The sequence below is a fragment of the Phycomyces blakesleeanus genome, assembly GCF_001638985.1.
Source record: "Phycomyces blakesleeanus NRRL 1555(-) unplaced genomic scaffold PHYBLscaffold_44, whole genome shotgun sequence".
In the NCBI taxonomy this organism is placed as follows: domain Eukaryota; kingdom Fungi; phylum Mucoromycota; class Mucoromycetes; order Mucorales; family Phycomycetaceae; genus Phycomyces; species Phycomyces blakesleeanus.
In genome coordinates, this window is record NW_017265173.1 from 142,408 (window position 1) to 262,120 (window position 119,713).

General features: G+C 34.9%; 40 protein-coding genes and 4 non-coding genes across 44 annotated transcripts; 23 read left to right on the forward strand and 21 right to left on the reverse strand.

Moving 5' to 3' along the window:
- Nucleotides 1-1,186: 1,186 nt before the first annotated feature.
- PHYBLDRAFT_72301 (hypothetical protein) lies at nucleotides 1,187-1,642 on the reverse strand (the record flags this gene model as incomplete). The annotated part of the gene is made up of 1 exon (XM_018442631.1): nucleotides 1,187-1,642. The coding sequence occupies one exon, from the start codon at nucleotides 1,640-1,642 to the stop codon at nucleotides 1,187-1,189; it is 456 nt and encodes a 151-aa protein (XP_018283535.1).
- A 495-nt stretch (nucleotides 1,643-2,137) lies between these two features.
- On the forward strand, nucleotides 2,138-5,268 carry PHYBLDRAFT_176088 (hypothetical protein; the record flags this gene model as incomplete). Its single annotated transcript, XM_018437651.1, has 6 exons — nucleotides 2,138-2,264; nucleotides 2,411-2,443; nucleotides 2,508-2,675; nucleotides 2,762-3,088; nucleotides 3,896-4,713; nucleotides 4,846-5,268. The coding sequence occupies 6 exons, from the start codon at nucleotides 2,138-2,140 to the stop codon at nucleotides 5,266-5,268; spliced, it is 1,896 nt and encodes a 631-aa protein (XP_018283536.1).
- A 141-nt stretch (nucleotides 5,269-5,409) lies between these two features.
- PHYBLDRAFT_72299 (hypothetical protein) lies at nucleotides 5,410-6,355 on the reverse strand (the record flags this gene model as incomplete). The annotated part of the gene is made up of 4 exons (XM_018442630.1): nucleotides 5,410-5,571; nucleotides 5,598-5,831; nucleotides 5,922-6,227; nucleotides 6,284-6,355. 4 exons carry the CDS (start codon nucleotides 6,353-6,355, stop codon nucleotides 5,410-5,412), a joined length of 774 nt encoding a protein of 257 aa, XP_018283537.1.
- A 1,322-nt stretch (nucleotides 6,356-7,677) lies between these two features.
- On the reverse strand, nucleotides 7,678-8,800 carry PHYBLDRAFT_176090 (hypothetical protein; the record flags this gene model as incomplete). The annotated part of the gene is made up of 7 exons (XM_018437652.1): nucleotides 7,678-7,789; nucleotides 8,005-8,066; nucleotides 8,133-8,200; nucleotides 8,271-8,319; nucleotides 8,387-8,448; nucleotides 8,524-8,575; nucleotides 8,798-8,800. The coding sequence occupies 7 exons, from the start codon at nucleotides 8,798-8,800 to the stop codon at nucleotides 7,678-7,680; spliced, it is 408 nt and encodes a 135-aa protein (XP_018283538.1).
- Nucleotides 8,801-8,917: 117 nt separating this feature from the next.
- On the forward strand, nucleotides 8,918-10,307 carry PHYBLDRAFT_72297 (hypothetical protein; the record flags this gene model as incomplete). The annotated part of the gene is made up of 4 exons (XM_018442629.1): nucleotides 8,918-9,433; nucleotides 9,489-9,794; nucleotides 9,877-10,044; nucleotides 10,143-10,307. The coding sequence occupies 4 exons, from the start codon at nucleotides 8,918-8,920 to the stop codon at nucleotides 10,305-10,307; spliced, it is 1,155 nt and encodes a 384-aa protein (XP_018283539.1).
- A 131-nt stretch (nucleotides 10,308-10,438) lies between these two features.
- Nucleotides 10,439-13,554, reverse strand: PHYBLDRAFT_176092 (hypothetical protein; the record flags this gene model as incomplete). Its single annotated transcript, XM_018437653.1, has 5 exons — nucleotides 10,439-11,860; nucleotides 12,572-12,966; nucleotides 13,023-13,247; nucleotides 13,309-13,350; nucleotides 13,410-13,554. 5 exons carry the CDS (start codon nucleotides 13,552-13,554, stop codon nucleotides 10,439-10,441), a joined length of 2,229 nt encoding a protein of 742 aa, XP_018283540.1.
- Nucleotides 13,555-15,477: 1,923 nt separating this feature from the next.
- Nucleotides 15,478-18,110, reverse strand: PHYBLDRAFT_153399 (hypothetical protein; the record flags this gene model as incomplete). Its single annotated transcript, XM_018433137.1, has 5 exons — nucleotides 15,478-15,788; nucleotides 15,840-15,896; nucleotides 15,968-16,042; nucleotides 16,127-16,560; nucleotides 17,851-18,110. 5 exons carry the CDS (start codon nucleotides 18,108-18,110, stop codon nucleotides 15,478-15,480), a joined length of 1,137 nt encoding a protein of 378 aa, XP_018283541.1.
- On the forward strand, nucleotides 17,477-17,558 carry PHYBLDRAFT_t296. Its single transcript has one exon. It is a non-coding gene; the product is annotated as a tRNA-Tyr (tRNA).
- Nucleotides 18,111-19,974: 1,864 nt separating the features above from the next.
- PHYBLDRAFT_72293 (hypothetical protein) lies at nucleotides 19,975-21,205 on the forward strand (the record flags this gene model as incomplete). The annotated part of the gene is made up of 6 exons (XM_018442628.1): nucleotides 19,975-20,039; nucleotides 20,114-20,171; nucleotides 20,265-20,390; nucleotides 20,449-20,715; nucleotides 20,785-20,991; nucleotides 21,047-21,205. The coding sequence occupies 6 exons, from the start codon at nucleotides 19,975-19,977 to the stop codon at nucleotides 21,203-21,205; spliced, it is 882 nt and encodes a 293-aa protein (XP_018283542.1).
- A 2,089-nt stretch (nucleotides 21,206-23,294) lies between these two features.
- Nucleotides 23,295-25,641, forward strand: PHYBLDRAFT_153402 (hypothetical protein; the record flags this gene model as incomplete). The annotated part of the gene is made up of 5 exons (XM_018433138.1): nucleotides 23,295-24,371; nucleotides 24,438-24,516; nucleotides 24,579-24,638; nucleotides 24,716-24,760; nucleotides 24,827-25,641. The coding sequence occupies 5 exons, from the start codon at nucleotides 23,295-23,297 to the stop codon at nucleotides 25,639-25,641; spliced, it is 2,076 nt and encodes a 691-aa protein (XP_018283543.1).
- A 165-nt stretch (nucleotides 25,642-25,806) lies between these two features.
- On the reverse strand, nucleotides 25,807-27,571 carry PHYBLDRAFT_72291 (hypothetical protein; the record flags this gene model as incomplete). Its single annotated transcript, XM_018442627.1, has 4 exons — nucleotides 25,807-25,976; nucleotides 26,357-26,366; nucleotides 26,612-26,661; nucleotides 26,896-27,571. The coding sequence occupies 4 exons, from the start codon at nucleotides 27,569-27,571 to the stop codon at nucleotides 25,807-25,809; spliced, it is 906 nt and encodes a 301-aa protein (XP_018283544.1).
- A 946-nt stretch (nucleotides 27,572-28,517) lies between these two features.
- Nucleotides 28,518-29,187, reverse strand: PHYBLDRAFT_176098 (hypothetical protein; the record flags this gene model as incomplete). The annotated part of the gene is made up of 3 exons (XM_018437654.1): nucleotides 28,518-28,693; nucleotides 28,833-28,973; nucleotides 29,037-29,187. The coding sequence occupies 3 exons, from the start codon at nucleotides 29,185-29,187 to the stop codon at nucleotides 28,518-28,520; spliced, it is 468 nt and encodes a 155-aa protein (XP_018283545.1).
- Nucleotides 29,188-35,901: 6,714 nt separating this feature from the next.
- PHYBLDRAFT_153405 (hypothetical protein) lies at nucleotides 35,902-36,441 on the forward strand (the record flags this gene model as incomplete). Its single annotated transcript, XM_018433139.1, has 2 exons — nucleotides 35,902-35,982; nucleotides 36,016-36,441. 2 exons carry the CDS (start codon nucleotides 35,902-35,904, stop codon nucleotides 36,439-36,441), a joined length of 507 nt encoding a protein of 168 aa, XP_018283546.1.
- A 260-nt stretch (nucleotides 36,442-36,701) lies between these two features.
- Nucleotides 36,702-37,867, reverse strand: PHYBLDRAFT_176101 (hypothetical protein; the record flags this gene model as incomplete). The annotated part of the gene is made up of 5 exons (XM_018437655.1): nucleotides 36,702-36,727; nucleotides 36,880-36,991; nucleotides 37,080-37,385; nucleotides 37,442-37,531; nucleotides 37,685-37,867. 5 exons carry the CDS (start codon nucleotides 37,865-37,867, stop codon nucleotides 36,702-36,704), a joined length of 717 nt encoding a protein of 238 aa, XP_018283547.1.
- Nucleotides 37,868-38,406: 539 nt separating this feature from the next.
- Nucleotides 38,407-38,862, forward strand: PHYBLDRAFT_153408 (hypothetical protein; the record flags this gene model as incomplete). The annotated part of the gene is made up of 5 exons (XM_018433140.1): nucleotides 38,407-38,424; nucleotides 38,485-38,522; nucleotides 38,593-38,653; nucleotides 38,717-38,761; nucleotides 38,836-38,862. 5 exons carry the CDS (start codon nucleotides 38,407-38,409, stop codon nucleotides 38,860-38,862), a joined length of 189 nt encoding a protein of 62 aa, XP_018283548.1.
- A 2,001-nt stretch (nucleotides 38,863-40,863) lies between these two features.
- PHYBLDRAFT_176102 (C2H2-type zinc finger transcription factor) lies at nucleotides 40,864-43,872 on the forward strand (the record flags this gene model as incomplete). Its single annotated transcript, XM_018437656.1, has 2 exons — nucleotides 40,864-41,752; nucleotides 41,813-43,872. 2 exons carry the CDS (start codon nucleotides 40,864-40,866, stop codon nucleotides 43,870-43,872), a joined length of 2,949 nt encoding a protein of 982 aa, XP_018283549.1.
- Nucleotides 43,873-44,313: 441 nt separating this feature from the next.
- Nucleotides 44,314-45,075, reverse strand: PHYBLDRAFT_153410 (hypothetical protein; the record flags this gene model as incomplete). The annotated part of the gene is made up of 3 exons (XM_018433141.1): nucleotides 44,314-44,463; nucleotides 44,516-44,740; nucleotides 44,818-45,075. 3 exons carry the CDS (start codon nucleotides 45,073-45,075, stop codon nucleotides 44,314-44,316), a joined length of 633 nt encoding a protein of 210 aa, XP_018283550.1.
- Nucleotides 45,076-48,113: 3,038 nt separating this feature from the next.
- PHYBLDRAFT_153411 (hypothetical protein) lies at nucleotides 48,114-48,569 on the reverse strand (the record flags this gene model as incomplete). Its single annotated transcript, XM_018433142.1, has 5 exons — nucleotides 48,114-48,140; nucleotides 48,215-48,259; nucleotides 48,323-48,383; nucleotides 48,454-48,491; nucleotides 48,552-48,569. The coding sequence occupies 5 exons, from the start codon at nucleotides 48,567-48,569 to the stop codon at nucleotides 48,114-48,116; spliced, it is 189 nt and encodes a 62-aa protein (XP_018283551.1).
- Nucleotides 48,570-49,108: 539 nt separating this feature from the next.
- Nucleotides 49,109-50,274, forward strand: PHYBLDRAFT_176104 (hypothetical protein; the record flags this gene model as incomplete). The annotated part of the gene is made up of 5 exons (XM_018437657.1): nucleotides 49,109-49,291; nucleotides 49,445-49,534; nucleotides 49,591-49,896; nucleotides 49,985-50,096; nucleotides 50,249-50,274. 5 exons carry the CDS (start codon nucleotides 49,109-49,111, stop codon nucleotides 50,272-50,274), a joined length of 717 nt encoding a protein of 238 aa, XP_018283552.1.
- A 260-nt stretch (nucleotides 50,275-50,534) lies between these two features.
- On the reverse strand, nucleotides 50,535-53,755 carry PHYBLDRAFT_176105 (hypothetical protein; the record flags this gene model as incomplete). Its single annotated transcript, XM_018437658.1, has 6 exons — nucleotides 50,535-51,152; nucleotides 51,318-51,874; nucleotides 52,743-53,045; nucleotides 53,126-53,293; nucleotides 53,352-53,465; nucleotides 53,704-53,755. 6 exons carry the CDS (start codon nucleotides 53,753-53,755, stop codon nucleotides 50,535-50,537), a joined length of 1,812 nt encoding a protein of 603 aa, XP_018283553.1.
- Nucleotides 53,756-54,636: 881 nt separating this feature from the next.
- Nucleotides 54,637-54,719, forward strand: PHYBLDRAFT_t297. The gene has a single exon. It is a non-coding gene; the product is annotated as a tRNA-Leu (tRNA).
- A 724-nt stretch (nucleotides 54,720-55,443) lies between these two features.
- PHYBLDRAFT_t299 lies at nucleotides 55,444-55,514 on the reverse strand. The gene has a single exon. It is a non-coding gene; the product is annotated as a tRNA-Gly (tRNA).
- A 3,767-nt stretch (nucleotides 55,515-59,281) lies between these two features.
- On the forward strand, nucleotides 59,282-59,352 carry PHYBLDRAFT_t298. The gene has a single exon. It is a non-coding gene; the product is annotated as a tRNA-Gly (tRNA).
- A 553-nt stretch (nucleotides 59,353-59,905) lies between these two features.
- On the reverse strand, nucleotides 59,906-62,231 carry PHYBLDRAFT_153416 (hypothetical protein; the record flags this gene model as incomplete). The annotated part of the gene is made up of 9 exons (XM_018433143.1): nucleotides 59,906-59,967; nucleotides 60,161-60,600; nucleotides 60,676-60,830; nucleotides 61,041-61,097; nucleotides 61,153-61,258; nucleotides 61,319-61,512; nucleotides 61,579-61,631; nucleotides 61,800-61,812; nucleotides 61,866-62,231. 9 exons carry the CDS (start codon nucleotides 62,229-62,231, stop codon nucleotides 59,906-59,908), a joined length of 1,446 nt encoding a protein of 481 aa, XP_018283554.1.
- Nucleotides 62,232-63,206: 975 nt separating this feature from the next.
- Nucleotides 63,207-64,322, reverse strand: PHYBLDRAFT_72281 (hypothetical protein; the record flags this gene model as incomplete). Its single annotated transcript, XM_018442626.1, has 7 exons — nucleotides 63,207-63,227; nucleotides 63,275-63,355; nucleotides 63,566-63,633; nucleotides 63,710-63,758; nucleotides 63,825-63,883; nucleotides 63,956-64,012; nucleotides 64,283-64,322. 7 exons carry the CDS (start codon nucleotides 64,320-64,322, stop codon nucleotides 63,207-63,209), a joined length of 375 nt encoding a protein of 124 aa, XP_018283555.1.
- A 251-nt stretch (nucleotides 64,323-64,573) lies between these two features.
- On the forward strand, nucleotides 64,574-65,700 carry PHYBLDRAFT_72280 (hypothetical protein; the record flags this gene model as incomplete). Its single annotated transcript, XM_018442625.1, has 4 exons — nucleotides 64,574-64,846; nucleotides 64,914-65,153; nucleotides 65,276-65,461; nucleotides 65,536-65,700. The coding sequence occupies 4 exons, from the start codon at nucleotides 64,574-64,576 to the stop codon at nucleotides 65,698-65,700; spliced, it is 864 nt and encodes a 287-aa protein (XP_018283556.1).
- A 3,974-nt stretch (nucleotides 65,701-69,674) lies between these two features.
- Nucleotides 69,675-70,484, forward strand: PHYBLDRAFT_176109 (hypothetical protein; the record flags this gene model as incomplete). The annotated part of the gene is made up of 3 exons (XM_018437659.1): nucleotides 69,675-70,059; nucleotides 70,149-70,299; nucleotides 70,352-70,484. 3 exons carry the CDS (start codon nucleotides 69,675-69,677, stop codon nucleotides 70,482-70,484), a joined length of 669 nt encoding a protein of 222 aa, XP_018283557.1.
- Nucleotides 70,485-70,602: 118 nt separating this feature from the next.
- On the forward strand, nucleotides 70,603-71,187 carry PHYBLDRAFT_153421 (hypothetical protein; the record flags this gene model as incomplete). Its single annotated transcript, XM_018433144.1, has 1 exon — nucleotides 70,603-71,187. One exon carries the CDS (start codon nucleotides 70,603-70,605, stop codon nucleotides 71,185-71,187), a length of 585 nt encoding a protein of 194 aa, XP_018283558.1.
- Nucleotides 71,188-73,982: 2,795 nt separating this feature from the next.
- PHYBLDRAFT_176110 (hypothetical protein) lies at nucleotides 73,983-74,603 on the forward strand (the record flags this gene model as incomplete). The annotated part of the gene is made up of 2 exons (XM_018437660.1): nucleotides 73,983-74,408; nucleotides 74,544-74,603. The coding sequence occupies 2 exons, from the start codon at nucleotides 73,983-73,985 to the stop codon at nucleotides 74,601-74,603; spliced, it is 486 nt and encodes a 161-aa protein (XP_018283559.1).
- Nucleotides 74,604-75,884: 1,281 nt separating this feature from the next.
- PHYBLDRAFT_72277 (hypothetical protein) lies at nucleotides 75,885-77,595 on the forward strand (the record flags this gene model as incomplete). The annotated part of the gene is made up of 6 exons (XM_018442624.1): nucleotides 75,885-76,062; nucleotides 76,238-76,722; nucleotides 76,778-76,939; nucleotides 76,964-77,083; nucleotides 77,148-77,325; nucleotides 77,450-77,595. 6 exons carry the CDS (start codon nucleotides 75,885-75,887, stop codon nucleotides 77,593-77,595), a joined length of 1,269 nt encoding a protein of 422 aa, XP_018283560.1.
- A 214-nt stretch (nucleotides 77,596-77,809) lies between these two features.
- PHYBLDRAFT_176113 (hypothetical protein) lies at nucleotides 77,810-80,841 on the reverse strand (the record flags this gene model as incomplete). Its single annotated transcript, XM_018437661.1, has 6 exons — nucleotides 77,810-78,584; nucleotides 78,608-79,146; nucleotides 79,861-80,252; nucleotides 80,310-80,534; nucleotides 80,596-80,637; nucleotides 80,697-80,841. 6 exons carry the CDS (start codon nucleotides 80,839-80,841, stop codon nucleotides 77,810-77,812), a joined length of 2,118 nt encoding a protein of 705 aa, XP_018283561.1.
- A 198-nt stretch (nucleotides 80,842-81,039) lies between these two features.
- Nucleotides 81,040-81,952, forward strand: PHYBLDRAFT_153425 (hypothetical protein; the record flags this gene model as incomplete). Its single annotated transcript, XM_018433145.1, has 5 exons — nucleotides 81,040-81,066; nucleotides 81,124-81,196; nucleotides 81,248-81,429; nucleotides 81,518-81,709; nucleotides 81,782-81,952. The coding sequence occupies 5 exons, from the start codon at nucleotides 81,040-81,042 to the stop codon at nucleotides 81,950-81,952; spliced, it is 645 nt and encodes a 214-aa protein (XP_018283562.1).
- Nucleotides 81,953-82,971: 1,019 nt separating this feature from the next.
- Nucleotides 82,972-84,075, reverse strand: PHYBLDRAFT_153427 (hypothetical protein; the record flags this gene model as incomplete). The annotated part of the gene is made up of 3 exons (XM_018433146.1): nucleotides 82,972-83,260; nucleotides 83,297-83,465; nucleotides 83,529-84,075. 3 exons carry the CDS (start codon nucleotides 84,073-84,075, stop codon nucleotides 82,972-82,974), a joined length of 1,005 nt encoding a protein of 334 aa, XP_018283563.1.
- Nucleotides 84,076-84,151: 76 nt separating this feature from the next.
- On the reverse strand, nucleotides 84,152-85,341 carry PHYBLDRAFT_153428 (hypothetical protein; the record flags this gene model as incomplete). Its single annotated transcript, XM_018433147.1, has 5 exons — nucleotides 84,152-84,576; nucleotides 84,718-84,782; nucleotides 84,816-84,885; nucleotides 84,944-85,057; nucleotides 85,305-85,341. The coding sequence occupies 5 exons, from the start codon at nucleotides 85,339-85,341 to the stop codon at nucleotides 84,152-84,154; spliced, it is 711 nt and encodes a 236-aa protein (XP_018283564.1).
- A 2,087-nt stretch (nucleotides 85,342-87,428) lies between these two features.
- Nucleotides 87,429-88,041, forward strand: PHYBLDRAFT_64596 (hypothetical protein; the record flags this gene model as incomplete). Its single annotated transcript, XM_018441319.1, has 2 exons — nucleotides 87,429-87,763; nucleotides 87,921-88,041. 2 exons carry the CDS (start codon nucleotides 87,429-87,431, stop codon nucleotides 88,039-88,041), a joined length of 456 nt encoding a protein of 151 aa, XP_018283565.1.
- Nucleotides 88,042-89,212: 1,171 nt separating this feature from the next.
- PHYBLDRAFT_176117 (hypothetical protein) lies at nucleotides 89,213-90,386 on the forward strand (the record flags this gene model as incomplete). The annotated part of the gene is made up of 4 exons (XM_018437662.1): nucleotides 89,213-89,496; nucleotides 89,538-89,887; nucleotides 90,082-90,217; nucleotides 90,365-90,386. The coding sequence occupies 4 exons, from the start codon at nucleotides 89,213-89,215 to the stop codon at nucleotides 90,384-90,386; spliced, it is 792 nt and encodes a 263-aa protein (XP_018283566.1).
- A 1,977-nt stretch (nucleotides 90,387-92,363) lies between these two features.
- PHYBLDRAFT_153431 (hypothetical protein) lies at nucleotides 92,364-92,650 on the forward strand (the record flags this gene model as incomplete). Its single annotated transcript, XM_018433148.1, has 2 exons — nucleotides 92,364-92,427; nucleotides 92,514-92,650. The coding sequence occupies 2 exons, from the start codon at nucleotides 92,364-92,366 to the stop codon at nucleotides 92,648-92,650; spliced, it is 201 nt and encodes a 66-aa protein (XP_018283567.1).
- A 385-nt stretch (nucleotides 92,651-93,035) lies between these two features.
- On the reverse strand, nucleotides 93,036-94,113 carry PHYBLDRAFT_176118 (hypothetical protein; the record flags this gene model as incomplete). Its single annotated transcript, XM_018437663.1, has 5 exons — nucleotides 93,036-93,055; nucleotides 93,131-93,419; nucleotides 93,543-93,715; nucleotides 94,009-94,010; nucleotides 94,058-94,113. The coding sequence occupies 5 exons, from the start codon at nucleotides 94,111-94,113 to the stop codon at nucleotides 93,036-93,038; spliced, it is 540 nt and encodes a 179-aa protein (XP_018283568.1).
- Nucleotides 94,114-94,356: 243 nt separating this feature from the next.
- On the forward strand, nucleotides 94,357-97,289 carry PHYBLDRAFT_176119 (hypothetical protein; the record flags this gene model as incomplete). Its single annotated transcript, XM_018437664.1, has 7 exons — nucleotides 94,357-94,413; nucleotides 94,475-94,877; nucleotides 95,478-95,973; nucleotides 96,035-96,384; nucleotides 96,493-96,892; nucleotides 97,070-97,100; nucleotides 97,242-97,289. 7 exons carry the CDS (start codon nucleotides 94,357-94,359, stop codon nucleotides 97,287-97,289), a joined length of 1,785 nt encoding a protein of 594 aa, XP_018283569.1.
- Nucleotides 97,290-101,921: 4,632 nt separating this feature from the next.
- PHYBLDRAFT_103719 (hypothetical protein) lies at nucleotides 101,922-102,077 on the reverse strand (the record flags this gene model as incomplete). Its single annotated transcript, XM_018427782.1, has 1 exon — nucleotides 101,922-102,077. A coding segment is annotated over one exon (156 nt), but the record flags the coding sequence as incomplete, so codon positions are not given.
- Nucleotides 102,078-104,288: 2,211 nt separating this feature from the next.
- PHYBLDRAFT_64601 (hypothetical protein) lies at nucleotides 104,289-106,121 on the forward strand (the record flags this gene model as incomplete). The annotated part of the gene is made up of 3 exons (XM_018441320.1): nucleotides 104,289-104,442; nucleotides 104,527-105,402; nucleotides 105,479-106,121. Coding segments are annotated over 3 exons (1,673 nt in total), but the record flags the coding sequence as incomplete, so codon positions are not given.
- A 4,371-nt stretch (nucleotides 106,122-110,492) lies between these two features.
- Nucleotides 110,493-112,974, reverse strand: PHYBLDRAFT_176122 (hypothetical protein; the record flags this gene model as incomplete). The annotated part of the gene is made up of 3 exons (XM_018437665.1): nucleotides 110,493-110,737; nucleotides 110,827-110,943; nucleotides 111,090-112,974. The coding sequence occupies 3 exons, from the start codon at nucleotides 112,972-112,974 to the stop codon at nucleotides 110,493-110,495; spliced, it is 2,247 nt and encodes a 748-aa protein (XP_018283572.1).
- Nucleotides 112,975-113,464: 490 nt separating this feature from the next.
- On the reverse strand, nucleotides 113,465-115,976 carry PHYBLDRAFT_176123 (hypothetical protein; the record flags this gene model as incomplete). The annotated part of the gene is made up of 4 exons (XM_018437666.1): nucleotides 113,465-113,713; nucleotides 113,859-114,228; nucleotides 114,299-114,469; nucleotides 114,592-115,976. 4 exons carry the CDS (start codon nucleotides 115,974-115,976, stop codon nucleotides 113,465-113,467), a joined length of 2,175 nt encoding a protein of 724 aa, XP_018283573.1.
- A 1,641-nt stretch (nucleotides 115,977-117,617) lies between these two features.
- PHYBLDRAFT_64604 (hypothetical protein) lies at nucleotides 117,618-118,906 on the forward strand (the record flags this gene model as incomplete). Its single annotated transcript, XM_018441321.1, has 3 exons — nucleotides 117,618-118,016; nucleotides 118,311-118,380; nucleotides 118,779-118,906. 3 exons carry the CDS (start codon nucleotides 117,618-117,620, stop codon nucleotides 118,904-118,906), a joined length of 597 nt encoding a protein of 198 aa, XP_018283574.1.
- Between the last annotated feature and the right edge of the window lie 807 nt (nucleotides 118,907-119,713).

Here is a 119,713-nt window from a genome sequence, read left to right on the forward strand (position 1 = left end):
TGGATGGTTTGCAAAACGAGAAGGAGGGTAAATGATAGCACATTTAGATGGACTCCAACGAAAACCAAGATCAAATGAGTGTTGGGCAGCCAAATGGATCATAGCCTGAACGTCATGAGCAGAACCAAATATTGCCACATCATCAGCAAAAAGAAGTGTATTTATTGATGTTGATGAGACTGCATGCTGGTAGCCATCCACAACTGAAGGAGCAAGAAGAGACTGATATGCATCTAATGAGGAGGGAGACGATGATGGCACATGGGTAGAAGTGAGAGGAGATGCAACTGAGCAAAGAAGAGCTGGCAGGGAGTTGATGTAAATAGAGTATAGATGCGGACTGAGAACTGAACCTTGAAGCACGCCTGTTTTTGGTGAAAATGAATGTGAGGAGAAATTGCCAAGAAGAATGGAGATAGACATATCATCAAACATGTTGACCAAAAGTCCAAGAAGAGCAGTTGATATGGATCGTCTGACAAGGGCATTTCAAATGACACGTCTATCCACAGTGTCATAGGCAGCTTTAATATCCAAGAAAGCAACAATTGGATAGTGGTGATGACAATGAAATAGCTTTTCATCAGGTCGTGTAAACATAGAGCTTGATCCAGAGCACCACGACGAGGATAAAATCCATCTTGAGCTACATCCAGTGGAGAAGAGAATTTATGCAACTCAGGAGCAAGACACATCTCAAATAATTTACGAATTACAGAAGTGAGAGAAATTGGACAGTAGTTTGCAGCATCTAAAGGGTTACCCTTTTTGAAAATGGGAAACACTTGTGCTTGACGCCAGAGAGAAGGAGTGTATGACCATTGCCAGCAGATAGTAAAGAGACAGGCAAGAAGAGGTGAGATGTGAGACCGAATAGGCTTTAGCATTTCTGCACGGATGTGGTCAGGACCCAGCGCCTTGTGGTTAGGCATAAATTGCATGAAGGTCTCCACCACTGGTGAGGTGAATGGGGAGTCAACAGAGGCAAAAGGCATGAGAGAGGTGTTGAGTGGTGGTGGTGAAGGTCGAATGTCAGGAAGTATGTGTTCACTATAGACTGATGCAAGATGGTCACACATAACTGTTGCCACAACTGCTGGGCCATCATTATGCTGAAATGAGTGCTGTGGTTTCCTGCGCCGTTTCAACTACTTTATCTTGGACGTGGCCTTGTTGAAATCCGAGTTCATTGAGTGACAAAAAGCATGCCAAGACAAATGCTTTGCAGTTTGAACTTGCTGACGAAACTCCTTATGTGCATGTTGGTGCCAGCTCCACCAATTGATCTTGTCAATGTCACAAGCTCAATGCCATTGCTTGTAACAACTATCTCTATGGTCGGCTGCAGCTTGCAATGCAGGGGTCCAAAACGATTTCCAATGTGAGGGGCGAGGGGGGCGAGAACCAATGGAGCTACTAAGAGAGTCATAAATGAGTGTATCGAAAGAGTTAGTAAGAGCATCAATGGGTGGACATATAGTTGGTGGATTCTGAACAAGGTCTTGCAGTGTGGTGAGAAGGGAGGTGGATTTGGTGACAAAGGTGGTGACATATAATGATCTGACATCATCTTCATAAAGACGTGACAGATTCCAAGTTTGGTGCATAGGTGGAGGTGCTGGTGGTGAGTGTTGCAGGTCATAAGTAAAGGAAAGTGAGACAAGTCAGTGATCAGAGCCTAAAGATAGTTTGGTTGCAATGTGTAAAGAAGGGTTGGCGAAGTTGGTGTTGGCAATGAAAAGGTCAATGATGCTGCTGATTTCAACTTCGTTACGAAAGGAAATGTATGTGGGTGTGCATAGTGAGAGAACTCCATTGAGGACAGTTAAAGATCGTTCTTCAAGCCATTGCTCTAAAGCTACACCACAAGGGTTAGATGCATAGTCACCAGTTACTACTGGAAAAATAAAAAAAATACTATAGCTTTAAGTAACGAGAAAGGTAGTGGAAATGTCAGGGTTTTTTTTCAGCTCAGCCGTTTTTTTATTTAAGTTGGGGGTGTATTTTTGACGTATTCTATTGGTTTAGATAGACAATAAAAAATTCATATTTTTTTGGCTTGCTATAAAATCACATCAAATAAAGTATTTGTAGTACTTGTTTCCTTTTTTATTTTATAATTCAAGCTATACACAATATGTTTCCCTTTACCCAAATCCACACCTTAGACTGTCACTGCATTAAATGTCACAACAGTCATCAGAAATCTTCTTATGCTGCAAAGTGTACTGAGACTCGTCGTAATAAGAGAGCTAGAGTTGAAGGTACCAGAATATTTGAGAATAGTATAATATATTCAGTGTTGGTTTTTTGTTTGCTGCGTAATAATCGTTTTAATTTTTTATTTTTTATTTTTTATTTTTTATTTTTTATTTATGTTGTTTATTTTTAAACTTTTAATGAAACACAGCTGCAATGAGAAACATGAATGTAGATACTGAGGGTAAGAATTTTTTTATTTGAAAGCAGAAAAAAAACTAATAAACTATTATATTCCATATTTGTAGTAATCCTGACCTCTTGTTCCGATTCTGTGGAAGCAATGGACGGTCAGGCCAACTCACCTTTTTTGGATGCCGCCTCAATGTTTGATAATGACAGAGACGACAATGATTTTGATGACAATGTTGAAGATGAAGTCAATGAGATCAAGATTGAGGACTTCAACAGTGAAGGTCAGTGTGAGATACATAAAGAAAACTAAAAGAAAAAGAGAGTAAAAGAAAAATCAAGTGTTAATTTTTTTTTTAATTTTTTACAGACCCTTTTACTGCTTCTGATATGCTCGAAAATGAAGTCCATCAATTCATAGCCATCTTTATGGTACTGTTTGCTTCACGTCATGTTGTTGATAAGGGTGCTGCTGTCTTGATTGAGTTTATCAACAACCTGCTGAGAATCTACAACCAAGATTTTCAATTACCAACCAGTCTTGCCGGTTTACAAAAAATGACAGGATTTTCTGCTATTACAAAAGGCATCAAGAAATTTGTGGTGTGCCAAGACTGTCATACAGTATATCAGGATATTGTATCTGCTCCTCCTCGATGTGTTTCCTCAAAACTTGGTGCCAGGTCTGCATGCAACTGTAAGTTGACGAAATCCATATCTTCCGGTGCCTTGGTTGCAAAGCATGAATATGTCTACCAATCCATTAAAAATACATTGAGCGTTTTCTTCCGTCGCCCTAGTTTCGAAGCCAAGATTCATCAATGAAATAAGGAGTTGAAGATGGTAGATACTCTGTGCGATGTCTATGATGGTGCGATGTGGAAGGAGTTGAAGGACAAGGATGGTGTATCATTTGTGTTGGACCCACGCTCACTAATGTTAACACTTAACATCGACTGGTTCCAGCCCTTTGATGGTGTCACTCACTCCTCTGGTGCTATCTATCTGGCCATCAACAACTTGCCCCGTGATGAAAGATTCAAGCCAGAGAATATTATTCTTGTAGGTCTCATGCCTGGTCCAAAGGAGCCAAAAACGGACGAGATCAATAGTTACTTGGAGCCCTTGGTAGATGATTTGAAGCAGCTGTACGTTGGCATGCGGATTCCTACACACGAATTCCCAAATGGTGTCAGTGTTCGTGCTGCACTACTGATGGTTGCATGTGATATCCCAGCCGCCAGAAAGACAAGTGGATTCACAGCGCATAACAGCACATGTGCTTGTTACAGGTGCAGCTGGCAGTTTACTCGGTTAGGGAGCAGCAACCAGGTTGATTTCCGTGGATTCAATTATTCTCGTTGGAATATCCACAGTGGTGCAGAGAGCAGGTTGCATGCTGAGGAGTGGAAGGATGCAAGTACACTCTCAGAAAGGCATCAGCTGGAAATCGAAAATGATGTTTGATAGTCGCAGTTGCAATGCCTTGGATACTTTGATCTAGTACATGGAACGATCATTGATCCCATGCATAATCTTTTCTTGGGGACGTCTAAGAGATTAATGGATTGGTGGATTGATGAGAAGACAATTGGACCTGAAGAGTTTGCTTCGATGGAGAAAATTGCAGAGACAATGGTACTGCCCAGAGATTACACCACACTGACAACCAAAATTGGAAAGGGCTTCAGCTACATGAAAGCGGACAAGTGGAAATCATGGGTTCTGGTTTATTCTCCTGTCTTGTTGCATGGTATTCTCCCCCCATTACAATTCAAGAACTGGATGTATTTCGTTGATGCATGCCAATACTACGTAAAGCCCAGCATTACTTTTGATGAGATCACCACTGCCCACAGCCTGTTAGAAAAGTTTTGCAATGCATGTAATGTAGACTATACCGCCACTATTCTCACCTGCAATATGCACCTACACCTCCATCTTCACGAATGCATTCGTGATTTTGGACCAGTGTATGGTTATTGGCTCTTTGGGTTTGAGCAATACAATAGTATTTTAAAGAATTTCAAGACAAATGGCAAAGACGGTTTTGAGGCAACCTACATGAAAAATTTTGTTCAGAATACGTATAAGGGTGATTATGTCAATGCTGTTCTTAAAAGTTCTAGCCAGATCCCCTTCATTCACACTCTGTCTAAACTTGTTACAACCTCCATACCTGCCGCCACAGTCACCACTCTCTCCAGTCGCCCATTCAGATTGCAAGCATTCGTTCAAGGCTACACTGATCCTTATAATCCACCCAAGGGTAACGAGCCTCTTCCTCCTTCTACATTTCCTCTAAAATACAAAAAGCCATCAGTAATGGATGATTCCGACTATCTCCATTTACTTGAATATTACCAAGTCGCTTAAAACCTCCCAGACCTTGCCAGCTATCAGGACACGTCCTATAATCGCCCAGCACTTGACAATCAAATCATCAAATTGAAGTCAATTGACATTCTTGGTCAACACTATCGAGGAACAAACAACAGCACAATCAGTCGCAGATCACTTATTCAGGCAAAGTTTGTTGGTAGCAATGGAAACATTATACTTGGATTTGCTGGACAAATTCAGTATCTTTTTACACACTCCTTCCAACTTCCACCCACGCACAATCTCCATCTGACTCGCATGGTTCATGATCATCAACATGTATTTGCATTTATCAAGTGGTTTCGTACTTCCTCTGATAGGTCGCGTGAGGATGACAGTGTTGAATTTTGTTTGCCCACGTTCTCTCCTGATAGCTACCATAGCATTATACCTGTACATCGCATCTTATTAGAGGTTGCTACAGCTACTATTGTGACAAGTAGAAATGTTAGCAAAATGCTGGTAATTCCATTGCCAAAGAAGCTATATGCTTAAATAATAAATAAAGTGAACTTTTACATTTCTTTTTCTTTAACAAAAAAAAAACAGAGCGCGTATTTCTGATATATATATTGATAGTATTTTGTATGTGAAAAGTAATATATAGATAAAAAGAGAGAGGCAATTTTTGTTTATTTAATACCCGTCTCTAAGGGCCCACTGAGGAAATTTGGGGGTTATGTCATCTGGGACTGCTGTATTGGACACACTGGGGAAAACCCTCTCCTTCATTTGAGAAGCACTTGACCCCATTGCTTCAATAACATACTCATCAACGAGTTTAATGAGAGTATTGAACTAAAATGATTTTGTTAATACTTTACTTTATATTTTTTATAATAAGACATAATTATTAATATAAAATAATATATCTCGTCACTTCTCCATCCTGGCCGAACAATCTTGATGATGCTCTTCGTGCGATTCTCAAAGTCTTCATCTGCAGATTCTCCATCGGACATTGCTGCCATTTGTATTGTGAAGTCACAATCTCTCTTCATTTGTAGATCAATTGCTTCTTTGTTGTCTGTGTATGCAAGTAAACGGCGAGTATGATTCTAATAGTAGTTTTTTTGTATTAGTATTTTTAAAATTCTCAAGACTAAACTATATTATTTTAAAATTATTTATTTAGAGATTACACTTACATCTCTGGCACGTCCTGCCCTTCTTGAACGAGTGTTTGTTGCTTTTATTTCCTCTTCGGTTCTTCTTGCTTTTGAAACCCAGCTGGTGAAGTTTTTGTGCAGTCTTGCTCTCAAGTCTGCCTCTCTAAATCTCTCATGGGTAAACTTGCGCTTCAAGTTTTCAAGAAGTCGCACCACCAACTCCTTGTTTGGCGACTTGTAAAAGAAAACATTTGTATTCCATCTGGGCTTACTCTCATTTGCCAGGATATCAGCTTGATTTCTTGTTTTCAGCTTGGGATCCCACATGAGATTACGAATATGGGCCTGATAGAATATATGAGAAAATACATCAATAAAATTTTGCACACGTTGATACTCACATAAACATCATTAGAGGCCTTCTTGCTAAACTCAGACGGGGCGTTGAAGGCAGGCTGAGAAACATTAGTCATTGTATTGGTAGGGGAAATGAGGGGGGCCCTGCTTAAACTGTCAATAGCAGTGATTGTCTCAGTGCTGCTGGTGGCAAGAACACCAATTCTGCTATTCATGTTTAGCAATGTATCTTCAACAGTGCCGATTTGTTCTTGTACAATCGACATGTCAGCTGCCATGTTGGTTCCCATGGCTGTCATATTAGTTTTCAAAGTAGAAAGAATTTCCATCAATTGTTCGTTTGTAATCTCAACAGGACGAAGAGCAAGTTGACGTCTTTGAATAGCCATTGTCTACAGAATATAATAAAAGATAAAAATATAACTGTTAATTTTAGATTACATTGTTATTGATGCTATTATATAATTGAATTGAATTGAATTAAAAACAAATTATATCAAATTTACATACTTAAATTATTTGAAATAAAATGGGTTGATGTGTGTGTGTTTGAGTATGAGTGCAATAAGTAGCAAGAAAGCAGGAGAAAGAGTAAACAAATTATATAAAACGTATAGTTTATATAGATATTCAGCATACCTTTGGTATATAAGTCTCTATTAATACTTCTTGTAATCACTGAGATGCAAATTGGCTTTCATACTGCTTTAGAACCCAATTGATCAAACCAGTCTAGTCTTTTGTTTCAAACACACTTTTCTTTTTTCTTTTTTTTTCTTTTTTTGTTGTTGTTCCTGTTTCTCTTTTTTTTTGCTCTTTATATTTTCTATTGGTCTTTTCTTTGTTTCTCTATCTCTGCAACTTCTATTATATTTGCGAACTATTTCACTGGAAAAGAGGTGCGGTTTTCTTATGTGTAAAACTGTAATTAATTATGTGAAAAGACCAGGTTTTACGATGCGATCAGATAGTTTTTACAAGTGTATGAAGCTGGCTTACTCATAGGTGGTAAGACCAACTTTCGAACATAGGAAAAGGTCAGAACAGCAGGATAGTAGGATGTGTTTGCATTTTCTGTATATGGGTTTTTACCACATGCACTAAAACAGCAACTCAGAATTACGTTTTGTTGTAATATATCCTACTGCTTTCCGATTAAAAGAACGATAAATGAAAGATCGATTATACGGATATGCCAGTTTTTACATTGTTTAATTTATGGATATGCCAGTTTTTACAGGGTTTTGTTGTATTTGAATTTATTTTATCCAATCTTAGAGACTTCTTCTTATACTGTTTGCTTCCATACACTTCTCCGATCTTTAATTTATTTATAATAATTATTGGTTTATTTTGTTTTTATTAGAAAGAAAAGAATATTCTTAGGTTTATAGTACAGTGGTTATATTTAATATTCAGGAACGTTCTGGCTAGTGTTCTATTCTTCATACAATTTGAAATGGCCAATGTTCTGATAAAACAAGTATTCTCCAAGCAATATCTCCCAGAGAAAAGCCCAGTTGTGTGTTGCTTGCTTGTAAATGGTTGTTCTATGAAATTAGAAAAGTGTTAGCTGTTTGAACAAGAAATCGTGGATATTAAGAATATATATATGTAATTATGCTTGAAATATAATAGCTTACCAGAGACAAAAAGAAAAGGCGTCATGAATGCGAACCATAGTACTCAATACACTTTATTTGGCTATAAAAATGCTGAAAAAAAATTATTTTTTGTGAACTGTGTGGTAGAATATTTCATTTACCTACCCGAAGCAAAAGGATTTATTTGCAGACCAAGAGAGTACATAGGAGACGCTAATATTGTCTTCAGTAAATGATATACATTAATATACAAAAAAAATAATATTGTTATATGTACAAAAAAAATTACTATGTCAATGACACTTATATGAAATGAAAGTTCTTGATTTGCGATGTGCTCATGAGAGGGAGGTTCATCTATAATAGAAATTATGTTAAGCCATGTGCTTATTAAAAAGAGATAGATTGAAATAAAATAAAATATTACCGTGTTCATAACCGTGTTTAATAGTAGAGAGTAATTTCGGCGATATGGCCTATACAAAAGAAAGGAAAAAGTCAGGATAATTTTATAGGATGACGGCATAAAGTATATTTACTAACCTTAGCTAATCCAGATGGACATTGTGAAGGGGATGCATCAGAAGGTAACAAAACGCGAGTGTCTGTAGTAATAGAAAACAATTATTATCATTTTAGTTATATATATATATATAATATTAAAGAATAAGATATCTTACCAAGAAAATCTGTGAATATAATAAATGTTGGAAAGAGAGAAAAGAGAGAAAACTTGTAAATGAAAAAAAAAACAAAAAGAACAAAAGACCAAAGGGCCAAAAGGCCAAAAGACAGAAATCATATATTGGATTGAGTTGAAAAAAGCATGTTCAAAGCCGATTTGCACCCCGTTAATTCCAGGAAGTATTAATAGAGATACGCGTATTAAAGAAATCCTGAGTATTTACAGCAACAAGTGTAATATAATAAATGGGTTCTTGCTTTTACTTTTACCATCTTTCCATTAACTACACTTTATTCTTTCGCTTAACACCTAACTTCTTTTGTATGTTAATAACACTCTATATATACAATGAATAGATATATAAAACAAATATAATTAACAATCAACTCATGTATAACATTTTATTAGATAGCTTTCAGACCATGGTTAACAATCGTCAGTCAATTGCCCCAGCTCCATCCCCGGAATATACTGAGCTTTTAAGAAGGCTCACCGCTATGGAGGAAAGTCTCAAGACCATGGATTCAAACATTGGCATTGTCATCAAGGGGAACAAAGATTCATTGGAAATACTTGATAGCGTTGCCAATGCCTCTGGAGAGCTTCTTGCAGTTATTGCTCCTACCACTATACCTGCTTCTGCTTCTGTCCCTTTCGCAGCTTCTTCCATTAGTTCTACTCTGGATTGGTATACAACACCTTCTGAGGCTTTTTTTGGTATCTCTTCTGCTGCTCCTTCTGTTGCTCCTTCTGTTGCTCCTTCTGTTGCTCCTTCTGTTGCTCCTTCTGTTGCTCCTTCTGTTGCTCCTTCTGTTGCTCCTTCTGTTGCTCCTTCTGTTGGTCCAGTGGTTCTTACTGGTGCAAACGCTGGTGAACTTAGTAAACAGGATCGCACTAGAGTTTTAGTAAGTGTTGAGATGTACAGTAGCTCATCAACATAATATCTCACACTAAGTATAGGCTCTTATCCAAGGAGAGTTGAAGAAACACAACTTCAAATCAAATAAGCTGGAACTAGTTGCAGCTAATGACAGCAAGTGCAGTTGGGATGTTAATGTTGATTACAGACTTCCACCCAACAGACAGCTGATGCATAACCTTCATGCATACCTGGCTCCAAAGGTTGTTGGGACTAGTGTTCGACAGGCCGATATTAGTGATTGTATCTACACAAACTTTTGTGGAACGAGACGCCGAGTCAAGGAATCCTATGAAGCGCGCAAAAAGACAAATTCTTGGTCAAGAAAAGCAGGTCGAGAGACTGATGTATGTTAGAAGTATATTTTGATTGCAAATTAAATGTATTCATATTAATACATTTATAAACTAACATTTTGACCATCGCGAGCTGACCTACCATACATTCAAGGCTGAAATTGATATGAAGGTGGGTAAGAGCTGCGACGGACTCTTACAGAAAGAAGCAATGTCTGAGGGCAAATCTGAAGACGATATGTCTGGAGTCTCGAGCAACCATGCAATTCGTACAGTGCGTCCAAGTTGGAGAAGTGATGAGGTAATTTCTTTTGTTTACATTATTGTATATAGCTTTTTTTTGTTTTTTTATGGATTTAAATAAAACAGAACTTTGATTAATCACTTATTTGTATTTAGTACAATCACTTTCTTGCAGTTGTTGATGATTTTATGCGTAATCGCATGGACTTCAATTCGCGTCAGATGTTGAAGAGGTCCTTCGGTAGAGATGCTGTTTTAGCAGTCCCGCCTAGATTGACATCCCTTCTCCCTCACTGGGCTTTTAGAGATGAGTTTCAATAAATTTTGTTTTCTTATCCTCTACATCCTCCACATCCTCCATCTGACAATGATAAACGTACCAACAAATACAAACACTATGATTATTCTTTTCTGTGTGCCTTTAAAAAAGGGAGTTATAATTTTATTATTTTTTAAATGTATTGTTTTTTTGGCAAAGGAATGACCAGCATCTTTTTTACTTTTCTGCGTGTTGTGTGCTCAGCAGTTGCTACTTCTAACATAATTCTATGCACTGGCAATACACATTGGAAATCGTCAGGAGAAAATGTTGGAAAGCAGGTTTCAACGTGTTCGTACTCTTGCGATTTATCATTTTCGGATGTGTACCATTTGATAAATGCAAAAGTATGTTGAGAATTGTGAAGAAGTTGTGTTGGGCGGCGATGGGTGCGGAGCAAGGGAGTAAGGGATGAAGAGGTGGGTGGAGGAGTGAAAGAATGGGTGAAAATGTACTGTATTTGACCCGTGTATGCGATGATATGCTCACCAGTACTTCCAATGAACTTTGCTTGTACAAGAGAGCCACGACTTCCAGATTCACCTTTACCCTTGTAGACCTGCCCAAGGATGTTGATGTATTTCAACAGGGTGATTGTATTGTCGACAAAGTATGGTGATTCCGACGCTTGTTGAAAGTGAACTAATTGTTCATTGTTGTACGCAACTTTGTAGTATTGTAAGAGATGAACATAGTGAATGTCACTCATTGTGGTAGCGGATTTTAATGATAGAGGGAATGTGGAAGGAGGGAGAGGTTCGTTGCCTTTTACAAGTACATTTGGATCTTCAGAAGCCTCAACAAATGACTGTATGCGGAAGGTATGTTGACGGATGGATGGAATGGTGGCGGGTGTAAAGGAAGAAGTGAGTTTGGTAAGGAGAGGAAATGCAGATGTCTGGCAGGTACTCTGAAGGAAACTGTTGACAAGATCGTCTTTGTGCACATCTTCAATAAATTTCTTCATAAATGTTTCTTCAAACCCGATCTTCCTGTTTGTCTTCAAATTTTTTAACAACCCATTAAACCGCTCGAACCCGAATAGCCAATAACCGTACACTGGTCCAAAATCACGAATTGTATCTCGAAGATGGAGGTGTAGGTGCATATTACAGGTGAGGATTTCGGTGTTGTATAGCTCGTCACATCTGATGCAAAAAGTTTGAAGAAACTGATGGGCAGTGTTGACTTCATCGAACGTGATCATTGGCTTGATCAACAGGTGGCATGCATCAACAAAGTTAATCCAGTTTTCGAATCTGTCTTTTGCAAGAACATCTTTCAACAGAACTGGCGAGTATACGAGCACCCATGACTTCCACTCGTCTGCCTTCATATACGAAAACTGCTTTCCTATTTTCGAGTTCAAAGAGGTGTATCCACCAGGCACAATCATCGTTTCTGCAGTCTTCTGCATTGCCGCAAAATGGCCATCTTGAATGTCTTCGTCTTTGATCCAACGATCCATCAATCTTTTAGGCGTCCCCAGGAATAAATTATGCATGGGATCGATGATCGTTCCACGTACTAGATCAAGGTATCCAAGGCGATGCAACTGCGACCATCGAACACCATTTTTGACCTCCAGCCGATGCCTTTCTGAGGGGGTACTAGCACTTTCCCACTCCTCAGCATGCAACCTGTTCTCTACACCGTCACGAAGCACCCACCGAGAGAAGTCAAACCCACGAAAGTCAACATTGACACCGTTTTCCAAGCGAGGGAAATGTCTGTTGCACTTGTAACATGCGCATGTACTGTTGTGCGAGGTGAAACCACTTGTCTTTCTTGCTGCCGGGATGTCACAGGCCACCATCATCAATGCGGCATGGACGCGGACACCACTAGGACACTCGAAAGTTGGGATTGCCAGTCCCTCATACAATCTTATCAGATCATCTACCATAGGCCGGAGATAATGGTTTATCTCTTTGGATTTGGGTTCCTTCGGGCCAGGCATCAATCCTACGAGAAGTGTGTTCTCTGGCTTGTATCTTTCATTGCAGGGCAGATTGTTTACTACCAGGTATATGGCACCAGTCGAGTGCGTGACGTTATCGAAAGGTTGAAACCAGTCGATGTTGAGAGTCAACATTAATGAACGCGAATCCTTTGTGAATTGCACGCCATCTTTGTCTTTGAGCTCCTTCCACATGGTACCGTTGTATATGTTACACATCGTATCCACCATCTTCAGCTCGTGATTCCAATGTCTAATTTTATCCTCGAATCCTGGACGAAGAAAAAACATTCGTAAAGTATTAACAATGGACTGGTACAAGTATGAACGCTTGGCCACCAAAGCACCCGATGCTGATGTTTTCATCAATTGGCAGTTGCAAGACAAGCGTGCACCAAGCTTTACGAAATCGCAATGAGACGGGACAGATGCACTTTCTTCGTACACCTTGTGACAATCCTGACACACAACAAATTTCTTTATGCCTTTGGTCATGGCTGAGAAACCTGTCATGTGCTGAAGACCAGGAAGGCTCAAGGGCAGTTGGAAATCCTGCTCGTAAATTGTCAAAAGCTTGTTGATGAACTCAATCAAGACAACGGCGCCCTTGTCAACCACATAGCGGGAAGCGAACATCACCACAAAAGTAGCAATGAACCTGTGCACTGGGTTCTGGGGCATATCGGGGGTGGCAAAAGGGTCTATTATAAAAAAAATTAATGCTTTTTTTTTAAAAAAATTTTTAACACTAACTGACCTTCACTATTCAATTCATTGTTGTCGAGCTCAATAACATCGTCTTCGCTTTCGTCTTCACTGATTTCATTGCTGTTGCTTCCACTGTCATCATTGTTGCCATTGCTGATCGCATCATTAGTAATGGAAACGTCTTCAGTGTCAGACATTGAAGCTCCTTCCCAAACAGGTGAGTTTGTCTGAGTGTACGATTCTTCCAGGGCTCCGGGTTGATGGGTTAAGATAGCTACATTTAGAATATAACACTTGGTTAATATCTAATGGTATCTGAATTAAATAAACCTTACGTTCATCATCGACCTCCATCATATTTCTTTGGGTAGACATGTCTATTACAACACGTTATTTCATGGATTACAATACAATTAAATAAATTCAAATATTGTACCCCTTTCACATCTTATGGTATTTAGACTTGCCCTTTTGTTATGACGTTGAGCAGTTCTTCTGGCAACAAAACTATAGCCGAGATCGTTCTGACTACATCCAGCACAATGGCACTTTTCGTTGTAGAGTTCAGAAATTGTGGACATAATGTTTATTTATTTTTACTTTGAAGTGTTAAGAGAAAAAGGAAACAAGTACAACATTTACTAAATTTACTATGTCTTTATAATGAAATGTTATGTCTTTATAATAATAATAATAAATAATATTTTCGCCTGTTGTATCCAAGCCAATAGAAAACCAGAAAACAGTGTTTTCATCTTGAACACACAAAAAAAGCTGAGATGAAAAAATACCCCAGATTTTCTATTGTTATAATTTAACTTTGTACATGGTAATTCCCGTATGTTTTTCTAGTGTTTGTGTAAGACATGTTCTTTTTAAAAAGTCTTCTTTATAGAAAATAAAAGAATTTATTTATTCTGTTGCCATAGACACACTCTTCGTTGCTGTCTCTACCCATTTTTTTATTTTTTTATTAGTCTTTTTTTTTAATCTGCTTTTTTAAAGTACTTTTTTTTATATAACTAAAAAGAATTAGTTGTTTCAGTTGCCATAGACACTCGCCCTCTCTTTTCTTTTTACTTCTTTCTTTCTCTTTTACTCTTATACTTGCAAATGTTCCTGGTAAGGCGCTTTTTTTCTTTATTTTTCTTTATTAGTAATTTCTTCAAATATAGCTGAGTAATAACAAGTATTTCTGCTACCATAGTCACGCGTATAGTTTCCTTCTGATGCGTTCTCTTCACAATGGCCATCCGGATTAGCCAAGATTAGTAAATATACTTCATACCATCATCTCATAAAAGTATCCTGATTTTTTCCTTTCTTTTTTATAGGATATATCACCAAAAATATTTTCTACAGCTAAACATGACCACCAACACAATAATATTTTTATCTATTTATTTATTATATTTCTCTTTAATATTAATTAAACTGAATCCAATTTTTACTATAGATGAACAACCCTCTCCAAAACATGCTATGGATCAAAAGCTTCTATCTCATGCTGCTGTCATTGACATGGTAAGACTTTTTTTGTTCTTTTACTATCCTTATATGTATCATTATATTACTTATACTGTTTATTAATAAAAAAACTACCAGATACTATATCGACTTTTGATAAGTATTATCTATATCTACAAATAAATCCGTTTGCTTTGGGTATGTAAATTAATAATTATATGACCCAATTCACAAAAATTAATTTTTTCCAATCATTTTCATAGTCAAAGGAATCAAAATTCCATAGCTTTACTTGTAATATTTTATTGTTTGGTCTTTGTACTGAATAATTACAATGTAAGTATTAATGGTTTATAATAATTGAAATATCCAACACATACGCACACCCATCACTAACGATTTATCTATTCTCAAAGAGTACTGCTCGTACCCCAAAAAAAACGTATTGAGGAGCTCATTTTTTTTTAGGTATTTCTTTTTTGTAAAAAATTTTCATCCCAAATATAACAAACCAACCAAGCAAGAAGTAGCTAGAGATATAGAATAGTATTATTAGATCTGAAACCTAGAAACATTCTATTCTTTCCAATAAAAATAAAAGCATAAACCATTACCAGCCTAATAAGAACGGGAAACCAAATAAATAAAGAACATATTACTGGTCCATAATTTTAAAGACGCCTTTTTTTGCTGCTGATGACCAAACTTCTTAACAATAAACTAGCTTAAAGGTCACCTTTACGCTACTTTTAATCTTCATAATATGTCGGTGCCTGACCTTTATGGTTCCATATAAAGAATATCAAAATAGATACGCAGTTTTAAAAAACTTTCTTTTTATATATCAAGTCAGATAAGTATATCTAAAGTGCTAACAAACCTTACCTGCGGCACCCCCCACCCACAATTCCGCTAGTTGACTCTAGTCATTCCACTATCTGTGAAGGTCACCTTCAGCACAAGTGGAAAAAAAATCAACTAATTTAAATATGGAAATTACACTACACTATACCCCATATTTAAACTACCTTATTTTTTTAATTTTTCCAGTGTACTGAATCAAGTCGTGCATTAAAATCTCCACATATAATAGTATCATCAGTTAAAGGAATGGCTGAAAGGATATCAAGAGCTTCATGAGTGAGCATAGAGAGTGGTAAGTAAAGGCATATAAGTCGAAGGGTACCAATCTTGACAGCAAGAGCATAGTTGTTGGGCATAGGTATTTGTGTGACAGCATAAGGACAGGAAGGAAAGACTAACAATGACACCCCCATTGATCTGCGGTAGTTGCCAGCAACAGGAGATCCATAGAGATGAAACTGAGACCAGGAGGTTGGAAGACGGGCTGGGGATAAGAGTCATGTTTCAGTTATAAAAAGCATATGAAGAGATTGACAGTGGTTGAGCACGTCTTTAATTGCACGAGGTTGAAGTCCATTAGCATTCCATAATCCTATTGAAAGGTCACTTATTCAATCATAGCAGTGAGAGCATCAAGGGCACGTTTTTTGTTTGGAGCATTACCAAAGTGCTCAGCTACTGGTCGGGCAGGAATTTCCTCAAGTCCAATCCATCTTGACTGGACAAAGAAGTGAGCAACTGGCAGAATTAAGTAAGAATGCAAAAACTTGAGAGCTTGGAGACAGCAGGCATTTTGGAGAATCAAAGCCTAGGTTTCAAGACCAGAGACAAACAAGTTGGCAAACTTGAGATCAGCAACATTTTTAGGATCAAGTGAATCAAAGTTGTTGACAAGAGAGACCTTAGCACTAGCTAATTGGGACTTAAATTTCTCAAGATACTGCACATGAACAAGAATTCCAATAACTCCATGAGCAGGAAAGTTAATATCTAACAGGCAATCAGTGTCAACACCAAGAGTGCGGGGAGAGCGGCGCACTTCACTGTGTGTAATACGACGTGAGAGAAGAATATAAATATATTCAAAACCATCAGGACCAGTTTTGTCAGAGAACAGTCTTTGAGAGGCAGCAACCCGGCGGGCAGAAGGAACTTGAAGTGTCTTGGCTGGCAGAATCAAGCTTGTTTTGGTGGCCCAAGTGAAGGTAGCAGTTTCAAGATCTGCAGTTGACTGGGGTGCAGGAAGAGAAGCAGAGCTGGGAACAGGACCAGTCACATTGTTTTACAACAATTGAGATCAGAGATCGGCATTCTCCTGCCAGATATTAGCTAATTGAGCGTGCAATTAGATATTTTTGGCAGCAAGAGATTCCAAATGTGCTGTACGTTTGTTAAGTGCATTGAACTGTGACTGCATACTGGTTAAAAACGTCACAAGTTTGGCTGGCAGACTTTGCATGCAATTAGCAGACAACAATTGTGACATGTTTGGCAATGATCTTGAGATGGCAGCAATCGGCAGAGAAAAAGTGAAAATCGGTAATAAAATGGCAGAAACAATAGGAAAATTTTTTTTGCCAATGGATGCAGTAGTGGGAAGAGTATATGCGTCATGTTTGACAATGGATACAATAGTTGAAGCAATATTTTAGATGGATTGATGATAGAATTGTCCGGCTTTAGCTCAGGTTAAAGATTATTTTTATTATATAACTTAATGCTGGCAATCTATAGATCATATAGCTGTTATTAGAATTTATATAAGAAATCTTATTACAAGAGAGGAAGGAAAAGAGAAGGAAATCATTTCTAGTTATTATTAATTTTTTGACAAAGACTCATAAAGAAGAGAACATGCTTCATTAAGCACATGACAGGCATTGTAAATTGCAACAGAAATAGGCACCAGAACCAGACCAGACCAGACCAGAACAGCATCAAAACTCAATTGGACAGGAAACAGAATAACCAATGGCTTGCGGAGACAGGAAGGACAATAGAACGATGGCTGCACTCAGGCATTAGTGGCTATGATGTGACATCATGACAGCAAGGGCAAAGGAGGGAACCAGATATACAGACTCAAATAAATGTATAGCTTCTGGGAATTGAACCCGCGATATTTTTATTAATAGTAACACATTTTATTTATTATACTAAGTAAGCAAGTACCCGGCTTTAGCTCAGTTGGTAGAGCGGAGGACTGTAATGAATTGTAATCCTTAGGTCACTAGTTCGAATCTGGTAAGCCGGATTGGGCACTTTTTTTGTTTCTTATCTTGTGTCGTTCCCAATCTGGGTTGGTCTTCCTTTTACTATAACAAAGTCAAAAGGTCAAACCCACTGGGATTCAAGGAGTATATGTAAAATCAATGAGAGGATAAAAGATACTTTTTATTGGTATGAATTGAATTGTCTTATATAGTTTTCTGAACTAATACTGCGCATTATCCACAGTAGCTATTATATTATATTTAAATAAAAGAAGAGGCATTATACTGTGGTTAATGCTCAGGAAGATGTTACTGCGTATAATGAGGTACTACGGTTGACCATCTTCAGATTTTACAGATTCATCAAAATAATGTCCAACATCACCCCCTTCCAAAACTGTTGATAGTCCTCGATCAACCATAGAAGTAGTCACAAGAGAAAATGGCAAGGTAGAAGAAGAATCTATGGCAAGATCTCGATGCATTTGGGCATGGGCAGGGGTTGGGTGGTACCAGGTACGGTTAAAATCATCAGATTTAACAATTTTAAGGCGGTCAGCATGAACCCATGAAGTATAAGGGACACCTTCCATAGTTGTGAGCTTGTATATATTTTTTTCAAAGTTCTTGTCTACAACGATGTATGGTCCCATCACTGCAAAAGACAACCGATTTAAGTAGCTTAATTTTTGTTTAAATCCTCCAAAAATTGGTGGTTTATGTTCAATTATAGTTTGATATTTGTTACAAAAATTGGTTTATTTAGTTAACTAAATGATGAGATTATAGATACTAAAATCAATAGATAAATTAAGAGTTATAATTCCCCCTTTTCTTGAAATGTTATAATTGTCTGTAATTCTAGTTATATATTCACCCATAACTTCAAACCGTACCTAAACCCTACTTGTTATGGAATTGACTTTGAACTCTCTACCTCTTAAAAAATTTTATTTGCTTTAATTATATGATATTATTGGATAGATCTCACTAAAATCGATCTAGAATCAGTCTGAAATCTGACAGGAACCAGCATTCAAATGAATGATTGTAAAAAAAAACTTAAATAGATCTTGTTGACATCATCAAGAGATGACGCATTTGAAATAGAATCTCATGAAAAAAATGGTTTTTATTGATTTTTGAATGGTTGGAAAATATATTTAGCTATTTAATATGGACCACTAATACTTCTTTAAAAGTGTGTATCCGAATAGTATGACTTGTATATATGTTATACTTTCATTTATTGGACGGCTTGAATACATTGGATGACCTGACTTATACTATACTTCCCTACCTTATTGGTTTCATGTATTTGGCACGTTTTTTGGTTTTACACTTCTTTAACTGAAAATGAAATCCTTGGTATTTTCTTGGAGAATACGTTTGTTTGGAACTATATTAGCTTAGAGCAAAAAAAGATACAGAAGTATTAATACAGGTTTCTTTATGAAATAAAATGAAATAACATACTTACTAGATCATTTATGGGGGTTCATAACAAATCTTGCGATAGAATAAAAATCCGTTTGATTGATATTTTCTTTTAAATAAAAAGCAAGAAATAAAATAAACAACTTTATTAATATGTACGCTTTGATTGTAAAGACACTTGAATTACTTACATATTATAGACACGCATTTGCAAAAGGGGGCAAACCAGTATGACTTGAAAAAAGGCGTGACATATTTATCTGAGAAGAAGAATTGATAAGTTACATTATTTAAGTTGAGTTATATATATATTATCTTTTCATAAACTGAAAATACCAGAAAGTATATAGTGTCAAGAGCAAAACATCTTTTATTACAAAATAGGTAGAAGCCCTATCATTTTAAAAATAAAAGATATTTAGTCAGCAAGGTGTTTCATTTTGGTTAGGAGATTGTTTATTACCTGTACTGTTTTGAATGCTTGTTGAGTGTATTGTTTATCTAATATATATTAAGATGATTCTAAAAGCCAAAAGTATTAATAAAAGTTGAGATCTTAAGAGTAAGCTTACCAAGACATAAAAAAGAGATAAAACGAGAAGAGCAGGTTAAAGAAAGAGAAAATAAAAAAGAGGGGCGCGGTTATTCTATTAAATACAAATTTGGGGTTTTTTTTTAAAAATAAATAAATCAAAAAATAATTTTTGTCTGTAACTTAGAATTTAAAGAAAACGCAGTTGCACTATGCCAGCAGCTAATACATATGAAAAACAGAGTATAGTATAAAATCATATTATTCAAATACTAATACATAATATAAGAATAAAACATGGATTGAAAATTAAATTAAAGAAACACATAAAATACTCACAACAAGAGTGGAAACATTCAAAGCTGTTCTTGTTATGTAATAGATCATGGTGTTCTCTGAGAAAGAATAAAGCTTAAAGCCCAAATTAAATATAATATAAATAGACTCTTTGGATTTAAAAAAAACACAAGCTATTCTTATTATTCACAATGTCAAGAAATCTCAATAACAATTCAGTTAACAATGCTTTTGGTGAAGAACCTTCTGTGGGAAGGTAGATTAAAACCAGGCAGTCCTCAATTTTCTTATATTAATTTTATTTTCATTTTTTATAAAAATCAAAAAAAGCCCACCAAGAAATACCAATGATATAAGGATGATAATGTTGCAACACTCACAGGGAACAGTGAGCAATCAAAGACTACTAGCACCAAAGAGAGCTTGATTGAATCTTGGTGATTCGTCGGGTAGAACTCATAACATCCATAATGTGTACAAGAAACTTGATACCATGAATGATGTCTTAAACACTGTTTTGAAGAACACATCTTCTGAGAAAGCCGAAGCCACTGCTAGTAATGCAGTTGAGCAAGACATGTCGCCTGGACGTCAACCAACATTGGATGTAAGTAATCATAATATGTTTTTATGTAGATAGAATTTAATATACATTTATATTATAGCAATTGTTGCGCGATTATTTGAGTGAAGAGAAATTGTATGACCAATACAATACCAATGAAAATAAAAACAGTGAGGGAAACAGACTCGTTCTGAAGTCTGTTACCAATTACCTTTGTCATCAAGAAGAGGGGAAAAAGGTGGACTTGCCAACTCTTCGAACTAAGATTGTGTGGCACATTGGCAACAGAAAGTTGCAAGAAAAAAAAACAGGAGAAAAGAAGCAGGAAGAGAATCGACGGGCCTGTCTTCGTCAGCAACGTGTAAAGGTAAAAAACACATGCACACAATATACTAGATGTGATATTAAATTAGAAATATTATATATTTATATATAGTTGTGTGAAAGAAAACAATCTGCCTTGAAAGCCAATCGGGCACACTTTGTGAACAGCTTTGGAGAGAATGTTGACAGTATTCTTCATGCTGATTACATGTCAGACCTTGAGAGTGATGACAAAAGAGAAGAAGAGGAACAGGATTCGTCCTCAGAAAAGAGTTTTTTTTTGGAGATTCCGCCCAAGCTGGAGAAGCGAAGAGGTATAGTACAAAAAACTATTTTTTTGGATGGTGTGTAATAATACTTACATTGACATATAGGGAGATAGGTTCGTTGATGAACTTGATGCAGATTATGAGGCAGCTCATGATAAGAAAAATAATACCCGTCCATTCGAGCATAAATTTAAAGGAATAAGAGATAAGCAGCTTAGCAAGACCAAGGCAAACAAGCTGCCATCATGGTCAAATAAACAATAAGACAATAAATCAAACATTTTCTAATGAATTGATAAAAGAGTGCAAAATGGTATTTTATTAATATTATTTAAGCTTCTATTTTTTGGGGTAAAGGGATTAATAAACGTTTAAATTCACTAGTTATAGTAAACCTATATTTAGCAATTGCGATTGGTGAATATAAACGATGTACTAGAATAATACATTCATAATTAAGTACAGAAGAAGGTTCATTCCAGAGCTCAATGCCTTCATTTAACATTGGCTGGTAACTCCCCAAAGAATAACTAGAGTACCACTCAACAAACGCAAAAGTATGGGTGATAACAGTTTTGTTGATGGTTATCAAATGTTGAAATAAATACAGTATACGGCCAGGAAATGCTGCTTTATCTTCACTGTTATTCTCAAGATAATAGGCACGGAAATAAGATCCAGAAGAGTATTCCTGTCCAAGAAGAGATATCTATTTCATTTTCTCAATTCAGTTATTGACAAAAATCTGATTAGACTTGCAGTTTGAATAATGGCCAAAAAGATCGTGACTGCCATATGCGTGTCTGTAAAACTCCAGTAAACATTCATAATGTCCCTTGCATATTGTAATCCTTTGGTCAAGTTTAATTGGAAACACTGAAGGGGGCAACAGCTCACAACTCAAAGCAGAATGACAAGGGTTTAACAAATATTCAACAAAGTCAGACAGAGAAAAGGTACTGGCAGTAGAAGATGGATGCAATGCTGCTAATTGATCTTGACTATTTGAAACAGCGATCTTAGGGGATGGGGGGTAATGGCACCGCACAATTTAAGGTGACTGCGAGTCTGAGGCCTGGCTATAAAGTGTCTTGAAGAACCCCCCGTCCCCATTCTTTATAAGCACACCCTTGTCCCCATCATTTATAAGTACATCTTGCTCTATCGTTATAAGCACACCCCTGTCCCCATCTTTAGATCATTCCAATTTCCCGGGAAAAATAAAAACACCCCCTTTCTTAAAGTCATTAACATTTAGTTGTAAGAATAAAAAATAATATTTCCAAATAACAAGATATGATGCCTTTTTTACGTTATGTACATTGCATACATTGCATACATTGTGTACATTGCGTACATGAATCAATAAAAATACTTATATAACTACAGTGCTCTTTTATTAAATATGAACACCAACTTCAATACCCCTATTGAGAAGATGTACTCGCTTAAAACAACTCTCTCATTCCCCGAGAATGGTTATCCTGACAAGCAGAGTGTTCTTCAAGCCGTAAACGATTACGCCCTTTCTAATAACTTCACCATTAAGATTAAGGACGGAAAATTTCCTATTCTTCACATTGCTTGTTCAAAGGCTGGTGTTTATCATGACAAGCGCAATATAAGTGATGAGAAAAGAAATAAGACGCCCAACTCTTCTCTTACTGGATGCCCCTATCTCTTAAGATTTTCTTATAAGAAGAAGAGTGAAATATATCTTCCTTTGCCCACCTACGGGGAAAACGAACATTGCCACAACCACCCTGTCACCCCTGAGAATTTGGCTTCTTATCACCAAGGAAGAATGTCTCTTTTGACTGGTGAAGATGCCACTATTGCAAAGACAATGTTGGAGAATCACGCCAAGTCCCATGATGTTCAGAAGGCAACAAGTGACAAGGTGACAGGAATGAGAAAGCTGAGGATCAGCAATATCAACAATCTCAAGTACAGTGCTACTCGTAGTGATGAGGAGTCTGCCCATGGCGCTACTGAGCTCATCAGAACAATGGAAGCAAAGGGATTTTCCGTTCTCTACGAGTTTAATGAGAGAAATAGACTCACTTATATATTTTTTACAAACGATATAATGATCAAGAGAGCTCAACGTTTCCCCGATGTCTTTATTGTGGATGCTACATACAAGAAAAACTGCGCGAAGATGCCATTGGTTTGCATAGAGGGTGTCAGTAACCTAGGTAGAGAAAGGTTGAAGAGCTTTTCTGTGGCCTTTGCATGGGTAGCCGATGAGACAGAGAAGAGCTATGTTTGATTTGTGAAGTCTCTGAAAGCAATTGTTTTGGAGGGGGTTGATAAAGCCCCTATATTTGTTACAGACAAATGTAAAGCATTGATGAATGCGCTTGATTCCGAGTTCCCCTTGGCCAAGAAGCTTCTGTATGGTTGGCATATGATCAGCAACATTGCCAAAATGGCAAAAAAAATAATGAAGCCAGGAAAAGAAAAAGAGTTGTGCACACATTTAGTCAACAAAATGATCTTTGGAGATAAACGCAATGTCTTTGATAAAAATCTTGAGCTTTTCAAATTGCTGTCATCTCAGAAAGATTTCCAAAGTAAAGAGCAGCTAGAAGACAATGATGATGATTCTACAAAGGTTGTAGAAAAAAGAACTCTAGAAAAGTACTTTGAAGATGAGTGGATGCCGTGCAAGGAAAAGTGGGCTGGCTACCTCACTAGTCAATTAAAACATTTTGACTGTGTGACAACACAACGTGTTGAGAGTGGCCATAATGCTCTGAAAAGAAAAATCTCGGCTCTTCAGTCATTGAACTCTTCATTTGAGCAAATTTGCTCCTATCTTCTCCAGTTCGAGGGTGACTATCAGGACCTTGAGTTGAATGAGGCAACTATCACAGATGCCAGAATATACCATGAACCTCGCCTCTGTAGATTGATTCACCACGTCTCCAGAATTGGTTTGATCACCATCCGTGCTGAGCTTCTAGAAGAGGTTGTACCTGGTGAGCTTTGCAATTGCAGAGTAAAAGTGGTGTTTGGTCTTCCTTGTCTCCATGATCTGCCAAGAGATTGTATGTTGCTATTATCAGACATTCCTGAAAGATGGATTCTGTCTTCTTCTTTGGGTGAACGTTTGAAGCAACTGGAATGTGACGTTTCTCTACAGAAAATCGATGTTGAAAAGTCTGCCCCGTGGGTGAAATGTATAACAAAGCTTGAACAATTGTTTCGTCAGTGTGAAGGGAATCAACAGGTCCAGAATCTTATGGCAATGGTTGATGAACTTGTTGACAATGCTGGTGAAATAATTGACCATCCAAATGTTGTATTTCCTTTGGCAAGTGAGGTCAAAGCTCCTGGAAGACCTAAGCACGTCAAAAGGAAAACTGCTCTCCCAAAGGACTTTGTCCGTCACAAGCACAGACATCTCCTTGTGCAAAAGAACAAAGTAAGCATGCAACATACATAAACATGATTTCACAATCTAATACATATTTATTCTTTATTTCTTTAGAATGATATCAGAAGTATTTTGAAAGAAGGACTTAAAGAAGTGATGAAGGAGTTCTTAGAGGAAGAGCCTCTCAAAAAAAGTAATTTATAATTGTTTTTTTTGTGAAATTACAATGTAATATCTAATGTTTACTATTTCTAGTCATAAAAGAAATAAAAAAAGAAACCCAATTCGCTGAAAAACAAGAGCCTCTTGAAGAAGGTAATTTTTGATAACTTATAAATGAATCACAAAATATTTTGTATGGTTTGCTCACACATTGCATGTTTTCTCTATAGCTAAAACAACCAATTTTGCTAAAAAGCAAGAGCCTCTCGAAGAAGGTAACTGATAAGATATTTTACTAAAATTAAATGCTAAATGTTATATTGTTTTTTGTTTCTTCTTAGCTGAAAAATATTCCTCTGGAATTAAAAGACCTAAACATCTCCAAGACGACTACTGGTACGATTTGCCTAGTCCAAAGAAACAAAATAAAAATGTGCATGACTTTGCTCTGCCTGCTCAAATCGACCAAGCTGCCATTTCGTTGACGTTTAACCTCAAGTCCGATGGTTGGTGCGGTTTCCGTGTATTTGCACACCTGAAAGAGGGTGGAGAGGATCAGTTTCCTTTGGTGAAGAAGAAGATGTTGGCCACGATGGCAACCCATGGTAAACTTTATGAGCACAACTTTGGCATGGATGTTGCCAAAGTGACAGAGGTCATTGCCTTTGGCTCCAAGATTGACCCTGCTCTTGGGGAAAATATCTCATCTTGCCCTTCCTCTATGTGGTTCTCTGCACCAGACTGTGCTCAGATAATAGCTGACACCTATAACGAGCCTGTTTGTGTGTACTCGGACGATCAGAGCGTCTTGCCTGTAACTTTCCTTCCCCTCCATGATTGGAAGCCTCTCAAAAGAAAGCCATTGCTGATGGTCTTGCACCATGTACATGGGTGCCACTGGACAACAATTAAAGTGAAGCCTCATGTACATCGGTCCTGGTCTGAGGTAAATGTGCTGTATTTTGATGCTATCCGTAGAGGGAGTATCATTGACTGCTTTTCCACAAGTTGGAATCATTGGGGTCAGTTCCCAAAGAACAAGTCTTATCTTTTACTCTCCACTACTACAACTACTACAATTACTACTACTGCCACTAACTCTCCTACAAATTCTCCCGTAAATTCTTCTGATATTATTGACCTCACACATATATAACTTATCTATCTTTCTATCTTTTAATATACTTTACTCCTATTTTTTTCTTTAATTTTTTAACAAACACAATTGCACCCAGTCTGTCTTTAATTTTAATGTTACATATAAAACCCAGATACAAATATTATTGGCATCCAACTAATTAGAAGACTATATAATTGGCTTTTATTTTTTGGAGTACAAAGTCTGTGCATTTATAAGCAATCTGATTAAGATCTTCATCCAATCACAGACGTGAATTTTACTATAAAAGATGTAAAACAGAAACGATGCATAGCTTTTGATAGATTTCTGTCTTAATTCGAATGCTAAAGCTTGGATATTTTGCCGTATTGCTGAAAAAATACATACATCTCTATATCCAAAATTTGAAGTTAATTTATTATGTTTTGGTTGAATAAACAAGCAAAATATACACTTTTTTCACGTTTTTAACCATTCAAGATAGATTGTTTTTGCTAATAAATATCTTTTCCACATAATAATATGGTCTAAAACTTTTACTGAAACGTTTTTTTACTATTTTCTATTGATATAAAGCACTTGCAAGTGATTTTTACTAATATTTTCAAATTGTTGTTTTTTTGTTCAATCTTTCACAAATGAAATGTACAGAACTTTTGTAATTCACTCATTAAACGTGATTCAAAAAATATTACAAAACAGACAAATACTCACTTTATGTAGAAAAAATCAATGAAACCAACCATCTTACTCTCATATTTCTATCTATTTTTTTGAACGAGTTATGAATTTTTTAAAAATAAATAAAAATGAAAATGAAAAGTTACGGACAAATGTTCTTCCACTTTTGCATGATTTTTCTTAGTGAATAAAGACAAGTGATTATACTGGATGGGACAGGGGGTGACTGGTTTTTGGGGGACAGGGTGTTACACACAGAAACGATGGATGTCTGCCAGACAAGTTAAAAGTAGTCACGCCTCTAATTATCTGCTGGACTACTCACTATAAGCTTGTGTAACACCCTGTCCCCATCATCCAAAAACCCCCTGTCCCCTAAGATTTATGTATTGGAAATGCGATGCAGAAAGTCAATTGCAAACTGGGAAAGATGGTTGACGAAAGATTGTATGAAGCTGCCAATGTATGTTCTCTCCAAAAATCTCTTCATCATCATTGATTTGAAGTCGCCTTTTTGATTTGTTTTGATATTCTTCAACAAACCACTCTATCTCTCAAAACTGAATAGCCAGAAAGCATAAATTGGCCCAAAGTCATGAACACACTCACCAAGATGAAGATGTAGATGCATATTTGGTGTCACGGCCGATTTTCCATACAGTGTCTGAAATCTTGTACAAAACAATTGGAGTTTACTGTGGGCTTCGTCTATTTCTTTGTTATTGATCAAAGGTTTTGTGAGTAAGCGGTATGTGTCAACAAACAAAATCCAGTTTTCAAGATTCTTGGCTGGGAGCACATGCTTCAGAACAAATGGAGAGTATATGACGCACCATGACTTCCACTCATCAGCTTTCATGAACGAAAAACCATCAGCAATCTTCTTTGTTATACGCGCATATCCACAAGGTATAACAATACCATTGGCAAGCTCTTGCATAGTTAACTGATTCTTTTCATTGATGTAGTTACACTTGCGCCATATCTGAATCATTCGCTTTGCAGTTCCAAGATAGAGGTTATGCATCAGGTCTATAACTGTAAAGTGGACTGGGTCAAAGTAAGATAACCGATGAAGCTCTGACCACCGAGTGCCATTTTCTTTTTCTAGGCATGTTCGCTCAGTATTGTTCAATGCATTTGCCCAGCTGACAGCGTGTTCCAGATTCATTGTCTTCGTGCGTCTCACCCAATTGCTATACTTGAATCCAGAGTAGTCAAGCTTGCTGGTCTTCTTTATAGTCATGAATTGGCGTTGACATTTGTGACAGGCGCATGTGCTCATGTGGCCAGTAAATCCAGAGGTTTTGCGAGTGGCAGGGATATCACAGGCAACACACATCAATGCAGCACGAACAACAATCTTTCTATTTTGTGAGTCTGTCATTTCTACACCAATGTACATCTCCAACAATTTGTCAACGAGCGGCTTCAAGTAATAATTCATGCTGTCAGTGCTTGCTTCCTTCAGCCCAGGCATCATACCAACAAGAATGACATTTTCAGACTTAAGGCGTTCACTCCGTGGGAGATTGTTGATAGAGAGATATATCGCACCACTGGAATGTGTTCGTCCATCAAATGGCTGAAACCAATCAATATTCAGAGTCAACATTAAAGATCAGCTATCATCAACAAACCGTCTGCCATTAATGTCTTTAATATCACTCCAAACTGCACTATAAAAAATGTCAAGTTTGGTGTTTTCAATTATTTGACGATTTCTCCACAAATTGATCTTGGACACGAAATCTGGCTTGGAGAATTTTTGTTGCAAGGTGTACTTCAGAGAGTTGAATAGATATGCCATTGCTGGAAGAGAACGATTTCCGGTTGACACTTTAAAGAGATTGTTGTTGCAAATGGCGGATTGAGAGAATTTCTTAAATGTACAGACTCTTTGACTTGTTTCTGGAGGATAAATCGAATGACATTGTGAGCATGCAATGTATACTGTCATTCCATCTGTTGCCATGTTAAATCCTGTTTTATGCTTCAAGCTATTGATCGTCAGTGAAAGGGTGCCAGACATATCACAGAGAGACAGTAGAGTATTACAAAATTCAATGAGAATCGATCCACCACTTTCCACCAAAAAGATCAAGCAAAATATGACAATGAATACTACAACAAAGTGGATATACAAGGGCATGTTATCAAAAGACGAAGGACGAACTATGAAGACAAAGGTTAAGTTAGTTTAAATTAATATATTGATTAATTATACCGTATTAATTCATATCTGATTCTACTATCGAGGTCCCACTGGTCTCATCAAAGTTTTCTTCTTGCTCAAAATCAAAACTGGTATCGCCTTCTTCAATCTCATTGCCATCAACTACAAATGCTCCTGTAATTGTATCTTTGGCAGTAAAGATGGACTCTTCTTGGGACAAAAGTAAGTCAACTGGAAAGGAATAATTGTTGTAAAGATGTAGAAATAAAAATATAATTACAATTATAATCATATAAAAAATAAAAAATAAAAAAAATATATATCAGTTTCAATTATTATTTTGTTCATTTATTTTATTTTATTTTCTTACCTTCTTGATCAAATTCAATGTTTTGTTCTTCATTTTCATCTTCATATTCGCCTTCACCTTTGTTTCCGTAATCATAATCATTGTCATTGTCACTGTCAATACTATCTACTTCCATGTTGTCAAAATGTTTTTCAGGAACATCTATTTTATGAATTAATTTATATTAATTTTACATGTACAGCTCGAGTTATTCTTGTTATTTACCCATTGCATTGTCTTTGGCAACAGACACTATATGTTTCTCATAGTGTTGTTGTGCATTTTGACTTTTCTGTTTCTTTCCACAGCTATCCAACTTTGTACAGTCTGGACATTTGCAGATAACATAACTGTCTTTCTTCTGATTATTGGACATGTCGATTGTTTTAAATTATAAAAAAAATTATATAGATTTTAAGAGATCTTGATCAAGGTCTTTATATACCAAAAAAAAATATAAATAGATAAAATACTGCTCCATGCCATGACTATAGTATGCCAAGTAATTCTTTGATATATCTACTGCACATATCATCATAATTATACTCATATATTGTTAAGTCATTAACCAAGTCAAATACTGCGTACATTACTAAAAGTGTACACAATTTTTTTTAAAAGTCTTTTTTTAGAATTATAATATTTGATATGACGATGATTTGACCATGACAAAAAATAATCCAAAAATGGAACATTCGCCTTTCACAACATGTGAAATAAAAAAGTCTGATATTTTAGTTCCATATATCAAAGGGAAAAATCACGCAAAAATATTGCCACAGTAAAAATGAAATCACAACCTTTTGTCTCGTTCCCTTTGAAATATATTGATTAAATATTTGTTCTTATATTCACATTTATAATACATAAAAAATATTTAAATGATTTATTTTGAAATAGAAAAGGTGAAACCTTAAGAATATATATAATTTTTATTTAATATTATATTAACTTTTGTATAAGTGTTTTTTCAGTGTAATTTAGAATTATATCAAAGAAGTGTATAATATAAAAAAAAACCCAATTTTGTAATTTTATGGCCAAAAAAATGATGGTAGTGTGATTTTACAGCTAAAAAAGAGCGATCTGAAATCACAACAGAAAAAAATAGAAATTATTTGAAAAAATTAAAAATCGAAAATTGTAGTAAAATTTTTGCAGGTTTTCAGGAACTAAAATCAGTGGTCTTTTGCAGTGATATATGCCAGATCGGCAATCAACAACTTATATATATGCCAGATCGGTGGTCAACAGCTTATATATATACCAGATCAGCAATCAACAACTTATATATATGCCAGATCGGCAATCAACAACTTATATATATGCCAGATCGGTGGTCAACAGCTTATATTTATCCTAGATCAACTATCAATAGCTTATATATATATGAGATCAGCTATAATTAGTTTATATATAGTGTCAATTAGTTGTTATCAGCTTACATAATCTTGCATAATATTGCATAATTATATATAGGCACATATAAGAGAATTTAAACATATATAAAAATATAAAAAATAAAGTTTGTGTAACATACATCATTATGCATATTCGCGTAATGTAAACAATACAATTGCATTGCTGAAAAAAATTGGTAACTTTTGGCTATACTTGTTATATAACGTGCATAATCATGCATAATCTTGCATAAATGATCTACGTAAACAATACCATTGAATTCGTGGGAAAAAATGACAAAAAATAGCTTTTTTCGCAAAAACATTTTTTTTTTGGTTAGTCTGAATGCACCTAGCGTGAGAAGTCTTGGCATTTTTAGTGTGGGAAGATAGGTTATATAAATAGCAACTATGTAAAAGCTTGGCATGGAAAAACATTTAACTTTAAACTATCAAAAAGCCATTCCGACAATAATTAAATATATCTCTTCTAATGAAAGTTCAAATTCTTACTAAGTAATAATTTTTTAATTTTTTTTGCTATATAAAGAAAATTTAGTAGTATAATATAAAAGTATCAAAATATGTAAACAGCAAGTACAGAATTAATAAAAATTAATTTTCATATTTTTTTACTAATTTTCTTATAAAAATCAAAATATTATTATATAAATCAATAAAAAAATATATGAACAAGTCAACTTATTAATATTTATTATAATTTTAATGTATTTATATACTATATATATATATATAAAGATTATAAAAGAGTTGTGAATATATATAAAATTAAAGATTAAATATGATTAGAGTATGTAACTTATATTTGATGAGATGATTGGATATGACTTGGATATTGACAAGTGTGAATATATATAATGTGATAGATCCAATAGTATTGACTAATATCAGAGATAGATAAGATGTTATAGGCTAATATTAGTAATAAATCAAATGTTATTGGCTAATATTGATTATATATTAGATTTTATTAACTTATATAAGTAGTAAATTGGATGTGATAAATATATATATATAATACAGATTGACTGTTATTGATTTACATATATATCAGATCAGATATTATTTATTTATATATATACTAGATTGGTAGTGTTCAGTTTATATATATATGAGATTGACTGTTATCTACTTATATATATATCAGATTGGCTGTGATCCACTTATATATATATCCAACTGGATATCATATGTTTATATATAGTGCAAATCACCTGTCATTAGCTTATATATATATGCAATTGGCGGACAACAGCTTATATATATACTAGATTGGTGGTCAACAGCTTATATATATACCAGATTGACTATCATCAGCTTATATATATATTAGATTGGCTGTGATTTACTTATATATGTATGAGATAGACTGTCAATAGCTTATATACATATAAGATTGGCTGTTAATAACTTATATATATATACCAGATTAGCAGTCAACAGCTTATATATATGCCAGATTGGCAGTCAACAGCTTATATATATACTAGATTGGCTAATATCAGCTTATATATGTATGAGATAGACTGTCAATAGCTTATATACATATAAGATTGGCTGTTAATAACTTATATATATATATACCAGATTAGCAGTCAACGACTTATATATATACCAGATTGACTATCATCAGCTTATATATATACTAGATTGGCTAATATCAGCTTATATACGTATGAGATAAACTGTTAATAGTTTATATATATATAGCTGATTGGCGGTCAACAATTTATATATTTACCAGATCAGCTATCATCAGCTTATATATATATCAGATTGAGTATCATATGTTTATATATAGTGTAGATCACCTGTTATCAGCTTATATATATACCCAATTGGTGGTCAACAGCTTATATATATACCCAATTGGTGGTCAACAGCTTATATATATATCAGATCAACTATCATCAGCTTATATATATACCTGATTGGTGGTTAATAACTTATATATATACCAGATTGACTGTTATCCACTTATACATATATAAAATTGATTGTTATCTACTTGTATATATATGAGATTAACTGTAATTAGATTATATATATATCAGATTGATGATTATTGGCTTATATATATACCAGATTGATGATTATTGGCTTATATATATACCAGATTGATGATTATTGGCTTATATATATACCAGATTAATAATTATTAGCTTATATATATATATCAGATTGGCTGTCATCCACTTATATATATAACAGATCAGCTGTCATCCATTTATATATATAGCAGATCAGCTGTCATCCACTTATATATATATCAGACCGGCTATCATCTACTTATATATATAGCAGATCAGCTGTCATCCACATATATATATAGCAGATCAGCTATAATCAGCTTATATATATATATCAGATTGGCTGTCATCCACTTATATATATATCAGACTGGCTGTCATCCACTTATATATATAGCAGATCAGCTGTCATCCACATATATATATAGCAGATCAGCTATAATCAGCTTATATATATATATCAGATTGGCTGTGATCCACTTATATATATATCAGATTGGATATCATATTTTTATATATAGTGTATATCCTCTGTCATCAGCTTATATATATACTCAATTGGCGGTCAACAGCTTATATATATACTAGATCGACTATCATCAGCTTATATATATATCAGATTGACTGTGATCCACTTATATATATCAGATTGGCTGTGATCTACTTACACTGCAAAAACAGATCAATTTCGCATATGTAAAGTATATCTAAGTTCTGATAGACAGAATAGATAAAATTGTAGTTCAGCTCACTTTTGTGAGTAAAGTATTTGAATAGTATTTTAAGCTACTCTATTGGCTACTGACAGCTGTGTAGCATTAGAATGCAATATCAAACTCAAATAAAATAAAAGTGTGTTTTCTTTGGTCTCTTTTTTTACTATTAAATACTATTGTAAACCTTTCTTTTCATTTTAAAATGGCTCCTATTCACAAATCAACTGTTAGAAAAGAGTGTCGATGTTCTATCTGTAAAAGCAAGACACTAGGATTCAATTGTATATCTGTTAAAACATTTAAATGTCATCAAAAAAAAGATAATCATGATATTACACATGTTCAAATGCGTACAGTTAATACATTTGCTTTACTTTACTATATTTTATTTTTTTTATTTTATACCATTTCCTTTTTTATTATTTTATATAATAATAATAATAATAATAATAATAATAATAATAATAATAATAATAATACTACTAATAATAATAAATGTGTAGCCCAAGAAGACATATGCAATATAATTAGTAGTACTGTTTCTGAGCCTGTAAATCAAGAGGAAGATAGTTTTGAATTTGAACAGGAAGATGTTGAAATGAATTCTGAGCTTAGAAGTAAGAAAACTTATTTTATTACATTGATTTATTTGGGACTGACATTCCGCTTTTGTGAACCTAAATAACACAAATAATATTTTAGATATATGGACAAGAAACCAACCTTTCTCTGAAACGGATTGCATGTTTGTCCCTGAAAATAATGTTCAGTATACAAGTGACACTTATAAAGAAAACGAAGAATATGAAGATAAATCCGATGTTGAGATAGACAATGACAAAGGTAGGTATACAGCTTTAGATAATATCATATCCTAAAAAATAGAGAGTTAATCAATGTTCTTTAAAAAAAATTAAATTAAAGATTCTTTATTGGAATCAATCTTGGAATTGAATTTGATTCACCAATTCGTTGTTATTTTGGTTACTCTTTTTGTCTTGCTATACGTCGTAGATGAAGGAGCTGTAATCCTGATTGCCATAATCAACAAGATCCTGCAGTTTTTGTTTGACCCATTCCATCTTCCCGTGAGTGTTGCTGGCCTCAAACATTTGGCCGGATTTGAAGTGTTGACAAGTGGTGTCAAGAAGTATGTTGCATGTAGTGAATGCTATGTCATGTCATATATGATAATGAAGCCGCCCCTTTGTGTTGTACATCACCCAATTTTGGTAAAACCCCCTTGTGTGGCAACAGCTTGTTTAAGTCTGGTATCAGATCAAAAGCACCCAAAAAGACATATGTATTTCACTCCATCAAAAAAGCCCTAAAGATGTTTTTTCAACATCCGGATTTTGAAAACAAAATCAACTCATGGAACAGCGGCCTAAAAATAGATAGCACTTTGTTTGACGTGTACGATGGTGCGATGTGGAATGAGATAGTAGACGTAAATGGTATACATTTTGTTGATACTGAGCAATCACTCATGCTCATGCTGAACATTGACTGGTTTCAGCCATTCGATAGTGTTATCTACTTCTGTGATGCCATATATCTTGCAATCAATAATCTTTCACCCAGGGAGCGGTTCAAAAAGGAGAGTGTGATTCTTGTTGGGTTAATGCCAGGGCCTAAAGAAGCGAGCACTTCTGACATAAATAACTATCTGAAACTGCTTGTCAATGAGTTGATGGAACTGTACAAAGGTATTAAAATTAAGACTCACCAATGTTCAAATGGCACTTCTATCTGAGCAGCCCTTCTCATAGTTGTATGTGATATATCTGGCACAAGGAAAGTATGTGGGTTCACATCTCATACAAGTACAAATGCATGCCACATGTGTATGTGTCCATTTTTGAGGTTGGCTGAAACTAGTTCCATTGATTATTCTGGATTCACTTTCTCAAAGTGGCTCTTTCGCACTAAGAATGACAATTATAAGAATGCAGAGATCTGGAGAAATGCAATCAAACCAACTGATAGACAGCGTCTTGAAGTTGCACATGACATTCACTGGTCCGAACTTTATAATCTTTGGTACTTTGACATTATTCACTGCGTGATCATCAATCCCATACACAATCTTTTCTTAGGTACTTCCAAAAGAATGCTGGAGAGATTGGTTACAGATTGACTAATCAACAATAAAAAACCCGTTGTTATGCAAAAGGCTACTGACAAGGTAGTGCTGTCACCCAATTACATGTCACTTGGGACAAAAATTGCCAAGAGATTTCCCTATATGAAGGCTGATGAGTGGAAGTTTTGTTGCCTTGTATACTCTTCTGTGATTCTGAGGGATGTATTGCTATTGCCAGAGTTTAAAAACTAAATAGAGTTTATTAACGCATGCAGATACTTCACCAAGCCTAGTGTTTCTGAAAAAGATATTGAGAAAGGCCAAAAATACTTAAAAGAATTCTGTAAAGGGTGTGAGACATTGCACGATCTGGACCTTCTCTCTCCCAACATGCATCTGCATCTGCATCTGCACTTACGCCAAACAATGATTGCCTTTGGGCCCGTCTATGGCTATTGGCTTTTTAGCTTTGAAAGATATAATAGTGTTCTGAAAAATATCAAGACCAATCGAAGAAACGGGCTCGAAACAACATTTATGAGACAGTTCATTGAAGAGTCATGGAAGGGAGATTTTGTTTGTCAATTTCTGAAACCTATGCATACACTTGCGTGTTTTGAAATTTTTGATAAGTTCACCAATTACAACAACAACAATAACACCAACACTAACACCAACACCAACACCAACACCAATACCAACACCAAGACTAACCTCTCTCACTCTTTCTCAATTTCCAAATAACTTGAAGCTTCACAGAACCTTTCAATCACAATTTGTGGAAACGAGCCCCTGCCACTATCCGCCTTGCCATTGAAAACAAGACCATTATCATTTATGCCAAAACATGAATATGATTGTCTTGTAGGATACTATCAAGCTGCGTACAAGAATCCACAGATCTCAGGTTGCAAAGATGTAATTGATGACTCACCTTTCGTCAATGACTAGATCGAAATGGTAAAGTCCATTGATCTTCCTGGGCAAAGCTACAAAGGGTGCATTGGCACAAATGGCCACAGATCATACATACAAGCATATTTCACTGAACGAACTGGGTCGGAACATGCGTATGTTGGAGAGATTCAGTACCTTTTTGTTCACAATTTTAGGTCAGCTGTTTCTTCTCTAACATACAGAAATTCCCATAGTAGTCAGCATGTATTTGCATTTGTCGAATGGTTCAAATCCACTTCAGACAAAACAAGAGAATTAGAAAGAGTTGAGTTGTTACAGGATGAATTCTACAAGCAAGATTTTCAAAGCATCCTGCCAGTACATCCGATTCTCCTAACAGTTGCAATAGTAGATTACAAAACTACAAAAAATGTCAACAAAAAACTCGCGATTCCTTTACCAAAAAAAATTTACTATTAATTCTCATACACACACTTACTTATATATTTATCCTCTATTATTATTTCCTTTAATCAATTCAATTTCAATTATTACTATTTGGCCCTACAACAGAACATAGTAAAAAAGAAAATGTTTATTCATTGTTGATTGCCCAACGAGGCAATGACTGGGACAGAGTGGCAGGAACAGAGCAAGGCAACAATGTTGCTGGATATCTGTTCATTCTTGGCTTTGTTCCCATGCCCGCATTTAACACGTGATGGGTACGATCAATGTCATCAACCATTGTCAACAATCTGTTGAACTGTATTTATTTTTATTAGTTCTTTATTTTTCTTGTTATAAAACTTATTTATTTATTCTAAATATTATTTACCTCTTCACTTCTCCAAGTGGGGCGAGCCACATGCAAACACTGTCATGGAAGATTGTCCACAATCTCAATATCCGACTCACCATCAGACATGGCATCCTTCTGAAAGAGTTTGAGATAGGCCTTCTCAACAGGGTTTCCAGTCTTATATCCCATTGCAGCATCAATGGCTACCCAGTTGTCCATGTATGTCAACTTGCGTCAGATAGACATTTGGTTATACAGATTGTAGCTTGAGAAAATAGTAATATACCAATTAATTTTTTATATAGTATATACAAACCTGAAGAGTACGACTGTTTGCTCTCCCCTTGCTGTTTTTCTTGGCCTTCTGCTCAGGAGACTCGTGAAAAGTACAATGACTGTGCTTGTACCTGTTCTTTATTTTATCACTTATCACCCGTGGGTGAGTACCAGCTAGACGAGTCTGGGCGCTAATGTAGCTCTTCAAGTAGTTGATAACAGCTACGTTATCGCGGTGGTTAATCTTCTTGTTCAAGTTCCACTTCTTCTTACTCTCGTTCTCAGCAACAAGAGCAGGGTCGTCAGACTCGAACTTCCAGTCCCACAACTTTTCCGCGAAGATTTCCTAAATACAGGTTGTTTAATAAGTTGTTGATACTAACATATATTAGTATTAATTACCGAGATAATGACAGAAACCTCGGCATCACTGAGGGAGGTCTGGGGGACATAGGATGGCATCAGAGATGGTTCTAGACTAGCCATACGAGTCTAATTGTTGGCATAGGCAGTTGCAAAGTCTGCAAATGCCGTATGTGTCTTTCTAGACGTGTCAACAACAACGCCCATCCTGTTTTTAAAGGCTGCCATGTTGCTATTGACAGCAGCAATGTCATCCTTGACACCATTGATATTGTTGTTTACTTTGTTAAGCATTTCAACAATTTCCACGTATCGCTGATCTTGGATAGTTGCGGATGAGAAACTGGGGGCAATTTCTCGAGGTCCAACACGGCCAGCCAAAACACGGTTTGCAGAGGTAGATATACTTGCAGATGCTTTTCCTTTTCCTTTACGGTCTGTTTTTCTGCTGCTATTGGAAGGCATTTTTTCTTTATTGTATTTTTATTAAAGTTTTATACATTAATAAATTATTAAAATAAAATAAATGTATAGGTTGAAATATATTTATTTTTGTTTAATCAAAGATATACATACAAAATAAGTTAATATAAAGTAGATTTATGAAATAGCTGAGAAAAGGAAGGGATTATATATTATTTTCTATAAAATCCTTTATAACCTTGAACAACTTCTTTAATATTCAACATAGAGCTTAGTGTTACAATATAATTTTGGACTATTCATTTTATTACTATTGTATTTTACTAGAGTCAATTCTCATCTAAACTGCCTTCTGTTTGAAAGCCCACTTTTTTTTCTTCTTTTTCTTTATTTTTTTCTTATTTCTTTTTTTCCTGTTTCTTTTCCGCTTTATTTACTTTTATTCTGGTTGATGTATTTGAGTTCACACCCTGGTAAGCAATTTGTTTTTATTATTCTACTGTTATATTTATTCTTAATGTTTTTTCTTTTATTATTATTGTGGTTGCTGATAGTATTACAAGTCTTTGCCATGTTGATTAATGGACAAGAACAAAAAGGTAAAACACGGTTATTGTGTATGTGCTTCTTTATTAATTATTTTCTTTTTCTCTCCTCAGCTCATCATAAAGACATACCAACAGCAGAAATTTATCCGGTAAGTCTGAATAATGTATTTATTTATTTTATTCTTATATCTAATTTTGTTTATTTTCTATCTCTGTTAGTACTGCCAGCATTTCTATGTACCTGATTGAATGGCTTGTCTTTGAAAACTGGTTTTCTTTGGTAAGTAATAAAGCCAAACTTTATTCCATGATCTTTACTAATGCGTTTTATTAAACCTTTCAGAACAACAGTCAATGTGCAATATGCCTGGTTCTGACGAAAGTACTGGTAAGTAACCATATTATTTAAATTAAAGAAAAATAAATATTTATATAATCTAATATAATTGAATAATTTTTTAGCCTTCTCTTACTAGTGAAATACCGTAAACACGCGTTTCTTTTTAGGATTCTATCGTATTGGAAGTATTTATATATTATAATATATGAAAGGGTTTGTTATTATATTAATTATGTAGTAGCTTATATATTAGATTAGACTATATATTGTCAAGCCATACATATTATAAGCAAGAAGCTTTTTTTTTTTAAATAAAAACAATTTTTCCAAAACAATCCCTATAAAAATATTTGAAATGAAGTGCAAGAAGTATTGCAGTAGCATGGCATGTGTGAATCCTATAGTTTAGCCGTGCATAATTGTCCAATAAAAGTGTTTAGATTCGGAAGACAGTATACATAAATCCTGTTTCTTCTGTTAAATGATCCAATAGAATATCATTATTTCAGTAGACAGTTTTCTATCAAAAACAGATTTTTTATTGGAATCTCTGTTTCAAATCAAGTTTAATTTAATGTAACATCCAAAAAAAAAGATGCCATAATTTGATTATTCTCTCTGCGATTAAATAGTTTAAAAGAACCTTACATCTCTATATGGATCATTATAAGTTCAGAAGTTATATGGACAACTCACAGGTAACATAACATATTGCGAACGGAATCTATAAATGCCAAATTCCAGAATTTAATTATTCTGTCACTCAGAATTTCCCATACTATTGCATATGTGTAGAAATCTAATTCCCCAGTGTCCAGGGCACCAATCTCGACTGGGCTGCAGTCAATTATCACGCACTTGACATGCAGGCTACAATTAGATTTAACCCAACTGAGCCATTGTGACAAGGTTATGATTTATTCTGCATTAGTCACAAAGAAACAGACTGGGACACTCTTGTTTGTAACATTGCTTCTCACAACAATCATATACAAATATGAGTGATTGTTAGAATCCACCAAGGATTTGTAAGTCTTGTGAGTGGAGTCAATGCACCACTTGTCTGCCAACTCAAGAATCTGCTTAATGGTTAGTAATATTATATTATAACTTTTTGTTGAATAAAATAATATACACCACAGCAGATTTTTTTGTGTAATCTTGTTCCTTAAAAGGATTCTTGTATACGGGGCGAATTTTGCCCATAACAGGAAATTCATTTTTTTGGGGGACTGAAAAGTGGGGGGATGGGGGGACTACTCTCGGCCAATAGATTTCGATTAAAAAATGTACTGCACAATTTCAAAAATGGTTCAAATTTTTAATTTGTTTCAAATAATTTTGGGTTGTAAAAAATTTATTTTTTATTTTCGAAAAAAATTAGGCTAAAAAAAAGCTAGACTGGACCATAAAATCCACAGGCAGTAGCACACCAGTATATCCATACCACTAGAAACACTAGTAGTATAACTGTTTGTACTTATGCCTGTAAATTACGCGATCAGTTTGCTGCAAACTACTATGTCTAGCTAATCCAAGAGACCCGGTGCCAGAAATTCCAATAAACCCAAAGAGCATAAAGATTTGAATTTTGAGAAAAGCTAAAGCAGAAGAACTAATAATTAGTAATTAAACTTAGTTATATATATTTAACAGAATTTTACCTTTGACTCTATTAAGGCATTTGCAATAAAAGGCAGCCAAATCTCTGCAAGTGAGGAGTAAATAGTTAGTCTTCTGTTGCTTTGTAAGAGGAACATGTAGTTATTACCTCTTTATTGATTTACCGAGATGATGAAAAACTAATTTATAAACTAGAATTGTATGATTAATAAACACAATGACATAAAAAACTTTGATAGCATAAATACCTTTGAGCTTATAGTCTTTAAGCAAAATTCTGCTTCTATAAATACTATAAGCATACTGGAATATCTTACAAATGGAAGCTCATACAAATAATAAATATTTTGTGGAAAAGTAAAATGAAAAAGAAGACAAAAACACGCGATATTTTCTTAAAAGAAAAGAAGTAAAAAAAATTCTAATTGGTCCGCTGACATTAAATATCGATCTTTCCACATTTTATAAATTCAATTATTTTCGCAAAGTCATTTTCCCCCCTTTGTTTTTACAATCAATTTACTATTATGCAAAAGAATACAAGACAAGAAACATATAAAATCGTTAAGACTCGCCCCCCTAAAAGGCAAGACGAACTTAACTTTAGCATCAATTCAGGTGTTTTTACCTGCTCCGAATGCGAAAAAGAGTTCGAAAAGCCTTGGTTACTGAAAAGGCATTCGAAGGTTCACCATATAAGTAATCAAATGGCAACCAATACTGTACTCGACGAACCCGAGCAGGCCGAATTGATAGTGGAGAACACTATTCCGGATGCTAATGCATTTGATTACTCGAGTGACGAAGATGACTCCTCCAGTATCGGGGATGAAGAAGACAACATTGTAGACGAGGAAAACGATATTGTCGATAATTTCTTTGATATTGAAATGAACAGTAATCCAGTTTTCAACGCATTCTCTGACATGTTTTCTTCTGCTGCTGCTGCTGATGAGGTATCAATGACCGATGATGACTCTGAGATCCCGGAAGAAGTCTTTGAGACAATTGGCGCTGTAAATGACCCTACAAGCTGTTATCCTTTTCGCGATCTTCAAACCATGATCCTTTTCGCTTTTATCGATGGGGATAATGACATGATCTCCCAGCAAATGTTGAAGAAGATACTGCTTGCGATGAACTTGATCATTAAGATCCAGCAAGAAACTCCCATAGGAAGAACATTTAAGTTACCTCGTTTGGATGCTCTTTTAAATTATCAGGCAAGAAAGAAGTCCAAGATGCCTGTCTTTCCTTCACAAAGAATATCAGTACCTGGATCAAACGGGAACGCATTCGCCCATATTAACCTTCCGTCCGACCACTTGAGATTTCTTATGGCAAACCCAAAGAAATCCAAGTTGATCTCGTCCATGCCCGATCGTACCCCAAACCAATCGATCTGTTTGGAACAAGGTGAAAAGTGAAGAACCCACCATCTCTTTCAGCAGCCTATGCACACTGTAAATGGTATAGATGTCTGGTTTGGAAACATTGTTTACTTGAAGACAAACGATTGCAGCATCCGCTTTTTGGTTGAATCGTTCCACACGGCAAATAAAAACATTTTTGCGAGAGGGTATCTGGTCAGAGCGATTTCGATTGTATGCTATGGCGTTGAGGTTGCTGTTACCAATCTTAGAGTAGAGCAGATCTCTCACGTTGACACCACTCCTGTTGAAAGAGATCACTACTACAGTATCTCAAGTAGCCTTACCAGATTGAGTCCTGCTCATGACTTTCTTCTTTTTGGAGTTCATCCAATGAAGAAGCCTATGCCTCTTTCTGTTTTGCCCGGTAATGTAGATCGCGATGCAGTGTTTTACAAAGTTAGGATTGTTTCAATCATCCTTTTTACAGACGACACTTCTGGCAATCGTTCAAAGCAGTACAATCCGTTTGAAAGCTGGTTAATGAGATGCGCTGCCTTGCCTTTTAAGGATCGAAATTCGATAGCAAACATCCAGTTTCTTTCTACAATCCCTAAGAAAGATGGTGCAAATGGTATGTCTCTTCTGCCAGCAATCGTTGATGACTTTAAGAAACTCGAGAAAGGTGTAAAAATGTTCTCCGCTGAAGACAATGAGTATGTTCTGGTTGTTGCTCCCATCCTTTGGATTGAGGCTGACACGCCATGTCATTCAGAACTTTGCGGATTGCTTGGGCCGGCCACCACATTTCCTTGCAGAAGATGCTACATCGAACTTAGACGTGCAAAAGACTTTGTGAAGGACTTGTCCTACTTCTGTGAGTGCCATGAGAGACGAACTCGAGAGCACTATGTTCTTGCAAACTCGTCACCTGGCAGAGACACTGAGATCCCAAATACTCCGAAAATTGGAATAAACACGCCTGCAAACAAGATAAGCTTTAGAGATCGTTCGACTGGCCGCTTATTAGAATTGCAGTCGTTTGATCCAGAAAAGGATACACCAGTGGAAATCCTCCACACGATACTTCTTGGTGTTGCAAAGTATATGGTAATTGACTTGGTTAAGGTCGTGCTTAAGAATGACACAGCCACAATAGCAAGACTTTCAGAATTCTTGACAGATTACACGCGATCAACTGGTCTATCAAGAAAGTTCACCCGAAACTTGAGACATAGTGGTTCATTCCTCGGTAGAGATTTCAAGGTTCTGCTTCAAATACTTCCTGTAATTCTGATTACAGAATTCTCTGGAAATCATGAGCTAGACCTTGTAATACCATGCTTTGTTGAACTTGGCCGATTGTGTTCTCTGGTATTCGTTCGTCAGGTGACATCAGACTTTGATAACTATATTATCAGAGTAGATAATGCAGTGAAGCGCTTGATCAGAGCATTATTTGACTACAATAAAGGAACCAAGAACGAGCTCCACAAGGCATATTGCACCAAGCCGAAAGTTCATTACTTGACACATCTCAAGGAAGATATAATTCGTTTTGGCCCAGCCCTCAATTATGAAACAGAAAAGGGCGAACAGTTCAATAAGCACATTCGCGAACATCTGTTTCATACAAATCGCCAAAACACTTCCAGGGATGTTTGCCTAAAGTTTGCAAAGCAGGTAGCATTGCAACATGTAATTGACGGCGGGTCGTGGATTAATAGCTCTGGCAACCGAGAGAAGTCTGGAACTGGAATAGAGAGGTTCATTAAGGACAACAATGAATCTTTGTTCTATTACACCTTCTTTGGCAGCTCGAGAGAGCTAAAGGACAACAACGACACTGGAGATATTGAAGATGACGCCGTCCAAAACAACAGTTTTGGCGCGTTTGTTTTTAAAGATGATCCAATCTCTCGCCCTCGTATAGGACTTGTCTCAGGCTCTGTTGTTAAGTTTCTTAGCATTGTTCCTCGTACGGATAATGACAGAAACAATAACTATGCCAAGGCTGTAATGACAGGTGAGCATTCTGATGTTGCTAACATGAATCTCGTTTGTAAGTTAGATTTGCACATTTTCCGCAACCCATTTTACATTGTAAATTTGAGCAAGTTCGGTTCCTACTGGTTCATTTTCAATAATATTCTTTTTGATGAATAAAATGATGCTACTTCTTTATTATTATTATAATTATTATTTGAACCTTCTGTTTTCTTCTTCTCAACATCAATTTTTTTGCGTAATTTCTGTGAAGTCATTTTTTGGGTACTCAAACCAACCCCCAACTTTCCTTAATAAATCCTTTGTCTCACTTGAACACTTTCTGACTTCCCTAACAGTTTTTTTTCTTACTTTAAAAGCCCACAAGTAGTACTGAACTTAATTTTATCCTTTATTCGGATGAAAAAAATTGAGTACGAAAACAAATTACAATATTTTGGCCTCTAAGCCAATCATATTGCTTAGGTGCCAATTTTCACCCAAAATGATAACAAAAATCTCTGGTGGTGTATCTTCTTCTGCCAAGGAGAGATCCACAAAACAAGATATGGCCCATTACCTTGATGAAAGACAATGTGAACCAGATAGTTCTTTTTTTTATCAAGAACTCGATCCATTGCTTGAAACTTGCCTTATCAATGACATTTTTTTTGAAAGCTTGTTCAAACAAGCATTGATGACATTCTGCACATCATGGTAATTGATATGCAGAGACATCGGGAAACTGGAAATGCCAAGACCAGCTTCAAGCTATAACACAATTTAGTTAGCAAGTTGGATAAAAAGAAAGACTATTTAATACCTCTTCCAAGCATTTAGAATCGATGCGAAAGAGCATCTTGATGGCCTTCCAATCCATGTTATTGTCCACATGGAACACAATCCACTGCTTTACCTCAGCAGGTAGTCTTGAACGGACCATGTCCTGGACTTTCTCAGGCTGATGGGTGACATGCTGCCACAAGTAGTCTACAACAACATTACCATTTTGCAAGATCTTTTTAGTAATTTTGGCCTTGCAGTCATCCTTAATTGATTTGGTTTAAACCCTTTTGGCTTTCTGATTGCTAGCATCTTCGACCAGTTTGACCTTCTTGGGCAAACCTTGGTGGTCACAGACAGGTACACAGCTGTTACAACGTCTTTGGGACTGGCAGTGCTGGTGGCCTGGAATACATGAGTGCTGGTCATGTTCCAGTTTGAGTGTCTTTTGGCCGAGTTCTCAAACCAAAAAGAAAAGGCCTCTTCATTAGCAGAAGTTTCAGTTGCTGTGGGGTTAGCACTCTTGTAATTAGGTGCAATGTGAATCATGTGGTCATCATTGATCTCGTTGATGCTGAAGTTAGTGCAGTTGGAGCTCATTATGAGTGTAAACGTTTTATTTTTAGATAAAAGGATAGGGAAAGGGAAAGATATACCTGAAAAAAAACAATAATAATAATAATAGAATGTGTCAAACCAAAAGCAATCTGAGAAGTCCAGTAAATACAAGACTGCTTTCAGTTTTGAGAATTTAAACTTATCGACCTTGGCTGCCATTGGAAAATCAAAAAAAAAATAGAATACAATTTTTCTAGAATTACAAAGAATTCTATAACGTCACCGCACTGCCGAACAACCAAAATTTTGTTAAACACTGACTATTTTTATAACACTCCGTGTCACAATTGTTGCGTGTGATATGTAGTTGTGTGTAGAAGATGTACAAGAATAGATAATTGTATATAAGAAGAGGAATAGAAAGGAGAAATTGAGGGTTTAGGTTCGATATTAGATAAATTGAGGTGATAAAATAGTCTCTTTGTTACCAAATAGACCAGTTAAAGAAATTAAAAAGGAAACTAACACTAAGGTAAGAGTGTAAATAATTTGAATAATTAAAAAAATAGTTAAACTAAAAGAAGAGAAGTAAATAATATTAATTCTAAAAAGCTAACTATGAGAAAGAAATGTTTAATAGAGTAAAGGATTTAGCTAAAGGGAAATTTACTATGATAAATTTACTAAGAGATAAATAAAAAGAGAAATCGGAACAAAATAATAAAATACAAAGGGATGGTCAATCTTCCACAAAGACTTGATATAAAAATAAATAAAACGAAAGAAATTTCACAAGTGAGATCAGAGATAATAGACAGCGTCTTGAAAAAAACTTGTATCAGAAAAATTTAATAGTTGTTTATTGATTGATTTTAGAGAGATATTTATACCATTTTATGAATAAAATATATGGCGAAAATAGGCTAGATAAAACTCGATGAGATAATCGTAAATAAAAATATAAAGAAAAATAACTCTATAAATATTTCATCATAAAAGAAGAAATAGATGAAGTTATAATATATAACTACAAGAAAAAAAATATCGGAAAGTATGTTATAAATAAAAGAAAAAATCATTCAGTTAACAATTTTGATAAAGTAGTATTTGAGAGGAAGTGTCACATTTAGTGCGCAGGAATAAAATAAAAAGAAAAGGGAAAAACAGTTTTAAGAAAAATAAAAGAGAAAAGATTTTAATTTTCAGAAAATGGGTTTTTGGAAAAAGACAATTTTGTTAAAATGGAAAAAAGAAATTAAAATTAAAATTAAAATTTTGAAAAAAAATTAAAAGGGGTTTTCAAAAGAATGTCTGAACTTGGTAAAATATGGTTTTTGAACTGAGGCTGACAACATCACCATACCACATGTCATAATTGATACATGTGGTGCTTGTATTTGTGGTAAATGTTGACAGCTGATGTTATCACAATTTTTGAGGTTTGAATGGGTTTGTAAATGTGAAATAACCTCTCTTTTCCACAAGAGAGAAAAAGACAAACTCAAAAGAGAATGTAGAATTAAAGATAATAAAATCAATAAGAGAAAAATAAGAGAAAAACAGTACTATTGATCAATCTTGATAGACTTGACACAATATACTTGGATAATTAAACAAGTAAAATATCAACAGCATTTAATATTAAGAAAACTTGTTGTCAGAAAATAAGACAAAGGAAAATCAATGTTTATTAAATGCAAGTGTTGCAATATTTATAGTTTTGCAATTGACTTATTGAATAATTAAATAAATAAAATAATTAAAGAAAATATAATAAAAGTTGTATAATTAATGATTTATTAAATATGATTTGTTCTTTACTATCATTAAGTACAAATAAAATAAAATAATTATTAAGTCATAATCATGAAGATAATTATACTTGTAAGAATATATAATAAAAATAATATTAATTCCAAGTTGATTTGTTCAGTTAAATATAATAAGAAAATAAGATACAATATGTGGTTGTCTGAAGTTATTGTTGACAGGATGATGCTTTTTTGTTGTACTTATTGGTGTTTTGCTCTACGAATAGAAAAATTGCTTTCTATTTAGCCTCGGCCGCTGTCAGAAAATCAAAAAAATAATAATAGAATATAATTTTTCTAGAATTATAAAGAATTTTGTAATGTCACCGCACTGCCGGACAACCGAAATTTTGTTGAGAACTGATCATTTTTACAACAACCCATGTCATAATCTGACGCGTGTTGAGTTATGGTGTGTGGGGCAACTGGTCAGAAATATAATATATATTATATGTATAGTTATATTCTTGTGATTTTGCTTAGAACAATCCAACAAGAAGGAATTTAGACAATGAATGGGACTTGAAATAGATGGAGACAGATATATGAACAACAGACAGATAGACAAATGGACAAGCAGACAAGCAGACAAACGGTGAGACAGTACACTGGGGAATTAGATTTCTACACATATGCAATAGTATGGGAAATTCTGAGTGACAGAATAATTAAATTCTGGAATTTGGCATTTATAGATTCCGTTCGCAATATGTTATGTTACCTGTGAGTTGTCCATATAACTTCTGAACTTATAATGATCCATATAGAGATGTAAGGTTCTTTTAAACTATTTAATCGCAGAGAGAATAATCAAATTATGGCATCTTTTTTTTTGGATGTTACATTAAATTAAACTTGATTTGAAACAGAGATTCCAATAAAAAATCTGTTTTTGATAGAAAACTGTCTACTGAAATAATGATATTCTATTGGATCATTTAACAGAAGAAACAGGATTTATGTATACTGTCTTCCGAATCTAAACACTTTTATTGGACAATTATGCACGGCTAAACTATAGGATTCACACATGCCATGCTACTGCAATACTTCTTGCACTTCATTTCAAATATTTTTATAGGGATTGTTTTGGAAAAATTGTTTTTATTTAAAAAAAAAAGCTTCTTGCTTATAATATGTATGGCTTGACAATATATAGTCTAATCTAATATATAAGCTACTACATAATTAATATAATAACAAACCCTTTCATATATTATAATATATAAATACTTCCAATACGATAGAATCCTAAAAAGAAACGCGTGTTTACGGTATTTCACTAGTAAGAGAAGGCTAAAAAATTATTCAATTATATTAGATTATATAAATATTTATTTTTCTTTAATTTAAATAATATGGTTACTTACCAGTACTTTCGTCAGAACCAGGCATATTGCACATTGACTGTTGTTCTGAAAGGTTTAATAAAACGCATTAGTAAAGATCATGGAATAAAGTTTGGCTTTATTACTTACCAAAGAAAACCAGTTTTCAAAGACAAGCCATTCAATCAGGTACATAGAAATGCTGGCAGTACTAACAGAGATAGAAAATAAACAAAATTAGATATAAGAATAAAATAAATAAATACATTATTCAGACTTACCGGATAAATTTCTGCTGTTGGTATGTCTTTATGATGAGCTGAGGAGAGAAAAAGAAAATAATTAATAAAGAAGCACATACACAATAACCGTGTTTTACCTTTTTGTTCTTGTCCATTAATCAACATGGCAAAGACTTGTAATACTATCAGCAACCACAATAATAATAAAAGAAAAAACATTAAGAATAAATATAACAGTAGAATAATAAAAACAAATTGCTTACCAGGGTGTGAACTCAAATACATCAACCAGAATAAAAGTAAATAAAGCGGAAAAGAAACAGGAAAAAAAGAAATAAGAAAAAAATAAAGAAAAAGAAGAAAAAAAAGTGGGCTTTCAAACAGAAGGCAGTTTAGATGAGAATTGACTCTAGTAAAATACAATAGTAATAAAATGAATAGTCCAAAATTATATTGTAACACTAAGCTCTATGTTGAATATTAAAGAAGTTGTTCAAGGTTATAAAGGATTTTATAGAAAATAATATATAATCCCTTCCTTTTCTCAGCTATTTCATAAATCTACTTTATATTAACTTATTTTGTATGTATATCTTTGATTAAACAAAAATAAATATATTTCAACCTATACATTTATTTTATTTTAATAATTTATTAATGTATAAAACTTTAATAAAAATACAATAAAGAAAAAATGCCTTCCAATAGCAGCAGAAAAACAGACCGTAAAGGAAAAGGAAAAGCATCTGCAAGTATATCTACCTCTGCAAACCGTGTTTTGGCTGGCCGTGTTGGACCTCGAGAAATTGCCCCCAGTTTCTCATCCGCAACTATCCAAGATCAGCGATACGTGGAAATTGTTGAAATGCTTAACAAAGTAAACAACAATATCAATGGTGTCAAGGATGACATTGCTGCTGTCAATAGCAACATGGCAGCCTTTAAAAACAGGATGGGCGTTGTTGTTGACACGTCTAGAAAGACACATACGGCATTTGCAGACTTTGCAACTGCCTATGCCAACAATTAGACTCGTATGGCTAGTCTAGAACCATCTCTGATGCCATCCTATGTCCCCCAGACCTCCCTCAGTGATGCCGAGGTTTCTGTCATTATCTCGGTAATTAATACTAATATATGTTAGTATCAACAACTTATTAAACAACCTGTATTTAGGAAATCTTCGCGGAAAAGTTGTGGGACTGGAAGTTCGAGTCTGACGACCCTGCTCTTGTTGCTGAGAACGAGAGTAAGAAGAAGTGGAACTTGAACAAGAAGATTAACCACCGCGATAACGTAGCTGTTATCAACTACTTGAAGAGCTACATTAGCGCCCAGACTCGTCTAGCTGGTACTCACCCACGGGTGATAAGTGATAAAATAAAGAACAGGTACAAGCACAGTCATTGTACTTTTCACGAGTCTCCTGAGCAGAAGGCCAAGAAAAACAGCAAGGGGAGAGCAAACAGTCGTACTCTTCAGGTTTGTATATACTATATAAAAAATTAATTGGTATATTACTATTTTCTCAAGCTACAATCTGTATAACCAAATGTCTATCTGACGCAAGTTGACATACATGGACAACTGGGTAGCCATTGATGCTGCAATGGGATATAAGACTGGAAACCCTGTTGAGAAGGCCTATCTCAAACTCTTTCAGAAGGATGCCATGTCTGATGGTGAGTCGGATATTGAGATTGTGGACAATCTTCCATGACAGTGTTTGCATGTGGCTCGCCCCACTTGGAGAAGTGAAGAGGTAAATAATATTTAGAATAAATAAATAAGTTTTATAACAAGAAAAATAAAGAACTAATAAAAATAAATACAGTTCAACAGATTGTTGACAATGGTTGATGACATTGATCGTACCCATCACGTGTTAAATGCGGGCATGGGAACAAAGCCAAGAATGAACAGATATCCAGCAACATTGTTGCCTTGCTCTGTTCCTGCCACTCTGTCCCAGTCATTGCCTCGTTGGGCAATCAACAATGAATAAACATTTTCTTTTTTACTATGTTCTGTTGTAGGGCCAAATAGTAATAATTGAAATTGAATTGATTAAAGGAAATAATAATAGAGGATAAATATATAAGTAAGTGTGTGTATGAGAATTAATAGTAAATTTTTTTTGGTAAAGGAATCGCGAGTTTTTTGTTGACATTTTTTGTAGTTTTGTAATCTACTATTGCAACTGTTAGGAGAATCCGATGTACTGGCAGGATGCTTTGAAAATCTTGCTTGTAGAATTCATCCTGTAACAACTCAACTCCTTCTAATTCTCTTGTTTTGTCCAAAGTGGATTTGAACCATTTGACAAATGCAAATACATGCTGACTACTATGGGGATTTCTGTATGTTAGAGAAGAAACAGTTGGCCTAAAATTGTGAACAAAAAGGTACTGAATCTCTCCAACATACGCATGTTCTGACCCAGTTCGTTCAGTGAAATATGCTTGTATGTATGATCCGCGGCCATTCATGCCAATGCACCCTTTGTAGCTTTGCCCAAGAAGATCAACGGACTTCACTATTTCGATCCAGTCACCGACGAAAGGTGAGTCATCAATTACATCTTTGCAACCTGAGATCTGTGGATTCTTGTACGCAGCTTGATAGTATCCTACAAGACAATCATATTCATGTTTTGGCATAAATGATAATGGTCTTGTTTTCAATGGCAAGGCGGATAGTGGCAGGGGCTCGTTTCCACAAATTGTGATTGAAAGGTTCTGTGAAGCTTCAAGTTATTTGGAAATTGAGAAAGAGTGAGAGAGGTTAGTCTTGGTGTTGGTGTTAGTGTTGGTGTTGGTGTTGGTGTTGGTGTTGGTGGTGGTGAACGTATCGAAAATTTCAAAACATGCAAGTGCATGCATAGGTTTCAGAAGTCAACGCACAAAATCTCCCTTCCACGACTCTTCAATAAATTGTCTCATAAATGTCAATTCGAACCTGTTTCTTCGATTGGTCTTGATATTTTTCAGGACACTATTGTACCTTTCAAAGCTGAAAACCCAATAGCCATAGATGGGCCCAAAGTCAATCATTGTTTGGCGTAAGTGCAGATGCAGGTGCATGTTGGGAGAGAGAAGGTCCAGGTCGTACAATGTCTCACACCCTTTACAGAATTCTTCTAAGCATTTGTGTCCTTTCTCAATGTCTTCTTCAGAAACACTAGGCTTGGTGAAGTATCTGCATGCGTTAACAAACTCTATCCAGTTCTTGAACTCTGGCAACGGCAACACATCCCTTAGAACCACAGGAGAGTACACAAGGCACCAAGACTTCCACTCATCAGCCTTCATATAGGGAAATCCCTTGGCAATCTTTGTCCCAAGTGACGTGTAATCAGGCGGCAACACTACCTTCTCAACAGCCTTTTGCATGGCAATGAGTTTTTTACTGTCGATTAATCCATCCGCAACCCATCTCTCCAGCATTCTTTTGGCAGTGCCTAAGAAAAGATTGTGCATGGGATCGATGATCGTGCAGCAGACAATGTCAAAGTACTGAAGACGATGCAGTTCGGATCAGCGAACACCATGTGCAACTTCAAGACGCTGTCTCTCAGTTGGTTTGGTTGCATTTCTCCAGATCTCTGCATCCTTACGATTGTCATTCTTAGTGCGAAGGAGCCACTTTGAGAAATCAAATCCAGAATAATCAACGGAACTCGTTCCAGCCAACCTCGAAAATTGACGCTTACACTTGTGGCATGCATTTGTACTTGTATGGGATGTGAACCCACATACTTTCCTTGCAGCAGGTATATCACAGGCAACCATGAGAAGGGCTGCTTGGATAGAAGTACCATTTGGACATTGGTGAGTCTTAATCTTAATACCTTTGTACAGCTCCATCAACTCATCCACAAGCGGTTTCAGATAGTTATTTATGTCAGAAGTGCTCGCTTCTTTAGGCCCTGGCATTAACCCAACAAGAAACACATTCTCCTTCTTGAACTGCTCACTGCGTGGAAGATTATTGATTGCAAGATATATGGCATCACAGGAGTAGATAACACCATCAAATAGCTGAAACCAGTCAATGTTCAGCATGAGCATGAGTGATCGCTCGGTATTAACAAAAGGTATACCATCTATGTCTACTATCTCATTCCACATTGCACCATTGTACACATCAAACAAAAGTGCTATCCATTTTCGGGTCGCGGTTCCATGAGTTGATCTTGTTTTCAAAATCTGGGCGTTGAAAAAACGTCTTTAGGGCTTTCTTGATGGAGTGAAATACATATGTCTTTTTGGGTGCTTTTGACTTGGGATCAGACTTAAACAAGCTGTTGCCACACAAGGAGGTTTTACCAAAATTGGGTGATGTACAACACAAAGGGGCAGCTTCATTATCATATATGGCATGGCATTTGCTACATGCAACATACTTCTTGACACCACTTGTCAATGCTTCAAATCCAGCCAAACGTTTGAGATCAGCAATACTCACAGGAAGGCGGAATGGGTCAAACAAAAACTGCAGGATCTTGTTGATTATGGCAATCAGGATTACAGCTCCTTCATCTACGACGTATAGTGAGACAAAAAGAGCAACTGAAATAACAATGAATTGGTGAATCAAATTCAATTCCGAGATTGATTCTAACGAAGAATCTTTAATTTGATTTTTTTAAAGAATGTTGATTAACTCTCTATTTTCTAAGATACAATATTATCTAAAGCTGTGTACCTACCTTCATCATTGTCCATCTCAACATTGGATTCATCTTCATATTCTTCTTCTTCTTCATAAGTGTCACTTGTATACTGAACATTATCTTCAAGGCCAAACACACAATCTGTTTGAGAGAAAGGTTGGTTTCTTGTCCATATATCTAAAATGTCATTTGTGGCATTTAGGTCTACAAAAGCAGAATTTTAGACCCAAATAAATCAATGTAATAAAATAAGTTTTCTTACTTCTAAGCTCAGAATTCATTTCAACATCTTTCTGTTCAAATTCAAAACTATCTTCCTCTTGATTTACAGGCTCAGAAACAGCACTACTAATTATATTGCATGTGACTTCATGGGCTACACATTTATTATTATTAGTGTTAGTATTATTATTATTATTATTATTATTATTATTATTATATAAAATAATAAAAAAGGAAATGATATAAAATGAAATAAAATAAAATATAGTAAAGTAAAGCAAATGTATTAACTATACGTATTTGAACATGTATAATATCATAATTATTTTTTTCTTGATGATGTTTAAATGTTTTAACAGATACACAATCGAATCCTAGTGTCTTGCTTTTACAGATAGAGCATCGACACTCTTTTCTAACAGTTGGTTTGCAAATAGGAGTCATTTTAAAATGAAAAGAAAGGTTTACAATAGTATTTAATAGTAAAGAAAGAGACTTTAAAGAAAATACACTTTTATTTTATTTGAGTTTGATATTACATTCTAATGCTATACAGCTGCTATTAGCCAATAGAGTAGCTTAAAATACTATTCAAATACTTTACTCATAAAAGTGAGCTGAACTATAATTTTACCTATTTTGTCTATCAGAACTTAGGTATACTTTACATATGTGTAATTGATCTGTTTTTGCAGTAATACTTGTAGATTCTAACAGTGTGCAACTTAGTATTTTCCACAGGACAATGGCTTAAGCTCAGTGACGATGTTCAAAAAACATATAAAGGAAAACTGTGAATTTTATTAGAATAAAAATGTCTCTCTTATATACTAATTGACAACTACATACAAGATAACAATCTAGATACATCTTATGCTAAATGATGATTATTTAGAAGAGTATACAGGTCTTCGGGCATAATCACAAAAGGAAATAATCAAATATAATCAAAAATAAAAATAATCAAACTACTAAAAAATATAAACTCTTGGGAAGCATACTAAAGAAGTAATATCAAGAAGTGTAAAGGAACAAGTGCAATACTTAGAGAAGCAAGCTAAAATAAAAATAATAATCAAGGAAAAAAATAGAAAAAATGGGAAAAGTATTTAAAGTCCAGTGAGAATTTAAATTTCGATAGCAAAAAAAAAAGGAAAAAGAGAAAATAAATCCAAGAAATCGGATTTTGTCATGTCCGGAGATGGAGTCACGACTTTGCACTGTCCATAACTTAATAGTCAGTCCATAAGTTGACGTCACATCAAACAATTATACATTTTTGGTTGATGTTGCTATATGTTGCATTACTTTTATCAAACGTAATTGGAGAGATGGCCGAGTTGGTCTAAGGCGTCACGTTAAGGCCGTGATCTCTTCGGAGGCGTGGGTTCGAATCCCACTCTCTTCACTCTTTTACCTTTAAAGGTCGGAAATGTTGGCGTGCTCATGTCAGACATTATTTTGTCAGAGTTGACATCGGTAACCAGTAATGGTTGACTTTTTAGGATAAAAGATCTTGACTTTGCTAATTGGTCTTTCACATATGTTTTAGATGTTTAAGATGGTGAACATACTTGTAGAAGATATTACTAGACAACAAGCATCTAAGACATATTATCATAGCTATTCTTTTAGCCAGAAATCAATTATCATTTTGTATAAATAGTCAAGAAATACATTTAATAAAAAGCATCTTTATTCTTATCTAAAAACTATTCATAAGCTTGACAATCCCCAGTGGTATTGATTCTGCAACTTAGTTACAAGTGCTAGAAAAGAAATACCAGATCGAGACTTGACAATTTTGATGAATCCATACAATCTGAAGATGGTTAATCATAGTACCTTGTTATACACAGTAACATCTTCTTAAGCATTAACCGCAGTATAATATCTCTTCTTTTATTTAAATATAATATAATAGCTACTGCAGATAATGCACAGTATTAGTTCAGAAAACTATATAAGATAATTCAATTCATACCAATAAAAAATAACTTTTATCCTCTCTTTGATTTTACGTATACTTCTTGATCCCCAGTGAGTTTGGCCTTTTGACTTTGTTATAGTAAAAGGAAGACCAACCCAGATTGGGAATGACTATGACAAAAAATAGATATCACAAAACAGATTGCGCGGACCGGGAATCGAACCCGGGCCCTTCGCGTGGCAGGCGAAGATTATACCACTTAACCATCCGCGCTTTGATATTTTAACACGGGGTGTTATACAAATGTCCCGTTTACAACAATTTCGTTGTCCGGCAGTGCGGTGACTGCAGAATTCTTTATAATTCTAGAAAAATTATATTCTATTATTATTTGTTTAATTTTCCAATGGCGGCCGAGGCTGAATAGAAAGCAATTTTTCTATTCGTAGAGTAAAACACCAATAAGTACAACAAAAAAACATTATCCTATCATCAATAACTTCAGGCAATCATACATTGTATCTTATTTTTTTTATTATATTTAACTAAACAAATCAACTCAGAATTAATATTATTTTTATTATATATTCTTACAAGCATAATTATTTTCATGATTATGGCTTAATAATTATTTTATTTTATTTGTACTTAATAATAGTAAAGAACAAATTATATTTAATAAATTGTTAATTATATAACTTTTATTATATTTTTGTTATAATTTTATTTATTTAATTATTCAATAAGTCAACTGCAAAACTATAAATATCACAATACTTGTATTTAATAAACATTGATTTCTCTTTGTCTTATTTTCTGACAATAAGTTCTCTTAATATTTAATGCTGTTGATATTTTACTTGTTTGATTATCTGAATATATTGAGTCAAGTCTATCAAGATTGATCAATAGTACTATTTTTTTCTTATTTTTTTCTTATTGATTTTATTATCTTTAATTCTACATTTTCTTTTGAGTTTGTCTTTTTCTCTCTTGTAAAAAAGAAAGGTTATTTCACATCTACAAACTCATTCAAATCTCGAAAACTGTGATAACATCATCTGTCAACATTTACCATAAACACAAGCACCACACATGTCAATTTGTATTGGATTGTGTTGAGCTGATAAATCAATAGTCAGATAATATAAAAACAGGCAAATAAGTACACTTGATAATAAAAAAGTATACTTAAAGAAGTACAATTAAACAGACAAAATAATATAGTAGATAAAAAATGATTTTATTATGAATAATTGCTATTGATATTGATACTGATTATTTGAAATGTTTGTCTTGAGGTCTTATTTGATATGATGTCTCATCTGTAAGAATGTTAATTGAATTATTGTTTCTGCTATATGAAAATGTAAGTAAGGGTCTGTTGTAAATGAGTATTGACTACTGCTGTAATTGAGAATAAGTCTGAAAGAAATAATATAAGGCCTCAGCTATTCCAGTCAAAGGTGTCTACCGATTACTTTATTATTTAACATACAGGTTTAGCATGCATGATAGTGATTATATTTCATATGATGATATCACCATAATATGAGATACATCATTAGATTATTATAAGCATAATTATAACTCATAAACACATTTACTTTTGATATTAATACTTCATTGGGACTACACACATTTATATAATTAATCATACATTAATTATCCCAAGATCACGTTGCTCTGATTAAGGCTCAGATAGGATCGATTACCTGACCCCAGTCATATAATTTTCCCAATCCAAAACAATATGAATAGCAGTAGTAGTTCAGTGTAGGAACCTCGTCAAACTTTGATATAAAATCTTTCTCAATAAACAAAACCTACACAAGTTCTCATGAATCTTCGTTCCTAATTTCAAATCTTGAATTCTTCCTCTTAAAAACTTCTTCAACTTCAACCACCACAACAGGGTCAAAGTAATTAATTACAAAAAGAGATTTGTTTGCTCTTTTCTTTTTTTGGAATAATTGATTTGAACCTCCTCTTTTGTTTAAGTTCCAGCTTGCCAGCTATGACTGTTGTAGGGAGAAAATAAAGCAAAATATAATATAGACAAAAGAATTTATAAGAACTTGTTTAGGTTGTTTATTTCAAAAGAAAAGTAAAGAATGATAAAATTCCCTTCTTTTTCTATACGGAACCATCTACTGATATTTATACGTTTTTCTAATTTGTAATTCAGTATGTGCTTAAGTAATCTTTATCATGATGAGTCATCTTCCAGAAGTATTGTTCTTCTAGAAAGATCCAGAAAGACCAATTGATATGATACTTCTCCAGTCAGATCAGTCCAAGAGTTTTGATAGAGAAGAGCATTTATGCTATTAGTAATATTTTAGTATTCCGACTCAGATACTCAGGTAATGTTTCATAATATTAAATAGTTATAGTTGTAGTTTCTCAATTAAGTATTTGTATAATAAAAGAAATATGTAGATGAAATATAATAATGTCCTATATATAATGTATATGTATTTGTATATCTCATGTCATGGTGATAATAATAAATAATCAATTATGTGTATGATGATCTGTGTATTAGATAATATCATAAAGGGAGATCCGTTTAACTGGAATAGCTGAAGATATTATTTTATCCTTCAGTCTTACTCTGAGATTCAGCAGTAATCAATACTCATTCACAATAATGATATTTGATGTGTGTGGTGTTTGTATTTGTAATAAATGTTGATACATAATATGTTATCACGGTTTTTGAGATTTGAATAGGTTTGTAAATATGAAATAATCTCTCTTTTTTACAAGAGAGAGAAAAATAAACTCAAAAGAGAATGTAGTGAGGTATTTCAGGTACGAAACAATAGAAAAATAATAAATTTGATAATAGAGATGTATAGAAATACTTTGAGACTGTATATAAGTTGTCCTTTATTCATAAATAAAAAATGTCTCTTTTTATAAGAAAACACAATTTGCTCTTGATATTATGTCTTAGTTTCTTAAGGTTTTCTTCTTTTACTATATTTAGTTATTAGAGTATATTTACTACTTAACTAGTATTAATGTTATAATTATGACATCAAGTAATAAATCATACTTCTTTAGCTTTTAGCTATTCTTTTTTCTTTTACACTAGAGCTTTAAGACTTCCTACTAATTTAGCTCCATATTGCTCTGACACAGTTTACCCAGCAATATCATATAATTATCTTAATAATCTTTAAGATATTATCTATAGTACTAACTATAATAATTATTGGACTGATTACTTAATTGTTTATATATATTTTATACTGACAAGATGATAGCTTCTACGCTATCCCAATATGAATATATTTTTATATGTGATAAATCCAACATTCAAGTATCTGGATACCACATGTAGAATTAAAGATAATAAAATCAATAAGAAAAAAATAAGAAAAAAACAGTACTATTGATCAATCTTGATAGACTTGACTCAATATATTCAGATAATCAAATAAGTAAAATATCAACAGCATTAAATATTAAGAGAACTTATTGTCAGAAAATAAGACAAAGAAAAATCAATGTTTATTAAATACAAGTATTGCGATATTTATAGTTTTGCAGTTGACTTATTGAATAATTAAATAAATAAAATTATAACAAAAATATAATAAAAGTTATATAATTGACAATTTATTAAATATAATTTGTTCTTTACTATTATTAAGTACAAATAAAATAAAATAATTATTAAGCCATAATCATGAAAATAATTATGCTTGTAAGAATATATAATAAAAATAATATTAATTCTGAGTTGATTTGTTTAGTTAAATATAATAAAAAAAAATAAGATACAATGTATGATTGCCTGAAGTTATTGATGATAGGATAATATTTTTTTGTTGTACTTATTGGTGTTTTACTCTACAAATAGAAAAATTGCTTTCTATTCAGCCTCGGCCGCCATTGAAAAATTAAACAAATAATAATAGAATATAATTTTTCTAGAATTATAAAGAATTCTGCAGTCACCGCACTGCCGGACAACGAAATTGTTGTAAACGGAACATTTGTATAACACCCCGTGTTAAAATATCAAAGCGCGGATGGTTAAGTGGTATAATCTTCGCCTGCCACGCGAAGGGCCCGGGTTCGATTCCCGGTCCGCGCAATCACTGTTTGTAACAGATCGCTTCTAATCTGGGTTGGTCTGTTTTTTACATATAACAAATTTCAGACATTATTTTGATGAATCTGTAAAATCTAAAGATAGTTAACCACATTACCTCTTTATGCGCAGTAACATCTTCCTGAGTATTAACCACAGTATAATAACTCTTCTTTTTGTTAAGTCTCGACTGGGTGTATCTTTCTATTATTTTAACTTGTATAAGTTTTGATAATAGATCACCACCAACTAGGACGTTGTGAATAAATAGGAACAGATAAAAATATAGAGAATTGAATGCTTTTTATTGATATAAATCTTGGAGTATTTATACAGATTTCTTAAAAGTGAAACTATCTAATCTAATTATTTTACCTAAGACATATTGGTTTTACATTTATGGAAGGCGATATAATATGTCTTGGTTAACAAAAAGTGGAATCAATCAGTATAATATTGAGGGTATATGTTAAAAGGAATAACTGATTGGATATCTGACTTAAGAATTTCTATCTACAATATCAACTCTAACATTATCTTCCTTCTAGCTTTGTGATCATCCTTGAGCACCAACATCAGGAGAGAGAAAAACAGGATTGACAGCATCTTGTAGGAGTACTGTTAATTCCCCAATCAGAAAAGAAAGTCACAAATTAAAAGATTCTTTGATTTTGATTTTTTTATAAAGACAATTTAAAAAAAAAATAACAATTAAAAATAAAATAAAAAAAAGATAGTAGTTGATAATATATAATTGATAATTGATAATAAAACAAAATAATAAAAAAAAATTGTGTTTGTCGAGGTGGACGGGATTGAGAGAAGGAGCTATATTCTTTCAGCTTGTTGTATGCAAACTTCAATGTATCTAAGAACTGGCTCATGTCTTTTGGCATTCTCTTGTACTCGGCTATTTTGCTGTCAAGTTCAACAGAGTATAATTGACAATACTTCATGATATCAGCTTTTATCTCATCAGAAAGAAGGGAAGTGTCAACTACTGGTTTAGTATCAGTATTAGATACATGGACAGCAGAGGAGGAGGAAAGACTTTGGCACAAAGAGTAGGTAATGTCTAGCATATGATTGATGAGAAAGATATGCTTGCAAAGCTTGGAAGTATCAGGGCAAGTGCAGTTTTGCAGAAAATTATTCTGTAGCTCAATGTTGTATATAACAAAATCAACTGTAAATGATCTGCAAGTGAATATAGTATCACTCAATTTCTCAACCATTTCCATTGCAGTATAGCTATCTAACATGTATATATTTTATCTTTTTTGCTCTTCTTGGCATATAAGGTGTACTGATTAGAATTCATATAACATCTTAATGTTCTTTTGTCTGTAGTCAAGAGTCAAGACTTTGGCCAGAAGATAAATAAGTCTATCTACTCGAAGAGATCTTGCATGTCCAAGATAGAAAGTCTTCAGCTGATTGTAATAAGACTCTATCAAATTATTGGTGTAAAAAGTTGCAGCCTATTGTTTATATTACATATTAGAAACAGGCTAATAATCAATAAAGTTTCATATCAATCTCTATACTTTGCATCATAATTCTTTTTTCCACACTCACATTCTGTTAAAATACAAAATAAAGTTCTTATATTCCCCAAAATTCATAAGAAATTCATTATAAAGTATATCATAGGCAACAGAAGTTGTTGCATGCATCATATTACTTAATACAGCATGAATACTGTTACGAGCTATGTTTGAAGCATGTGTTGAGTTTTGCACTTTAATCTATATTATAGTATTATATGAGATATACACAATTTTAAATAAATATACTACTTACATGCTTCTTTACATTAACTTCCCATGCTCTTTTAATATGCCAATGACATAACAGGATATTAACACTATTGCCAAAGACTTCTTCAATTGCACCAATTTCGATGGGACTGCAGTCAATCATTATTCTTTTCACCTTTAATGTAAAGGTGTTCTTTACCCATGTTAACTATTCACTCAAGGTCGAGGTATATTCATAATCAGCTATAAAGAAGCAGACAAGCGATTCCTTATTGGTGATAGGGTTTTGCACAACAATCGTAAACAGAAAGCAATCTTCAGGTCCTTTACCAGCTACAGTATTGAATGACTTGCTTGTTTTGTGTGTTGAGTCAATGTACCACTCTTCCGAATTCTCCAGAAACTAATACAATAATAAGATATATAAATAGATATATAGAATAAAATATAAATAATACATGTTATTTACTTCTTTCTGCCACTCAGAAACCCACAAAATAAGGAAGGGGCCATTCTTATGAACTGTGAAAAGAGTAGTATTTTCACTTTCATTCAACTTTTGAACTCACAGTTTGACACTTTTATAATGATCCACATGTTTTCTTGAGAGTTTCATCATTCGAGCATTGATAACATTTCTCACATATTAATAATCAATGAGAAGAGAAGAAGGGAAAGAAGATCTATTACCAGCTTGTTCAAGCTATGAAATTTTAAATAAGCAAAGTCTCTCAAAATATACTATATAATATTTACTTCAAGAAGTCTGTCATCACTCATTCTAAGCATGTTTTTGATGGATTTCCAATCCATGTTTTGGCTGACAAGCTCTTCTACCCATTGTTTTAATTCATCTGGCAATCTTGATGGACTGATCTCTTCAATCTTAAACGGATCATGATTTGGGTGCTGCCAGTTGTATTTGATACAAACAGTACCATCAGTCATGATATGCTTATAGATACTAGCAGAACAACCAATCTTGATGGACTTGATTGTTTTGACGCATTTCTTAGCAGACTGAGAAGTTTTTTTCACTTGTGGTTTTTCAGCATGATCACACAAGTAAACTACTGTCTTTACTTTGAGAGGATTTTCAAGAGGCTTCCCAATGAAGACCATGTTCTTCTCATGACTGTAAGATTGATAATAAACCCAATTGACATGTTTTTTAGCTATATCATTTAATCAATTTGTAAATTCATCTTCAGATGAAAGGTCAAAGGAGTCGACAGCTTCTATATAATTTGGAATTATGCAATTGTTGTAATTAGCAGCAATATTAAAGGTTGCCTTTTTGAGATTCGGTAAAAAAAAGGTGTGTTTGGAAAAAAAATATTAAGGGGTAAGCGTGTAATAAAAGTTTGCCCAAATGAAACAAATGAAAATAAATGTGTGACTTGCTTTTCTGATTGGGGAATTACTGTCACCGGAAAACACTGAAAAAATGGGCTCACATACACATGTGTAGAAATGAGTATACCAATGTGTTTAGTTTAAAAATATGCATGGATTTGGGTGACCTGTAAACTATGGGCAGAGTATCTTAGACACTAGGTTTGTGACGAGCTGAACACTAGTGTGATGTCAAAGCAAGGTACCACAGATATGATCAATTTGTATTCTCCATATGGTAATTACGTATGTACACTATAGGTGTTTATGTAAATCTTATAGTTTTATTAAAATACTTTAAAGTGCAAGCTGATCCTGGATCTGATGGGGTTCTCCTTACTATAGTTACACATATCTTTGACACTAGAGTATAGATACCTATATACTACTTTTTGTTCAAATATATCCAATCACAAAAGCCTCTTTATTGCTCTCAGCCTGTAACATACTCTTGTAAATTTGATATCCCATAATTATTGGGTTGTTTTGGTTTTATTTTAGTTTATTGAAAAAGAATAATAAAATAATTCTAGGTTGATAGTCTTGTGATAGTATTATATATTTTGGCTACTTCTTCCGCAGGCTCCTTGATACTGTTTTATTTTGAGAATTGCTGTATGAAAAAAAGCACTAAAAAATGAAAATAATGGGCTTTTTTGTTAGGATGCAACAGCCTTTGAAAAAATATGGGCAATATATTAATTACATAGTTTTGATAGTATACTTTTCAGTAATTTTTGCAAATTAATATATATTTAATATATACTTACATTGAAAACACTAGAAACAAATTGGTTTAACAAAAAGACACTGGAAATGTTAAACATGGCGTTTGTTCCAATTTTCTTTGACTATAAAAAGAATCAGAGGAAATTAATTCAGATAAATTAGGCAATAAAATAATTAATTTACATACCCAAAGCAAAACAATTTATATGTAAACATCAATAGTACTTGTCAAAAGGTGATATAGTCTCTAGTAGAATATTGTATTACATTAATATACAGCATAGATAATATTGTAGTACAAATAAAAAGAATAAAAGAAAAAGAAGACTTACCATGTCAATGACGGTAACATGGGATGATAGTTCTTGATGCATGTCATGTTTGAGAGAGGGTTGTTCATCTATAATAAAAGTCATATTTTTTTAGATAAATATAAAAAGTAAATAAAAATAAAGTAAAGTAAAATAAAATATTACCATTTTCATGACTGTGTTTAATTACAGAGAGTATTTTTGGCAATATGGTCTATAAGAAAGAAAAAAAAAGTTAGAATAATTTTATAGGATGATGGCATAAAGTATATTTACTAACCTTGGCTAATCCGGATGGCCATTGTGAAGAGGATGCATCAGAAGTTAAAACGCGAGTGTCTATGACAACATAAACAATTATTATTTTTTAGTTGTATGTATATATATAGTATTTTAAAGAGATTGTCTTACCAAAGAAAAATGGAGGGATATAAAAATGTAAGAGAGGCAGAGTAAGTGTGTGCTTGCCTATTGCAGTGAAATGAATTAATTATTTTATTTTTTGTAAGGAAGTATTTTATTTTGCCAAGAAAATATGTCTTACCAGAAAAACACGTGAATATAATAAAAGTTGGAAAGAGAGAGAGAAAAAATGAATTCAAGAAAAAATGAAACAAAACCGAAATCAGAAAAAAAAGAATAAAAAAGACAAAAGGACAAAACGGGAAATAGGAAAGACAAGATAAAAAAAGAAAAGAAAAGAAGTGTATGTGTTTGAAACAAAAAAGAAAAAAAAACCAATTGAGTCCAAAAAGATAATATAATGACGGATTGTCATCCCAAAGTTACAAGAGGATACTTTTGATATATTTACAGTTCCATTTAGTATACTTATATAAAGAAGTTGTTTAGAATATCATAACACTTCTTGCTTACACACACACACACTCTCTCTTTCACTTCTTCACTTGCTCACATACATACTTGCTTGTATGTAAAAAATAAATCATTAATTTGAAATCAAACATTGTGAATTAAAAGTTAAAAATTAAATAACTAAAAAATATACTTTATTTAATATTATAGATCATGACTGGAATACGCCAAATTGCTTCTAATTCATCTGATGAATACAAAAATCTTTTAGCTAAGATGAAAGAAATGGAGAAATCTATGGTCGATGTATGTGGTGAACTCACCACGATGCATAAAGCCATTTGTGCTGGCTTTGGACAAGGAATTGGATCCCAGACATCTGCTTCTGTTCCTTTTGATAATCCTTCTGTTGCTGCCAGTTCCATTGTCAGAATTCCTGCTGGTATTGCTTCTGAAATCAGCTGTGAAAACAAGGACAAAGTCTTTGTAAGTATTACTATATCCAATATTCTAACCATTAATCATTTTTGTTAAATAGAAGTTTATTTGAGAGTACATGCGGAGGGACAAATTTACTTCCAATGATCCTGCCCTTGTCAGTGCCAACGAGGCAAAGCCAAGGTGGAAAACAGATGTCTTCTTTAATAGAAGCCCTAACAAGGAGATTGTTGCCAATCTTCTTGGTTACCTGCTCCCAAAGTTTGTTGGGCAGGGTATAAAAACAAGCGAATTCCATACTATGGTGCACACAAACTTCCGGAGCACAACTCATAAGAACAGAGAAGATCCTATGGTGCGAGCTGCCACTAACGCTTGTGGAAGATGAGCTGCAAGAGAAACTGAAGTGAGTGTTGTTTTATATTTCATCCCAAATTTAACCATAGAATTAATATTAATATATATATAAAATTACAGCACTTCAACTGCCGCATAATGGCATATGTGTTAAACAAAGATGTCATTGATACTTTAATGAAGAGAAACTGTTCTAGGCTGATGATCAGATCAGCAATGTCTGAAGGCGAGTCAGAGGATGAGTTTCCTGGGAGACCTTGCAAGCACATTGTAAAGGTTACCCGTCCTTTTTGGAGAAGTGATGAGGTAAATAATTTTGCAAGAAATAATTTTCTATATTTGAATAATATTTAACATATTATATATAAATATGGTTTTAGTTTAACAACCTCATCTTCAACATTGATGGGATTGTGAAAGAAAACTTGGGTAACAACATTTGCCAGTTGTTAGACAGAAATCTCGCCAGCCTGTCTGAGAAACCAGTTCCCAATGATGTCGCGTTATGTTTCCCTCCGTGGACCCTTAGAGATGGGCCACAATAAAAATAATAAAAATCATTGTTTATCTCATCTTATTTATTCTCATCTTCACAAACTCAATGCTGACGATTTATATAGAGATAGTAATTATTTTTCTCTGCCCTTTTTTGTTATTGTCATTTGCTTTACTTTTTCTTTTTTAAAAAAGAAAGAAAAGAAAGAAAAGATATTTATTATTGTTTTTTTTAAGCATAAAGCTTTTTTGGTAAGGCAATTACCAGTTTTTTTTGGACAAGTCCTGTTGTATGATTAGCAATTGCTACTTCTAAAGAGATTCTATGTACAGGCAAAATTGAATGATAGTTTGATGGCAAAGGTGTTGAACCACAAATATCAACTCCATCTTTCTCTCGTGATTTATCTCCAAGTAATAGTAGCCAGTTGACAAAAGCAAATACATGTTGATCATGATGAGTGGAATCGGCTTTATAGTAGGGTGACGTTGGAGGAGAAGTAAACAAATGAATGAAGATATACTTGATTTGACAAGTGAAGGTTGTTTCTGTACTTTCATCACTGCCAAGAAACAATGATTGGACATATGATCTGTGGCCAGTGGTGTCATTATTGCCATAGTACACTTGGCCAAGAATATTGATTGATTTCAACTTTATAATCTGATTGTCAACAAAGAATGGAGAGGCAGCAGCATTTTGATAATGGACGAGATCAGGAGTGAGGTACGCAAGTTTGTAGTATTCCAACAAATGGGGATAATCAATATCACCTATTGAAGAAGATTTACTAACTGAAAGTGGGAAGGATGTAGGTGGGAGAGGTTCGTTGCCTAAGATAGGAATTCTGGTAGTTTCAGAAGAATCCACAAATGCTTGCAAAATGAATGGTGGCTGAACAATTGTGGAGAAGGCAGATGGCGAGGTAAGGACAGGTGTGGATGAACAGACAAGTTTGGAAAGGACAGGAAGAAAGGGAGCTTGAGTGAGACATGTGAGAGCAGAATTAACAAAATCACTTTTGTATATATCTTCAACAAAGCATCTCATAAATGTGGCTTCAAAACTGTTCTTGCCGTTTGTGCTGATATTCTTGAGTAGGCCATTGTATCTCTCAAATGCAAAGAGCCAATAACTATATACTGGTCAAAAATCGAGAATAGTTTCTCGAATATGGAGGTGTCAGTGCATATTACAGGTAAGGATTGTGGTGGTGTAAATTTCGTTGCATTTTTCACAAAATTTTTTGAGATGTCTATGGGCAGTATTAATATCATCAAATGTAATGCTGGGCTTTACAAGGTGACGGCATGCATGGACAAAATCAATCCAGTTATTGAAATGCAAGGATGAGAGCACTGACTTCAACACCACAGAAGAATATATCAATACCCACAACTTCCACTCGTCCGCTTTCATAAATGCAAATTTTTTGCCAATTTTGCTTTTCAATGCAGTATATTCCCTTGGTATAATCATCTTATCAGCTATCTTTTGCATGGCGATGAAATCTCTGTCTCCAAGAACACCATGTTCGATCCACTGATCCATCATTCTTTTTGCTGTCCCCAAGAACAAGTTGTGCATGGGATCAATGATCGTTCCATGTACTAGATCAAAGTATCCAAGGCGGTGCAACTGCGACCATCGAATACCATTTTCGATTTCCAGATGCTGCCTTTCTGAGATGGTAACTGCGTTCTTCCACTTCTCAGCATGCAGCCTATTCTCCTCACAGTTACGATGACACCACTCAGACTCTTTAAATCCACGGAAATCAACCTTGTTTGTGCTGTCAAGGCGAGTGAAATGATGGTTGCACTTAAAGCATGCGCAAGTGCTATTATGCGCAGTAAATCTGCTGGTCTTTCTGGCAGCTGGGATGTCGCAGGCAACCATCATCAATGCAGCACAAATCACTTCACCAGCAGGAGACTCGAATGTTGGGATTCTTACCCCACGATACAGCTGTATCAACTCATCTACCATTGGCTCAAGATAGTTATTTATCTCATTGGTTTTAGGCTCCTTGGGACCAGACATAAGTCTTACAAGGATTACGTTCTTGGCTTTAAACTGGTCACTGCGAGACAAGTTGTTAATAGCCAAGTAGATTGCACTACAGGAGTATGTAACTTTATCAAACGGCCGGAACCAGTCGATATTGAGTGTCAGCATCAGCAAACGAGGCTGCTCAACAAATGAAGCACCATTACTATCCTTGAGTTCTTTCCAAACTGCACCATTGTACACATCGCACATTGTGTCTACTAATTTTGGCTCTGTATTCCATTGACATATCTTTTCTTTGAAGCCTGAATGATTAAAAAGAATCTTGAACGCATTTTTGATGGACTGGTAATGGAAACTATACTTGGGAACCAAAGCACTAGACGAAGATTTCTTTGTCAATTCACAGTTACAAGCTGCATGAGCACCTGTCTTTACAAAGACGCAGCGAGGAGGGACAGATTGATTTTCTTTGTAAATTGCATGGCAATCCTTGCAGGCCACAAATCGTCTTATGCCCTTGGAGAGCTCACAAAATCCCGTCATACACTGAAGACCAGGCAGACTTGTGGGAAGCTGGAAGTCCTGCTTGTAAATCTTCAAAAGCTTGTTGATGAACTCAATCAAGACAACTGCACTCTTGTTGACTATGTAGCGGGATGCAAATAGTATAGTGAATGTTGCAATGAATCTGTGTACAGAATTCTCAGGCATACTGCTGTTTGAAAACATGTCTATTTAAAAATATAAAAAAATATTAATTTTTTTGACTTTTTTTTTTAGATTTTTTTTGACTTTCATATGAACATTCAGTGTCAACTTCTTCAACATCAATATCAACAGTATCTTCGACATTCTCATTGCTCTCATACTCAAAGTCCATGTCATTGAAATTGACATCGACCTCATAGTTAACTGACATAGGGGAAATATCCAAAACGGGTAAGTCAGACTGACGTGCAAGAACTTCTACGGATTCAGATTCTTGGACTACAATAGCTACAAATATGGAATATAATAAGAAAGTTGTTTTTTTTTGATACCCAAATAAAAATGTCTTACACTCCACATCAATGTTCATTACATGTCTCTGCGCACCAGTGTTTAATATAAAAGCTATTAGTATATAAAAATGCAAATTTTATATTATAAATAACATACCAAGTTCACTTCTGATAGCATCTTTTAAAGCTGCTTTCTTGCCATGACACTGGGCAGTTCTCTTTGACACTAAGATGTATCTATTATAATTTTTAATACACTTGGTACAATAGCACTCTTCAAAGTTTTGTTCGATAGTAGAAGACATGATGTTTGTGTTTTTTTAATAATGAAATAAAAGGGAAACAGGTGTTACATTTATCTATTCACGAAGACTTTATAGTAATAAATAAAATAACTTTTGTTGCTTGTTATATCCGAGCCAATAGAATGTAGTAAAAGCAGGTTTTTTTTATTTGAACACAAAAAGCGGTACTGAGATGAAATATACTCTACATATACACTATTACTGAATTATTTCAGCACTAGTATATTCAGGGGTGTTTTTCCAGTGAAATCTTAATAACTGAAAATAAAATGGTATCTAACCGCAGAAATTTCTGAAAAACTGAAAATCTCAATAACTGAATTTCAAGCTTTTCCTTGGCTCTATACAAAAAAAAACTTTTTTTTATTTTTATTTTTTTTTGGTTGGGTAAACCCATGAGAAGAAATTTTACCCCTTCCTTTGAGACAGAGGACAGGACACCAGAAAGGCTCTGGTAGCACTGTAAATTGGCTAATAAAATAAATGTTCTTAAATGTGTGAAGAAGCTTAATATGTAAACATTCATTATTCTTCAACACGTTCTTTATCCAAATATATTAAAACAACAGGACAAGACTATATCTTGATAGAAACGTTTAAGATATTAAATTTTTTTTTTGGTATATATACCCCAGTGTCTTAATAAAAGTTTCTCAGTTATCTTTCTTCCTCGATTTTAACACCCTTTTTATTTTCAAAAAAAAATGCCTACTTCCAACAACTCCCTCGAATCTGTTATGGACAAGCACTGTGAAATGGTCAGTCACAGCGGTTCTGCAGACCAAACCCAGTTTTCTGGAATTGCTTTCAACCCCTTGTGCAATTTCAATCAAGAGATTGTCAACGAAATGCATGGAGAAGTTGTACTCCGATCTGTGACAGATGTCTTTGTCAACCATGCCAATATGGAATGGACCTGTACCTTGGACAGAAACCCAGCAGTTACAAGCCTCCTAAGTCTCAGAAGTTTTTTGCCAACTGAAGTCAACGAGGCTACTACCAAAACCATTGTTGCACAGAAGCCAAAGACGAATCTGCTGGAAAAGGTCGACCTTAATTCAGTTTCCAATGCAGAAAGCATAGGTCGAGGTTCGTACTGAAAGTACAACCAAAACCAGATGAACAAGTTCTTCTCCTTGTTTTTTTTTGGAGAACCAGACTGCTGCTGCTGCTGCCAGGGAAACAGGCATCAATGTCCGGACTGCCCAGAGAGAAAATCCAGGCCGATTTTGATGCTGCCATGGTGGAGACTGATGAGTCCAATGGGCTGGAGACGATGGAGGTTGAGGAGGTTTCTGCGTCTAAAGAACGAAAACATGGCAACCAAAAGTTGTTCCCTGTGCACTCTGCTTTTCTTTTGAAGTTTTCAAAAATAAATCAGATGTTATCTTGAAACAAGCAAGGATAGCTGTCATGGAAGAGTTCTCTGGGGTGCAGATTACCAAATCAGCAATCCAGAAGCACTTGGTGAAGAAGTGTGTCCTGACAATGAAGAAGTTGGAGAAGCTGCCTGAGAAGAGAGATAACGCCAGCACAATTGAGATGAGACAAGACCCCATTTTGGAGTGACAACAACTTGCAGATTTCAACTATCTGTCAAACTGTGTGTTCATTGATAAAGCAGGCTTCAACATGCATATCAAGAGAACTTTTGGCCGTTCTGTCAGTGGCACCCCAGCCAAGACAACTGTCCCGATGCAGAGAGGTGTGTCCATCACCATCCTTGCTGCAATGTGCGAGAGAGGGATTGTCAGCCTCTCATTGAAGAAACCCACTGCAGTCATAACCAAGAAGAAGAGAAAGTTGAACATATACACCAATGTTGAGGTGAATGGCCAAATTGATACCAGGACCCAGCACTACCTCAACTTTCTTAGTCATACAATGGACGTTCTGGACAGCCAGAGTATGCAAGAATGTTATCTCATCATAGATAACACTTCTATCCATAAGGCTGATGAGATGAAAGACTTTATTTCTTCCCGTGGGTACAAGTGGGCATATCTTTCTGTGTATTCACCTTTCCTGAATCCAATTGAGAAAATGTGGTCCAAGATCAAGTTAGATGTCTGCAGAGAAGAGATTGCAGAGTCAGATGATCTTATCTTAAGGATTACAGAATCAGCTAAGACTGTCACCCTTTCGGACTGTTTGGGTTGGATCAACCATGCTATTTCATTCTTTTCTTGCTGTTTAAACAGAGAGCAAAAGCTTTAAGTATGTCTTTGATATCTTTATTTAAGCTCTTTACACTCTATGTCTTTTTTTATTTTATTTTTATTTTTTATTACTTTATGTCCCTCTTTTTCTTATTTTTTTACCACTTTATATCCCTCTTTTTTTTATTTGTTTTACTACTTTATACTTTTCTGTTTTTACTACTTTGTATTTCATTATATCTTACTTCTTATTATGTGTTCTATTTCTCTATCAACTAATTATGTCTAATAAAAATATCCATGTTTTATGCCAAGAAAATACAACGTTTACAAAAAAAAGTATGACGTTTACAAAAAAAATACTATAGTTATATAAAAAAATTGTAAGGCATAAAGATAAAAAATTTGAGTGCCATGTACCCTTCCGCCAATAGTAAAAGGGGGGGAGCAAATTCAGTTGGCAATGGGAGCAAATTCAATTGCTATAGAAGCCAATCAGATGTGAATGAGTTCTAATTAGATGGAAACGGATGCTAATTAGATGGAAATAGGCGACAGTTGAATGGATAAAACCAGTGTATAAGCTGATGACAGCTGATCTGATATATATAAGCTGTTAATTACTAATTGGATATATATATAAGCTGTTGTCCGCCAATTGCATATATATAAGCTAATGAAAGGTAATTTGCACTATATATAAACATATGATATCCAGTCTGATATATATATAAGTGGATCACAGCCAATCTGATACATATATAAGCTGATAACAGTCAATCTCATACATATATAAGCTGAGCACTTCTGATCTAGTATATATATAAATAAATGATAACTGATCTGATATATATACAAGCAGATAACAGCTAATCTGATATATATATAAGCTGACAATAGCCGATATGCTATATATATAAGTTGTTGATAGCTGATATACTATATATAAGCTGAAAATGACAGATAAACTGTATATATGACATATTTATAGTTGATCTAATATATATATAAACTGATAACAGTTAATTCAATATATATATAAGCTGATAACAGTAGATATACTATATATATGAGCTATTGATAGCTAATTGGCACTATATATAAATGAATAATAACTGATCTGATATATATAGACTAATGATAATAGCTTTCACTGGGGAATTAGATTTCTATACATATGCAATAGTATAGGAAATTCTGAGTAACAGAATAATTAAATTCTGAAATTTGGCATTTATAGATTCCGTTTGCAATATGTTATGTTACCTGTGAGTTGTCCATGTAACTTCTGAACTTATAATGATCCATATAGAGATGTAAGATTCTTTTAAACTATTTAATCGCAGAGAGAATAATTAAATTATGACATCTTTTTTTTTGGATGTTACATTAAATTAAACTTGATTTGAAACAGAGATTCCCATAAAAAATCTATTTTTGATAGAAAACTGTCTACTGAAATAGTAGAATTCTATTGGATTACTTTACAGAGAAAACTGTCTACTGAAATAATAATATTCTATTGGATCATTTAACAGAAGAAACAGGATTTATGTATACTGTCTTCTGAATCTAAACACTTTTATTGGACAATTATACATGACTAAACTATAGGATTCACACATGCCATACTACTGCAATACTTCTTGCACTTCATTTTAAATATTTTTATAGGGATTGTTTTGGAAAAATTGTTTTTATTTAAAAAAAAGCTTCTTGCTTATAATATGTACGGCTTGACAATATATAGTCTGATCTAATATATAGGCTACTACATAATTAATATAATAACAAACCGTTTCATATATTATAATATATAAATACTTTCAATATGATAGAATCCTAAAAAGAAACACGTGTTTATGGTATTTCACTAATAAGAGAAGGCTAAAAAATTATTCAATTATATTAGATTATATAAATATTTATTTTTCTTTAATTTAAATAATATGGTTACTTACCAGTACTTTCGTCAGAACCAGGCATATTGCACATTGACTGTTGTTCTGAAAGGTTTAATAAAACGCATTAGTAAAGATCATGGAATAAAGTTTGGCTTTATTACTTACCAAAGAAAACCGGTTTTCAAAGACAAGCCATTCAATCAAGTACATAGAAATGTTGGCAGTACTAACAAAGATAGAAAATAAACAAAATTAGATATAAGAATAAAATAAATAAATACACTATTCAGACTTACCGGATAAATTTCTGCTGTTGGTATGTCTTTATGATGAGCTGAGGAGAGAAAAAGAAAATAATTAATAAAGAAATACATTCACAATAACCGCGTTATACCTATTTGTTCTTGTCCATTAATCAACACGGCAAAGACTTGTAATACTATCAGCAACCACAATAATAATAAAAGAAAAAACATTAAGAATAAATATAACAATAGAATAATAAAAACAAATTGCTTACCAGAATGTGAACTCAAATATATCAACCAAAATAAAAGTAAATAAAGCGGAAAAGAAACAGGAAAAAAAAATAAGAAAAAAATAAAGAAAAAGAAGAAAAAAAAGTGGGCTTTCAAACAGAAGGCAGTTTAGATGAGAATTGACTCTAGTAAAATACAATAGTAATAAAATGAATAGTCTGAAATTATATTGTAACACTAAGTTCTATGTTGAATATTAAAGAAGTTGTTTAAGGTTATAAAAGATTTTATAGAAAATAATATATAATCCCTTCCTTTTCTCAGCTATTTCATAAATCTACTTTATATTAACTTATTTTGTATGTATATCTTTGATTAAACAAAAATAAATATATTTCAACCCATACATTTATTTTATTTTAATAATTTATTAATGTATAAAACTTTAATAAAAATACAATAAAGAAAAAATGTCTTCCAATAGCAGCAGAAAAACAGACCATAAAGGAAAAGGAAAAGCATCTGCAAGTATATCTACCTCTGCAAACCGTGTTTTGGCTGGCCATGTTGGACCTCAAGAAATTGCCCCCAGTTTCTCATCCACAACTATCCAAGATCAGCAATACGCAGAAATTGTTGAAATGTTTAGCAAAGTAAACAACAGTATCAACGGTGTCAAGGATGACATTGCTGCTGTCAATAGCAACATGACAGCCTTTAAAAACAGGATGGGCGTTGTTGTTGACACGTCTGGAAAGACATATACGGCATTTGCAGACTTTGCAACTGCCTATACCAACAATCAGACTGGTATGGCTAGTTTAGGACCATCTCTGATGCCATCCTATGTCCCCCAGACCTCCCTCAGTGATGCCAAGGTTTCTGTCATTATCTTGGTAATTAATATTAATATATGTTAGTATCAACAACTTATTAAACAACCTGTCACTGGAAAAGAGGCGCGGTTTTCTTATGTGTAAAACTGTAATTAATTATGTGAAAAGACCAGGTTTTACGATGTGATCAGATAGTTTTTACAAGTGTATGAAGCTGGCTTACTCATAGGTGGTAAGACCAACTTTCGAACATAGGAAAAGGTCAGAACAGCAGGATAGTAGGATGTGTTTGCATTTTCTGTATATGGGTTTTTACCACATGCACTAAAACGGCAACTCAGAATTACGTTTTGTTGTAATATATCCTACTGCTCTCCGATTAAAAGAACGATAAATGAAAGATTGATTATACGGATATGCCAGTTTTTACAGGGTTTTGTTGTATTTGAATTTATTTTATCCAATCTTAGAGACTTCTTCTTGTACTGTTTGCTTCCATACACTTCTCCGATCTTTAATTTATTTATAATAATTATTGGTTTATTTTGTTTTTATTAGAAAGAAAAGAATATTCTTAGGTTTATAGTACAGTAGTTATATTTAATATTCAGGAACGTTCTGGCTAGTGTTCTATCCTTCATACAATTTGAAATGGCCAATGTTCTGATAAAACAAGTATTCTCCAAACAATATCTCCCAGAGAAAAGCCCAGTTGTGTGTTGCTTGCTTGTAAATGGTTGTTCTATGAAATTAGAAAAGTGTTAGCTGTTTGAACAAGAAATCGTGGATATTAAGAATATATATATGTAATTATGCTTGCAATATAATAGCTTACCAGAGACAAAAAGAAAAGGCGTCATGAATGCGAACCATAGTACTCAATATACTTTATTTGGCTATAAAAATGCTGAAAAATTTTTATTTTTTGTGAACTGTGTGGTAGAATATTTCATTTACCTACCTGAAGCAAAAGAATTTATTTGCAGACCAAGAGAGTACATAGGAGACGCTAATATTGTCTTCAGTAAATGATATACATTAATATACAAAATAAATAATATTGTTATATGTACAAAAAAAAATTACCATGTCAATAACACTTGTATGAAATGAAAGTTCTTGATTCGCGATGTGCTCATGAGAGGGAGGTTCATCTATAATAGAAATTATGTTAAGCCGTGTGCTTATTAAAAAGAGATAGATTGAAATAAAATAAAATATTACCGTGTTCATAACCGTGTTTAATAGTAGAGAGTAATTTCGGCGATATGGCCTATACAAAAGAAAGGAAAAAGTCAGAATAATTTTATAGGATGATGGCATAAAGTATATTTACTAACCTTAGCTAATCTGGATGGACATTGTGAAGGGGATGCATCAGAAGGTAACAAAACGCGAGTGTCTGTAGTAATAGAAAACAATTATTATCATTTTAGTTATATATATATATATAATATTAAAGAATAAGATATCTTACCAAGAAAATCTGTGAATATAATAAATGTTGGAAAGAGAGAAAAGAGAGAAAACTTGTAAATGAAAAAAAAACAAAAAGAACAAAAGACCAAAGGGCCAAAAGGCCGAAAGACAGAAATCATATATTGGATTGAGTTGAAAAAAGCATGTTCAAAGCCGATTTGCACCCCGTTAATTCCAGGAAGTATTAATAGAGATACGCGTATTAAAGAAATCCTGAGTATTTACAGCAACAAGTGTAATATAATAAATGGGTTCTTGCTTTTACTTTTACCATCTTTCCATTAACTACACTTTATTCTTTTGCTTAACACCTAACTTCTTTTGTATATTAATAACACTCTATATATACAATGAATAGATATATAAAACAAATATAATTAACAATTAACTCATGTATAACATTTTATTAGATAGCTTTCAGACCATGGTTAACAATCGTCAGTCAATTGCCCCGGCTCCATCCCCGGAATATACTAAGCTTTTAAGAAGGCTCACCACTATGGAGGAAAGTCTCAAGACCATGGATTCAAACATTGGCATTGTCATCAAGGGGAACAAAGATTCATTGGAAATACTTGATAGCGTTGCCAATGCCTCTGGAGAACTTCTTGCAGTTATTGCTCCTACCACTATATCTGCTTCTGCTTCTGTCCCTTTCGCAGCTTCTTCCATTGGTTCTACTCTGGATTGGTATACAACACCTTCTGAGGCTTTTTTTGGTATCTCTTCTGCTGCTCCTTCTGTTGCTCCTTCTGTTGCTCCTTCTGTTGCTCCTTCTGTTGCTCCTTCTGTTAATCCTTCTGTTGCTCCTTCTGTTGCTCCTTCTGTTGGTCCAGTGGTTCTTACTGGTGCAAACGCTGGTGAACTTAGTAAACAGGATCGCACTAGAGTTTTAGTAAGTGTTGAGATGTACAGTAGTTCATCAACATAATATCTCACACTAAGTATAGGCTCTTATCCGAGGAGAGTTGAAGAAACACAACTTCAAATCAAATAAGCCGGAACTAGTTGCAGCTAATGACAGCAAGCGCAGTTGGGATGTTAATGTTGATTACAGACTTCCACCCAACAGACAGCTGATGCATGACCTTCATGCATACCTGGCTCCAAAGGTTGTTGGGACTAGTGTTTGACAGGCCGATATTAGCGATTGTATCTACACAAACTTTTGTGGAATGAGACGCCGAGTCAAGGAATCCTATGAAGCGTGCAAAAAGACAAATTCTCAGTCAAGAAAAGCAGGTCGAGAGACCAATGTATGTTAGAAGTATGTTTTGATTGCAAATTAAATGTATTAATATTAATATATTTATAAACTAGCATTTTGACCGTTGCGAACTGACCTACCATACATTCAAGGCTGAAATTGATGTGAATGTGGGTAAGAGCTGCGACAGACTCTTACAGAAAGAAGCAATGTCTGAGGGCAAATCTGAAGACAATATGCCTAGAGTCTCAAGCAACCGTGCAATTCGTACAATGCGTCCAAGTTGGAGAAGTGATGAGATAATTTCTTTCATTTACATTATTATATATAGCTTTTTTTTGTTTTTTATGGATTTAAATGAAACAGAACTTTGATTAATCACTTATTTGTATTTAGTACAATCACTTTCTTGCAGTTGTTGATGATTTTATGCGTAATCGCATGGACTTCAATTCGCGTCAGATGTTGAAGAGGTCCTTCGGTAGAGATGCTGTTTTAGCAGTCCCACCTAGATTGACGTCCCTTCTCCCTCACTGGGCTTTTAGAGATGAGTTTCAATAAATTTTGTTTTCTTATCCTCTACATCCTCCACATCCTCCATCTGACAATGATAAACGTACCAACAAATACAAACACTATGATTATTCTTTTCTGTGTGTCTTTAAAAAAGGGAGTTATAATTTTATTATTTTTTAAATATATTGTTTTTTTGGCAAAGGAATGACCAGCATCTTTTTTACTTTTCTGCGTGTTGTGTGCTCAGCAGTTGCTACTTCTAACATAATTCTATGCACTGGCAATACACATTGGAAATCGTCAGGAGAAAATGTTGGAAAGCAGGTTTCAACATGTTCGTACTCTCACGATTTATCATTTTTGGTGTGTACCATTTGATAAATGTAAAAGTATGTTGAGAATTGTGAAGAAGTTGTGTTGGGCGGCAATGGGTGTGGAGCAAGGGAATAAGGGATGAAGAGGTGGGTGGAGGAGTGAAAGAATGGGTGAAAATGTACTGTATTTGACCCATGTATGCGATGATATGCTCACCAGTACTTCCAATGAACTTTGCTTGTACAAGAGAGCCACGACTTCCAGATTCACCTTTACCCTTGTAGACCTGCCCAAGGATGTTGATGTATTTCAACAGGGTGATTGTATTGTCGACAAAGTATGGTGATTCCGACGCTTGTTGAAAGTGAACTAATTGTTCATTGTTGTACGCAACTTTGTAGTATTGTAAGAGATGAACATAGTGAATGTCACTCATTGTGGTAGCAGATTTTAATGATAGAGGGAATGCGGAAGGAGGGAGAGGTTCGTTGCCTTTTACAAGTACATTTGGATCTTCAGAAGCCTCGACAAATGACTGTATGTGGAAGGTACGTTGATGGATGGATGGAATGGTGGCGGGTGTAAAGGAAGAAGTGAGTTTGGTAAGGAGAGGAAATGCAGATGTCTGGAGGGTACTCTGAAGGAAACTGTTGACAAGATCGTCTTTGTGCACATCTTCAATAAATTTCTTCATAAATGTTTCTTCAAACCTGATCTTCCTGTTTGTCTTCAATTTTTTAACAACCCGTTAAACCGCTCAAACCCGAATAGCCAATAACCATACACTGGTCCAAAATCACGAATTGTATCTCGAAGATGGAGGTGTAGGTGCATATTACAGGTGAGGATTTCGGCATTGTACAGCTCGTCACATCTGGTACAAAAAGTTTGAAGAAACTGATGGGCAGTGTTGATTTCATCGAACGTGATCGTTGGCTTGATCAACAGGCGGCATGCATCAACAAAGTTAATCCAGTTTTCGAATCTGTCTTTTGCAAGAACATCTTTCAACAGAACTGGCGAGTATACGAGCACCCATGACTTCCACTCGTTTGCCTTCATATACGAAAACTGCTTTCCTATTTTCGAGTTCAAAGAGGTGTATCCACTAGGCACAATCATCGTTTCTGCAGTCTTCTGCATTGCTGCAAAATCGCCATCTTGAATGTCTTCGTCTTTGATCCAACGATCCATCAATCTTTTAGGCGTTCCCAGGAATAAATTATGCATGGGATCGATGATCGTTCCACGTACTAGATCAAGGTATCCAAGGCGATGCAACTGCGACCATCGAACACCATTTTCGACCTCCAGCCGATGCCTTTCTGAGGGGGTACTAGCACTTTCCCACTCCTCAGCATGCAACCTGTTCTCTACACCGTCACGAAGCACCTACCGAGAGAAGTCAAACCCACAAAAGTCAACATTGACACCGTTTTCCAAGCGAGGGAAATGTCTGTTGCACTTGTAACATGTGCATGTACTGTTGTGCGAGGTGAAACCACTTGTCTTTCTTGCTGCTGGGATGTCACAGGCCACCATCATCAATGCGGCATGGACGCGGACACCACTAGGACACTCGAAAGTTGGGATTGCCAGTCCCTCATACAATCTTATCAGATCATCTACCATAGGCCGGAGATAATGGTTTATCTCTTCGGATTTGGGTTCCTTCGGGCCAGGCATCAATCCTATGAGAAGTGTGTTCTCTGGCTTGTATCTTTCATTGCGAGGCAGATTGTTTACTACCAGGTATATGGCACCAGTCGAGTGCGTGACGTTATCAAAAGGTTGAAACCAGTCGATGTTGAGAGTCAACATTAATGAACGCAAATCCTTTGTGAATTGCACGCCATCTTTGTCTTTGAGCTCCTTCCACATGGCACCATCGTATATGTCACACATTGTATCCACCATCTTCAGCTCGTGATTCCAATGTCTAATTTTATCCTCGAATCCTGGATGAAGAAAAAACATTCGTAAAGTATTAATGACGGACTGGTACAAGTATGAACGCTTGGCCACCAAAGCACCCGATGCTGATGTTTTCGTCAATTGGCAGTTGCAAGACGAGCGTGCACCAAGCTTTACGAAATTGCAATGAGACGGGACAGATGCACTTTCTTCGTACACCTTGTGACAATCCTGACACACAACAAATTTCTTTATGCCTTTGGTCATGGCTGAGAAACCTGTCATGCACTGAAGACCAGGAAGGCTCAAGGGCAGTTGGAAATCCTGCTCGTAAATTGTCAAAAGCTTGTTGATGAACTCGATCAAGACAACGGCGCCCTTGTCAACCACATAGCGGGAAGCGAACATCACCACAAAAGTAGCAATGAACCTGTGCACTGGGTTCTGGGGCATATCGGGGGTGGCAAAAGGGTCTATTATAAAAAAAAATTAATGCTTTTTTTTTAAAAAAATTTTTAACACTAACTGACCTTCACTATTCAATTCATTGTCGTCGAGCTCAATAACATCGTCTTCGCTTTCGTCTTCACTGATTTCATTGCTGTTGCTTCCACTGTCATCATTGTCGCCATTGCTGATCGCGTCATTAGTAACGGAAACGTCTTCAGTGTCAGACATTGAAGCTCCTTCCCAAACAGGTGAGTTTGTCTGAGTGTACGATTCTTCCAGGGCTCCGGGTTGATGGGTTAAGATAGCTACATTTAGAATATAACACTTGGTTAATATCTAACGGTATCTGAATTAAATAAACCTTACGTTCATCATCGACCTCCATCATATTTCTCTGGGCAGACATGTCTATTACAACACGTTATTTCATGGATTACAATACAATTAAATAAATTCAAATATTGTACCCCTTTCACATCTTATGGCATTTAGTCTTGCCCTTTTGTTATGACGTTGAGCAGTTCTTCTGGCAACAAAACTATAGCCGAGATCGTTCTGACTACATCCAGCACAATGGCACTTTTCGTTGTAGAGTTCAGGAATTGTGGACATAATGTTTATTTATTTTTACTTTGAAGTGTTAAGAGAAAAAGGAAACAAGTACAACGTTTACTAAATTTACTATGTCTTTATAATGAAATGTTATGTCTTTATAATAATAATAATAAATAATATTTTCGTCTATTGTATCCAAGCCAATAGAAAACTGGAAAACAGTGTTTTCATCTTGAACACACAAAAAAAGCTGAGATGAAAAAATATCCCAGATTTTCTATTGTTATAATTTAACTTTGTACATGGTAATTCCCGTATGTTTTTCTAGTGTGTATTTAGGAAATCTTTGCGGAAAAGTTGTGGGACTGGAAGTTCGAGTCTGACGACCCTGCTCTTGTTGCTGAGAATGAGAGTAAGAAGAAGTAGAACTTGAACGAGACAATTAACCACCACGATAACGTAGCTGTTATCAACTACTTGAAGAGCTACATTAGCACCCAGACTCGTCTAGCCGGTACTCACCCATGGGTGATAAGTGATAAAGTAAAGAACAGGTACAAGCACAGTCATTGTACTTTTCACGAGTCTCCTGAGCAGAAGGCCAAGAAAAACAGCAAGGGGAGAGCAAACAGTCGTACTCTTCAGGTTTGTATATACTATATAAAAAATTAATTGGTATATTACTATTTTCTCAAGCTACAATCTATATAACCAGATGTTTATCTGACGCAAGTCGACATACATGGACAACTGGGTAGCCATTGATGCTGCAATGGGATATAAGACTGGAAACTCTGTTGAGAAGACCTATCTCAAACTCTTTCAGAAGGATGCCATGTCTGATGGTGAATCGGATATTGAGATTGTGGACAATCTTCCACGACGGTGTTTGCATGTGGCTTGCCCCACTTGGAGAAGTGAAGAGGTAAATAATATCTAGAATAAATAAATAAGTTTTATAACAAGAAAAATAAAGAACTAATAAAAATAAATACAGTTCAACAGATTGTTGACAATGGTTGATGACATTGATCATACCCATCACGTGTCAAATGCGGGTGTGGGAACAAAGCCAAGAATGAACAGATATCTAGCAACATTGTTGCCTTGCTCTGTTCCTGCCACCCTGTCCCAGTCATTGTCTCGTTGGGCAATCAACAATAAATAAACATTTTCTTTTTTATTATATTCTGTTGTAGGGCCAAATAGTAATAATTGAAATTGAATTGATTAAAGGAAATAATAATAATAGAGGATAAATATATAAGTAAGTGTGTGTATGAGAATTAATAGTAATTTTTTTTTGGTAAAGGAATTGCGAGTTTTTTGTTGACGTTTTTTGTAGTTTTGTAATCTACTATTGCAACTTTTAGGAGAATCCGATGTACTGGCAGGATGCTTTGAAAATCTTGCTTGTAGAATTCATTCTGTAACAACTCAATTCCTTCTAATTCTCTTGTTTTGTCTGAAGTGGATTTGAACCATTTGACAAATGCAAATACATGCTGACTACTATGGGGATTTCTGTATGTTAGAGAAGAAACAGTTGGCCTAAAATTGTGAACAAAAAAGGTACTGAATCTCTTCAACATACGCATGTTCCAACCCAGTTCGTTCAGTGAAATATGCTTGTATGTATGATCCATGGCCATTTGTGCCAATGCACCCTTTGTAGCTTTGCTCAAGAAGATCAACAGACTTCACCATTTCGATTCAGTTATTGACGAAAGGTGAGTCATCAATTACATCTTTGCAACCTGAGATCTGTGGATTCTTGTACGCAGCTTGATAGTATTCTACAAGACAATCATATTCATGTTTTGGCATAAATGATAATGGTCTTGTTTTCAATGGCAAGGCGGATGGTGGCAGGGGCTCGTTTTCACGAATTGTCATTGAAAGATTCTGTGAAGCTTCAAGATATTTGGAAATTGAGAAAGAGTAAGAGAGGTAGGTGTTGGTATTGGTGTTGGTATTGGTATTAGTGTTAGTGTTAGTGTTGGTGTTAGTGTTGGTGTTGGTGTTGGTGTTGGTGTTGGTGTTGGTGTTGTTGTTGTTGGTGGTGAACTTATCAAAAATTTCAAAACATGCAAGTGCATGCATAGGTTTCAGAAGTTAATAAACAAAATCTCCCTTCCACGACTCTTCAATGAACTGTCTCATAAATGTCGATTCGAACCCATTTCTTCAATTGGTTTTGATATTTCTCAGGACACTATTGTACCTTTCAAAGCTGAAAAGCCAATATCCATAGACAGGCCCAAAGTCAATCATTGTTTGGTGTAAGTGCAGATGCAGGTGCATGTTGGGAGAGAGAAGATCCAGGTCGTACAATGTCTCACACCCTTTACAGAATTCTTCTAAGCATTTGTATCCTTTCTCAATGTCTTCTTCAGAAACACTAGGCTTGGTGAAGTATCTGCATGCGTTAACAAACTCTATCCAGTTCTTGAACTCTGGCAACGGCAACACATCCCTTAGAACCACAGGAGAGTACACAAGGCACTAAGACTTCCACTCATCAGCCTTCATATAGGGAAATCCCTTGGCAATCTTTGTCCCAAGTGATGTGTAATCGGGCGGCAACACTACCTTCTCAACAGCCTTTTGCATGGCAATGAGTTTTTTACCGTCGATTAATCCATCCGCAACCCATCTCTCCAGCATTCTTTTGGCAGTGCCTAAGAAAAGATTGTGCATGGGATCAATGATCGTACAGTGGACAATGTCAAAGTACTAAAGACAATGCAGTTCGGACCAGCGAACACCATGTGCAACTTCAAGACACTGTCTCTCAGTTGGTTTGGTTGCATTTCTCCAGATCTCTGCATCCTTATGATTGTCATTCTTAGTGCGAAGGAGCCACTTTGAGAAATCAAATCCAGAATAATCAATGGAACTCGTTCCAGCCAACCTCGAAAATTGATGCTTACACTTGTGGCATGCATTTGTACTTGTATGGAATGTGAACCCACATACTTTCCTTGCAGCAGGTATATCGCAGGCAACCATGAGAAGGGCTGCTTGGATAGAAGTACCATTTGGACATTGGTGAGTCTTAATCTTAATACCTTTGTACAGCTCCATCAACTCATCCACAAGCAGTTTCAGATAGTTATTTATGTCAGAAGTGCTCGCTTCTTTAGGCCCTGGCATTAACCTAACAAGAATCACGTTCTCCTTCTTGAACCACTCACTGCGTGAAAGATTATTGATTGCAAGATATATGGCACCACAGGAGTAGATAACACCATCGAATGACTGAAACCAGTCAATGTTCAGCGTGAGCATGAGTGATCGCTCGGTATTAACAAAAGGTATACCATCTATGTCTACTATATCATTTCACATCGCACCATCGTACACGTCAAACAAAAGTGCTATTCATTTTTGGGCCGCAGTTCCATGAGTTGATCTTGTTTTCAAAATCCGGGCATTGAAAAAACGTCTTTAGGGCTTTCTTGACGGAGTGGAATACATATGTCTTTTTGGGTGCTTTTGACTTGGGACCAGACTTAAACAAGCTGTTGCCACACAAGGAGGTTTTATCAAAATTAGGTGATGTACAACACAAAGGGGCGGCTTCATTATCATATATGGCATGGCATTTGCTACATGCAACATACTTCTTGACACTACTTGTCAACACTTCAAATCCGGCCAAACGTTTGAGGTCAGCAACACTCACAGGAAGGTGGAATGAGTCAAACAAAAACTGCAGGATCTTGTTGATTATGGCAATCAGGATTACAGCTCCTTCATCTACGACGTATAGTGAGACAAAAAGAGCAACTGAAATAACAATGAATTGGTGAATCAAATTCAATTCCGAGATTGATTCCAATGAAGAATCTTTAATTTGATTTTTTTCAAAGAACGTTGATTAACTCTCTACTTTCTAAGATATAATATTATCTAAAGCTGTGTACCTACCTTCATCATTGTCCATCTCAACATCGGATTCATCTTCATATTCTTCTTCTTCTTCGTAAGTGTCACTTGTATATTAGACATTATCTTCAGGGCCAAACACACAATCTGTTTCAGAGAAAGGTTGGTTTCTTGTCCATATATCCAAAATGTCATTTGTGTCATTTAGGTCTACAAAAGCAGAATTTTAGACTCAAATAAATCAATGTAATAAAATAAGTTTTCTTACTTCTAAGCTCAGAATTCATTTCAACATCTTCCTGTTCAAATTCAAAATTATCTTTTTCTTGATTTACAGGCTCAGAAACAGCACTACTAATTATATCGCATGTGTCTGCATGGGCTACACATTTATTATTATTAGTGTTAATATTATTATTATTATTATTATTATTATTATATAAAATAATAAAAAAGGAAATGATATAAAATGAAATAAAATAAAATATAGTAAAGTAAAGCAAATATATTAACCATACGCATTTGAACATGTGTAATATCATGATTATCTTTTTCTTGATGATGTTTAAATGTTTTAACAGATACACAATCGAATCCTAGTGTCTTGCTTTTACAGATAGAGCATCAACACTCTTTTCTAACAGTTGGTTTGCGAATAGGAGCCATTTTAAAATAAAAAGAAAGGTTTACAATAGTATTTAATAGTAAAGAAAAAGACTTCAAAGAAAACACACTTTTATTTTATTTGAGTTTGATGTTGCATTCTAATGCTACACAGCTGCCAGTAGCCAATAGAGTAGCTTAAAATACTATTCAAATACTTTACTCACAAAAGTGAGCTGAACTACAATTTTATCTATTCTGTCTATCAGAACTTAGGTATACTTTATATATGCAAAATTGATTTGTTTTTGCAGTGTTTAATATATATATAGAACAATAATAATTGATTTGATATATATAGACTGATAATAATATATCTGATATATATGTAAATCAATAACAGTCAGTCTGTATTATATATATATTTATCACATCCAATTCACTATTTATACAAGTTAATAAAATATAATTTATAATCAATATTAACCAATAACATTTGATTTATCACTAATATTAGCCTATAACATCTTATCTATCTCTGATATTAGTTAATAGCATTGGATCTATTACATTATATATATTCACATATATCAATATCCAAGTCATATCCAATCATCTCATTAAATATAAGTTACATACTCTAATTATATTTAATCTTTAATTTTATATATATTCACAACTCTTTTATAATCTTTCTATATTTTTAGAATTGTTACACTGAAAAAACAACAACAATATTGAAAGTCTTGGCGCATGATGTGTTTGTTTGTTGTGAATTGTAACAGTATCACTTGGCAAATAAATGTAATGTGAATTACGAAATACAAGAAGAAGAATACAATAAGAATGGAAAAGAATAGGTAATTTGACAGGTAAGAATTGGTGACAGACAGGTAGAAAAAATAGGGAGAAGATTAAAATGGAAATTGTGACAACGACAAAGTCTGAGAAAGACAGAAAAGAAAAAACAGAGAAATGAAATATATCAAAATCGACAGACAACACTCCAAAGAACAAGGACACTGTATATGAATGAAGAATAATGATAATAACGGACAAAAATAAATAAGATCAAGAATAGAATAATAATTTTATTGATTGAAAAGGTTGTTCCTTTTATAAACAAAAATGTTTAGTTAAAATAATTTTTTGAGGAAAAGAAAAGAAAGTCAAGTGAAAATTTTTATTACATGTAACTGGTGTTGATAGTAGAAGTAGAATAGAAAATTATAGAGAGAGTAAAATAAAAGTATAGTAAAAATATAATAATTGAATAAAGATAAAATAAAAATAAAGTGAGGTAGAATAGAAGTAAAGTAATAATATAATAACGATGTAGTAAAATAAAGTAAAAAAATATTGTTGTAAATGAGTATTGACTACTGCTGTAATTGAGAATAAGTCTGAAGGAAATAATATAAGGCCTCAGCTATTCCAGTCAAAGATGTCTACCGATTACTTTATTATTTAACACACAGGTTTAGCATGCATGATAGTGATTATATTTCATATGACGATATCACCATAATATGGGATACATCAGTGGATTATTATAAGCATAATTATAACTCATAAACACATTTACTTTCGATGTTAATACTTCATTGGGACTACACACATTTATATAATTAATCATACATTAATTATCCCAAGATCATGTTGCTCTGATTAAGGCTCAGATAGGATCGATTACCTGACCCCAGTCATATAATTTTCCCAATCCAAAACAATATAAATAGCAGTAGTAGTTCAGTATAGGAACCTGGTCAAACTTTGATACAAAATCTTTCTCAATAAACAAAACCTACACAAGTTCTCACGAATCTTCGTTCCTAATTTCAAATCTTCAATTCTTCCTCTTAAAGACTTCTTCAACTTCAACCACCACAACAAATATAATAATAGTATAATAATGAAATCTAATAAAATGTAATAAAAAATAGTGTAAAATAAATGTTGGCAATAAAGAAGTGTATAAAATTAGAGGAAAGAGATATAATGTTTTTAGTGGGTGACAGGTGTTTCTGAGGTGACGATGTAGATGGGTATTTTAATTTTAAGGAATGAGATTATATTGGGGGTTTGGATATAGGGGTATCGGGAGCAAGATTTCCCAAGAAACCTGAGGGACCACTCTTGTCCCTCGAGACATGTCACTCGGTCGACTCACCATCAACATCAATTCCCACAAGTCCGGTACCACCTGTCACGGCTCACCGCCAGACCAAACCACCAAAGGAATCCACCATCCGGTATCCCTCACCAGAAACTGGCCAAAGCCTGACATGTCTACAACACACATGACAGTCTGGCTGTTGCTGTGTAGCTTAATGGTTAGACATTGCGCTTGGACTTCTGAGCACCCCTGTTCGATTCAGGCTTATTGCTACTTTTTCGTTCCAAATTATATTCGTCTATATTTTTTCTGTAATAATGTTGTTTCCGATCTGGGTTGGTCTTCCTTTTACTATAACAAAGTCAAAAGGTCAAACCCACTGGGGATCAAGGAGTGTACATAAAATCAAAGAGAGAATAAAAGATACTTTTTATTGATATGAAGTTAATTGTCTTACATAGTTTTTTAAACTAATACTGCGCATTATCCGCAGTAGCTATTATATTATATTTAAATAAAAGAAAAGTCATTATACTTTGGTTAATGCTCAGGAAGATGTTACTGCACATAAAGAGGTACTGTGGTTAATCATCTTCAAATTGTACGGATTCATCAAAATAATGTCCGACAATTTCTTTTTTCTGTAATAAAACAACAGTATAATACTACTGTTATAAGTTTTCTTCTTTTAATAATTTGTTTATTAAATTAAAGAAGTGTAAAGAAAAAGTCTTTTTACATATTAAGGGAAGGTTAAGATCGCCTATTATAATAAGACTATTATAAAAGTTAAAATCTCAAGAAATGTAATATAAGTAGAGATATCATAGTTCTAGAGTATATTTTTTATTATAGTGTAGCAAACAAAAAAATTAATATAAAATAAACTATTTAGCTGAAGTACAAAATCAACATTTAGTTTTTAATTTTTAATTTTTTTTTATTGTTATTTTTGTTTTTTTTTTTATATTTTTGTTTTTATATTTTTTTCTTATTTTTTTATTATTATTTTTTTTATTATTTTTTTTATTGTTTTTTATTTTTATTTTTATTTTTATTTTTATATTTTAGTTTTTATATTTTTTCATTTTTTTATTATTATTTTTATTATTTAATTATTTCTTTATATTTTATTTTAATGCTTTTATTATATTTATAATAAATTAGCATTTCAAAAAAATTGTGAATAAACATATTAATTTTTTTTAGATAAATTGTATTTTTTTTAATATCTATATATGTATATAGATGATATTTGGCTAGGGTGGAAATATTTGATTTATTTTAATTTTTACCCATCTGTGCACTATATCAAATCCCAGTGGTCATCTAATCGTAGCATGATTCAATCGCCGAAAAAATTCTAAAGACCGACAATGCGCCTCTAATGCCACTTTTCAGTTACTCTTCGTCATTAGCTATTGATAGAGCTAAGAAGCATACAAATACAATCAGTAGAAGTTGAGAAAAATATAATTATATGAATTTTATTTTTTGAATAAATATTGATTTCTCAAAAAAAATAAAAAAATCACCTCACAAATCTGGATAACAATTTTCATTTATCAAAATGAAAATTTCCCCCGCAAAATTATTTGTCACATTTGCTAACTGCATAGTGTTATCTAGTTATCTAGTTATCTAGTGTAAGGTTAATGATTTTACCATTAGTTACTAATAAATTACAATATATGATTGATAGCAAAATCAGGTTCCCATCAGATAAATTGATATGCCATCTGGTTATTATTCCAAAAAAACTGAAATAATTATTTATTTTATTTCATATTCTTATTATTATATATTAAATACTTAAAAATGAATGTTAATAGCTTCTTGAATGATGCTGCAAACTTGCCAACCAAAGCAGTAGAAAAACTGCGATTAGAATTGCAGCATAGAAAAGAATTCGAAATTAGCTTTGCTATAGAATTTAATTTGCAACAAAAGGTTGTTGAAAACATGGCTGAAGCTGCCTATAATTTCAGCAATACTGTTTTGGGGCCCAAAAAGATTAAAAAAAATCTTTTTAATCTTTACACTAAGGAGATGAATAACAAGAGAAAACTTGACAATAATACAATTAACTGCATTGATTACAAGTAAAACAATAGTTTTGTAACAATTCGAAATATATTTTTAGGGTAAACTACATACACAAGGAAATCATTGACTTGTACAACTCAATGGGTCCTTTAGAAAAAAGCAGATATTACAAGATGACAAAAGAAGATTCCGCTACTCTTCACCAGGAATCTTCTGTCTCTGATGTCAAACGTGGTGCAAAATCCATATTGACCATCATAGACACAATGAAACTATTAATGAACTATGATAGTCTGTTTCTGTTCTGGGAGTCAGGCACCAGCTTCAGTCGAAAGATTGGCCGCCTCTTGTCAGGAGATACATCTTCTATATTTTTTAAGTGTATTGAGGAAGATGGCACTCTGAAGAGTTTCTTGGAAGCAATGGGAAACGTCGAAAGATGCCCAAGTAAGTATTATATAGTAGATGTATTATTTATTTTATCTTAATCTATTTTTCTGTCATAATGCAAAAAAAACAACCCGCAACCATTGCTGCCAACAACTTCAGGAATAAGATAAACACACGTTTGATAAGCTTGTTCAATGGTAAGTCTATAAAATATTAAAATTAACATTTACTTTATATTATCAATTTTTTAGAAGAAACCGGGGAAACAAGAAAATCTTTCCCTTGGAAAGCAATCAAAAACAAAAAAGGCACCATCAGAGCCATTGGATGGCCAGAAAAGGTGCCTTTTGTGCCACTCAGTCTTATGAAAGATATTGAGAAAGAAATGTTAGTTGATGCCCTGGACAAAGGACTCATTTCTTTCTCTTGCTCTTTAGAGTGGGGCTTGACAAGCTTAATAAAAACATGTTTTTGTCTCTAACTTCTATAATTAATAATTTGTATGCTAAACTTGTGTGTACATCTTATCTGAAGGCTTTCCAGTGTTATACAATAGATTCTTGCTTTTACTATTTGTTGTGACGTTTTTTTATGTATTTTAATTTTCAAAACAAAAAAAATGACTTCAAAATTTTTTCTTTCCTAATCTACTTTAATAATATACATGTTATAAGTATTTTAAGTAATAAATAAAATATTACCCTTTGCCATCATCATCATCTTGTAACATGTATCGAACACTTGATTGAATGGCCTCATAAATCTTGTCATAAACTTCTTATAATCATGCATAAACAGTTAAAGACAGATGAGAGCGCTAGTCAAGATAAATCAGCAATAGAAAACAACTACCTGATGATTTTATTTGAATATTAAGATCAACAAATAAACTTGGAGCAAGAATAGATATATATTAAAATTTAAGTCTTTGGAAGTAATGGTTTTGATAAACCATGCTTATATGACCTTCTGCTTTGCTTTACAAAAGATAGTATGTATTTTTAAAATAATCTTAAGGCTATCCTAAAAAAAATGTTTTTAATGCTTTGCTCAATTAGCTTTCTTTCCCAATAGTGTTAAGTTGCTTTTGATTCATCTAATGCTACTGCTTAGAATTATAAAAACAATGTCATATAATTTATTTATTTTTGTAAGAGTATACTTTAAACTTTATTTTTTTTTCAAGCAAAAACAAAACAAAATCTAAGGAAGTATAATATATGTTTATACTGATGTCTTCGACAATAATGTTAATGATTTTTGGCGCTATAACTTTGCTTATAACAAATCTTCTTTCTTAAATAAAGTCCAGTTTTGCTTATCAATTTTGTGAAGGAATCAACTCTGTAAAAATTGTATTTAATATTTATTTATCAATTACACTTCATCAAGAGCAGATATTAGCAAGTACGAGTTCTATAAAACTAATACAGCTTGCCTTGAGTTTTATTGAAATTCTTTTAGCATCAAGTATTATTACTAAATAAGTAAAACAAAATACATCTTTATATAAAAAGCTAAAGGCGAAATATTACCAGTTCATAAGTTGGTTTTTACATACATCACTTATTAATTAATTGGCTTGTCTTATTGATTATATATTTATTCAATCCTAACATTTTATTAATGTAGTCTATTACTTGCAAGAGAAATATCATTGCTAGCTTTATACAACAATTTAAATAATAACAATATTTATTTATTTATCTTTGATTTAACCAACTCTTTCTGTCCACCCTTGCCTTTAGTCTTCATGTTGTAATTTTTGGCCTAGTTTTATGAAAGCAACTAGCACCCTCCCCAATCTTTCTTAATCTATTCTTTCCAGATATTACAAAAGCTGATAGCTGCGAACAAAGTCCTTATCTTATACTTTTAAATATGCTTACTTCAAAAAAAACAAGCTGGTAATAACAAACACTAGTTATATACAATATTGTTTTATGACAATAATAATAATTATTATGTTTTGCTTGTTATTTTTGGAAAGAAAATAAAGTACATTTTATTAATAAAAGAAAATATGAATTATTAAAAGTATAATTATTTTATTTGACAAACAGTGATCCTGAAATGCAGTAAGACTATCATGTTACTTTTCCAAATTAAGAAAACTACCATCCTTTATGTAAATAGCTAATGTAGAATCAATCATAAATTAAATTGCTAAAAGTACAAATCGGTTTGAATAGAGTAATTATGAAATATAACTCAAAGAACAGAGTTCAGAAGGGAGAGAAATGAAAAAGAAGATTGGAAAAACTTTGGATACAAATATCAAGTGAGTAAAATAAAGAGAAGGCTATAAATTTCACTCAGAACAATTGAAGTTATAACAAAAAACGTACTGAGAAAAAGTAAATAGAATAAAATGAAAGAACAGGGTTTTGATTATATCAATTAGAACATACAATAAACATAAAAAAATAACATATCAGGCAAAAAAAAGAAAAACGTAAATAAGAGAAAAGAATATACAAAAAGAACGAAGGCTGTGGCTTAACATTGAGAAAATGTGACTTTGGATGTGACTATGCCAACATCTTACAGTGAAAATGAGTGGTTTCATAGTGAAAATGAGTGGAAAAAGTGGCTTGGTAAAAAATACTATAAAGCTATATTTTAACTACTCTATTCAAAACTTTTGCTATAGATTATTTGTTGTCACTTTTGACTATGATAGAAATAACCGAAGTTCGACTTTTGCCTGCACTACGGGAAAAAAAGTGGGGATTCCGCTGGGGATTCAGCTGGAGATTCAGCTTGAGATTGAGCTGGCGATTCTCGCGAATCGCAGTGGAATCTCTAGTTCCCTTTTAAGTAATATATTTTAATCGCCGTTAGCTTATTGATGTTAGCTTTTATTCATATCCCACTATATTTACCTATCTGATATACCCTTATTTTAATTGGTAGTAAAAGAATAGAAAAAGGTTTCTATTGGTATAAATGAAAGAAAAAAGTTTTTTAATTGGTAATAAAATATTATTTTGGTTTTTATAATTATTTTAATTGGATAAAATACATTCTATCATAGTATATGCTTAAATTGTATTGGTCATTTCAACAAAAACATTCTCTTAAATGACTCTCATTTATATATATTTGGATTTGTTCACAGTTTTAATTGGGCAAAAAAGTTTTATTTCATAGAGGATTTTTATTTAAAAATGTTTTTATTGTTTGTTATAAAAAGAACAATTCTTTATTCATTAATTATATTGGCTAAATATCATTTGAATAATTTCATATTTTCATATTTAGTATACAGTTTATTATACCTACCTGATATGAACTTACCAGAGAGGTGTTGCTTTCTACGGCTTCTCCATAACTGACTAACCTTTGTGATTGATGCCCAGTTTTTATGACATCTGGTAAAATCAATTCCATAATTCTTGAGCGCGTGTGAATGACTGACACACATTCTGGTCTGGTCCTCTTGAGGGATAGATGTCCAGCTTGGATTGGGCCTGAGAATCTGAACAGACAAAAGAGCAGCAAGCTGATCACAAATATGCTTGGTGCAAGTGTTGATAGCTCCCTTGACTTCTGCGGTTGGACTTATTCCTAGGTCTTGCTCAATCATCTGTAATACATGATTGGAATTTATATTACAGATGTTTAGTACTGGTCTTGGGATAGAGTCAGTAGATATCTATTGTAGCTGATATTAATTGACAAGGCTTTAATTATTATAGTATTTACTTACATTGACAGAAGCTACAATAGTATTATTCGGGAGTTCTCGATCTTTCAATTCATTGCAAAGACTTGTTATTTCGAGTTGCATTGCATCTTGTTTTTTCTCCAATGCTTCTTGACCATTCTTTAGAGAAATAAGCGCGTCTTGAAGGCCTTGAAATAACTGAATCACTGAATTATCTATATTATTCATAATAGTAAAAAAAAAGTAATGAGTTTGTTATAGAAAAAGAAAGAAAGAGGAAAATTTTTCCCTAAAACTATTATTAGTTTCAAATCGTTAGCTCCAAATTATTAGTTTCAAATTACTTGTCCAAATCTATTGGCTACTCTTGAAGAATTATTGATCTAGTAATTTTAGAATGATGGCATAGAGTTACCCCTTTAAGATTATGAGTGTACATTTGAATTATCCATGCCATTATTACATTGATATAATTAAGTATAAACATATTCATTCAGAAAGCAATTACTTCTACAATCACTTATATAACAAAAGTTCTTTTTATTTTTTTTACTTACTTCAAAATATGGTTCGAATCACAAAGATCTCCCCTCACAAATGCAGTTCCTGTCATTTGCCTTACAATAGCTCTTCAAATGCTACCAAATGTCGAGATAGATGTCTTAAAAAGCTGGTAGATGCAGCTATCAATGGATCTTTCATCTAAGACGTTTCTCTCCCTGTTGAAATCCAGTCTATGCTAGCACCAGCCCCAAGCTTGATCGTTGAGTAAGCTTGTTAAAAACTAAAATACAAAAAGATAGATAATATATTAATTATCTGGATACTTTGGTAAACAAACAGTGGAGACATTAATATGATCAGTGATGAAAATATGGATATCGTCGACAGAACTGAAAATGATGAGCCCATGGTAAGTTATAGATATATATAGTATAAAGCCATTATACTGATTACTATTTACCTTATTAGAGTATGATGCTGATATGGAACATGATAATACCATAGAGGAATCAACTGCCATAGAAGAAATTGAAGATGAAACCGCACCTTTGGAGTTTGACTTCAGCCAACCTCTCCCCACTCCCAGTACCAATGATGCAAAGAACCTGGAATTTATTCAAATCGTCAAGGAGTTTGGCATTTCTTGTAATGCCCATGAAAAGATTGTCAGCCACTTCAACGAGATTCTTGCTAGCTCTACAAGCACATATAGAGCATGCACACCTTACCTCGGTCAAGAGCTTCTGAAGTGTTTCTCCAGAATAGAGGAGAAGAAATATGACGTTTGCTGCAATGGCTGTATGTTGTTTGATGCAAATGAAACCGAGTGCTTGCATTGCAGTGAAGATCACTACAAGAGTGCCCAAGACAATGGTACGTTGGTTCCTGCAAGAACCATGGTTCAACTTCCTCTGGGCACACAACTTGCTCTCTGTTTGGCCAACGATAGCACCAGAACAGAGATGCGCTACTGTTACCATCACGAGCCAAGTCAAGATGGCACAAAGACTGATGTATTCGATGGTCAGGCCTACCAGTCTAAGAAGCATCTCTTCTTGGGAAGTGATGACATTGCAATTTCGCTGTCTGTGGATGGGTTTGCTCCTCACAATGTTCCCAGATCAGTAACAATTGTCCATGCCATCATCTTGAACTTGAATCCAATGATCCGGTATGAAAGAAAAATAATGGTCCAGCTTGCCATGATTCCTGGGCCCAAGGCACCCACTGACTTCTGGTTATTTATGAGACCAATCGTCAGAGATCTCCGTGTGTTGCAGTCCGAAGGAATGATTGTCAAAACAGCCATGGAAACCATCAAGGCCAAGGTCCACATGTTAATGGCAACGGGTGATATCCCAGCTCTGGCAAAGCTAGCATGTCATGTTGGCCACATGAGCAAAGATGGCTGCAGAATCTGCCATGTTGTTGGTCAATCTCCTGGCCACGGTCAGTGTTTCCGTATGTCACCAGCCACTGCCCTACGTACACTGGGGAGCTTCCATGATTTCCGTGAGGCAGACAAGTCCAGCCAAAGAGGACTTACAGGGCAATCACCACTGGCAACATTGGATGCATTCTCCGGGCCATATTTCTTCGCCTTGGATGAAATGCATAGTATCTGCCATGGTGTAGCAAAACAGGTCTGGGGGCTCGTCACTGGCAAGTATGGAAAAAAACATCTGCTTGTTCTCTCTGTTGGAGTCCAGAAAGAGATAGGTGCAGCAATGGTATCGACAAGGAAAACGATCCCTACATTGTTTCATGGTGCTTGGAGAGACATATCAAAGAATGCAGGATACTTTAAGGCAGTAGACTGGGCAGACTTCCTTCTGTTCGTTGTTCTGACTCTAGTAGCAGAGCGGATAAGAAATATATCTGCACGGAAGACATTGCTTGGCCTTGTACAAGTGTGCAATTTACTCATGAGCTGGGAGTTATCAGCAGAGGAACAAGCCTCAATAAAAAGGTATATTAAATATCATTATTTGTTATTCTTTTTTAAAAATATATACTAACTTCTATCTTAGAGAACTTGTTGAATGGAACGTGTACCTTGAGACTCTGCTTGCCGAGGACAAGGTCGATCTTAAGGTTGTCACCATTAACCAGCACCTCTTACAACACTACCCAGATATGATTGAAGCATTTGGCCCGCCGAGATCAGACAGTGCTAGATTGGTAGAAAGAGCAATTGGCGAGTACTCTAATGCCATTAAGAGTAACTCTGCCATCAGAACCAACACTGGCAATATCATGCTTGGCTTGGCACAGACCAGACAGGTAGAGCACACAAAGGCATATATAGCAGCAAGACCGCGAGCAGCAAGACTTCTTGCATATGAAGATTCCTCTGCTGGTTGGCCAATGATGGGTGAAGGTGAACGTGTTGGTGCTGGGTCTGATATTGAGTTCTGGGGGCCTTTGAGGAATAGAACGATTTGAGATAGTTTTGAAGGCATTTCATGTCTTTCAAAACTTCTTGAAGACTTTTATGAATCAAAGGGGGAAGAGTGTAGCATGATTGAAGCAGCTATACAAACTAGCTGCAAGGCATTTGTCAATGGTTGTGTGATTGACTCTGCGTTCGACCAAAATTGTGTAAGAGAGGCACATAACATCAGATTACAGATTCAGGTTGATGAGAACCGCAACATTGGGCAGAACTACTCTCCAATCTATAAGGATTTCTTTGGGAAGGTTGTCGTTTTCTTTGAGCACAAGCTCAACAACAAGAGGTGGCCACTTGCTCTTGTCCAGGTATATGCTATCCATGAAACAAATGGAATTCCTGTTGTGACAAATGTACCTGCGAAGCCAAAGGTTGTTCATCTGGCTGATGTAAAAGAGCTGGTTAGCTTGATGGTATCTACAGCCACTAATGGATGGTATATTGTCTGGCCGAAACTGAACCGTGGGCCAAAATTGTTGCTTGGTTGTCATGCAGACATATAATTTGTTTTTTTTTGTGTAATACATTTTTTTTTCGAATTGTCTTAACTTTTTGCTGGGAAGATAAAATATGTTTAGATATTTTTCTCTCTTTTACCTCTGACTTTTAATAGTTATCAGTTGCAATCTACATCTACTAAAAATGTAAAATCTGTAGTTAAAATGTACTTTTGTCTATCAGGAGATTTAATTTTTGATGTTCAATTTGTCTTTTGTCAACCTTTTCAAAAAACAGAGACTTTCTTGTTTCATTTTGAATTTTTGATGATTTTTTAATTATTATAGACCGAAAAGAAAGTCACAAATTCGAAAATCCCAAGTTTTTTCCCATAGTGCTGAAGCATTTTTTTGTATTTTTTTTTACAAAAAAAAAAGAAATCTTTTGAATATTTAATGAATTGCTTTATACTATTTATTCTTTATAAATATCTTAATGTTATGCGAAATACAATTATATTTTTTTAAAGTAAAATAAAATAAAATAGCAAAAAAAACATATGTTATTTATGTAAACAGAGTTAAACAGTTCACTACGAGAAAAAACTCGGGATTTTCGAATTAGTGACTTTCTTTTTGGTCTATAATAATTAAAAATTCACCAAAAATTCAAAATGAAATAAGAAAGTCTCTGTTTTTTGAAGAAGTTGATAAAAAGCAAATTGACCACCGAAAATTAAATCTCCTGATAGACAAAAGTGCATTTTAACTATAGACTTTACATTTTTAGTAAGTGTTTATTGCAATTGATGGCTATTACAAGTCAGAAGTAAAGAGAAAGAAAATATCAAACTTTTATTACTTGAATAAAATATGTGAAGATAATTCAAAGATACGCTAAAAAATTAGAATAGGGAAGTGTATGTCATCATTGTAAAATTACTATATTGATATTTCATATCAAAGAGTAACCAATACATTTGTACAAAATATATGACGCTAATGACGACTTAGAAAATTTTTCTTTCTTGTTCTTTCTTTTGTTCATAACAAACTCTGACGCCGAATTTTTATTATTATCATGAATAATTAAGAAGATTCAGTAATTTATCTGCTTCAAGGTATGCGAGAAACACTTTGGGATATACAAGAAATGCTTATTATTTTGCAGAAGGGCCAAAAAGCACTCTAAAAGCAACAGGCATTCTACGACTGGAGATTTCTGAACTACCTAATAACATAAATGAATACACACTTGAGAAGCCCACCCCAGACTATGATGTAAGAAATAATGAAGCAAAGAAAAACATATAAGCTAATGTAAAGCAATATAGTTCTTTGATGTCCTAATCTCGAGATTAATGCTTGTATTAAAACTATAACTTTGAAACACGACTTTAAAATGATGAGTCATGTTCTTGGTTTAACTCAACAAGAAAAACAAAACAACTATTAACACGTTCATGTCTTATATGTAATGAAATGGCCGTCTATCTTTCTGTACAATCTTTAAAAATAAATCCAAATACGATGTCTATCTCAAGAAAACAAGGGCATAATGTGCGCCAAACATGTGTGTCTACTTAAACAAAGTTGCGTCGGCTTTACCACATGTCACAAAAACTGGATATTTGTTGCAAAAGTCTTTCAGTCATAGAAAAACCGCGTGAAGGAAAGAACTCGTAAGTTCATGTCAGGTAGGTATAATAAATTGTATACTTAATATGAAAACATGAAATTATTCAAATGATATTTAGCCAATACAATTAATGAATAAAGAATTGTCTTTTTTATAACAATTAATAAAAGTATTTTTAAATAAAAATCCTCCATGATATGAAACTTTTTTACCCAATTAAAATTGTGAACAAATCAGAATATATATAAATGAGGGCCATTTGAGAGAATGTTTCTGTTGAAATGACCAATACCATTGAAGCATATACAATAATAGAATGTATTTTATCCAATTAAAATAATTATAAAAACCAAAATAATATTTTATTACCAATTTAAGAACTTCTTTTTTCATTCTTACCAATAGAAATCTTTTTATATTTTTTTTCCTACCAATGAAAATAAGGTTATAGCAGATGGATAAATATAGCGGGATATGAATAAAACCTAATATCAATAAGTCAACGGCGATTAAAATATATTACTTAAAAGGGAACTAGAGATTCCACTGCGATTCACAAGAATCGCCAGCTCAATCCCAAGCTGAATCTCCAGCTGAATCCCCAGTGGAATCCCCACTTTTTTTCCCGTAGTGGTTAGATACAAATAAAACAAGATAATTTTCAACATCATAACTTCCTGAATAAGAAATGCTATTTACTTGCTTTTGAAAAGAATAAAATAAAATATAAAGCATGCAAGATACTAATGAAACTACATAAAAACTTGATATTTTATTATCTCAAAATAAGTATGTAGTTATGTGTATTATGGAATTAATTACTAATAGACTCTAATGATATAAGCAATATATATATATATTACAGAAATAAGTAAAATAAAATCTTGAAACATAAAACATGTTGTTGTGGGGAGAAAATAGAGCAAAATATAATATAGACGAAAGAATTCGTGAGAACTTGTATAGGTTGTTTATTTCAAAAGAAAAGTAAAGAATGATAAAATTCGATTGTCTTTCTACATGGAACTATCTACTGATATTTATATGTTTTTCTAATTTGTAATTCAGTGTGTGCTTAAGTAATCTTTATCACGATGAGTCATCTTCCAGGAGCATTGTTCTTCTGGAAAGATCCGGAAAGACCAATTGATATGATACTTCTCCAGTCAAATCAGTCCAAGAGTTTTGGTAAAGAAGAGCATTTATGCTATTGGTAATATTTTAGTATTCTGACCCAGATACTCGGGTAATGTTTCATAATATTAAATAGTTGTAGTTGTAGTCTCTCAATTAAGTATTTGTATAATAAAAGAAATATGTAGATGAAATATAGTGATGCCATATATATAATGTATATGTATTTGTATATCCCATGTCATGGTGATAATAATAAATAATCAATTATGTGTATGATGATCTGTGTATTAGATAATATCATAAAGGGAGATCCGTTTGACTGGAATAGCTGAGGATATTATTTTATCCTTCAGTCTTACTCTCAGATTCAGCAGTAATCAATACTCATTCACAACACATGTATTTAAAATAGACAATTTTTTTTACTTCTTGATTAAATGTAGAAAACAAGAAGTATACTTCAAACAATAAAAATCAAGCTGTCAGCTTCTCTATAATTTTATGATATTTTTACTTGTAAAAGCTATTAAAGCATTTTTCAGATTTGAAAGAAAATTATTATTATTATTATTAAAAAAAAATTAAAAAAAAAGAAGAAAAGAAAAAAAAAACGGGTGGGAGTTTGTGTTATTCTAGGGAAAAGAAACTTACCTTAGTTATCAACTTTAAATGCTAACAAATAAACTGAATAGACTTTTTACAATAATAGAGTAACTTACCATATATTGCTTCAGACTCAAATATGTTATTGTGTTATTCGTCTTCATCAGCATCGTCATCGTCATCGTTGTCATCGTCATTGTTGTTGTCGTCATCACCTTCCACAACAAAAGCGATACTGGCTTCTCCATCATCTGGGGAGTTTATGTCTTCAACGATGAGTGAAGAAGAAGAGACGGAGGAGGAGGAAGCAAAAGGAACAGAGGAGGAGGAAGCAAAAGGAACGGAGGAGGAGGAGGCAAAAGGAACGGAGGAGGGAGAGGACGAGGATTCCAGAAGGAAACTGGTCTGAGCAAAGACTGCTCGCTCCCAAGACATAGAAAGCCGAAGCTTTCTAGCCAAAAGGAACTGCATCCTGCAAAGAACCTCTTTGTCCAGAGTACCTACAGCATTGTCAAGGGCTTTTAGCCCTTGCTCTCTTAAAGTCCTTTCTTTTGTGGCACGGTGTTGGAGCCAGAAGGCATCATGCTTGAAATTTTATATATTAGTTGATTTATTTTTAAAACCTTTAGCATCTTTATATTGATTATTACCTTCAGAAGTGCAACTTCTTCTTCTGCTCTTTTCTTTGCCAAAAAGAGATGGACTTCGGGACGGATTTCCGCATCCCAGAAAATACTTTTTTTATTGGTTATTGAATCAAAGGTCAAAGACTCTTTTAAAAAAACAAGTATAAAAGTAAGAATAACAGTTTAATATTTCCATTGTGAAAAGTCTAAAAATCACTGTTACCATTGAATTCAAGGTTGAATGCTTGGACGAGGTAGGTAATTTGTTTGGCCTGTTTATTCAGGCTGGTTTGGTGTTTTTTTGCTTTTTTTGTGCCTATATATATATTTAAAAGCATTAATTCATGAAATAATCGCAATCACTTTTTCCCCTTCTTACCGATATGGCCAGATTTGTAAAGCAATGTTGAGGTATCATGATACGCTTGAACATTGGCTCTAATCGCATCTTTGAATATTTTTTTTTGTAAGCTAGGAACTTGTTGTACCCTAGCTGGGCATTTTCTTCCATATATTTTATGAGGTTTGTATTTTCTTCATCAAATTCTTGGAAGCCCTCAACTTCCTCCTGGATCTTCGCCTTCAACTTCTCCACTTCGTGCTTCAGCCTATTGATCTCATCTTTCACATGATTTCCGTTGGCATCATTAGCGAGCCTACAATAAAATTGATTTTTTAATGACAAAAAACATAAGAAAAAAGCTCTAAATACACTTACTCTCTTAGTTGGCGCAAAATTGTAAAATTTACAAGGAACAAAGCAATATTGCCTTGAACCTTACGGCCGGACTCCATCAAATCAGCAATGTCAATGTAGTTCTCCAACTTCTCTACCTTGTTAACATGCTGCTTCCATTCTCGCTCAATCACAACACAGTCAAATCCCTCCAAAGCCTTCCTGGATTCTTCTATGATGCACTTTGCTTTGACATACTTACTCTCCAACATCAAGCCCAACTCAACCTTCTTCGTCTCATTGCGGAACTTGATGGCTCTGTACAAGACCAACTTCCGGTTTGCTTGTCCCATCTTTCTGGTCATCGTCACAAAGCGGTTAAGATATGACCAGAGGCGTTCCAAACATTCACCATCTGTCAAGCCAAACCCATCTCTATATTTAGGGTTGAGCTTAACCTGGCAGTGTTGAACATGAACATATGCATGGAAAATCGGAACTGCTAGTTTTGATTTCTCCATCAGTCCGGGAAAGTTAGCCTATGTTAAGTATTGTTACTATATGCTTATATATTTAACATGTACGTTAAAAATAACTCTGTATTTACCTTCAGTGACTTTGCCAGCTTACAGACAACATCATACATCACATTGATGTTGGGAGAGTTATCAGCAGACTGGCCATCACTACCTGAATCACCAAGTAGTTGATTAATTATGAAGAGAGGGTACTTAAACCCTTCACCAGTTTCCATGTCTACCAACTTAATGACTGACTCATGGCGTGCACAGCTCGCCGCAAAAAGACCCTTAATAGGGTACTTTATGGACTTTGCCAAACTGCCAGAGCCAGCATGGAAGTTGCTGTCGAACCGACCTATCTATAAGTATAAAAAAGGCTTAGTATGTATTTAATATCTTGTCACTTTTTATTACTTACGTCTTCTTCAGCCCTCTCCTTCTCATACGTCTTCACCACGTCGTCACCAATCCACACCTGCTTGAGTTGAGCCTCTACTTGCTCCAACTCTTCGCCAACATCACCCTCACCATCTTTCCTCCTCTCACACTTCAGGCTAAAATTGCTATCCATGGCAACATATTGACAGTCGTCAACGGCCACATTGCTGTCAACCTGATATAAAAATACAACTTCAATACTTTGTTGCAAGTAAAATATGACATATTATTCACTTACATCTGGACAAGTAGGGCAACAGTTGGATTCCCGGAATCCAGGCGAAAGCTTCTCTACCTTGGCCTCAACAATCATCGTAAGCCTGATGAAGACATGCAGAAGATTTTGGCAATATGCCTTTGAGATCTGTCTCTATTTATTTTATTTTAACACAATATTTAAAATCGATTAGTAACACATACTGATGTATAATTTTTTTTCTTACCTCAGCACCCAGATTGATCTTATTGTACAGATCGGCCAAGCCCTGGCCAGAGGTGGCAAGAACATCTCGCATGTCTCTCATAAACTCAAGAAGTCCGAAATTAATTGCATATTGGACATTGTTGAGGGAAGCAGGGAGCATACCCATCTCAACCAACTGCTCGGGAATGGACTTGCATCCGCAAAAAACAACCTCAAATGTTCCTGAGGCTGTGTACACATATAAGATGTTAATATATTAATCTAAGGGCAGTTTTTCTTGAAAAATTAATAACGATTGCTTACAATGCAAAAAAAACATGTAGATGTTTTTCTTAGAGAACTTTGTGCAAGAACAAAGGAAATGAGACAAAGGAGCAATAACCTTCTTATCCAGACAGCCATCCTTGCATCTTCCAAGGTAACGCAGGAAGGAATCAGCTAACTGGGGAAGCAAATCTACCCACTTGTTGTAGAGGCTTCTTTTCTGGGTCTGACTGGCTTCATATGTATCGAAATCAATTTCGACGTCCAAGTCAGTCTGAGAAGCAGCAATGTTCTTGGAAGGCGTTTCTACGGGGGCTACAGCCATGGTTCTTGCTCTCTTCTTGCGCGTATATGTACACTTTAGGCGAGGACTACTAAATTCCGCCTCAGGAACAGATGGGTTTTCAGTGGGAATATAATTCAAACCACTTATTGGAACGTCTTCAGAAAAGTAATCCAGTAAGAACTGAGGTACAGCTGTTCTCTGTCTTCTTTTGATAGTACGCTTGCTTGGGTTGTACATGTTTAATTTGCTTGTTAAATTCAATAAAAAAATAAAGAGTAAAGGATTATCTATATATCTAAAATCAATCAAAATTAGCAGCATCACGTGATATACGAATTTGCCTGTAAAACATCTATTCACATCTAAAATCTAGCACTTTTACTATAATGTGCGAGAAGTCACACAATAAGATAATAAGATAGAATGAAATATGAAGATAAAGATAATGTTTATTTGTGATAATATTTGTGATATTTATATTAATTTATAAGATGCTGCAGTATCCTAGATTCTAGTTAAGTCCTTTTGCTGCGGTATCTTGCTGAGCAATGGTTGTCTTCTTCTTCTTGGCCTTGCTCACCCAACTACTGCGGTTGGAGTAGTTGCTCCTGATTGGGTAGGATTGGAACTGAGTGTCAATTCCAATCCGCTCCTGACATTACTATGTCACATGATATATCAAGATATTAACCCCTTGAATTTATTTTACAAACTATTGCCAAAAAACTTATATAACTATCAAACCAAACTCTAACTTTGAAAAAAAAACCCAAAAAATAAAATGTCATCTACTCAACGTCGTTGTGCTGCTTGCCATATGCTTGGACATAGCAGAAGTACTCATAAGCAATGTCTCATGAACCCAAAGAACATTTCTCTCCACATTCCTCAAAAGAGAACTAATGTAGATGAATATCCTGCAGAAAGTAGCCAAAGTAACTATTTATTTATACACTTATGCGTATTACTGCAAGTATTATATATATTTTTTAATAATAAATGTGTTTATAAAAAAATAGCTGCTGCCTTGAGAATAAGAAGTGAGCCTGTCCAAGACCAAAATTTGGACATAGAAACATCGACTTTTATTTCAGTTTCTGAGTTGACTGAATTTCCACTCGCAAATGAGACTATTACTGAAGTTCTTGAAGCAGTCATGGAAGAAGAGATTGAGGAGACTTCATCCGATGAAGAAGTGACTGGAAGAGAAGAAGAAGTCGAGGAGATTTCAACTGTGAATAGAGGATCAATTTTACCCCATTGTCCTCACTGTAACGGAACTGATCATCACCGAATTACAAGCAGATTTTGTCCAAACAATAACAGTAGCAGAGCAAGAGGATCTAGAAATCGAGGCAGAGGCTTGAATAATATTGCCCGACTTCCAGCTATTTCAGAACCAGCAGTTGATAACAGGGGAGATATGGATATCGAGTGTCGATTTTGTGGGGCAATGATGTGGGCACATGAAAAAAACAGTCGTTCTTCTTTAAGAAGCCCCACGTTCTCTATGTGTTGTAACAAAGGAAAGCATGTTCTCCCCCAAATTGAGCCAACACCTACAGGAATTGCTAAGCTTTTGAACTATAGAACACGTGATGGAAAGAAGTTTCTTGAAAACATTCGAAGCTATAATAGTACAATGAGCTTTACTTCTTTGGGAGCTAAAATTGATACCTCTGTTAGCAACAATATCAATGGGGCATACAACTTCCAGATTCACGGAACAATTTGTCATAGAATTGGATCTATTTTGCCAGTGACAGAATCTGATATCGCTCACCCAAAATTTGCTCAGTGCTGCTCAGATAGATCAAAGACAGTACCATTCCCCACAATTGGAGAGAAGTGTTTTGGAGAAGATTCAGTCCATTCTTATGGAAACAAATCCATTCGTACATCTCTTCAGAACAATGGATCAAATTTCTCGGGAAAAGGGACAATCTATAGATCTCACTTTGCGTTTAGTAGCTGAGGGGCCTCGGGATCAAAGACGGTACAATGCTCCAACTGCAAGTGAAATAGCAGTTCTTATTATGAATAATGAAGAGGGTACTTCAAGAGACATTGTGCTGCACACCAGAGCCAACTTCCAACAGAACATCAATGAGTACCACCGATCTTATGATGCTTTACACTATGTGCTACTCTTTCCACATGGTGAAGATGGTTGGACCGTTGATGCCAGCTCATTGTCAGGAGAGCATGTCACAGTAATGCAATGGTACTCAAACCGTTTGATGTATCGACGCAACACACAGCACCTCCTCCATCTTTTTGGCCGTCTCTTTCAACAATATATTGTTGATATGTATGCCAAAGTTGAGCACGATCGGCTGCACTTCATCACCAGCAATCAAAATCGTCTCCGTGTAGATCTTTATAGTGGAATTCAGGATGCTGTTATCCATAACGATTGTAATCTTGCAAATCTTGGAAAGAGAGTTATTCTTCCATCTTCTTTTATTGGTAGCCCCCGGTATATGGCTCAACTTTATCAAGATTCAATGAGTATTGTGCGTCGTTTTGGCAAGCCTGATTTGTTCATAACTTTCACTTGCAATTCAAAGTGGCCAGAAATCACAAATTCCCTGTTGGCTGGGCAAAAAGCTAATGACAGACCAGATCTTTGTTCTCGGGTTTTCAATATGAAGCTCAAAGAGCTCATGATTGACCTTACAAAAAAAATATTCTGGGGAAAGTTTTGGCCTTTATATATGTCATTGAATTCCAAAAGCGCGGACTTCCTCATGCCCACATTCTTTTGATTTTGCGACCACAAGATAAACCAAAAACAATAGAAGATTTTGACAGAATAGTTTCGGCTGAAATCCCAGATCCTGAAACTGAGCCATTGGCATATGAAACAGTAAAAAAATGCATGATGCATGGCCCATGCGGAAAGAAATATCTAAAAGCACCATGCATGAAGAATGGGATCTGTTCAAAGAATTATCCTAAAAAGCTTTGCAATGAGACTAGCGATGGTGGAAACGGATATCCTATTTATCAACGCAGTCGAAATGGAAGAGTTATTAGAAGAGGGCCAAAGATCATGGATAATGGATGGGTTGTTCCACACAATAGATACATATGTGCAAAATACAATGCTCATATAAATGTTGAGATTAGCACCTCTGTTTCTGCCGTAAAATACCTCTACAAATATGTATATAAAGGACATGACCATGCAATGGCCCATGTGCAGCCTACACCCACCAATTCCGCTCCACAACAACAACAAGAGCATGTAAACGAAGTTAATGAGTTTCTTGATGCTCGGTATGTCTCCGCTTCTGAAGCATGCTGGAGAATATTTTCTTTCAAGCTTCATCAAGAGTATCCCAGCCATCAACGACTTTCAATCCATCTGGAAAATGCCCAACCCGTATATTATAATCCATCTTCTAACCCAGAGGATGTTGCAAATTCCAGAAAAAACACTACTTTAATGGGATATTTCGACTATAATGCTACACACCCATCATCTGAAAAACTTCTTTACGTCGACTTTCCTTCTCTTTATGTATGGAATACAAAAGAACGAAAATGGACAGCACGTAAGAGGTTTGATAAAGGAACGATTGGCAGAGTTTACACAGTGTCTCCGAGAGATATTGAAAAATATTCGTTATGATTACTGCTGCATAATGTTAAAGGGGCCAAAAGCCTTGAAGACATACGTACAGTAGAAGGATGTGTGTATGAAACAAACCAAGCTGCATGTCGTGCTCTGGGATTACTTTTGAATGATGATGAGTGGAGTAACTGTATGGAAGAGGCAGCAGCTCATCAGATCCCATTTTCTTTACGAAGACTCTTTGCTATTCTTTTGATTTTCTGTGCAGTATCAGATCCTTTCTCTTTGTGGCTTGCTCATCGCGATTCTATGATTGAAGATTATCTTCATTTGGCAAGAGAAAGTAGTGGAATTCCTGCGTTAGCCCCCACACAAGATATGTTTGACAGATGTTTATGGGATATCGAAAGTCATCTATCTGCCAACTCTATGTCTCTCATGTTGTTCACTGGATTTGTTCTTCCACCAATGCCTGACATCCAGCACTTTAGCCCAAATGGGCAAGATGTTCAAGCCATCATACAAGAACAAGAAGATTTATGCGATCAAGCCCAGCCTTTGCCAGATCCAGATACATTGACATTCAATAATTCACAAAGACGTGTCTATACAACAGTATTAAGTGCAATTGAAGAAAACGTGGGAGCCTCAAGATTGTACTTTGTCGATGGTCCAGGTGGGACGGGAAAGACATTTGTCTTTAATGCCTTGCTTCAAAAAACTCGCCAACAAGGAAAAATTGCTCTTGCAGTAGCAACAAGTGGAATTGCTGCATTGCTGCTAGACGGTGGGCATACAGCACATTCCAGGTTTAAGATTCCAGTGCAAGTTGATCTTAACTCCTTATGCTCCATCAACGCAAACTCGCAAACGGCACAACTTATTAGAAGAACGGAATTGGTTATCTGGGACGAAGCTTCTATGATTAGTAAAGATGTTTTTAATACTGTAAGCAGATCCATGCAAGATATAATGAAGACTGTCGATCCATTGCTTGAAAACGTTCCATTTGGAGGGAAGTTGTTTGTCTTTGGAGGCGATTTTCGGCAGGTCCTTCCTGTTATACCCAAGGCAACAAGAGCTCAGGTTGTAAGCCAATGTATCAAGAAAGCATCTGCATGGAGAAATGTAAAAACCTTGCGGCTTACAACAAACATGCGAATTGCCCAAGCAAATAATGAACAAGAAACATTAGAGCTTAGGGAATTTGGAGCATTTCTCTTGCAAGTTGGTAGTGGTTCTGCCCACACAACAGGCGGTGATGACACCATCCCAATTCCGCCCCATATGTTACTTTCTGGATGTAATCCTGCTGATCTGGCCAAAGCAGTTTTCCATGATCTCTCCTCTAATGCAGCCAACCCTCATTTCCTCATGGGCCGTGCTTTGCTTACTCCTAAGAATAAAGATGTCAAGAAACTCAATGATATTCTTCTGAGCCAGTTTCCTGGAGAGGCACGAGAGTTTAAGAGCGTCGACCAGGGAATTGATGAAGATGGTCAGTTGACATATCCAGTTGAGCTACTAAATACCATTGATCCTGGATCCCTACCACCTCACTCACTGTCCTTAAAAAAAGGATGTCCTATCATGCTTCTTCGCAATCTTGACCCAAAAAACGGCCTCTGTAATGGTACACGCCTGATTTGCAACTCTTTTGGAACATCTGTCATCAGAGCAACAATTGTGACTGGATCAAATGCCGGGCAAGTATCTCTTATTCCAAGAATAAAGCTTAATCCATCTGGATCAAATGGTGAAATTGAATTCCAGCGGTTCCAATTTCCAGTTCGTCTTGCATTCGCAATGACAATAAACAAGTCACAAGGTCAAACTCTTGAGAGTGTTGGATTATATCTCCCTGCCCCAGTATTCTCCCATGGCCAGCTGTATGTTGCTCTATCCCAGGTCAGAAAACCTTCTACAATCAAGATAATGCTTGATACACCAGCAAATTCCAACGAAACGGCAAATACTGTATTTACAGACAATGTTGTATTTAAGGAAGTCTTTGACATTTAGTAAAAAAATATAAATAACATACACTATAAACTCATCTAACCAATTTTTTTTTGAATAATAAAACATCTATACATATCCTTTCTTTTCATATAATTCACTCAAATAAAATGTTCCTATTAATTGTGCTATACGGTACTTAGACTTCCAATAGGGAAGGGTTTTATATTAACTTCTGGTAGGCTCTGGGGCCCCCCCGAAGGGAGAGGGGAGGGGGGGGACCCCCCAAAGGGGGGGGGGGGGGGGGGGAGCACCGCTCCCCTAGTGATACTCTAAATGAGTTCTGGTATTGGTAACTGATTGCGTCACTAAAGTGGGGCGCTTTGTAAAGCTCAAGGGCTGTAGAAAACCATATGGTAGCACGAAATTGACTAATTTAGAAAAACTAGTAACAAGTGGTAAAATTATCAGCCTTACACTAGATTACTAGATAACTAGATAACACTATGCAGTTAGCAAATGTGACAAATAATTTTGCGGGGGAAATTTGCACTTTGATAGAGAAATTGTTATCCAGATTTGTATGGTGAACGCAACACACCGTCGAAATCCCGAAAGCACAAATGTGGGACGAAATTTCGATTTGCCTGCCAATTTAATGGGACACTTTCATCCAATTTACACTGCTATTGGGTTATCGTGATTTTTTTTTATAAAAAAAACACCCCCCTGTAGGGCAATTATGTGACTTCAAAAAACCCCTTCAGAGTCATTCTCAGCTTTTATCTTAAAGTACCGTAATAAAAAGACCATAAAGCTTACATAAAATTTTATTTTACAAAGGTATAATTGTATCAATCTCAAGTAGAAACACTGTATTATTATTTTAGAAAGATGTGTTTACCTAGAAACGTCGTATCCCTCGAATTCTTATTTTATTTATTCGACTTGTAAAGTTCTGTTATTAAAGCTGCACATAATACTCAAAATTGTGAACACAGTTTTCTATCTTTTTGTTCATTTAAAGATATATAGACTCCAATATCTATTTGAATTTTTCTTCAATTATCATTATCAAAGAAAAAAAGAAAAAGAGATTACCAAGTAAATAAATAAGCATACTTACATTCAGAAAATATTAATTTTTCACTTTTATTTTTATCTTATAAACATATATAGACGAAGGAATCTGTTGCCAAGACAACTGCTTTTTATTTCATTTTTTCTTCTTAAAAAAGAATGCAAAATAACAGGCAAACAAATAAAAGAATGTGTACGCTTATTTATCAATTCTTACTATAGAAAGAACTTTTTGAATTTATGTATGTATGTATGTATGTATATATATATATATTTACACGAAAAGAAAGAGACATAGAGAAGGAGAGATAAAAATAATAATAATTACATAGCCAAGCTTTTCTTTCTTATTTTCACTCCTTTTTTTTAGTTTTTGTCAGGAACTAGATTGTCATTGGATGATACCAAGGTCGAAATCCTACGAGAAATATTGACTTGGGTGGTTACAGTGAGAGCAACGGATTTGGATCGGAAACGGCGTGTGTTCTGCTGAGGAGATTCGGGTTCTAAGGTTTCATCGCGAGCAAACGCAACCACACTTCCACTGTCGGCTTCAATGTGGATGTCCATTGTCTTTGGAACCTGAAAAGATCTCTTGTGTGGCAGAAGAACTTTATGTTTATAGTTATTATGTTTGTTAATATTAATTCAATTGTTTTTTCGTTATTGCTATCATTAACAACGATATCATTATCATTACCGATTCGCCCGTCTTTGCCATCTTCAGACATGTGTATACTACTTGCAGTCGAAGATAAATCTTCTCTAGGAGATAGTGGATGATCCTTTGGCAATGCACTGGTCGCTGTGGCGTTTTCTGCATAAAAAACATACATAAAATTTAATTTAATATAACGGTTTATTTATTTATAAAGAAGAGAAAAATAAGCTTTTGTATGTAATATATGTATGTTCTAGATTCCAGTCAAATAAAAAAAAATAACAAATAAAAACAATATTTACCAAGTTTATTGCCAGCAAGTACTTTGTTAAACTTCTCGCTGGGCTTTGCAGAATCACCTTCTTTTGATAGACTGAACCAACGGCGTACCCTGCCTGCGGTGCGTGGTTTAGAAGGATTAAAAGGGACATTAGGCACAAGCCGAGGGTCAAGGAATTCGTATTGAGTTTGCATTTCAGGGGTGGACGAGAAGAGGTCAGAGAAAAAGTGCTTCTCGGGCATTAGCCAGAGACTTTCATCCTTGAAACGTGATTGTTGCTTTTGTTGTTTGTGATTTAATATATTTTTGGGGATTGTTTCATTTTTAGCAATCATGGTATTGGTGGGGGTGTTTCTGGCTGTTTTTGCTGTTTTAGACTTATCATTAGTATTTCTATTACCAGTAATAGAAATAGCAGTATTAAAACTAAAGGCAGAAGTGACCGAAAAGGTTGAGATATCGGGATCCTCAATTGCTTCTGTTGGGGTAAATTGCTCCGAATGATCGACAGGAACTACACCATTAGTGCTATTGTTAACGTTGGCTCCATCTTCATCTTCATCTTTGCCTTCGCCTTCATCGTTTTCATCGTGCGTATTATTGTATCCTCTACAAGTCCCAAACAGACCGCCTTCATTGTTTGAGGGGAAAAAGACAAAATCATCCATGTTAGGCAAAACCATCGTCTCGGCAATAATTTCCTGGATCTTGGTCTCGATTGCCTTGACGACAACCGAAAAGCCTGCTCTTTTGTCCCAGACGAGAGGCTCGACAATCCACTCCATTTTTGGCATTTCGTAGAATCCGACCCAGATGCGGTTTGTCGGAGGCTCCTTGATCTTCAGGAGAACCTTGCCCTTGATTTGTTTGAGGGTCATAGCCAGGACAATGTTGACCGTCAAGGGGCGCAGGCGGTCGAGGTACTTCCAGCGCAGGACGGCTTCGATGTCGAACCGGAACCCACCACCGTAGACCACGTCTGCTTCCATCGTCATTTCTCCAGCCGGACTGAGATTGAGTAAGCGAGGCTGAGTGAAGTAAGGCAAGGCGTGTCCTGGGTTGACCGAACGGACTCGAATGGTGTCGAGGAAAGGTGGGCGGCGAGCATTGAGTTTTTCGATTTTTTTACAGATCTTGTCGTGAAAAAAGGTCTTTAGGCTGTCGGTTTTGTAGAGCCCAAAGAAGATCCGACCAAGAATGGAGTTGAGCCACTGTGTATGGAAGTGGTGTTCATCGCTGTGGATTGTGGCCAAGAGCTGGTTCATGGCCGTCTGGTCAAATCTGGTGGAGTCGAGACGGCGTGAGGTGCGGTGTGGTTTGTGGTCAAGTTTGCTGGCATTGACAAACGCAAGGTACCAATCCTCCTTGTCGACGTTGCGACTACAATTTATGTACAGGCTCTTGCCGTCATGGGTGAGAAGAATACGAGTTGGACGGGAAAATAGTTCGTGGTCCTTGAGGCCAGGTGGGTACATGCGCACACTGTGTTTGTGGATCACAAACACTTGCCGACAATCGAGCTGCCGCTCCGAGTCGTACAGAAAAAGGGTGTCGAATTTTAGTACCGCATAGTAGTGCTGGCTATAGTCAGATGAGCTGTTTGAGGGTTTATCATGATCATTATCATTGTTAAAGAGGTATTTCTTCAACATGTATTTGATTGTTAGAGACGGAGTTTGTGGAGGACTGGAAGTAGCTTCGACCCAACCTGTTTGGAAAAATGGTCCACTTGCCATGACCGTCTGCTCATTGCGAGTTGGGCCTAGACCAGAAGAGCTGCGAAATAAAGGGACTATCAATTTTCTGCGCTGGATTGACAAAACCACCAGAGCCACCACCGAAAGAGCTGGGAATAGGGTGAGGCCGCCGAGAAGGTAGGCTACTGTAAGAGAGACAGAGTCTTGCATTGATTGGCCGAGCAAAACAGAACAGAAAACAAAAAAGAGGCAAAGCAATGAGACTTGCCTATTGTCTCTTTGTATTTATACGGTTTTTTCCCTGATACAGTTTACTTGTGAGTAACGTGCACAGTGAATGTGTCTACAAGTCACAACCACGCATACATGCATATACACATACTAATATACACAAAGGCATACAGCCATACAGCCATACAGACATATAATACATATATACTTAAAATGTCAAATATATATAACCCTATCCAGTGTTTGTCCGATTGTATTTGTTTGGTTTTTTTTGTCCTCCAAACAATGCCTGCTATTTTGTGTGTATTTGATGATGATGATAATGATGATGACGATATCCCCTTTTTTTTGGGTTTTGGTATTTCTCTTTCAGTTATAATACAATACAATATAGTATACTATAGAAATGTAATAGAATAGTCTACTATATATATATATATTGAATACAAAGTAAATAAATAAATCAGATTTAGGCAATAGGACCAGCACCACCAGCTTTAACCAACTTCTTATCGTGCATCTTTTTACGGTTGTGGTTTCCGAATCTGGCTTTGTTTTTGTCCTTGTAGGATCTGTCTTTGGCTTCTGTGGGTGGAGGTCGGTTATCCTTTTTGTTCTTTAGCTGCTCCTTCTTTTGTGCCTCTGACACTTGAGAGGAAACTTGAGCCTGACTACCATCGAATAGGGCATACTTGTCCAGAATACGTTGTTTACGAGGCTATTTTGTTTTGTTCGTGTTTAGTTAGAAGGGATAATAGCAATAGCAATAGCAATCATGCAAACAATGTACAAGTAAATCATGATAATCATAGTCACAATCATAACCATAATAATTTTAAAAAATAAAATAAAATTAAGCTTACATTTCTGGCAAACATAACTGCCCAGCCTTCTAGTTGTTCGTCTGTCATATGTGTCTTCTCTCTCATGCTTGTTCGCTTTGCAGACCTGCGTACAACAGGAGAGCGTGCAAAGCTTTCGGGATCGCTTGTAAACCAATGCACCAAATCACTCTCATTGAGGATATTTGGATCCACAATCTCTTTTTTAGGTTTCGCAACATCTTCGTTGTCCTCTACTGCACCAGACCCAACGGCACCTCCAACGTAATCTACATCATCGTAGGTATCATCATAATCCTCTTCATACATGTTGACCACCCGTTGCAAAAGATTAGACTTTTGACTATCCACAAAGCTCTTGTCGTCTATAACCGATTTTGCGGTTACATCTCTATCAAAAAGAAAAAAAAATTAATAAATCAACTTTCTTGTATACATAAAATAGGTAAAATTGAACTTACGTTTTCTTTCCTAGGTGAATCTTTGTTTTGTCAACACTGTGTCGTAGCATGTCAAACTCATCATTGTCAAAGATATTACGTCGTGAATCCAATAAGTTTTCCTTTTCATAATCAGCCGCACCATGTGGAGAGGCTTCCACTTGAGCGGATTTCTTTTCTTTCGGTGTTTGTCTAAATCCAACAAAATCACTTTGATTAGTTAAAGCCAGTATAGTTGGTAGAATTTTATCTCTCTCTCTCTCTCTCTCTCTCTTCCTTTCTTCTATTCATTACAAACAGACTTAGCAACCTACCTCTTCATTGAACGGTCCAAAGTAGCTAATGATGGTGGAAGGGTATCCTCTAGCAATTGCATCACAACTCGTTCAGGGTCATTCTGGTTTTCTTCCAGACATGCTTCGATAAACCCGATACCCAGATCAGGAAATACATCCAAAACCTGAGAAACAAATGTCATTTGTTCTACATTTGCATCCGCATCCGCATCTGCATACACATGGTTATCACCCTCTGCCGACTCAATAGTGTTATTGCTATGATTTGTTGTCCGTGACTTTGTCTGCTGCTTATTTTTCTTGGGTTTCTTTGGTATAGCCGAGTGCCACGGTGATATTCCTTGGCTCATGTCTCGGACCTGCTGCATCGACATCTTGAGGAATTCTATCCGCTCATCTTCTCCACCCCACAATGAACTGTTGACTATATCCAGCTTTGCGGAGGCACAGAATGCAACCTCCCAATCCATGACCATTGGCGCATCCTCAAAGATGCCTTTACCACCTTCCAGACCATCATTTTCTATCAGTTCCAGAATGTACTTACTCCAATGGTCGACTATTGCGTCTTTGTCGCTTGACAGATTTTCAATAGTTTTACCAAAAGAGGAAGAAGAAGGTGTCAAAGGAATCAGCTGGGTCGGGTCATGAGTGTCGGTGACAAATCCAAGTAATAAAAAGAAGCGTCGATCCATCAGACTGTTGAAGGTAGAGACCAATGCATACTTGAGGTGATAAAAGAACGGGTGGTCTTTTGATTCTGCTGAGACTGACTGATAGATAGTTTCAAGGCTGTGGTAGCACTCCAAGACTCTTTTTTCAATATCGTGCCTTATGAAGAAGCCGTCTATATACAAGGTAGCCGACACTAGGACATCTAACAGGCGACAGACTACAAATGCTCTCTCCAGAGTCTGTCTTTTTGGTTGCGTCGAAATTGCCTTTGGGAGGCCGACAAGACAATCTGTCAAGAGAGTCAAAGATTCTTTGATGTGCCCGGAGATCATCGGACTGTTGTCTAGCAGTTGGGAAAAAATTTGGCGAACAGTTACTGGGTTGGAGGAGTTGTAGACGGCTGCAAAGCTTGTGAGCTGGCCGGATGAAAACAAAGGACTTGCTGCAAGTTCGATCCGCCCCTTGGATAACAAGGATGCCGCGCGTACGTAGAGGACAAACACGGCGCGGGAGAGTGCAGGATCGATTGGCGTTTTGTCCATCTGGACGTCGAGAATAGAGGTCAGGAGAGTACTAAGACTGGTATTATTGATCCACTCATCGCTAAACTCTTCGTCAGAGGTGTCCAAAAGGGTGTTGAGTTGGGTTATCCAGACTTGTTTGGCATCAGTCCAGATTGTTTCTGGAATCGAGTGTGTGTGATGAGGAAAGGGAATAAAGGTAATCATAATTATTATTATTTTGATTGAGTTATTGAGTTGAGTTGAGTTGGGTAAATGAGATAAGATATATTATTGCGTTTGTTGCTATTTCTATCTCTTTGAGTGCCTCTGAGAAGGAGTAAATGAAAACAAAAAGGTAAAGAATATGTATATGTGTATAGTGTCTGTGTGAGGTGAGTTTGCGGGACTTCTTTTACTGCGGTTCATTGTAAGGCAAGTATGCATTGGTACTTTTTTTTTTTTTTTTTAATTTTTTGTGACTATTCCATTTTGTGACATTTTTATAATCCGCTATTCTTTTTTTTGAACAAAATTTACGACCAAAAAAAATAAAAAAAAATATAGTAAAATTAGCTCAGCCAATCAAATTAAATATTGTTCACATACCTATTTGTTCTAGGTGTGTTGTTAAATTGTTGAATGTAAAGCATAATAATAATAATAATAATAATAATAAAAGCTGCACGCATGCTATGGGTGAGAAAAGGCCAACAAGCAACACGTATATATATAAAAGAATTGAAAATTATTTAAGTACTACAATTACCAACCATTCTTCTTTTTCTCCCGTTTACTTCTTATTTGTCTAACAGTAATATTACGGGAACGACATTTCTATCTAACCGGACTGATAGATTGGGACTATATGTCCGAAATCAGGTGTCTTTTTCTAATCCTTCAAGGCAAAATGGCGTGTCCTGGAAAAAACGCAACATATTCATTGTATACATTAGCTTTACTACTTTGTGTTAATCTATCTATCCCCAGACACCTAACTCTTATTATTTTATGAGCAAAAATCTGTATTTGGGCAACTTAATAATAAAGTACTGTCTCATACAAAAATCAATTGCTGCATATTCAATTAGTAGCCCTAAAGTTAGACTTGATAATAAAGAAATGATAATAATTAGTCACAGCTATACTATATCAATAGTCAGCTATGTAGAAGATCATAAGGAGTTGTTGTCATTAAAGCGTGACGCAATCTTGTTGAATATTTCACTAATTATCGGCCTTCTTACGCGTATCATGTGTTTCTCTTTCTTTCACCTACTTATATTCCCAGAATTGGACAGTGCCAACTGATAGGTAGTCCCCATCCACTCTTTTTTTACAAAGTATAAAAGAAAATCTTTTCGAATATTATGTACCCTGGCTGTCATTTCTTATCATAATAAGAATGGATCCTTAGGGACCAGATATAGTTATGCCATGCCGGAAAAGGGGCCACGATTTGTGGTCTGGTAGAATCAAAATGTGGCCCCCACCAGGAAATGTCGTCCCCCTAAAATTAGCCCAGGCTATCTAGGCTGTCCCACCAGGCTGTCTGTAAGGTTCCCTGTACTTGTCATTATCTTTCACAATACCACGGCAGAATTGACTAATCTTGCTGTTGCGTCAGAAAAACTACCTTTTCTTTTAGAGCTGCCTTGCCATGGTTGGGCAAAATCTTGCTACTTGCTTAATTCTTGATCAATATCTGATCAATTGTAGCTCACTTCTCTCAATCCACTCGTAACTCTGGGACATTTCCTTACCCAGAAAAAAAGCCATCGCTTCGACGGATCGATCGGAATGACGATACAACGATCCGATTGCTCTATACCATAGCACACCAAATCATTGATGCCGGACCGAACGAAAATGAGTCAGTCCGTCACCACAAAAGAACTGGACGATATCCACGATCATTGTATAAAAGCAAAATTAGATCCGCTTGACGATGCCCTAGGTGAGAGTTTAATAAAACGTGGCCTGGGTCGTTTGGATCGAGTTTTGGTCAAGATAAACGAACTACGAAAGAAGTCAACAAAATCTGCACTGCCAAATAATGACAAGGATCTTGTAATCAAAGATTGGGGCTTTGTGGATAAGTACTATGAAGATCATGGATCATTGAATTGGGAAACAATTTTTAAACTTGGTAAAGCAAAAGGTCTGTTTGCTAATTATTCAAAATGGACCAGTGCCAGTATTTGTGTTCATCTCAGAAACTTTAACATTTTGGCACAAACCAATAAGGCCTACCTAATGACACAATATGTATTAAGTAGACGAACAATGGAAAACAAAACCCAGTATTAGGGCTTCCCATGATATAATGCTTACGTGGGTATCATATACAATGATTCATTCTCTTGGTACACTTTTACCCTTGGGAGTCTGAATAAGAAAAATGTTTTTCCCGCTGTGTGTGTAGACAAAAGATTGCCTGCAAAAGAAATTGAATGATACGGATAGACACTCAAACTAGATTGTTAACGACTTACTTTTCCCCTTACTGATTCCCACAAGATGTATCTCAAACTTATTTTCAATATCCTTGATATTCTATAGGATCTCATCCCATTTCTGGTCACTACTGCCGATTGGTACCAGTGCATACATCTTTCAATCTATCAGAGACGTAAGGTTAACCAAATAAATCCCTCCAATGAGTGTTACATTGATTTCGATTTACAATCCATATCTAAGTTTTCTATCACAAACGCATTTCGAAAATAATTGAGTTAATCCTCCAAGTTGGGGAAAGGACGGATGATCCTCTTCATGAGTGTATATGTGAACTGACTAGAATGTTCTTCCAAATCTCTGAATGTGTCCTTTTGCAAACAAACACATACTACACTCGTACGAAAAAAAAAGAAAAGTCTTTAAAAAATCATGGTGCTTTATCACCCCAGAATTATATACATCACATTCTTTAATGAGTATCTTTTGAATTGTTCATCGTAAAGGTGTAGATTTTTATATTCAAATAAAGCATAGTATATATTTTATAAAAAAAATAAAAATAAAATTTAGGTTTAATATATGTTGTTTCTACTACGAGCAACAATCGCAGCCTTAAATTCTATCAGACATACTGGCAACAAGATCAGCTCCAAACTTTGGGTCCATCTGGTCCCATTCCTTTGAAAAACAGGCCTTGAGACCTTTAGTAGTTAATATACGCCTTTTTGCTTTATAACCCGACCCTTTTATGGCCTTCTATACATGTTCAATTGGGTTCAAACCAAAGCTTTGGGAAGGTGAACATAGTGTCATGTCACTCATCTGATCTTTGATACCATGAATTGAAGTAATTGTATAGACAGTCTACATATACGTCTTGGTTGACTGAGCTTTCAAGAGCCACGAGAGGTCCGAATCCTCCTACCCAGAAACAACCCCATACCATTTACAGAATCTTTCCAAAACTTCACTGTAGGAACTATATTTCTTTTCTGGAAACATTCTCCCGTCTTACGAATTACGGATGCGTCAAGAAACATTGTCCTTCACCATAAACCTGGACTCATCTGACCAGATTACTCTTCCCCAGTCTTCAAGTGTTATACTAGCTCTGGTTCTTGCCCAACGCAGCTTATTTTTTTTTTCATATGTTTAGCTGTCAACTTTGGCCTGGAAACGGGCAGTGTAAGAACCAAAGCTGTCTGCCCAAATATAGCTAACACCCGTCTATAGACAAAAGTTTACACCGGCATGTGCCAGACTACCTTGATGATATTGATACCCCTCAATTGGATTGCGTATCACACTCAAACAAAGGGTTATATTATCAGTAACGATTATTATTTTTTTGTTTCCCTGATCTAGGCTTTGGATCAGTTGTCCAAGTTTCTTCCCATCTCTTGATGATGCTTCTAATCGTTGAATAAGGGATGTCAAGGACGTCTTTGACCACTTCTGGGGAATTCTTAGCCTTGTAAAGAGCAATAATGTCTCCAAGTAAAAAC